Source organism: Archocentrus centrarchus, chromosome 6 (genome assembly GCF_007364275.1).
Source record: "Archocentrus centrarchus isolate MPI-CPG fArcCen1 chromosome 6, fArcCen1, whole genome shotgun sequence".
NCBI lineage: Eukaryota > Metazoa > Chordata > Actinopteri > Cichliformes > Cichlidae > Archocentrus > Archocentrus centrarchus.
The window spans coordinates 13,065,644-13,209,822 of record NC_044351.1 but is presented as its reverse complement, the minus strand read 5'-3'; the positions used below and the strand labels follow the sequence as shown (position 1 = coordinate 13,209,822).

At 40.2% G+C, this 144,179-nt stretch overlaps 4 protein-coding genes across 6 annotated transcripts; 2 read left to right on the top strand and 2 right to left on the bottom strand.

Annotated features, from left to right (window-relative positions):
* Positions 1–49,686: 49,686 nt before the first annotated feature.
* fbln1 (fibulin 1) lies at positions 49,687–81,774 on the bottom strand. Of its 2 annotated transcripts, XM_030731340.1 has the most exons (17): positions 81,449–81,774; positions 78,013–78,121; positions 76,252–76,381; positions 71,273–71,408; positions 70,529–70,588; positions 70,353–70,439; positions 70,010–70,147; positions 69,756–69,893; positions 68,873–69,016; positions 68,645–68,770; positions 68,355–68,480; positions 67,890–68,009; positions 67,675–67,806; positions 67,453–67,576; positions 63,032–63,177; positions 61,215–61,355; positions 49,687–50,256 (listed from the first exon to the last, which is right to left on the bottom strand). In XM_030731340.1, the coding sequence occupies exons 1-17, from the start codon at positions 81,501–81,503 to the stop codon at positions 50,117–50,119; spliced, it is 2,052 nt and encodes a 683-aa protein (XP_030587200.1). In that variant the 5' UTR covers positions 81,504–81,774; the 3' UTR covers positions 49,687–50,116. The 2 variants fall into 2 exon arrangements, with proteins under 2 accessions (XP_030587200.1, XP_030587201.1); XM_030731341.1 differs by lacking the exons at positions 49,687–50,256; positions 61,215–61,355; positions 63,032–63,177 and adding an exon at positions 64,687–66,822 and having other exon boundaries at positions 81,449–81,765.
* Positions 81,775–85,680: 3,906 nt separating this feature from the next.
* LOC115781882 (transcription intermediary factor 1-alpha-like) lies at positions 85,681–105,401 on the bottom strand. Of its 2 annotated transcripts, none has more exons than XM_030731796.1 (19): positions 105,334–105,401; positions 104,836–105,097; positions 104,488–104,606; positions 103,916–104,054; positions 103,542–103,674; positions 103,057–103,173; positions 102,807–102,921; positions 102,461–102,607; positions 102,166–102,280; positions 101,446–101,813; positions 100,521–100,649; positions 100,330–100,435; positions 100,160–100,214; positions 99,900–100,032; positions 88,888–89,234; positions 88,501–88,630; positions 86,730–86,804; positions 86,190–86,336; positions 85,681–86,090 (listed from the first exon to the last, which is right to left on the bottom strand). In XM_030731796.1, the coding sequence occupies exons 2-19, from the start codon at positions 105,095–105,097 to the stop codon at positions 85,818–85,820; spliced, it is 2,910 nt and encodes a 969-aa protein (XP_030587656.1). In that variant the 5' UTR covers positions 105,334–105,401; the 3' UTR covers positions 85,681–85,817. The 2 variants fall into 2 exon arrangements, with proteins under 2 accessions (XP_030587656.1, XP_030587657.1); XM_030731797.1 differs by having other exon boundaries at positions 105,221–105,358.
* A 2,210-nt stretch (positions 105,402–107,611) lies between these two features.
* Positions 107,612–122,392, top strand: LOC115781560 (aldo-keto reductase family 1 member D1-like). The gene is made up of 9 exons (XM_030731283.1): positions 107,612–107,772; positions 107,977–108,144; positions 108,318–108,434; positions 108,717–108,794; positions 116,997–117,119; positions 117,433–117,542; positions 117,732–117,897; positions 120,757–120,839; positions 120,979–122,392. The coding sequence occupies exons 1-9, from the start codon at positions 107,680–107,682 to the stop codon at positions 121,019–121,021; spliced, it is 981 nt and encodes a 326-aa protein (XP_030587143.1). The 5' UTR covers positions 107,612–107,679; the 3' UTR covers positions 121,022–122,392.
* A 1,564-nt stretch (positions 122,393–123,956) lies between these two features.
* Positions 123,957–143,138, top strand: slc6a13 (solute carrier family 6 member 13). Its single transcript, XM_030731282.1, has 15 exons — positions 123,957–124,089; positions 128,113–128,325; positions 128,734–128,868; positions 129,566–129,706; positions 130,570–130,651; positions 130,836–130,968; positions 131,348–131,482; positions 136,357–136,460; positions 136,701–136,825; positions 138,802–138,914; positions 139,157–139,294; positions 139,829–139,931; positions 140,250–140,350; positions 140,544–140,714; positions 140,834–143,138. Exons 1-15 carry the CDS (start codon positions 124,083–124,085, stop codon positions 140,993–140,995), a joined length of 1,863 nt encoding a protein of 620 aa, XP_030587142.1. The 5' UTR covers positions 123,957–124,082; the 3' UTR covers positions 140,996–143,138.
* The last annotated feature ends 1,041 nt before the right edge of the window (positions 143,139–144,179 follow it).

Below are 144,179 nucleotides of genomic sequence, written 5' to 3'. Positions count from 1 at the left end.
GGGAATTATATCTTTGTTCAACAAATTGTGGACTTGGCTACATGGAAGGTTCTATGGACTTTACATCTCTTCATGTTAACTCCTATTTCTCTGCCTACAAAGAAGCAACCTCAAATTGCCACGCAGGGTGACCTAGAGGGATTAAATGGGCTTAATTGTTGCTTAAATCAATCAGAGTTCAAAATCTCTACTCGGTGGAGGATGTAAGCAATAGCAATGGACAACATATGATCATAAGATCCATGTTGACAAATTTCCATTTAAGAAAACAAATCCAGAAGAACTACTTTTGGACTGGCTTAAAAACAAACTAACAAAATGACTTAAAGTAGCAGTTAGTGTGCTGCTGTTCAAGTGTGGACGTGTCATGAATGCTGATACAGTCCTCAGCCAAAGCACTCGTGAAACTAAGGACTGTGATTAATATTCCATGGCTGCACTTGTTAGCATGCATCATCTGGTCCTTACTCACTCGCTTACAAATAGACACATGAACTCACGCCCAGACCCACACTATCCTCCCACTCTCCTGCATGGCCTCAAGTGCTGAAGGGAGATTAGATTCTGGGAGAGGCAATGCTTCCCATTACTCTCGTGTTTGGTGGCCCAAAAGCAAAATGAAAAATAGCCCTGTGGTCCTAATCCTGAACACACTCAACACACTCTTATAGTCCTCCCAGGGTGCACTTCTTTTGGCTTCCAGTGCTGCCATGGTGACTGGTGGCCATAAAACCATTAGTGGAATTGTTATAAAAGCAGCATGAATGCACAAATCACAAATCCAGTGCATGCAATTTATAACCACTTCTACACAAACATTTGGTCTTCATTTGAACTCTTTATGTTTTACCATGATTACAATGATCACTCTTCTTTTAACATGTGCCGTCAGGATGAAAACATATGAGTTCAGTGCGAGAAAAACACCGGGAGGTTAGCTGAAAATCCCCTCGATATGGGTTCCCAATGATGAGTGGTGCTAGAAGCCTGGCTCACTGCCAAGAAACCATTACTAATCCCTCAGGACTGTTAGAGTAAGGAGTGTTTGTGTGTGTTACACGAGTGCGAGTATCACCTAGCATGCATATAACTAGCGAGTGTGTCTCCTGGCTCTTGCCCCTTCCCCATGACCACCCTCCCTTCTAAAAAGGTCAACATCTAGATAAACTTTTCAAAAGCAGGTGGGAAGCTCCAAGTACATGGTAAACTGTTCTTACGCACTGACAATATTGCCATACAGACGATAATATGTGCGTGCGTGCGTGTGTGTGTGTGTGTGTGTGTGTGTGTGTGTGTGTGCGTGGACATGAAGGTTTTAAAACCATGATTTAAAGTAACAATCAGAGTACAAATCCATATAAAAGCTCATTTAAACATGAGTAACTAATCAAAATTGTTCCTTTACAACTTCTGGCACTTTTATTATATAGCAAGCGCAAAATATGCCGTGACAGCTAATGTGCGAATAAATATATATCTTTCAGTCTCTTTTCCCTTACCGCCCCCATGACAGCCATAAAATGTGTTTTTGAAAACATGATTGTGTTTACCAATTAAATGCTGGCTGCAGGCCCTTGAACTTTGTCCTGCAACTAAACAAACCCAAGCTAACCATGTGTTGCTATGAATAAATGCACATCAGGCCACGACAAACCTTTCCCATGCATGTCTGCATGACAGCCTCCAATGGCCTCACAGCAACCACAGGAAGATGAATGAACACCCACACAGACATAGCACAGCACAGAAGAAAATTGAGTGCCAACATCAACCTGGTGTGTATAGTCAAGTTCAAAGGTCAGCACCGGACTGTCTTGTGGTTCAGTTTGGCATGCTGGCACTAATTCACAACATGCTCGGTTGTTACAGTTGAAAGGTTCACTGATCTTTAAAGAAGTGCATAGGACCATTTTAGGCGGCAGTGTTTAACATCATACAGATTGCACATTAAGATCATCTGTCCCTGATTAGCTAACCGTGTTTTGATCATTCTCCAGTAAAATTAAGACTAGGTGGTTAGATTGTCTTTTGTCATTCCATTTCCTGAAATTCAACCATTTGCTATCTTTTTATTTTCCTGAAATAAATCTGCCTACCCAGTAGGCAAAATATATATATTTTTTGTTGTTTGCCAAGAGCATAACATTTGCTTATTTGCTAATCATGTGTTCAAAACAAAATCCAGAATCCACGCTGACCTCACAGGCTCGACCGCAGGCATGACAAACACATTAATTCACCCAGTGTCGTAAAATGCACCTCACAAGAAGCCAAGGCAAAGACAAACACAAATAAAATAGCGTGCAAATCTTTTCTTTCTTTCTTTCTTTTTTCCTATTTTGGGGAAGGGCAGCCCAGTGCTCTGCGAATGAACCCTCTATAAAAAATATCCTGTCTGCCAGTCAAAAAATTTAAGAGCAGAATTACAAGGACACCTCTTGCATCTGTCTGGCCCATGCAGTTAAACTTCCACATATTTAGCTCTGAGTGAACTAGCTGCACTGAAATTCTCAATTGGCATCAGTTCAATTTGCAGGGGAAATGTTTCCTAATTCACTGATTTATTACCACATTTCCATTGAGCCAAAATCTTTTACACACACACACACACACACACACACACACGCACGCACGCACGCACACACACACACACACACACACACCACCCCCAAACCTAATATCTCATTAACCATGCCACAAAGTGTACACTTATCTGTCTGAAACCTTTTAGATCTTCCTATTTTTCACAGGGTCTTAATGTTCCAGTCACAGTGATGAGTTATTAATCAAAATGCAGGTCAAAGAGAACTGTGTGGTCATACGCTTTTATGTCTAAGACCTTAAAATGAGCTATGAGCTTAAAATGTTAAACAGCTTGTATTAGATACAAGCAGAAGATTTGTTTAGTCAGAGTGGTGTATTTTTCTAATCACTAATACAGACCTTTTTTTTCTCCTATTCAGTGCTTACCATAGGTGAAACTTTGGGCAGTGTCTCTTTTCAGCAAAACTCTTTCATTATTTATCATGCGTAGTGGCGTCAGCACAAAAATCCATATAGCCGGAGAAAACTTAATCTATATATAAAGTTTGTTTGGGCTCCCATGCCCCAAGAATTTACCTATTGTTACAGCTGTAGAAAAGAACAACATCTAATCATGTGCATCTATACTAATTAAAAGGATAATGCGGTGGTAGAGCAGGTCGTCTACTACTCGGAAAGTTAGTGGTTCAATCCCCGTTTACTTTAGTCTAAAGTATCCTTGGGCAGCTGAACTTTGAGTTGCTCCTATGCATCCATCAAAGTGTTAGGTATAGGAAAAGCACTTGTTTGAATGTGTGTGTGATTGGGTAACTCTAGAATACGTTGATATTAGTGATGCGAATTCTAGCTCTTTTCAGAGAGCTGGCTCTTTGGGCTTATCTCCCAAAGAAGAGCCGGCTCTTTCGGCTTCCAAGTGGCTCCTCAGATTTTACTTAAAAAAATGTGTAAAATGAATTACTAATGTAAAAACATACATTATATCAAATGTTTCTTTTATATACTCAACATAGAATAGAGTGCTTCAAAAACTTTTCTTATATAGAGAAGCCAGGTTGTGATTTACTAATATACACATGGCAGCAAGAATGATGGAAAGTGCACATGTGTAGGGATGAGAATTGATAAGATTCTATTGATCTATTTATATGAGGAAACAAATACATGGGCTCCCAAAAGTGAATCCCAGGTGTGTAAAAAGATGCTTAAGCATGTTGCTGGTGTTTCCAACCTACCTGAAATAAACTTATTACAGACATTATGACTAACACCATTGTCATCTTTCTTCTTGAAGCAATGCTTTGAACCATTTCATTCTCTCTTCATTCAATCAATCAATCAATCAATCAATCAATCAATCAATCAATCAATCAATCAATCATATTTACACTGTATGTGACAGCAAAATATAAGAAAATATACAAAAAACACATCTCAATCTAATTTTTTGTAAAAAAAAAGTTCAAAGATCATATATATGTGTGTGTGTGTGTGTGTGTGTGTGTGTGTGTGTGTGTGTGTGTGTGTGTGTGTGTGTGTGTGTGTGTGTGTGTGTGTGTGTGTGTGTGTGTGTAAAAAACAAAATATTCAATTTAACCACAAATATTCAATTTAACCACTTAAATTTCTATGCAAATATGAATGCAGTTGAAAAACCAGTAAGCCACTGTGAAATATAGTTAAACTACAAGTTTAAGCACACACACTGGCCCTGTGTACTTAACTGAAACACAGCCAAACTATGCATATTGCTTATCATGCCCATAAACTGTCTATAATAGATGGTTTTATCCACCATGATGTAATGATAATATGCTGATGGTATGTCATGATGTAAGGTGGCTTTTCGGGAGCCAGCAGTGATTTAGATAAAAAAAATAAAAAATCTGCTCCTACTAACAAGCTTAGTTAGTGAACTGCATCCATAAACTGTATTGTTGCACCTCATGATAATTAATTCTAAGTAGTTCTTGGGAACAAACTAATGAAAACCTAGTATTACACTAACCAAACCTAAATGAGATACTTCTTTGACTTTTTTTTTTTAAGCACACAGCAAACAATAGTTTTTCCGATAATTCCATTAGAAATGCTCCAAAAGGCACTGATGTCACAAACATGCTTTTTAATACTGTTAGTTTGAGAATTTGAATGGGAGTCTATGGGAACTGACCCAACTAGGGAAACTGCATTGCATTGTCCAGGAGGCTGCTGATTGCTTGGTTGCTTCTGGAAGAGAATGTGCTGTTGCTTTGACAAACATGACAATTATTTTTTTTTTTTGTAATTCTTGATCTTTCCAAAGTGATCAATTCTATTTTTAAAATCAAGTTTAAATCTTCCAAACTCTTCTGCAGTTCTGCATCACTCTTGCTGACTCTGAATCATCCACTGGTGCCATTTGTGAATTTTGTCATTCTTTTACAGCGCTACCACAGGAGAATCATGAAATTAGTGCGTTTACCAAAGTTCCTAATTGACTTTATGTTGCCATTGTTTTCATGGCACATAATGTATTCAACTTATGTACTGCTATCTTAAAAGGCTTTGGTCATTTCATTTATTTCTGTGAGACGAGGTTGCCTCACCACCTCTGTGTAGTTTTTGGTCAGTGCCATGACACAGGCAAGTTTTATATCCACAGTAAGTAAAGCAAATATACTTTGCATAGAACTAAGCTGCGAAAGTGTTTACCGAAATATGTGATTTAAGGAGAGTGTAACAGTTTTTTGTGCGACAATGTGTGTCTCCATCCATCCAAACATGCATCCACCCATTCTCTTAACCACAATTCAGTGTTGCAGGGAGACTGGGCCCTCTCCTATGTGGACAAAAAGCAGGCTACCACCTGGGCACTTTACCAGTCCATCACAGGGCTAACACAGAGAGACAGAAAACATTTTAGAATCACCAGTTAACCAAACAATCATATCATGTGGGAGGAAGCTGGAGTATCCAGAAGGAACCAATGCAGAAACAGGGAAAACATGCATACTCCACAGAGAAAGTTGGCAGGTTCAGGCTAGAAACCTTATTGTTGTGAGGCAACAGTACTAACCATCTCCATCCTGAGATGTGTGCAAACCTGCTGACCAACAACAAGAAATGTCTTATTGTTGTGCTTGCCAACAAGAGTTTCTCGAACAAGTACTAAGTCATTCTTAACCTTGTTTTGCTTGGGTATCAAATACTTATTTCTCTCAGTGACATGCAAATCGATTTATAACTTTTATGTAATGTATTTATTTTCTGGATTTTTGGTTGATATTCTGTCTCTCCTGCAATTACATAAACATTCCTGAAGATACACATATTCAGCCTCACGGAGTGCAAGAAGAGTGCATTTGTTCATGTAAATGAGTCCTAGTGGATGTGTTGAGAGAGCGGTATGGCGTGACTGCAGGTGTGCCTCCTCTTCATGCACTGAGAGTGGATGCACATGACTGCAAACAATTCCAACAACACCGCATTCTGGAGCTCCCATCAGTCCTTTACATTGTGTGTTGATAAATCTATATTGTTACTGTAAGACTGCACTTATAGTAGTGTACAAATGAGTGGACAAGTGCCAGAAGTTGGTTTAGAGTTGGCAGAATTTACTGTACCTCAATGAGAGTTCTGCACTTCTAGATTTTTTCTTTGAGTGGGAAGTTATTGAATGACAATAAGTACAGTAAACTATAACTTTTTTCTTACATTCGCCTCATTTGATATGACTAATGTTTTTAGGGACTTATAATCCAAACTGTTCACTTCAACTAACTGTGAGCTCTCTGAAAGTGAAATGTATCAACTCGAGCATGGTGGAAAAAAATAAGAAGAAAAAAATCAAAGTGGCTATGGGATCACTGCAGTGGGTTTCTAATCCTTTTCAGTGGTAACGGGTGGTCTGCAAATTTGCATAAGACAACTGCCCTCAGAGGGATTACAAACTGGAGCTGGCAGCCCTTTACTGCTGGATTGTCAGCTGAATGTCAGTACCTCCATCTTGTCAGCTTAGCTTCAAACATTAAGAATCATTTAAGTGGAAGAGTGAACCAGCATTAAGGAAGGATTATAGAATCCTAAAGGTTTAACACTGCCTGACCCGGGTCTTGTTTCCACCAGGAGATGAACTGACGCGACATTTTGTTGATATGTTATGTCTTAGTCCTGACAAAGAATTTATTAATAGTAATATTTAACCAGATTTCATGGAGTTGTGCTGTAAACACTGTGAAACATGGTTGTAGTAAATAATTTTTTAATACCATTCTGTACACTTTTATGAGAAAATGTGCAGGTGAAAAGTCTCTGGAGCTTAAAAAAAAGGTGACTCAACTTCTTTAAAAAAGTGCTTGGCTTTATGTTACACTTTAGTTAGTTCTGTATACTGTAAGTACAGTTTTACCATATGACTCTAGAAAAAATAGGTAATTAATGTTAGTGGTTGTAACTAAGTGAAAAGTATATAAAAATTAAGAGAGGGACAAGAAACTCTTAAAGTTGTCGTTGGCATTGATATCTCACTAACAAGAATTACTCTTAATCTCACTCTTTGTTGCATTTTTTTGTTAAATCATTCACCCCCTTTGAGTTCTCATTATACCAGTAAGGCAGTGAGACAGGCAGGCGGACCTGTAAACGGGCTGTGCATGGAGTTAAGAACTAAGTCAAGCATGATGAGCATGCTAGTGGATGTAAACCAGAACAATTGTTTCCTGCTGAGTCAAACCCACAGGTCTCATTAAGTCATTAAGAGGTAATTAGCCTGTGTGCTAGTGAACAGGTAGTAGGAGAGCAGCAGTAGTAGTATTAGTGTACTTCTGAAGTCTGTAGCCATATCAGGCAGATCTAAACTCTGGTTTCATAATATAGACCACTGGCAAATTGCCATTGTTTGATTCCTTATCCTTTTCTTAATGTCTTAAACATATAGTGTCCTACAGTATATGACCCCTAATTTCCTGCTTCTGAATTCAGGTAAAACTGAGGTTATTGCACTCTGCTCCTACAAATCTTAGAAACATGGTGTCTAACCAGACATTTACTTTGGATGGCATTACCTTTGACCAGGATATGTCCTTCAATTCACATATTAAACAAATATGTAGGACTGCTTCCTTGCATTTGCACAATATTTTAAAATTAGACACATCCTGTGTCTCAGTGTATGCTGAAAAGCTAGTTCATGCATTCATTACTTCTATACTGGGCTATTACTATCAGACAGGCCTAAAAGCTCCCCAAGAAGCCTTCAGCTGATCCAAAATGCTACAGCAAGAGTACTGACAGGGACTAGAAAAAGAGCATATTTCTCCCATCCTGGCTTCTCTTCATTGGCTCCCTGTTAAATCCAGAGTGAAATTTAAAATCCTTCTTCCTACATATATGGTCTAGAATAATCAGGCCCCATCTTAAAGACCTCATAGTACCGTATCACCCTAACAGAGCCCTTCGTTCTCAGACTGCTGGCTTGCTTGTGGTTCCTAGGATACTTAAGAGTAGAATGGGACGCAGAGCCTTCAATTTTCAGGCCCCTTTTCCGTGGAACCAGCTCCCAGTTTGGATTCAGGAGACAGACGTTCTAATTTTTGCTGAAAAAGGCCTAGGCTATGGGGGTGGGGTCCCATCATGCACTGCGTGTTTCTTCCTGTTAAAAGGGAGGGTTTGCTTTCCACTGTCTTCAAGTGCTTGCTTATAGGGGTGCTTTGATTGTTGTTGTTTTTTTCTGTATTATTTTATGGGCTATACCTTACAATATAAAGCACCTTGAGGTGACTTTTGTGATTTGGCACTATATAAATAAAATTGAATTGATCTAGGATATTTATTTTGATGGCATTCTGGTTAAATGGACTAGTTCTTATATAGCGCTTTTCTACTCTACCTGAGCACTCAAAGCACTTTATACAACATGTTTGCATTTATCCACTCACACACACATTAATACAGGCACTGTTTTTTTTGTATTTCAAAGTGCTTTCTATCTAACATTCATAATCTGATGGTTGCATCAGAGAGTAACTTGGGTTTCTATATCTTGCCCAAGGATACTTTGGCATGCAGACTGGAGGAGCCAGGAATTGAACCACCAACCTGGATGACCTGCTCTACCTCCTGAGCCACAGCCACCCACGAAGGCATGTAGCTTCTTAAAATGGCACATTAAGCAGCGGTTACTTCAGGTTAGTTCATGCACGCACTATCTGAGTCTGGACTGGGTTCTGGCAGTACATCGTCTCCATTCAGAGTGATGAAGAACCACAGTGCGTATCCGTACCATAGCAACAGACAAGCCATAAATCAGCACCAAAGAAAGGGAAACACAGGAGAGGGTAAAGACTGACAAAAGTCTTTTGAAAGTACAAGCCTTTTTTTTCAAAGAAAACACTCCCATCTCCTTTTTTGTATCCCTCCTTTCTTATTCTCACCAATTCATAGCAAAACCCTCTCTGGCCTCTTTGTTTTAATGTGTAACAATATGTAGAGAAGGGAAGTAGGTTGTTTTTCGATTTTTTAGAATTCATTACAAGCTGTACATACATAATGAAATAATAGGTTAATATGAAATCATTTGAATTTGATGTTTTTGGAAAAGTGACAGCCTTAGAAGTTTAGTTGCACCACTCTCAAAAATACTGTTTCTAGTTTTATTTACTAAGTAACTTGTGTATGTTCTTCTTACATCGTAACTGGTATTTGGAACAATTGTGTTTGGGGTCGCAACTCAAAATTAGAGATGTGTCAGATCAAAAAATTGTATTAATTCATTATTTCCTGTAATGCCACCTGTTTGCCCTAATGACCTTACCTCTCTACCTGGGAAATCCCTAATTGCACATCAGCAGATGCATCCAACACTCAGACTCCATTTGTGGTTAATAAAGCTGGCATGCGTCAAAGTCCTGACTGGTACGATATGTTTAGCGCTGCCGTGAGCTGTTGTGAGTTGCTATGAGGTGTTATGATGTGGTGCTATGATTTGACATGACCTCAGGGGTCATTTGTCACCAACCTTAATGTGGTAGCTCTGAGTGAGCGTTGATGGTAACGTGCTTCAGGGCTTGCAACTAAATCAGCAATTGGCCAGCCAAGACAGCAGCTGCAGAAACCACATGAGGAGCTGATGGCAGGTAGAGCAGGTGCTCGCTGCCAAAGAAGGGCTTTAATCAAGCCTTAATGACACAGAGATTATGATTGGCTGGAAAATATAACTTTTTATTTAATAAGAATTTCAAAGATACTTTAATCCTGCTGTGGATATGGATGCCAAAGGGTAATGTGATGAAAGGAAGACAAAGAAAGATCCAAGGGAAAAACTGCTAATTAATTAAACATATAGCAGTGATCTTGTGAGATCAAAAGTGAGATTTTTAAAAGTGAGCTTTCACTGCTGTCAGGCTATGATGTGAAAATCTTTACTGTATTTTATATAAGTTACTAGTCTGTGTATTTCAAAAGTTGAGGCTCTTCCTATCCGATGATAGATAATAGCCATAATGTGCTATTTCAGCAGTTTCCAAAACATAATCAGGTCTTTCAGATGTACTTCATTGGCACATCATTTTATTTTCCAGTCAGCTGTAATACATTACCAGCTATCTTTTTTTTCACACAAAAGGTGAGGTGTAAAGTTGACATCATGCACATGTGAGGGCCACAAACAACCTTTTTAGAAGAGTACAAAAATATGTGCCACAATGCCACCCCGGCCTCCTCACAATCACAGTAATACTGACACACATCACAGAACAACCACAGATTATAGGCCACTTCTTCGGTAATTACTACTGGCGAGGCCTAAGGCATAATCTTGCAATTTCCTCTATGACGTGCAAAGCATGCAACTTCATATAGGTACCCAAGTCCACATGGATCACCACATTCTTTTCAGACTTGCATCACGTACTTTAGATTCTTCAGATAAAAGATTAGCCATTACATCGAGTGCGCCTGTGATACAAAAACAAACACTGCTCATATGGGTTCATTTCCTCTTGCTCATGACGACTGAGCAATTGATTTCCTCCTCCTTGGCATCACACACCTTGCTGAATCACCGTGGAATGCTAGCTGAACCACATTAGCTAATGATGTGAGAAATGTACACCGCCAGGTCTTTTTATTAACCTCACAAAGTTCTAATAGAAGTTGATTTCTGAGAATAGGTCGGTCAATATCAGAAGTCCCTGTGATTACAGGGGCAGTCGAGCCAGTTTGAAGTGTTACGTACACAGTTCTTTCTCTGGCTATCAGAATAAGGATATCAATATTACTCCTTGTGAGTTAAAAATCCTGCTGCTTGCTTCCTGGAACCTGAGCGATTTACATTGTTGTTGTTGTTGTTGTTGTTGTCATCTGCAGTTTTATAACAAAGCAGTTTTCTGATAAAATCTTTGTTCACATATGTCAAAGTCTTAGTCGTTCTGTGATTTTGGTTATATTCACAAGTAAAATTACCACACAGAGAGAAAATTAGAAATCACACAAGGCCAAAGCTTCTTGTTAGCAGCAGTTCATACTCAACAGTTCTTTAGAGTGCTACCCCGACTGCATGTAACTAAATTTGTTTCGTTTTTGAACTGTCAGCTTTCTCGGAAAAGGGAACATCTGAAACGGAAAGTTTCAGACAAAGTGAGAGGACATCCTATAGAAATATATAGTATAAAATTAATGTGTTTTTAACATTAAAACATGCAAACCAAAAATAAAATTATGATTTTGTAAAAGGGTCAGTTCACCAGATCCCAAATGTTTTCTCCATGATGAGAAAATTGGAATGCTTTTGGTTAACAAGCTGGACTCTAAAACTTACCTTTTTAATTTTTTAAATAAAATTGTACAGCTGTTCATTTTTACCCTATAACTGATGTAATTCTGAGAGTAAAGCTTATTTTTCCCAAAAGATGAACAACAGCTATCTGTGTTCGATCGTGCAGAATTTATGTGTAATCTATTTATTAACAGTCACAAATGACAAGGAAATGCAAAGGTCTGTTAAATAACTCAACACAGACTCATTGCGTTTATTGACTTGTGTCACCACTGTGGGTCCATTCTGAATTGGGAAAAACCCTACCAATCCTAATGAGGGGACACAAGATCTTACTTTTACTGTTTAATTATTAACATAAAGCTCCCAGCAAAGTTAAAAGCCAGCCCAAACAACACTCAACAGAAATCGCCACAGAAATTATACAGTCAAAACAAGAAAAAAAAAAAAAGGCTGTTTGTGGCATGGACATACAGTAGTTTGCATCCCATTCAAGCATGTACACCGATAGACCCCAGGTGGTGCTGAAGCACCTTTACTTTTAACCTCTTACCTGACAAGTACAGTTTTGTTCTGTTTTTTAAACAGCATCACATCTCTGACATGCTTGCAGTGACAAACAGGTAATAAACATAAGCAATAATAGCCCACCATTAGCCAATCTGATTTAAAATCTGCAAGTGAACTCTGCTAGGCACCTTGTCTGAGAATAAAATAATTATGTGAATTAAGTCATACATGTTAGCTTGTATGGAATTCCCATAAATCTTACAGATTTTTCATCATTTTCATTGCTCACAGGTGTAAGCAAAAAACTTTTGGATTATTAACTCACTAGTGTAACTTTTGTCAAATGAAAACACAGTACAAACATCCAGTTGCCCAAGTGAATTACATGTCTGGAGCTGTGGACACTCCACGAAGAAGAGCTTTCTCTCTGAGTGGACTGTTCAGCAGCACAAGTGAGATGAAAGAATAAGTTTGAATTGAATAAGCCCACGAGACATGACTGGCAGCATGTTTTGTGTGTGTGAGAGTTCGACATGCTACAGATGAAAAAAGAGATAATGGAACCAGTCTTTCTCATGCCTGATTGGCTTAGCCTAATCATATGATCATATTGTGCTGTGTGATTTGGCTAGACCTACCATCAATAGTATAGACTATGACTCATCAGTGAGTAACATTAAAGCCGTACCTACTGCTCAGCAATATTGCTCAAATGTAAGCAACATGACTGCATTATGTTTTGTAAATGGTTGCCTTATGATTATAGTGATGTTACACATAATGCATTGATATCAGCAGATTATTGTAGAATGGGTGCATTATGTAGTAATATTCCAGGACACATATGAGTATAACATGCTGTGAATATGTTGTGCATATGCATTATATCTGGCTTGTTGTTATAGGTTATATAAATAGAAAGACATTATGTAGTATACACCCTTGTACAAGAATGCAGCATTTACTTTTTCTAATTTGTTTACAATGGAAATTTTTACTGGTAGGAGGAAGGGGGTATGTTTAGCTATGTTTGTCTGTTTGTTTTAACACAACTACCAGTCCAATTCATACTGAATTTGCACAAACCAGTGACCCCTAGGTCATCTGATTAAACTTCAAGGTGAAGAAAAAAAATCCAGAAAAACTGAAAAAAACAAAATAAAAAAAAAACCCAAACATTTTTGGCCCTCTGGAGTTGACAGATGCACCAGATGAAACTGCCAGTTTAAGATTATGTAGATTTCAACTTGTGTTTGAACTTCAAACTCTGTTTTTAAATTGTGGTGATAGACCAAGTAAAGCCAGAGTTATGATCAATAATTCATGACATGCTTTTTCCTGTACATCATCCTCATGTGTATGGAAGCTCGTTTCCGCCACTAAAAAAAAAAAAAATCGCCATCCGTAACGCAAAATTTTGAGTTATTTTCTCGAAATTTCGAGAAAATAACTCGAAATTTCAAGTTATTAACTCAAAATTTCGAGTTATTAACTCGAAATTTTGAGTTATTTTCTTGAAATTTCGAGTTATTAACTCAAAATTTTGAGTTAATAACTCAAAATTTTGAGTTATTTTCTTGAAATTTCGAGTTATTAACTCAAAATTTTGAGTTAATAACTCAAAATTTTGAGTTATGGATGGCGATTTTTTTTTTTTTAGTGGCGGAAACGAGCTTCCATACATGTGTGATGTGCATTTAGTGCAGAAATAAACAGTAAAAACTGAATCTTTGTGAGCAGAAAGTGCTTCTGTGTCTGTTCTGAGATACGGTTACCATACTAAGTCTTTGTAGAAATATTAATAATAACAGAGTATCAGTCTCTTGCAGCATGCTTAAAATTGTTGATACTGAGAACATATTTTTGCTGGAATATGTATTATACCTTTACTAACCCAGGGGTGGCTAAAAGTATTTGGATAAATGTTTAAAGCAAGGCCTCCAAATGGAGGCACAACAATTTTGCAGGTCATAAGATGTCTGCTGAAGGGTTTTCTATTGGGGAGGCCATAAGCTTAAGATAGATTAACCCTTAATTATCATGTACAGTATTGATTTTGCATTTACCAATTGCAGCACAAATGCAGGTTAAGAAAACAGATCAGGCCATGTAGTAGTAAGGAGGATGAGGGAGATGCATTGTCACCTGGTAAACATCCCATAAAGAATTAGAGAATGCAAAAGACTGTCTCTGTGTGAAATCTGATGATTATTAACCTGATTTTTTTTTTTTTAAATCTGATTGACATCTCAGTGTGTGTGTGTGTGTGTGTGGGGGGGGGTTAAAGAAAGAAATTAATAAGCACATAAGCGAGTAAATGGTGTGCTACTGCGTGCAACTTATTGCTCTGCCTTTTTCCCTCGTCCCTGCACAAACGTCACCTCCCTCAGCTAAAGTTAGTTGTAGCCCAAGTGTGCATTTTTGCAGTGATCGTTTGCTCAGTATCTGTAACGTGGTTACTGAATTTAGTTGAATAATGAATTGCACCCAGCACTGAAACCAAGAGGAATTATGTAGAGCTGCAATTAGCCATTTTTAATTACTGCCTTTAATACATTTGTTAAAAGTAGAATACCGGTCCACTTCCTTGTTCAACAATAGCTTGTAGACTAGAATTAATTAATATTTAAAAAAAAAAAAAAAGGCCAGCAAAGAGAAGAAAGGATTCATTAAATAAATAGGGGAGTGGAAAAAAGATAAGAAAGGAGTTAAGTTGATCAGATGTGGCTTGTTAGCACATGAAGCTGCTGTCCTGTAGTTCACAGTATGCTGCTGACATTCTGCAGACCCATCATCCCTGGCTTTCTAACCAGTAATATAGATATAATGGAGTGTGTTCTCCTCAGTCCTTATCATTACTGAGAGACTTTAGGAAAGGTCAAACTGTTTTCTCATTTGACTGAAACAATTTGTTATGTGGACTATTTAAAAGATCAGACATTCAACAGGTCATGCACTTTCTTACTTAATTTATTTATTTTTTAATAGCACAGTAATAAATAGGCTATAATATGCGTTTGTATTTTATGGACTTGAAGGAAGGAATCTAAACCAGTTGTAATCTATAAATGAGTTTTAATAGAGGAATTTTGTTTTAAAGATGTGTTTGGCTTTTTATGGGGTGTTTCATAAAACTTGTGAGAAAGAGGAGTACAAGCTTAATTGATGAATTAATCAGTCGACACAATACTTCAAAGGCTTTATTAACAAGCGCGTGTGTACCACTTTATTGCAGGTTCTTTGTTCTATGAGGGACTTTCAATGTGGGGGAATGAATAGTCAACAACAGTGTCGTGTCATCACCAAATTTTCCTCTAACAAGATTGGTAATAGTGAAATTTAAATCTGAGCATTTTTGAGTAATATCCTGTCTCTGTCATTTAATGAGCCCTTCAGTCAGGGAATTTCAAAGTCTGTAATAAAGTGAGGAATGTAAATTTGTTGCTGGTATTATGAGAGCTAGACACAACACTGACACCTAGTGTTGGAGCAAAACAACTCAAAGCTCACCTAACAGCTGTTCACATTCAGTTCATTAATGATGCGCTGCCAGAACGCAAGACTGTACCTGCAAGGGATACTTTACAACACAAGAAGATGCATGTAGGTATGAAAAGCATGGAGAGTGAACAGTTCATGTGTGTTTGTGTTTCCCACACCGAATTGTCAAAACAAACAGAAAAGAGGCTCTAACCAAAATATGAATTAGCAAAGAGGTGAGTGATGCTGATACAGCTGAATGTGGCATTGTTCCCAAAACCACACAAAGACAAACACACACACACACACACACACACACACACACACGATGTATGGTGAGGCTTTAAAAGCCATTGAGCAGAGAGTGATAATTATGCGTGTGAATTCCAGGACCCCTCTCAGCAGCTCTTCTGGCTGGTGTTGAGAGCTGTGTCCTACTGGCCCTACTGGTAATGCTAGCCCACATACTGTTAGGTGTCACTGCTTGTAGCCCATATTATACACTTTCACTGCATCCCTGAAGTTCTGGCACAATCCTGTATAAACATGTGCGTGCAAGTGGTGGGTGTGCTTGAGCTGAAAAAAAATACTATAATGATGACCACCCATAGACACTGATACACGCTGCTGAACATTCAGGCATGCTGATGTTTGTTTTCAGTGCTTACTTTTATTTATTTATATAGGTTTAAATCAAACTAAAGGAAAAATAGTAAAGTGGGGGCGTGGGGGTGGACTAAACAAACTTGTGGCTTTTTTAGCTATTACACTATCTCAGATTTTATTTTTTCAAATGAAAGCTTTTACATACAGTAATGTGCAAAAGTCTTGAGCCACGCTATATTTCTTTATATTTTGCTTCCAAGGATCCAGACATTCTTGTAATTTTTTTAAAGTAGTCTTGAGCAGTAGTTCTCCAGGATTTCTGAAGGTCTTTGGCTGCTTTTTCACTCAGTTTTACTCCACTTCTTATGCCTAACCATTTTCAGAGGAATATCTAAAAAAGAAATAAGAAGCATAAAAAAAGGCACCTGACTAAAGGAATGAACCACATAACAGACAACTTAGCAAAGAACCAGTTTTAAAGTGGCTCATTAGGCACTTTGTTACTAGCAGCTTGTCACAAAAACACATAATTTGTTCCCATTTCTTTAGGTGAGCCAGAGATAGGACAGTTTCATGGAAATAAAATAGTAATTCTGCACCAACAAGATGATTACCAAAGACTTATTAGCCAATAACCTTTTCATATCTGTGCATGGTGTGCACTGTCTTTAGAAAATTTGAGGAAACCAGATACGTGAAGGACAAACGTCTAAAAATCTAACTACAGCAGTGGAGTATCTGCAGTATCTGAAAGTCATGTCCTCAAGAAATAGGAAAAAAAAAATCCAGCTAAGACTTGTCACAGGACCGGAGAGATGCATCTAACCCTTCAGCTCATCTGTCTAATGTTCACTGAACATCACAGCCTCATCAGAAATGGTGTTAATCCATTCTTAAGGCTGCGGTATGCCAAATTATGCAACAACAGGTCTTAGTTTTTTGTTTTGTTTTTTTTTAAATAAAAATCTGTATGTCTGAGAATAACTATGTCCTTTAAAAACACACTGGCAGAATTAACAAAGACATAAACCCTAGGTGAGAGGCCGTCTTTAGGCAGGTAATGTTGGCTATTTACATGGAGTGAAAGAAAGATAACTTTAGTGATGGTAAAACTGTTGCATCAGTCCAAAGCATTACACTGAACCAAAAGAAGTGCCAGGTGTCTGACGCATGGTTCATGCGTTTTAAAACTTTTAAACATTTGCCCATGGTGCAATGACAGATTTGCTGTATTGCATGCACAGTATCAAGACACTATCATACAGTTTACTTACTGTGAATCATATCAACCGATAGCTTATCTGATGGTTTATTTGGCCTCAACTCACCTTTGTGAGGTTTGTTAGTGAAATTGATTACATTTGCAAAGAAAAGCTTTTGCACAGCTCAGTCATCCTGAATGAATACTCGCAATGAGTGAGATAAGGTTTGAAACTGGTGGTGAGAAGACAATGCACATCCACGCTGCATTCTTTTATATCATATACACATATATAAAACTCAGTTGACTAAACTGAGTTCTTCCTTTAATGATGAACCCATAAATTCCTCCATGAGGTCAGCACAATCACCACAAATACAGGGAGCTTTTTTCTCCTTCATTTTCTCCCATGCGAATTACAGCATTATGTTTATCCTTTCCGCTGAATGTCAACTCTGGTGGGTATGGTGGTGGTTTGATGGGTGAAGTGCAATGAGCCAAGTCTGCTGTGAGCACACTACTCCCTATACCTGGCTGATGAATGTTAGGCATGTAGATAAAGTGAGTGCCACTGAACCAAGGCCGTACTGCTGCTCTGCATCCCATTGACAGCAGCTGTAGAGAAAACTGTGCGTGACAAACATCAGCCTGAATTCACATCTGCATCTTAAAGCAGGGTGTCTGGGATGCCGAAAAGTAGAAGGCAATTTATTGAACACAGCTCATGTCTGGCTGGGCAGATGGCAATCACATAATGCAACTATTTTAGCATCACAGTGGCAAGAAGGAATCAGCTGGTTTAGTCTGGGAGGTGACTAATAGGCAAAAATAGGAGGGAATAGGGAATTCTGTGGCAACTGGCCTTGACTAACCTGGCCTATACCAAGCAGCTTGTCAGCAAAAGAGGCAGATGACAAACGCAGCATAGTGGATGGTGGGTGGTGGTGTGGGGAGTAGGGGTTTGTTTCCTGTTACATCATCGGTAGCTGACAGACAGTGTGGCAGACTTATCTGTCTGTGGTCTGGACAAGCGGTGAGTCACACTTTCTGTTTACCTCAACATGAACCCATCCCTGAAGCTTCTCATTTGCCATCCAACAGCCTCCATTCAACAGCCACATGAGGGACAGTAGCAGGGTGGCTTCCACCAGCGGGTTTGGCATTCAAATCCAAGAATGTGCTATGCCCACACCTTGCTAAACCATGACACCTTTCCTGTGGCATAGAAGCTGGTTTCTTTCAAAAGGCTCCCAACTGTAACCAGGAAAGTAAATACAGTTCTTCTACTGTGGGCCTGCTTTCAGATGAGCAGACTTTGGTTAAATAGTGTTGGTAAAGATTTATTTCTTTTTGCCGAGTGAGGAGTTAGATTTGTAGGATTTGTCATGTGAGATAATAAATCGATTAAAGCTGCTTAGACAAGCACAGGAAACTACTTAGAAGAATGTTTATTATCATTTTTACTGACACCTTAGCATCAAAACTTACCTGATGTGGCAAACCTGAGCCACCTGGTTCCCTGTGCCTGGGTTAAATAAACAGTAGTCTTTGCTAATATTAAGTCTGCTCTGTAGGGGAGCTTTATACAAGTATTGGCATGTTGGCACAGCAGTGAGAGAAGAGTGAATGTACTGTAAATCTCTGAGCCGATGCATTAACTATCTAAGAATTTTTAAAAATGATTTCCAAAGGAGGAAATAGTAAACCCATCACCCAGTTCAATGTACTATGGACATACATTACCTCTCCTCCTCTGCCTTGCCTATGATGGCTGCTCAGCAGTGGCTCCTGTGACACCCCACCAAACACCACCACCACCACCAAGCAAGTTCAACAATAACCAATGATGACAACATCCTGAACTAGTCAGGAAGTCCCATCAGTGGGACACAAACTTAGATTAGTGGCTCATCCCCAGTCAAAAGAGCTTCTGGCACTTTTCCCTCGCTTCCAAATCTAAACCAGTAGTCTCTGGTGAGAATGTGTTTGGGCCCCTGATGTTTTAGCTCCCCTGTCAGGCAAATGCTTCATCAATATCCTTTCTTTGTATTCCTTTCCTTGCCTTGTTTTTTGGCATTCATCCAGAAATCAGAACCTATTATTTTTTTGTTTTTGTTTTTTTAGTTAAAAATATGCAAGATGTTTGCAAAATACGGGTGGAAAAATCCCAAAATATGATTTATGCAACGTGCCAAGAAAAGCAAACTGGCACACTAGAAGCTACAATTTAAAAGTTACAACTTAACAGTTGTATGTTTATCTGTTTCTCTTTCATTCAAGTCTCTGCATTGCCTAATTTACTAATATCAATGAAGAAAAGCACAGTTACTAAGATATTAACAGAGCCCCTCAGGAAAGCCAAGCTTTCCATATATTGTAAGAATCTCAAAAATAGCCCTGGATTCCTGCCACATAAATGAGGCCACACTTCCAGCAGAGCAAGACTAATCATGAATGCAAATAAGCACAGTGAAAGCAAAGGGAGCGAGAGAGTGCTGCAGCATCCTTTGGTAAACTTCTGGGAAACAGCACTTGGCACATATTGGGTTCTACTTATCGCTCAAAGGGAGGCCGAAACACACTAGCCCGTTGAGACGATCCTATATTTCTGCCAACAAGACAGACATTGAGAGGGTAAAGGAAACTGAGAGGCAAAAGTTTACCAGATAAATTTGGCAAAAAGGCAGTGTAATCAGCTCTGCTAATTTGGTCATTACAATTTAGTGCAACCGCATACTGTACACTCATTAGCAGTGGCGGATCTAGGATTTTTCTGAGTAAGGGGCCATCAAGGGGCCACAGTAGTCATAGAAGGGCCAAGTATTTGTGGTAGATGTGGTGATACACGGACCAATTAAAATTAAAGCCATTACATTACAGTTATGGTAAATCTTATCACCATGAGGTGTAAGAATTCAGTGAACTTATGTGCCATTTCACTAAATAACAATATCAGACATTTCATACATTACAGCATTAACTGTTGTTGCTCTCCCTAAATGATTTCTGACCTGATGAAAAGGGACTGGAGGTGCCCTGCTCCTGACCAGCCTCTGGTCTACTGTGTTCTGCTGCTCTCTGCCTCCTCTCACCCTGCTCATTTTCAGCCGGCAGACTCACTCTTTTGCTCAAAAACTGCTGAATTCCCACCTGAGACTGACCCTTTCTTTTCGTATTCTTCTCTGTCACTGCCAAACATTATAGTTAATGTGAACACACAAATGCAAATTACAAAGAAGTGCATGAATTAGTGAAATGCTAACATTCATGTCCAAACACAAGTAGGGCCTCAGTTAACATTACTCTTAACTAACTTTGCTTCTTAATTTAAGAAGGGGGCCAATCAGATTTCAGATGGGGCCAGTGCCCCTGTGGCCCCGCCCCTAGAACCGCCCCTGCTCATTAGCAAAGGACTATCCTTGGACCCATAAAGTGCTATAAAAATGTGTATATCTTTAGGAGACATGTCATTCCACTTTGATGAAATGTTTTAAATAAATGAGCAGGCTTTGAGGAAGAACTCTTTATGTGAGCTATGACAGTTTTATTAGGGTTGATTGTGTTTTTTGGTTGTGTGGCGAAACCTCCAGAGGGGTGTTGCTAACTAGTGTTGTGGCAGTGCAACTGATATTGCTTAATCTCACACTAAACTCTTAGCTCTGAGCATATGCAATCAAATGCAATGAGATATATGGACAAAAGAGAAGCGTAAGGATTGCACACGTCATTAAGTGCGCGCACACAAGACCCTGCGTATATTGTTCAAATTTACAGCAAGTTATTCCAACATAAAAACACACACATACTGGCCAAAAATTTATGATATGTTTAGAAACAAAGTATTCTTGGTATCAAATGAGGGTGTCATTATACTTTATTATCTGATTTAGACTTTTGTTTATGTTCAAAGAGATTAAATGCAACTTTAAGTGGTTGTTCTGTGCATGAGTCAAATTTAAAACCATTGCAAATCAATAGCTGGAGCTTTAGAGAAGTGCACAATAGCTCCTGGTACAGATTCAGGGCAGACTATCTGGAACACGGAAGAGTGTGCCAGTTCACACTAAAACATAAGTAAATACTCAATGAATGAGCCAGCTTCCAGGAAAAGGCAGAGCCCAGTGGCGATAGCTGCTAATCTGAGCATGAAGTAGAAACCCAAACAGAGGGCGACCACAGAGCAGGCCAGCCGAGTACAACGGCCAAATGCATTAGACACCTTTGGGTGATACCAAACCACAGGATGCGCAAGAATCCTGGGAGAAACAGCGTAAGCAGAGCGGCTGTAACCCACCATTGAAATAACTAACCACACACAGAACATCAGTGAGAAAGAACCCAGAGTGTAAAGAACTGAGAACTCTAAGCTAGTAATGCTTTAAAAGGATGCACAAAGAAATCACCAGTGCCACTGCTGAGCATTTCACAACTGGCTGTTTTCATTTTATAAAGAATACTAGATGGCATTGAAATAGTCATAGAAATTCGGGGAAAAGCAGATATTATTAAAGGTTTATTTGCCAAATGAGACAGAGCGTTTAAAGGGGAAACCACATTGTATTGTGTAAGAATCTGTGGTACTACAGGCCATCATTAACATTTTATCACTGGGTAATACATGTGTCTTTGGCGTTAGTTGTTTAGTGCCGATTTGAGCCTGAAAATGTGTAGAATTCTGCCGGGGGGGTGCTCAGATTCACTGAGTCATGAGCACTGCGTCTGCCACCTCTCTGGTTCATAAAAACGAAGAATCCTAGAAACAATCTTTTCTTCAGCAGTAATCTGTAGCTGGTAGAGGCTGCTCATCCTTGTCTTGCATTGTGGTGCCTGTGCATTATAATGTTGGAATGTTGCATCATAAATTCCATCTGAAAAAAAGGGGTAAAACTTCAAAAACACATTTTTCTTAAATAAAATAAAATAATGATTTAGTACTTTCACAACAAAATCTCTATGATTATGTCCAGGATTCATTTTACAAATAAATAGATAATTAAAGAGAGGGACAAAACACCTTCTCACCCAACTGTAATTCATATTGACACAGAAACAATGAGAGAGTGGCTGTTTCACAAACAACTGGAAAGCACAAACGTGGACTTTCCCTGTATTTTTGTTTGTGGAAAAGCCTGTTTGTCCTCAATCTGTCACATTCTTCACCATCAGTGGCACAACACACCACACGGCCTTGACCTAATGTTGTGGGTTTCCTCGTAGGAGCAGTCAGGAATATCTGAAAGACGCGCATTTGACACGTGTTGAATTTCTGCAAACAATTTTTTGCTGAATATTTACACATTTGTTAGAAACACTCTTACTGAAGTATTCAATTTTTTTTAAAAAAGAGACACTTTAAAGGAATTATGCAGATTTGCAAGCAAGAGCACAAAAATGCATCTAAAGATATTATTGCTCAGCCATAAGGAAGTAAGCAGAAAAAAATACTGTAAACAGGAAACATGGGCGTAAGAAAATGGATTCTGCAGTTTCAACTCCAGCCCGCTCTCAGCACAGCATCTATTTTTGGAAAGACTGTGAAAACACTCAGCAGGCATTGCTTTAAAAAATCTCCTGGTTTTGGAGTGAAATAATACTACATTATATGGTCAAATAAATGACAAGTCTAATGAGTGATAGTAGATATGTTACTGTGATTTTTTTTTTCTTTTGAGAGCAGTAAAGACCATAAAGGAGGCCGCTTTTCCACTTTATTGTCCGCAGCTGTCTAGTTGAGTCACTGGTACTGTAGATTGGCAAGTGGGCAACATTTTTTTTTAGAATCCTGGCACTTTGCCAGCGTTTGGTTCCTGTCATTATCTATGCTTTGTGTGTCCGTGATGGCCGCATGCGTGTAATGAATAGGCAAATCTTTTCCATTAAAATAATACCCTCATCAAGTGGGCTCCTTTCAGCAAAGTTGCATCAGTGCCCAAATGAGCTCCATGCTTCAAGACACCTCACAGAGTGCAGGACAAAGGCTGGAATTTTAATTGTTTCAAAGGAATCAGCTAGTTAGCCTTCTGCGGAGATATTCAAGGGAAAAGCTTTAAAAGGAAGAGGATGCGTAGATAAAAAGAAGGTGTTTAGAAAATGTTCCTGTAAATTAATCTGGGACAATCCATGGCTTTGAAAAGTTTTGCTTTGTTGTGATAAACTACAAAGGGTAGACTGCAAAGAGCGGTGGACTTGAAAGAAGGGGTTAGAAGGAGAACGGCAAAGGGGGTTAGTGGTTATTTGTCAAGCTTTCTAAAGAAAAGGTGCATCCTTTTTTAGTCTCAGGGAGATTAGACATTTTCTTCAAGTGACAAAACACCTTATTAACCTCCGCCTGACCTCTGAGGATTGACCTTTGACTTGTGACCTGGACACTGCTGTGCTTTACTCCGGCTGGGAATCAACATGAGCCTTTTCATCACAAAAGCTGTACCAAAATGGAAAAAGTGCTGATTGTCTGAGTGTATGTGGAACAGAAGATTGGGGGAGTGCAACAGAGAGAAGAGTTTAATTAGTGGCACAGCACCCCTGGTAATCCACTCTCCTTCAGTTCATAAAAAGAATATGGGCGGGAGGAATGGGTGGGGAGAGATGAGACGTTTTTAACAAGAGGTCAGGGAAACTTTGGCTTAGAACATGGGCCTTTATCAAATCCACTGGCAAATCTGCAGATTAGTTCATTCCATTGTTTTCAGGAAGTCCCAGAATGCAGGACATGGATTTAGGACCTTTGCAAGAGCTCCAAGTCATTGAACTGGATGGCAGAATGTGCATGCGTCTGTGCGTTCACATGTGACTGCATGTGCAAGTGTGGAAACACATGCGCCGGGGTGGGGGGGCACAACACAGTCAGGAAGGGGTTGTCAGGAAGCCTTGAGCTCAAACAAGAAGCGTTGACCAAAAAAATTCCAGTGATCGCTCATGACTTTCTGGCCACCAAAAGAAATGCAAAAGGATGGCAGGCCACTTTCCCACTGTGACCTCTCCATAGATAATATGTACTTTGGAAACTGTCATCCCTTGTGGTTTCATTAAAGGTCTTTTGATATTTACATGGCCTGTTGAGCTGTTCTCTATACAGAGTCAATTTGGTCAAAATGTGAAATTCTCCCCCTTAAATAAACACCATGCTTTCTTCCCTGCAGAGTCATTTTACCACAACCAAAGTCACTGGCATTTGATATAGGGTTATGGTCAAAACACTTGTGGACAGCAACAAAAGTCAGGGTCTTTAAATCTAATATTCAGTTACTGACAAAAGCCTTTTTCTTTTTCTGTCTTCTCCTCTCCTTTACCTGTTACGTTCATAATGTATCTTCAGCTTTATGCTTCCTGTCCTATTCAACCTGGGGAAATGGGGCATTGGAGTGATGACAAGGAGCAAGAATCACTAAGTTCGCTAAGACCGCTGGATGTTTCTCAGTTCACTCCTGCACGTATTTAAAGTAGGTGTCTTTCAACTCCAAAACCAAGATCTAGGGGAGAAAACACATTAGCAAAATTGGCAGAAAACTGAGACACAAAAGGCAAATGATTTATTATAGCTTTCAGCAGAAATACCAGAGTAGTGCAGGCCCTCAGGTGCTTTTTGGCAGAGTATAGAGGAGGATAAGAGAGTCAGTGCTGAGAGATGTGCTGGAATGAAGAGTCTGGGAGTTTTTGGCTATAGGTGAGCAGAGAAGGTGAGTTAGCTCTTCTTGCAGGTGGAGACTTCAGGGAAAATTGAAGGAAAATGCCCCAGCCACAAAAAAGGAGAGAAAAGAACTTTTTTTCTTTTTTCAAAGGAATTTCAGTTGGTTTGTAAAAAAAAAAGAAAGAAAAGAAAAGAAAAATCCCACATATTTGTCACCCACAGGCTGGTGACTTTTGCTTATGTCTTCTGACAATGATTGCTATCGAGAAAATACAAGCAACCTTGACACCTGTGGCAAAGTACACGATAAAAAAAAACAAGAAGGAGACAGGGCATGATTTTTCATGTGGAAACTTTATGAAAGCTGTTTCCAAACAAAAGGATTTTTCTCTCTTTTTTCCCTCAATTTATTCATACATGATTTGCAAAGAAATGAACAAACAAATTTGAGTTGTTTTTTTTTTTCTGAATTAAGGCCCACAAAATAGAAAATAGATATTTGCCTGTGGCAGCCTAAACACAATCATTCCCTACTTATCCTGTCCAACCTGTTGATTTCTGGGTTTATGTCTCATTTACTCCTGACATATAGCTTGATATTCATGTGTAAGGAGTGGCTGATTGTCAGTCCACTTACAGTATGGACTTTGCAATGACCTGACTGATGGGGTTCAGTATCCAGGATCCACATGTGGGTGGTGTTGTTTCAATGCTCTTCTGATATGTACTCATGTGTCTTCTCAGCTTGGCTGCTATGATACCCGAGAGAAGCTGTTGGAGAGGCAGGTCATCAGTCGGTGGTTTTAAGGTGTTGTACCCTTCCTTCAGGATTAGGATTGTCATGGCTTGTGTGAATCATTTTGGGTAAGTGTTGTTAGCAGCTCACTTATTTGTGCTGTCAGGAAATCATGGAGTGGTGTTATCTTTTTCAAACAGTAGAAGTGGCTCATGGCTGTCCAGCTCTCCATGCCTAATACTCATTATTGGATGTCTGCCTCTGTTGGTTCTTGTTCTGTGAGGTTGATTGTAGGTTTATAAGCCACTTGGCATTAGTGGTGGATAATGCCTCTTTCTTCCAGATGTCCTTCCAGTATTGCTCAGTCACATCTGTGGGTGGGGCTGTCCTTTTTCTGTTTATCCTTTGGAGGTGGGAGTATATGGTGGATGATCTGAGAGAGATGGATGAGATGCAAATAGATGATGCACTGTGGTGACGCCCAAGAGGGGCAGGTGAAAGAAGAAGAATACTGTCATAAACAAAAAGCAAAATCTTGCCTTTATTTCCCCGCCATTCACAGACCTGTGCACCATGGCAGATTATCTACAGTAATGTATTGGGATGTCCTAAGCACCGGAGGGAGAGCATTTAATGGAAATGGCTTTGGACCAGGGTTATAATAGTTTTGGATTTTACATTATAGTTTAGTTTTAGTTAGTTTTTACTTTTTTTTCTCTAATTCAGTTAGTTTTAATTCGTTTTCAGAGTGGTTTTGCTCGTTTTTATTAGTTTTTATTTTTGGTTTTATGCTTAGTTTCAGTTAGTTTCAGTATTAGTTTTAGTATTTTCATACTTAATCAGGTACCCTTTAAAGATACCCTTTAAAGAAATAAATTCAGCAACCAACTGTTCACAGACAGCAGAACTACATGCTAAATGTGTGTAATATTAAGGACACACATGAACATCAACAGGGAGAAACTGCTAACAATATGAACTCCAAAACTCGATAAATTCTACAATAAACTCCCAATAAAGTTCAGCATCAGTGCAGTAGATTAACAACAGCTACATGTGGTGTTTGACAAAAACAAACTCCTTGAAGGAGTCAAAGCTCAAATCCAGCTGCATCCTGATGTTCTCTCCACCTGATGCTGCTTCTGTTTTGGAGCTAGCTTGGTTAGATGCTCGCTGATTAGACTTGCAGGGTCTTTGCGGCCTATGTAGCCTACGGAAGTGTCCGACCTCATGTCCGCATTTATGCATGTATAGCTGGATTGCGTGTGTTAATTACCTTGTGGTTGTGTGCTGGGGGTTTTTTGGTCCTCGCTCTTTGTGCTCAGTTTTTAGGGTGCAAACATATTTGTCGCTGTTTTTTCACTTTCTTCATTCCTTCACGTCCATTCCCATAGTTTCAGCAGCTCCCTCCAGGAATTTGCTGACATTTGTGAGTCCTTATATTGATGCTTTGATTATTAGTCCTGATTGTTATTATCTGACTGATCAAGTAGCCGGAAACGCACAAGGACTAAACACAACGTTGTGGCTGCGTTGACTCGACGAGTAGTCACGTTTCTCTGGAGGTGCAGGCCGGGTTGCCTTGTAGGATGAGAGTGGTTTCCGTAGCTGCCTTGTGTGCGCTTCTCAGGTCTACTTTGATGTTGGTGTTTTTTTTCCTGACTAAGAAGTGTTCCGTACATCATCCACAACATCATCCACAACAAGACACTCGCTGCTATCTGTGCTATCATAGTAAAAAAAAAAAAACACCACATGTGACTCTCTGAGGAGCAGCGCGATGTGCGCACGCACGCACATGCGCACCCATTTGCCCGACGGCGTTCCGAGCTTAAACTCGGAGAGAGGAAAAAAAACGATTTCATATCAATCCACAAGACTTTTGAAAAAATAACAATATCTATAATTTCAGTTAGTTTTAGTTAGTTTTGTAAACTCACAATTCAGTTTTAGTTAGTTGTCGTTTCTTCCTTTTAATTTTAGTTTTTATTTATTTCAGTTAACGACAATGTTTTTTCAATTTCAGTTTTCGTTATTTCGTTCGTTTTCGTTAACTATAATAACCCTGCTTTGGACATAACAACATAGGCAAGGTCTTTGGTTTTTATAGGTGGAGTCACATGACTTTATGGTCACAACTTGTATTAGACACCTTTGAATAGAGCCTAACAGAAGCAGAAATAGATCTAGCAGTAAGCATGATAAAGAGTTTAATGTAGCCATTGGTGAGCTATACCCAAAGCTGTATAAACAACAACAATAAAGAAGAATAAAACAACACAAACTGTAATTTCAATCCATACCTCCCTTGTTGTGGTTGTAGTCCAGATTGATGGCTAGCTCCTGTTTGTGTAGTGTGCTCAGGAGGACCACATTCTTGTTTATCTTTGAGAAGTAAGAGCTAGAGTGGTGGCAGGTGTGGAAAACAAAAAGCAAACAAACACATAAACACTGTTGCAGGTGCATGTGGTGACACAGGTACGTGTGAACTGTGTCTACCAAACTGATCTTACTGCTTGGGAGCAGCTGAATGAGTCTATTGTAGGTGAAAAAATGTTCACAAATGACACTGTACCCCCTCAGTCCATTTGTCACATGAAACGCAACCTCTGGTTCTTCTCAGGCCTGCACTAGTCAGCTTCCTTGCATAGGCTTGAATCAGTCAAGTGTAGCTGGATTTTCTGTCACAGGCCATCATGTTCACATAACAAACAATCCCAATAATTAGTGATGTACAGCAATAAAACAGGAATAAATGATAACAGCATGTATCTTACAGAGATCCATCCATTGCTTTTCTTTTGCTCATCCAATTCTAGAGGAGAGGCATGTTTTGCAGGTCTTGGTTCGCCTATATCAAATTCTACCATTCTTAAGAAAGTAAAGTATAAAAGACTTTAAGCACATCATGACAGAGGAAATTACCCACATCCCAGGATGTGGCACTACTCACACCCACTAACATCATGAGCCCTATGCAGACAGATCTGATCCATCCTTTTTGTTTTCTTCTGATTTTATAGAAACTCTCGAAATTCATCATTTCCCAGGGGGTTTTATTTAAAGGTACAGTAAGTAATTTTATGAGGTTATTTAATAGAAAAAAAAATGTTGTACTCATAAATATACATTGATAAGTGTGTAATTACATCTTCCATCAAAATGATGCATTTTCATAAACTTAGAATGAATCCAGGATTGGGCGTCGGTTTTTGGAAGCTGCCATATTGCCCTGTCATCTTGAAAACAGTGGCCGAGATGGACATCGCTGTTCTGTCTAATTGTCTTTTATGCATGTGGCTAGAGACTGGCCACATATGTAGTTTAAAGATCAAAAATAGCTTTTCCAAACTATATATATGACCATTTCCTGTTTATACGTGTATATTTATATCATCTCTTTCTCATTATGTCTTTCTCTGCCTTCACCATTGCTCTCGCTCCTTCCTCATTTCCTCATGTTTATTCCCAAAACTGTCGCAGTTACTTATTACACTGGTCAACAATGATTTTGCTACCTGGAGAAAAATACCTGATATAAGGCATTTCAGGTATGCTGATTCCAAATCTGTAATCAGAATTTCTCTAGCACGTCAGGTTCTTCTTGAGTTATGTACATGTCAGTATTTAGCTAATGTATTGCTGTACTGGCGCTTCTCACGCAAATGTAGAGTGTGCTAAGATTCACTCTGATAAACAGTTTGATTACATTCTCACATCATATGAGAGTTTATTCAAGTTTTTTTGGATAAGTGTCCAAGTCCAATAATGTTAGAGCCACTTTAAAGACAGCAATGGCAGCCATCCCTTTTCTTCCACTTATCTGGGGCCAGTTTGTGCCCAGACCTCTCTCTCCCCAGGCACCTGTTCCAACTCATCTGGGGTAACACTGAGGCGTTCTCAGGCCAGCCGAGAGATTTAAGCTGGCCAGCGTGTCCTAGGTCTGCCCTGGTGACTCTTCCCGCTAGGACGTGCCTGGAACACCTCACCCAAGAGGCATCCAGGAGGCATCCTAATCAGATGCTCGAACCACCTCAACTTGCTCCTTTCGATGTGGCAGAGCAGCGGCTCTACTCTAGTTCCTCCCGATTGACTGCACTCCTCACCTCACCAGTCTGTTTGTTGAGGTGAGCCCAACTATATTTAGCCAGTATCTCTCACACACTACCTCAGGCTCCTTCCCCATCAGAGAGCTTCCCCCAATATCTAGCCTCGATAGCCTGGGATTGGTCCACCAGGGCCTCCACCAGGGCCTCCACCCTTGGCCGCCGCCCGACACACATTGCATCCAAGCCCTACAATGCCTCCTCTCGGTGTTGGACCTACAGGACGGTGGGCCCATCTCTCTTCTTTGGGTTACGGCTGGCCAAGCACCACGAAGTAAGGCCCAAGCGCCAAACGCTCTCCCACAAGCTCCCTTCCCAGGCCTGGCTCCAGGGTGAGGCCCCTCACCCAGGACCAATTTGGGGGATCTCCTCTAGAGTAAATGGATGTGGACACATGGCATATTGACAACTGAGGTAAGCAGCAGACTGACAACCTACACTCAGCACAGATGAACGCTGGCTACTGTTGCTGGGATTATGCACTTGAACTGGGAGGGGTAAGAAACCAGAATTCAGTTGACTGCAATCTACTGACATGCAGTTGTGAGATTTTACACACTGTACCTTTAATGGAAGTGTTAGTGTTAGGATAGCTCGCAGCGAATGAGTTAAAATAGGAAGCTTGAGGTGGAGCTAAAGAGGTGACCCAACAGGTGTTCATTCACCAACGTTAATAAACACAAAACATAACAAAATCAAACAAATCAGCCCAGTTGTGGTGTAGGATTCCAGCAACAGTGTAATGTCAACTGGCAGCATTTTATAGACTGCTGCTAATTAACCCCCAAGCCAAACCATTCTCTGGGGTTACACAAAAAAATTAAACTACTGACAAAACACACACAACTTATCTAACCAACTTTATTAACATTTTATCAATACTCCAAAGACAGCAACTATTAATAAAATATTTACTCACTTGACCTACCACCCACAATCTACAATAAAACTAATTAAAGCCATCCAATGTGGTCTTCAGTTACTTGGTGCCACCTGGAACCTTTAAACGGCCCTCAGGAAGCGTGGGGACTCTTTTGGTTGGAACAAGCCTCAGGAAAAAGCACAAGCAATGTTTTAATCCAAATGTTTACTGACTGTAAGGTAAAAATCTCTCCTCCTAACCATTAGAATATGCAACCAGTAAATGTTAAAATGTAATATTTCCTGTTGACTTAACCAAACTTGCAATAGTAATCAAAATTCCTGTTCCTAGGCAGACCTTCACCAGTACCAGCTGAGAGACTGCCAACAGAAACCTACAAAACCTTCAAACCTTTTCATGTGAGCCATAATGGCCTGGCTGTCATTTGTAGTCAAGGACTGGTTTATTTCCATGTTATGTCACATGGAAATAAACCGGGGGGAGGGGGGGTCGCTTTCACGGATGGCATTTTGTAGCTCGCATGAAATAAGATCATGTAGCAAAATTCTTTCTTTCCAGCATACATTAGCAATGCTAAGATTCTGCTATGTTTTAGGTACAGTACAACATTAAAATGGTCAGTGTTTGCCGCTTTAATTGAAACTAACTTCTTTACAAAGCTGGAAAACTACATCAACCTTTGTGCTGCAGTTAAACCTAGCCAAACAGAGTTGCCCACAATACAAAGTATTGGTCAGGCTGACTAAACAGACCAGAGTTTTTGTTTGGGTCTTGCCATAGTCTCACATATGCCAAGTTACTCATTTGTAATGTCTGCAGCTTTGTCTGTGTATTTTCTCCATGTAAATCCTCGATGGGGAAAGGTTCAAACACTGTTGTGATGAAAATAAACATGACTTTAATTGCTTACAATTTGTTGTTCTCTCGTGTAGTGAGCAGGCCTCTGGAGCCTTCCTCCTTTTGGGTAATGCTGTTTGCTCATTCATAGGATCACACATTAACATCCACTCTCAGTATTCGCTTTCACACACACCTCACCAGTGTCAAGTCTAGTAGTTCTAAAAACGTCATTGGCAGCTTGAAGGAAAAGCAAATATTTAACTAGAACTTAAAAATAATTTTCCAGCTCACTAAGAGGACCACACACACATACACACCGATCCACTCACACCAACACATATGCATGCATGCGTGTTAAAATTCTCTCCTTTCCTTGTGCACTCTCCTTCTCTCGTGCGCACGCACACACACACACACACACACACACACACACACACACACACACACACACACACACACACACACACACACACACACACACACACACACACACACACACACACACACACAGAGTTCTGCTTTCCTTCAAAGCCACATCCTGAATATCCTTCCTCAGGGGAGAAGATTTACACTGTGGTTGTCCTTCAGGTAAACCATAAGAGCTCTGCACTGAAGCCTCTACTCTTACAACCCCATGATTTTTGACTTGGTTTACAGTAAAAAAGAATACAGTGGAAAGACTGGAAAAGTGTGGAGACTTGCATTTGGGTATGAAATCATATTAATAGTTTTACAAAAAAAAATTCAAGCTTGTATCCTCAGGCCAATTAATAATTCCATTCAGACACAAAAAAAACCTCACTCTCATAAAAGAAAAGAAAGAAAGAAAGAAAAGCAAGAGTAATTACAACAGTTTAACCTAAATGGGGTTCTAGCTGCCCTTGGCTGGGCTGCTCTATGGTGCTAGGGAGGAGGATTGATGGGTGCTTGAAGAAGACCACCAAAGCCAAGCTACTGGAGTAAGCAGTGGCAACAATTAATTCAAGCCCTGTAAATGATCCAGGTTAACTATGCTCACTTGGCCTCTATCGTTGCGGTTTGAGTCTATAAAACTGTATGCTCCACAGACTTGGTTGCCATCAGTGTTTTAAAAAAAGTCCTGCAATACTAGATTTGGTTGTAATTGTAGAGTTTTTAAGAGAAGTTATTGTAATGTGAAACGTAACAGATGTTCAATGTGAACACACTTGGTGAGTTGTGAGTTAGAAAAGAGTTTTCTACCCTAATGTAATATTTCACCTCAGAAATATGAAAAATATTTGTCAAGATAAAATACCAGGACACAATGTTTATGTTGTGCAAACATGTTAAGTACATTTTAGCAAACTGGCCAACTGGATGCGGTCTAGCAGCTAATCTAGCACAGGATGCATGGTTGGTTAAAAAAATTTTCTAAGTAAAAGCTAATGAAAGCTTTTTGCTAATTGTGTGGAATGTAAAGAGTTTTTGTGCTGTTTTTTTTTTAACTTTATCTGCACATTTGTTCAGTTAAAATGATTCATGTTGTAAATTTGTGCATTAATATACTATTAATTTGTGCTCTCAGTGCTGATGTCTATTTTGAATGTGACAGCGTCACATTAGAGCTGTAAAACGTTCAACTTGATCCATTATAGTCAATAAAGTTTGACACTCTTCCATATCAAAGTGAATATGGAATACATTGTGTAATGCAATGAATAGAGCTGAACTTTCTTCTGCGATTCCCCCCAAAAAGAGCGTTTGCAGCAGACCACACATAAAAAAATTTATGCTTTTTCTGCATCTCAACCAAATACACAAAAATTACTGTGACAAACTATGCGATGTAGAATTTGTGGTTAATAGCTAGGCTTTAGTCTATGTTTTTTTAGCAATCTATGGCAAAACAGGTTTCATGTATAGAACATATTCCCTCAGTAGAGAATCTATATACAATCATGGCAAAAGGAAATTACAGGACATATTAAAGCAGACGTTTTGGTCGCTTCCTGGTGGTTTCCTGGAGCACTCAGACGTGTGTTAACCAAATCTCAAGCAGGAAAGATCTCAGCAATGATCTTAAACAAGCAGTTGTTGCTGTCCATCAATCTATGAAAGGTTATAAGACCATTTCCAAACAATTTTAAGTCCGTCATTCTACATTTGGAAAGATTATTCACAAGTGGAAAAGATTCAAGACAGCTGCCAAACGTCCCAGGAGTGGACATCCCAGCAAATTCACCTCAAGGTCAGGCCATGCGTCTGAAAGTCGGCAGAGGTGGAGGGGTGATGATTTGGGCGTGTTTTGCAGCCACAGAACCTGGGCACCTTGCAATCACTGAGTCTGTATACCACAGTATTCTAGAGTTAAATGTGAAGCCATCTATCCGACAGCTAGATAATGACTGAAACTGGGTCATTCAATGATCCCAAACACAACAGATTGAGTCAAGGCGTTGCAATGACACAGTCAAAGTCAAGTCCTCATCTTGATTGAAATGCTGTGGTGGGACATTAAGAGAGCTATGCATAAATGAATGCCCACAAACCTCAATGAACTCAAGCAATGTTGTAAAGAAGAGTGGGCCAAAATTCCTCCACAACAATGTGAGAGACTGATAAAGTCATACAGAAAAGGATTCCTCTAACTTACTTCTGCTAAAGGTGGTTCTACAAGCTGCTGAATCATGAGGTGCACTCAGATTTTCACATACTGCTTCTGTATTTTAGATTAGTTCATGTTAAATAAATAATAACACAGTATAATGTGTCATGTGTTGTTGTTCGTAAGAGATTGAAATCATTTTAAGACCTGCTAAGGACTAGATGATTCTTTTATAATGTCCTGATATATAAAACTTTACAATTGAAAGAGGGCATGCTTCCCACAACACATACTTTGAATAAAGAAAAATCAGAATATGGTGGTTACAAATGATTTTAAAATGAAAAGCTGATCATAGCTTGCTGTGGACCACGTTATGTGTTCAGTGTATGTTACTACTTTACTATTGTAAAAAGAGCACCACCTTTGTTAAACCTTTTTTTTTCCTCTGCATTTTCAGATGCTGTTGTTGCCATTAAAGGTGAGACTAAGTAGATATATATAACTGAAGAAAAACTTAAAATAAAACCTAGTGATAAACCCATCGGCAGTTAGGAAAAGAAAAGAGTTAAAAGGGATGTGTCAGAAAAAAGAATCAAACTACAAAAGCATGTAGTTGCCACAAAATTTCCCCTGAATGACAGAAGCAATAAGAAGCTTTGTTACAGGACACAATTTGCATTACATTGTATACAGTGGGGGAAATAATTATTTGATCCCCTACTCAATTTGTAAGTTTGCTCATTTCCAAACAAATAAACAGTCTCTAATTTTTATGGTAGTTTCATTTTAATGGAGAGAGACAAAACTAAAAATTTTAAAAACACATTACATAAAAATAATGAATCGATTTGTTTGTCACTGAGTGAAATAAGTATTTGATCCCCAAGCAAAACATGACTTAGTACTTAGTGGAGAAACTCTTTATGACAAACACAGTAGTAAGACGTTTCTTGTAGTTAGTCACCAAGTTTGCACACATCTCAGGAGAGATTTTGGCCCACTCCTCTTTACAGAAAATCTTTTAGGTTTCTTTGCTGCCACTTGGTAACTCAAAACTTTATTTTGGTTTCATCTGACCATGGCACTTTCTCCCAAGCCTTCTCTGAATCATTTAGATGTACACTGGCAAACTTACAATGCACCTGTACATGTGCCTTCTTGAGCCAGGGGACCTTGCAGGTGCTCTAAGATTTCAGTCCTTTACGGCGTAGTGTGTTAACAGTGGTGTTATTGGTGACTGTGGTCCCAACTGCCTTCAGATCATTAAGAAGCTCCTTCTGTGAAGTTTTGGGCTGATCCACCACCTTTCTCATGATCATCCTCACCCCATGAGGCAAGATTTGCATGGAGCTCCAGACTGAGGGCGATTGATGGTCATCGCACTAACAGCTGTCACCTTCTCACCAAGCTTCTTTCTGATGGTCTTGTAGCCCATTCCAGTTTTGTGCAGGTCTACAATCTTGTCCCTGACATCCTTTGACAGCTCTTTGGTCTTGCCCATAGTGGTGGAGAGCGTAACGTTTAGGTTGTGTTCGGTGGTGAAGAGGAGGCGGCAGACGTACTTAGCAGACAGTCAGAAAAACGCACAACCACACTGTTACTGGGAATTCCACAGTGTTGTCCTTTAATAAACATACTCTTCACCAACCTTATAAAGCCCGGTTGAACGGCTGCTGCATTATCATACTTGAAGTAAGCAGAGTTAATACAACCCGTAACAGTACTAAAAGTTGGGGAAATAGAAAAATAGAGGTCCGCCTCGATTCATGCGTCCGTCTGCCAAAACGTTTCTCCCACGCTCTCTACAGAGGAGCGGTGGTGCACACTAGTGACATCACTAACAAAAGCTTAGACTGTCGTAAAGAGACACCACACAATTATGACTGTTACAAGAGGATGGAATGAAAGAAGTTGATTCTGTATACAGGTGTGCTTTATACACATAATGAGTTGAGAGCAAGAGCGTTGATTGATTTATTGATTGATTGAAAATCTCTCTTTCCTCCATAAGTTCTACTTTTATATAGGTGGTCACACTTGTTGATGATCAGTTAATTAAGTGCATTTGATTAGCAGCATCTGGCTGCTACTTACCCTTTGTATTCCTATGGAAATAATAAGGGTGTACTAGGTTTTCAGAAGACTGCATAGAGTCCTGTGATAAACTTTCTTTTTCATGACTGTATTTTAAAACATTTCACTCTGAAAGAGGACAGTCAGTGATACTTTTAATGTGAAATGCATCCTGCAAATGAGTAAAATTTTCAAGTCTTTCAAGTCGTCTGTACAATATAGTGGTAAGGGGAAATACTTAACTAAAATAAAAGGTACATGGCACATAAGATTGTGAATATAAATAATTAGAAAATGCCTTAAAGGAAAAAAAGTACTGGGTTCTGGTGCGAGGTACTGTGCCTGCTTCCAAACCTATTATGTTCATGCAAACACTGGTACAGTTCTCCCAGTCATATTGTGACAGACTGTTATGATGATTGGCTAGCAATAAACACCACCCACCTATTACAGGGGTTACCAATCTACAATAAATGATACTTTAGCTTCCTACAGCAGGCAGGGTGTCAGCTTACACATCATCAGCATTCCTGAAGTCTTGCCCAGTGCAAAGGTCTATTTACATTGCCATAATAACACAATTGTTCAAATGGGCTGCATGAAATATGAAATGAAATGGGAGAGGAATGGAATCCAGTCTGATATGCTTGGTTTCAGAGGGGAAAGAATTGCTTCTCTCGCCTTGTTTATCATACACAGGCAAAATAAGTCATAATACTGACAAATGTACATTTCTTTTCAGTCTATGAGCATATAATGCCTTTGTGTGGTTTCTTGTCACAGAGCGCACTGTCAGATGCAATTACATACAGCAAACCTTCTTAGAAATACAGAACTTGCAATAGAGGCAGCAATGCATTCACGGTTAAATCGCTCCCCTTTGGACTGAATTTATGTTGTTTACTTTGAAATGTAGTGAGTGTATGTGTAGTATTATAAAGCACATTTTGCTATTTTAGTGACCTTGGATGTAACACATAGGCAGCACATCTGTTTTTCACACAGAGTAGTGATTTCATACCATTCAATAAAAGCACCACGTTTCAGTTTTGATTAGAAGATGCCCCATGGTGGTATCTTGCAGGTCCGTCATGGGCTTCTTACTGTAGAGTCTTTTTATGTAAGTCTTGATAAAACATGGCAAGCTCAGACTTGCCAGAGTCTCAAAATATAGCCAAATACTATGAACACCTTAGAAACTAAGACTTCGAGATGTCGATTTTCTGGAATGTGATGAAACAGCACAAAAAGAAAAGGGGGTATTTAAATCTCCTCTCTTTCTACTTAGCAGGAGAAAATATCAGTATATTTTTGATGTACAGGTATGCATGGCTTTTACACTCACATTATTCTAAAATTGCTAACTTAAACCTGTTTCATTACTGACAGGTGACTGTAGTGTGTGGTATACTGTGGTATACCACAGTGCTAGTAGTTATTTACATTGAAGTTCCTTGTATTTTTCTGCAAAACTCTTCCATTGTAATTCCCTGAAATACTTGTGTAAATGTCACTCTAAATCCTTATATTGCCTGCCATTACTCAAGATCTCCCCATGAGGTTGAATGATTATGGATAGTTTTACAGTATTATGCTAAGCCAGGCAATATGTCACGTAATATACAAAACACCACTGTGCGCCAAGCAAAAACCATGTTATTGTCCAGCTGCGGTCAGAGAGTCGGCTTCCCATGAAACAAGGCTCCAGGGGCCAAATGTTGCCGGATTTGTGGCCAGGGCCACACTGCAGTTTAGCCATCACATGTGTCATAGATCTGCCTCGTCCCCTGATGGTGGAACAGTGTGTCCAGGACTAGGCTGAAAGGGAAAGCTTCCTGAGGTCAGATGAGTATAATGCACTAGCTGGCTTTCAAACAAAACTGGTTTGTTTTTCTTAAAAGAAGGTTGAGGTTTCTGGGTTTAAGTCCATCACCCCCACACAACGCCACCTCCACTCCTCTCCATTTGTTACAATGGAAGCATTATGACTTATGTATTTTGACCTTTTTGATCTTAACATAAGATGGTGATTGGCACAAAAGTTGTTACATCATAACTGGAGCTCTGGTTTGGCCCGCCTAAATGTCAGCTATGTATAAACTGCGAACATAGTGCTATTGTTAAAAATTTTAGGAATATTACACAGAATAAACAAAAACTTATTCATTCAATTTACAAGTGCTTTTTTGCATGGGCAGTAAGGTGGCTGCAATTTCACAAAAAAAAAGCTAATTTAACTTTCACCAAAGTAATTACCACCCTATGAAGAATGAGACCGAAAAGTCCTTTTCAGTCTTCATAAAGAGCGTGGCCAAGAAAAGAAAACAGAGTCATCTCATTTTATAAGGTCTAACCTATACTGAAGGCGGTGGCTGAAAAAGGAAGCCATTATGAAGAAAAAGTTTATCTTTTCTCAGACAGAGAGATTATGCTTAAGTGTGAATGTACTCTCCTAACCGAGAGATAGCCAGGATCCAAAAATAGTTGAAGCTCACTGGGTGTAATGGTCAGCAATGGTCAGTAATGGCCAGTGGTTTGGCGAGAGCTGCTCCTTGTTACACAGCTCTTCCTGTCCACACACATACTGTATAATAAAGACTTCCTCAACAGGCTAGAAACCACTCCATTCTCAACAACAGTCTCGAGGTCCCTTTTCTCTCTTTGCCCCCCAATTCTTTCTTTGATTCTGGCTTTCTCTCAGCCTTTCCCATCTCTATCTCACTCTTTCCTTCTGCATACTGACCTTCCCAGGCTGGCCCGAGTCTTTATATTTCAGGCTTTGAGGCTACATCTGAAACAAAAGCAAAATTATGGGTCTGGTTTGGCTTGAGGAGAGCGCAGTGACCCCGGCATGTGGTTTTCTTAGGCCAGACCAGAGAGAGGTGAGGTGGGGAGAAGAATTTGTGTGAATCTAGCTGTGTATTTGAAGAAAACCCTAACCACACCTAATTTGAATGTGTCATGTGCAGGAGGGGGGTGATCTAAACTTGGGCTAGCCAGTGATGGGCTAAAATCCACATGCTACAGAAGACACCCCTTGTTTCACCTTCCTTGTTAAGAGATTTTCAGAGGGAACACAGAGGCCACAGTCCAGAGAGTAAACATGCAACTTATCACCTCATAGATATTCTCACCTCTTCACCATTTATCCAATACATAATGTTTGAAAATTCAATTATTTCTGTCACACGTCGCTCAGGGCCATCAACCTGAAATAGAAAGGAGTGATGCTATGCACGTCTACATAGCCTTTACTGTCAAACTATCACGCGTCCAAGCATTCAATCAAAGAGTATATGTTTTGAGAAGGTTATTGAGGCAAATTTTGCAGCAACAAAGAAAATGCCTTCATGCTAATAGCATGAAATCACACTGCTGGCATTCATAAGGATGAGGTGTAGCAATGGCAAAGATTTAAAAGGAGAGTAGCACATTTTAAGACTTTACACAGACGAATCACCCTAAAGCAAAACAATCAGCGAATAAAGCTCACAGTTTCTTCCTGTGTCTCTGAGAGTTTCCTACAGTGGGTCTGCATCGTACTGTGTGGTCTTGAACCCTATTTAGACCTAGTGGGTGACCACTGTACAATTAGGTATTCCATGTTTCACAGCAGCAGCAGAAAGTGGAATTCCTGTCAATGGAGCAGACCTTCTCATGTTTACTGCTCACATATTCTTCCTACCATTCATGGCAGTGCACCCAAGCTGGCTTATGGCTGATTGTATCATGCAGTATAAAAAAACACAACTCTTAAACCCCCATAAGACATTGTGTTTATCTAACTGTAGACCCTCCAAAAGAAGGTCTTACTACATGCAAGGATGAAAGTTGATGCCCCGTGTGGCAATGTGAGAGCAGACAGGGATGTTTTTTGCCCTGACTGTGTTTGACATAGCTAATTCAAGGATGACGCAGGTTCATGTGATAGGGAGACATCATCATTTTGAATTTTTTTTTCTTTAAATTGTATACATATAATGCACAGGAGCAACACAACACACGGTCATGAAACTTTCTCATTTGTCTACATTTCGAGACAAACCTCATGTAAGCTTATCTCAAAGTTTTATTTCTAAGTTAAAAATACAATAAAATCAACAATCCAGGGAAGATTTTGCCAAACATTCACACAGTCTTGAAGTATTCCTGTTTGAACTTTTGCGGAGAAGTCAGTTGCCAAGTATTCAGTGTGTTTACTGGTTTAAGTCAGTGGCTGTTGATAGATGACAGCTCTAGACATCTCCTAAGACAGACCAGATAGTCTTGATTCTTTGGAGTGGGTGTGCAATTTGGGGAAAATGTATAACAATGGGGAGAAATCACATTATGGTTTTCATCCGTTGAGCCAAACTGTACCATGCGTCATTCGTAATGGTGGAAAGGAGACTTAAAACATCAAAGTATAGACGGAGGACTTGAATCCATGACGGTTTTCAGAAAAAACAGCAAAAAAGCCACAGCTTTGGATTCATCTGCTAAAATCATTATAGAGTAAGACCCCTTACCACTGCAAGCTTGCCCCTAATGAGAAATCTCTCCATACTGCTGCTTGATGAGAGATGTTGTTGGGAGGTTTGGTGACAGACCCTTGTGTGAACAACTACAGCTTCATCACCCTTACATCCTTGAGATTAAGCTGTACACGCAGCGGTGACCTCTTAGCAGAAACCAAGCAAATCTAATGGCTTCTTGAAATCGACAGCGCGTTTAAAAAAGGGGCCTTCTCACTCTGTACCATGATTGCCATATACCACACACTCGCTTCATTTCGAAACAAAGCTGGCATCCATAAACTGTAGACACCATTGGTTGATTGGCCATGAGCTCTTGGAGAAAAAAGAATCTAAAATGTGCATAGTTATGCTTAAGTGATCAGTGAGAAATGGGAACATTTGCAGACTGATGAGCTCACGTGTTATGGCAAATCCTAGGAGATGGTGTCACATTTTCAGGAACGTGGATGTGGAAACACTACCCTACAGAAAGCAAGAGCCAAACACCTGCACAGTCCAACTTTACTACAAAGAAATGTAGTAAGGTTCATCTTTCAACTAAAGATACTGTGGATTAGTCACAATATACAATCCAGAGGCAGAGAATACGAACTATGGCATTATTGAGACTGAGGATGTAATGAGCCAGATTTTGTCAGAACCACCATTAATCAGTTTTAAGAGGCCTCCCACTCTGCAAGATAAACTGGTATGTAGCCATCTTCAATCAGACTCCCAGCAAACATGGTTTGTACTACAGTTACTTAATCACTGCAATAATTGCACAAATGTAGCACAGAGCAAGACATTCGTTGATTTCACTCCTCCAAAGGAGTTTACTGTTAGTCATTTTATTAATTGTAAAACCTAATTTGTCATCTATAGGCAGGAATGTCCCACCTGCAACGTTTTTTATAGATAGAACAAAGAGATGTTTGAAGGATACGTTAGCAAAGCACAAACATACCACACGCACAGGTAATATTAATTACCCCATGGCTAAACGAGCCTATCCTCCTTTAAAAAAATGACCTCATGGGGCATTTTTGCTGGCAGGTTTTATGGCCAATACCTGCTTTTGAAGTAAAATTAAACCACCTCTAGCAGTCACGCACGGAAGGATGTGTTCATAACGTGTTCGCTTTTCTTTGGCAAATCGTGAAGGAATACGTAAATATGGATTTTCTCAGATTTCTGAAAAGTCTGTGAGGACTAAAGGGGATTAGATGCAGCCAGAAAACTTAAAACAATTAATAGACTGGTTCTTATATTGCGCTTTTCAAATTTACTTGAGCACTCAAAGCACTTTATATAGCATTCCTCATTCACATCCATTTATGCAAGCACTCCAGTATTCACAGTATACACTTCATCAAGCTTCCAGTTAGCAGGTGACCTGCTCTACCTCCTGAGCTACGGCAACATTACACACTGACGTGGTCGACATGGCACCCATAGCCACATGTAGGAGTGCTCATTACTGAACAAACAACTGATAGTGTCGTTCAGATTGGAGGGCACGTTGGGTTAAACATAATAGTAACACATCTACTTTACAAGAATTTGAAATTCACCATGTTCTTCTTTCCACAGGGGGAGGTGACAGACAAAGGAGTCCTAACCAAAGGGAAAATTTTTGGATTTATAAATTACAGCCAACCAAATACCCTGATTTAAACGACAACTTAGATGTTACTGTTTTTTTTTTTTTTTTAATCTTTAAAGAAGCATTCATCTTATCTTATTGTGGATTTTGTTTTAACATCCTTTTGGAGCATCCCAGGTGGAAGGTTCCTATTGGTGGAACACTGCTAGAAAAAAATCTGGTGTTTTCATGAACTCTGTTAAACTCCATGACGAGCATGAACATGCTGTGAGAGTAAAGGTGTTTTTAATTTTTAAAATTTTTTTGTCAAGAGAGTGCCGTGGAGTTCTTTGATGATTTAGGTTACATGTATCCCTTCCAAGCAGGACCTCAAAGAAAAACAACTTGAATCCAGGAAGGGTTCCTTTACAAAAACTGTTGAGCACTGTGTTCCTCTGGTAAAGGAACTTGTTCTTGTTCATTTAAAATACTTTTTTTTTCACCCTTTGCTCTCAGCAGGTGCACAACTTTCTGTTTGGTCCAACAATTTGGTCATGGTGATCAAAATGGTGACTGGTAGAGATTGCCAGCACTACCGTCTTGCCACACTTGGTTCCTATGCAACTGGGCAGTAGAAAATGTTCTCTGGGCAAAGGGCTGTGTGTGGTCCACGGAGATCCCACGACAGCTCAGTGTTGCCCAAAAGAAAGCCAATGCCAAATCCACAATCTACATAAAAATGCAAGAATATTTCCTCAAATTTTGGAAATCATATTTAGAAGAATATACAAAAGGACCTCTAGCTTCCTCGCCTTTAATGTTTTAATGCTTTTTTCCTTGGCATCTACATGTGTCAGTGTCCTGCCAAAGTGTACTCTATGCAATACAAATTCAACATTTTACAAATGATTTGAAACTTTGATCTACTGATCCTATTCTAATGTAGCAGAGAAGGAAAATAATAATAATAAATAATCTTTCTTTCTTTTTTTTTTTTTTACATTATTGAAGTAGTCACTGTAATGATAAGATGGAACAATAAAGCAAAATGTTGTGACATTTTCTAGGCTGAAATACTTTGTCCCTATTGTCATGTCTCAAAGGACATCGCAAAGCCTGCTTCTTCATCTTGTGCGTTCTCCAGCACACAGCGTGTCTGCTCTTAATTGTGGTAGGCAGAACATCAACAAGACTCATTCTATTCTTCATTTAATCCCACAGACACACCAGAAAACAGCTACAGTAGTTTCTGCAAGCTACATTTTCCACGGGAAACAACCACAAGCCCAAAAAAGCAAAGCGCAGTGTCATCACCCAGGAATCCAAGAAATACCAGAAAGTCTGAGTTTTATTACAAAAATCATCTATGAGCACAAACAAATGTGGAGCACAAACATCCCTATTAATTGAGAAGGCAGATGGTCTTCTTGCGGGTGGGACACCAATGAGCAGGGACTGTGGAAAACAAAGCATCCACGGTGACCACGACCCTCCATTTCTGTCGCTCCAACTGGGAGACAGGGTCTGAGGTTGGAACCCACAAGACTCAAACAGAATTCACCAGCGTTGCCTCAGCGAGACACACAGACAGACCAATTCACAGGAACAAGTTGTATTGGGTTTCGGGTGGGGGGCTGTTGTTTATGCACTTCATCATTAGTGTTGTGTTTTCGATTCTGCTTTTTTCCTTGATAGGTTTGGGTTTGAATCCACTTCCACTCTGACCTATAATCTCTGGTGCAAAGGAAAAGTCTAGAATAGTTTTTTAGTAGTGATATTGAAACATAGAGACTCTGAAAGCGGCCTTCAAAGTAATTATCAAAAGCTCATTTGTTTGTAGCCTTCCATAATTTGGGGAATTCCACTGGGTGAAAAGTTGTACTTGATTTAAACAACACGTATAAAATTGTTTTCTTTAGGGTGGGATCATACTGACGCATCCCAAGAAACAAAATTCCCCCTAAAGATGTCTTTTCTCCCAGACATAGTAACTGGATCCTCTGTTTAATAGTTTGCTGTAGCAGGGGACTGACTGAGTGGTTTCCATTCCGCTGGGCTGTAACCGATTGTCCCAGTGACCACAACAAAGGATAAAAAGGAAGGAGGGTGAGTGGATACAGAACAACCCGGGGCTTAGTATGGACTTGAGAATCCTGAGATCAATGACTCAATGGCTTCCAGAGTCTCCTCCAGCTTAACTTCATTTTAATCCTCTGTATCGGTACTGTAGCTTTTATTTTACCCTCACTAAGTCAAGGCTGTGGGATACATGTATAGCATAATCATACACACAGGATGTGGTGTCTTACCAGTCGGTTTGGCATCTCAAAATGTTACACTAATGTGCGGGAATCAACAAAGCTTGATCTGTTTAATTCACCCAGTTGTGAGGTGAAACAGAGAAAAAGCAGGGGCTACCAACAATGTAGGCCATATGTCCAGTAAGTGGCATTTTGCTCTGTTTTGTGGGGCTGTGTGTTCACATGGGTGACTTTGAAGGTAACAGACAAATAGTGAACAGGCTAATTTATTTCAGTGTGTCGATGGAGCAGTGTTACCTTTGCAGACTTCCTCTACAGACGTCCATCGGTAACTATTAACCAAGCCTACTTTCTGTGACCTTGCACCAGTGCAAGACATGTTATGATGGCCTTCCCCATCACTCTGAATTTACAAAGGGTGTTAAAAGTAATTTATGACAGTATTAATTATCACTGGCAATTGTATACTACATTAAGTCACACAGAAAAGCTCCACGCCAGGGTGCCAGAGTCAAAGATACTCATTAATATTACAGATGACCTTTGTTTCATTGTGGTTTCTGCAACTCTAAATCACTGCCTGGTCGTGCACAGAGTGAAACAGAGCCCTAAGTAGGCTGAGATGCAGTGATGTTAAAAGAAAAGCAGGCAAACACATTTTGACTGTCACCAAATTAAAAATACGCCTTTTGATGCCCTAAGTCCTTTTACCCACGATGATGTCTTTGAACAATTGGATAATTAATTCTCTAAATCTCTGTTCTTAAAAAAAAATGAGTGTATACAGAGACAGTGGTTTAGCAACAATGACATACAGATGTGCTCTGGAAGACTGCTCTTTGCTATTATAAACCCATAAATAGTATTTCTATCAAAACTTTTTTTTTTTCCCCTCATTGAGCTCCAGCACAAACAATTGTGGAGCTTAAACTGTACAACAGCAGCTAATATATTCTTCCTTTCCTCTTTTTCAGATTAAAATTGGTTCAGAGTGAGTTTGACTGCAGGCTCGTTATATTTAAACGTGTTTGACACTTTTGCAATATGATTGCGCCAAGTCAAAGCCTAGAAGTTTTAATGCATTTTGTAAATAAGAAGTGAACCAAGTCATCACTGTATAGATGAATGGGTTTGTTTGTTTGCTTTATTAAAACATTCTGTAAAAGTATTTTAGTGATAAAATAACAGGCACAAGAGTTCCCATTGATTACATGGCATATTAAAGGAAAACATACAATACATATTTTGCTCTCAGATCAAAATGCCAAAGTCCACTGACAATTTCATATATTTACAGAGCAAACCTTTCCCTTTTTTCCCGATCTGCTCACTGCTTAGAGACCGAGAGGCATCTGAGAAAGTGTCCACTGAGGGGTGACAGTTGGGTGTATGTGCTTAGTCACAGACAAAACAAAACCTTAGCGGACACACAAAACTCACAGCTCATTTTCAGATACAATAAAAGCTCAAACATTTGAGGTCTTAAGGCTCTGAGATCATACTCACCACCACAGTATATACTGTAGATACAGTCCTCAAGGGTCAAGCACACAGCTGAGTGTTTCTAAAGTGAAGACAGCTACAGTTAATGATGTAAGTTTAATATGGGACTGGAATTCTTTTAAAAATCCTTGTTTCTCATTGTATTCAGTAGAACAGCTGGTATAGCATGTCGATTATGGTGATAGGCGGAGGCTAATTTCTGAAAATATGAGGTTTCTTTAACCTCAGTTCCAAAAAATAAAAAATAAAAAATTGGGACTGAGACAATTCATAATGTTTTTCTTTTTCATGAAAAATATTATCTCAAGGTAAGTCTTACAAAACAGCTGGTTGCAGCTGATTAGGCTAATTAGCAACAGGTCAGATTGGGTATTTAAAGGACCATCCATGTTGTTATCAGCACTCAGTTCAAAAGCCTGCATCTCTGGTGGTATGGGGCTGCATTAGTGCCTATAAAATTGCCACCTTGCACATCTGGAAAGGCACCATCAATGCTGAGAGGTTTATACAGGTTTTAGAGCTGCATCCTTCCATCCGGATGACGTCTATTTCTGGGACAGCCTTACATATTTCAGCAAGACGATGTTAAACCACATTTTGCAACAGCATGACTTTGTAATAGAAGAGTCTGGGCGTTGAACTGGTCGGCCTGCAGTCCAGAACTTTCAACAAGTGAAAGCATCTGGCACATCATGAAATGAAAAATATGACCCAGGACTGTTGAACAGCAAGAATTGTTTATCATACTTTTTAAAATACAGACTTGATAAGCAGTTAAAGAAAAGAGTGGATGCTACGCAGTGGCCTTGTCCCAACTTTTTTGAGACATGTTGCTGCCCTCAAATTCTAAATGATGAATTTTTTTGACCTAAAGGTTTTTTTTTTCAGTTTCAACATTTGATATCTTTCTATGTCTTATTGTGAATAAAATATAAGTTTTATGAGACTTACAAATAATTGCATTCTGCTTTCTTTTTTTTTGCTCAGTATCCCAACTTCTGTCAGACAGTCACTGGATATTTAAATCCTACAATTTGTGTGCCATGGTGTGAGCTACTTAATTGTGTGCTTACAAGCATTTTATTAAAAGTTTTTTCAATTTTGCAATTAATTTAAGTTGTCTAAATATGTAACAAATAAATGCCACATGAAACAAAACCATGTCTATACAGTCTAAGTTCAAGACTATTTTAGGTGGCTATCACACCAAGATTGTATGTGGTTAGATTTATTTCCCTTCTTTCCCTATGATATGCATCCACTTAAGAGCTACGGACGTCACAGTGTGTTCTGAGCTGCTTGTAACAACAGAGAGGGTGCACACTGAATTTTCATGAGTACAGCTTTGGTCTATATTCCCTAATGTGATTGATCTACTGTATAATCTGGCAACAGTTTGAGTTCAGTAGCGGTTATAAATGGTTACATTTAAAATCTGTAATTTATGTAGGGGCACACATCTGTGCTTTGTGTTTTTCTTTTGGGTCAAGGTGGGGCCCCATTTGTAATTGGTGAAACGTCTATCACGTTAAACCTCAAAAGATTTAACTGATTTAAAGAGCAGTAGATCACAAAGGCGACACAGAATAGGCAATTTGTTGTGGAGCCAGAAACTTATGATCAGATTTTGCAGCGACGTGAGACTCCCGCATTTTTTTTTTTTTTTTTTTGTGAGATACAACACTTTTTTAGGCTTAAGTCTGAATCAATTTCCTGTGTTATGTATTCAGAAAAGATGGGCATGATTTTAGCAGGCAGTTTGTTTTTTGCTTGTTTGTTTGATTTCTTACTAAAAGATTTTAAGAATTCCATTAGTTGGCTGTTACTGACATTTTAATGTAAGGTGGTGATATTTATTCAGGGATCTTTGTTAGGAGTCTGTGCAGTGTTGTGTTGTATGTGTCTGCCATCTATTGGACTCATAAGAAACACCACTTGGCAAATTCATGTGACATATTTAGAAAAATGTTCTTATCAATAAAGCTACTTAATTGTAATCTGTTTTTGTTTGTTTCATATTTAAAGTAGTCACCGTTAAAATCTGAGTTTGTAGTAAGTTTGCAATAAATAGGCATCAGGGCAAAAAAATAAAAAATAAATAATAAAAATCACCCTTTCACAATTAAATTACAGTTTTTATTAACCCATTATCTTTGTGAATACAAAATGTTCTAAAGAGATGAACATCTGGGGGACAGGGGAGAAAAACCATATTAAGTTGGTAGTGCCCATCTAAAAGAAACATTTTTGTGTTTATGGCAAAGAGGAATGGTGGTTTGTAAAATAGAGGAAAAAAATAAATACCCACAAATGTATTAAAAGAGCTCACTTATATCCTATAACATGTGTTGCGGTCAGAACTGTTGTAGGACGCCAGGAAAAAGAGGGAGTGGGTGAGTGCAGGAGTCGGCTGAGCACGTGCCTGCAGAGGTCCTCTGGTCTCTGTCTGGGATCAGCCTGCCACACCAGCCCCTGGGCTAGACTCCCATCAGCCCCATACCCTGTCTTCTCTGGGCCAGACACCACCATGACCACTTGTACTGAGAGCTCTGACCACCATTGTGCCACAGTAGAGTACACAAACAAACAGTGCAGGCACACACCGGCCCGTTCTCCTGCCATTACGTCTACTCATCAAGCCCACTTGGTTTAGTCATACCATAGGTCTCCAGTGCAAGCAGCTCCCTCTTGGCTTGGGATGGAGAATTTGGCAGAAGATATTTGCTCATTTGTCCCCACACATGTATGTGGTTTGGTAACTTTGCTAGGGACTGCTTCCCCAGTCTTTCTTACAGTGGAGCTTCAGAGCAAGCCAGGCCTTTTCTGGGTAATGTCCTCCCACACAGTCTGACTATAGAGCTTTCTGCTGTTCATTTCCAGCTGTTTACGTCCTTATTAATAATGTGGGTTTCTTTTTTTTCTTTTTTTTTTTTGTATGCACTATAGACAAGCCAAACATTAACATTTTATCATCTGTCATCAAGACAATTTAAAATGTTTCATCATTTAATTCCAGCTATTCCCACCTCCTCTCCAAATAAGGCCATTCAAAAAAAGTTGAGGCTACTCACTCTTATATCATCCCAAACTGAAACAGTTGCATAAGAAAGCGTGTATTAAACATTTGCTCAAAGTGTGGTTTAAGGTTATGCACATGCTCTCACATGCACAGACACATTGCATTTCTTCTCTCTTTTCATGTTGACCGCAAGGTTAACCTGCTGCCCTCTATTTCCTCTGAAGAGGATTTCCCCCCCTTCAGTAGAGCCTTAAAATCTATCACAGCAGACGACTTCAGATCCTGATTTGTGTGCGCGCCCTCTTCTATTTCCTTTCAAGTGCTGGGAGGCTTTAGCTGGGCCTGGCCACAGTGATGATTGTAGTCTGATAGACTGTCACTTCCACGTCCCCAGCTCTTTTTCTGTCTGAGAACACCCATCTTCCAAACTGAAACAAGCATCACAAGTACTGATATGTCTGAATTATCGAAAGCAACTGTCCTGTTGTGACTTTATTACAAAATTCATTATGTTTTTATGGTCATGGTACACCAGGTCAAATTATGATGGATTACTAATGTGATGAAAACATAGTTCACATATCTTTAATTTAAAAATGAAATATTTTTTGTATGCATATTAGCATTTGTTCTAAACCCGTTTTTTGGATTTCGGGTTATGTGCGGGTTCAAGTCATTTCCTGTTTTATTTTGTAATTCCTGATCTCTTTACGCCGCTGCCAGTTTCACTCCCTCGTGTTGTTTTCTGCACCACCCGTTCCTAATCAGATAATCACTTTTCCTTTTCTATATAGTCATCTGTTTCCCTTTGTTGTTTGCCAGACTGTCAATGAAATACAGGTTTTTAATTGTTATAAGAAGAGGATTTCAAAAATGAAAAAGAAATGACAAATACTGTAACTAAAAAATAATGTTTATTCCTTAAAAACAGAACAAAATTTCAATGTGCACAGTAAAAAAGGAAAGGAAGGTGTTTTACAAACCGAGGCTTAAACAAATATGGTTGAATTGAATCACCATATCCTGTAATGACCTCTCTAAATGCATGCACTTTCAATTAAAAAAGGTCTGGATGTCTTCTTATAACATGAAGTTTCTTCATATTTGTGCACATAATGCTGAGCTTGTCATCAAAACAAAAGTGTATTGCTCTTATTAGAAGCAGCTAGTAGCATTTCATCTCAGCAACTGTCAAAAGCAATATCGTTGTCAATACATAACACCTCAACACTGATATAAACATTGATATAACAAAACCAATGTGTACAGTGTTGACAATGGATGTCCTATAATGTAATTATTGGTGAAATCCTGATATTCGCCTTTCAGAACCAAAACTCTGAGACAAAGACTTGGATGTTGATGATGTTCTGACCAGAATCGCCCTTAGTCGTCAGGTTGCGCATGGACAGTTTCAGTACTGTCGTCACTGGACCAATCACAGGCTTCACCTGGCGAACAATACCTGAAAAAAAGACAAAGATGGATGTTATAACTGGTGACATAAGTACTGTGAATAAATATATAGAACTGCACTAAACAATGTTACTTCTAGTTGTATCGTGACATGTCTCGATAATCGTGATGACTTATGATACTTATAGTGCAGTTGTGGATCATTGGTCTGCTTCAGCTCAGACACGTTGATAGTGACAAAACGAGATACAGCGAAAGGTTGGGATGTAATTCTTGAGCTTTTTGGTTGAATTTAATATACTATCTAATTTCTATAACTATATATAGTTTATTTTCTTTCTTCTATCATTTATTTTGTTCAGAGACTTAATAGTTGGTTAACTTAAAGAGCTACAATCAGTAACTGCAATTTTCATCAAAGATCAGAGCGCTGTTGTCATTGCTGAGTTGTTTTGTTGTTCTTTACATGGTTTAAATGAAGTGACTTTCTTGCCTGCAGTCATATCTGGCCCTGGATAGTTTTGGTTTAAAGTGATGAGGGTGAAATAGTCTGCTCTTACCTCAGTACAACTAAGGACGGTGGAATGTAGTTTTTGATTGCATTTGTAATTTATCAGTAAAATTGAAAAAACAGTGTGCTAGTCACACCCTGATTTAACTAGCCATTCTTCAGTTGTTAATTTCACATCTGATAGCTCTGTCAGTTTTGTATATCCTTAAATACAGCTGTCTAGACAAGTTGTGCAATAGCTTAGAACAAACTGTCAGTGTTTCAAGTTTATGTTCTTCTGACTACATTAACTGAATTTGCAGCATACTATGATTAAATACATCCAGAGTCTCAGGTGGAGACATAATGTTCAGTCATAATTTTATTTATATAGCACCAATTTACAGCAACAGTTGTCTCAAGGTGCTTTGTATTATTATTATAGAGAAAACTCCAACAATCAGACAGTCTCCTATGAGCAAGCACTTGGCAACTGTAGGAAGGAGGAACTCCCTTTTAACAGGAAGAGACATGTGGCAGAACCCGACTCAGGGAGGGGCAGCCATCTGTCATGACCAGCTGGGGGGAACAAAAGAAAAAAAGAGCATACAGAGAGACAAACAAAACAGTAGTATAAAATGTATCAAGAGTGAAAAGAGGTAATTGGAGAAGAAAAGCTTAGTGCATCAAGGGAGGTCCCCCAGCAGACTAAACCTAATCTAACCTAAATAGTGGATGGCTCAGGGTCACCTGATCCAGCCCTAACCTATAAACTTTATCAATAATCTAAGTTTTAGCCTAATCTTAAAAATAGAAATGGTGTCTGTCTCCTAGATCCAAACTGGAAGCTGGTTTCATGTGACAGGGGCCTGATAGCTGAAGGCTCTGCCCTCCCATTCTACTTTTTGAAACTCTAGGAACCATGAGTAAGCCTGAGTCTGAAAGCATCTTTTGGGATAATATAATACTATGAGGTCTTTAAGGCGGGATTGTTCAGGACTTTATATGTAAGAAGAAGGATTTAACAATGAGCTAATGAAAAGACGCTAACATGGGAGAAGTTCAATCTCTCCTTCTAGTCCCTGTTAGGGCTCTTGCTGATAATAAGGAATTAAAATAGTCCAGTGTCTACACAGGAAACAGTTCACTCATAGCACATTGCTGAAGGTCAGTCACTAGTCAACATTCAAGGCAGAGTTGCCTGGGTATGTAACCCTCTAATGTACCTGTCATAGATCAATCAACAGTATGCTTTATTATCACTGCTAGTGGCTTCAACTGCTTCCCTTGAAAATGAGACAGGTTTAGCTCAGGACCCACCCACTTTGCATTGCCAGTGGTAATTTTACTTGTTGGGGCTTTAAGTCAGTGAATATCACTGACTGTCTATGATCTTTGGTCAACACATTGCTGCAAATCACTTCCTGCGTTATTAAGACATGCCTGTAGTTTAAAATAATTGATTTGTGTCATTTTGCTTAATAAATAAAGACAACTGGCTATCGTCTGCATAGCAACACAAATGTTTGCAGTGTTTTCTAGTAAGATCTGCTAAGGAAAGCAGGTATAATGAAAACTATTGGTCCCAGCACAGAACCCTGTGGAACTCCATGACTAGATTTTATATGTGAGGAAGACTTTTTGTGAACGTGAACAAACTGGAATCTAACAGATAAATACAATTCAAACCAGTGCAGTGCATTTCCCTTAATACTAATGGTGTACATTAGTAATAAAGCAATATAAATATATACCTGGTTTCTTCTCACAGTCCAGTGTGATGTACTGTCAACTTGTCTAGGGTGTACCCCACCTTTTGCCATCCATTGGCTAAGAGGTTAAAAAAATGGATGGTTTAATGGGTAGTTATTTTGTATGAAATGTGTAACACTAATCAGACTTTTCAGACAACAGGCAACAAATGTGGCGGTTTTTTAGTTCCTGGCACAGTGGTCAGGGTTGTCACCTCAAAGCAAGAAGACAACTGTGCAGAGATTTTATGTTCTCCCTGCATAACTTTTCTCTGAGTGCTCTCGCAATGCAAAGGTGTGTCTTCAGTTAATAAATGATTCTGAATTGCTTGCAAGTGTAAATATGAATTGGTTATAAACAGAGGTATGATTTGGTGTTCTTTACCTGGTTTTTGGCCTAGCTGCTAGGATAAAACAAAGCATCACTTTCTGATCTCACCCACCACAAACATCCCATTTTGGTAGGGATATTCATGATTTTCAAGTATTCAAATAGTCATTACATTTTGCAAAAACTCAATAGTTTATGGGACTATGTCTACTATTTCTATTTGTAGGCCACCATTAAACAACAAAAACAGAGCATGTTAACTACAAGACACTTGATAAATAAAATGTCTGGGGTGCGGTTATAATAGATGCTACTGTAAAAACAACAAACATGCAAAGTTCAAGGATGCTAAAACTAAAAGTTCTGAATAATAAACTAAAATGACATCCAGTGTAAACACAAGCTAGCATATCGCAAGTCTGTCACAACTATATCACTGAGAATGGAGTGGCAGTTGGGGGTTGCGGTCGATCTTTGGAGAACAGCGAAATAGTCACCAGTGAATATTGAATAGTATTTATTGCTTGGAATCTACATCCCTACTTTTTTTTTGTATCAGCTGATACATATAGATGAGTTTTATATAAAGTGTGCTGTTAATGAGCCAAAGGACTGCCAATGAAAAACCTCATAAACAAGAGACACAGTAAAACAGATGGAAGAATAAATATACTGCAACAAAGCATTACTGAATTCCCATGGAATTCATTGGGTGCTCTTTTTAAGTGAACATGCGATTAGAGGGGGGGAAAAAATGCCAGTGTTTATACAGGCTGTCAACAGACTTTTCTCTGCAGAGGACTGGTGACATTTCAGCTCTGGCCTGTTTGAACAGCTATCGCTAGAGTGCAGTCAGGCAGCACAATCGCCGCACTGTCCTCGAATCACACCTTCAACGACCCTCTTTTTTTGTTCCCATTTACTTGTGCTTCTCATGTTCAACTGAGTCAGTGACATGTTCAAGCCTTTAGTAGGATGACTCAAGAGTATAACTCAGCATGGATCAAAATGACAGATCACTGCCTAGATCAGTCTGAATTATGAGGCTCTTTCCTGTGGTACTTGTAAAAAAAAAAAAAAAGAAAGAAAGAAAAAGGCAGTAAAACCCATTTGGTCGTCATTCACTACAGGGCAAATGATGATACATTATGTGCCATGCACGTTGTCCTTTGGGACACTACATGATGGCCCCCCCACTCACTTATTTGCCTTTTTTCCCCTCCCTTCTCTTCCCTTCCTGAGGGGGGCTGGCGTTTGTGGCACCATCACTGTGGCCCACAAGGCTAAATGAGTCCCATGTGTTTGATGGAGGGGAGCAGTTACAGTCACGCGATACAGCCGTGGAGGCATTTCTCCAGGAATCGATCTTTAACTCTGGGAGGGGCAAGCTATAGGAACTTAGACTGGCGTCTCTCTTTCTCTCTGTCACTTTATTTTGCTCTCTTGTCCTTCTCTGAGCCAGGACTGTGGGCACACAACAGATTCCAGCAGATTCTGGTGATAAGCACTTGGAGGAGTGCGGAATGGGGCCCACTTCTACCAGGGTTGCCCCCTTGTTTTGGTGTTTTGGGATTCTGTTGCGTAGTGACACTAAAGGGGCCCGGGTCTGAGATTTTATTGTTTCCAAACCATTAGAGCCATCAGTAAGAACTAACCTTTTCTTAAACCTAACAACAGCTGCAATATTAAGAAAATAACTGACATGGAAAAAGAGATTGGATTTTGAGTTGGAAAATTATTTTCAGACATAAGCCAACTGAGATGGCACGCAACTCTGAGTTAACCATTGCAAATTCAAAGGGAGGTTCATTCTTTGTCCATGCACTTAAATCAAACAGAGTCCGATCAAAAGCTTCCGTCCTGGGATGAGCAATCATGCAATGAAGATGAGTAAGATATTATGAGCACAATATGGACCACTGGAATGACAGATGGGTTTAAGTCCACATTAAGGGCTTCTTTTATTTTACTGCATTAAGTGTGGCCTATACCTAATTAGGACTAAATACTTATAATCAGGGTCAACTGAGGGTAAGTTTTCCATTAAAACTCCAGAGGATGTTTCCATGAAAAAAAACTAAAAATCTTACCACATAAATAAATAACAAAAACACAGGCATATAAGATTTTAACTCAAATTTATTTAGGGCATCTAAACAAGGCAGTATGTGGTATGTGTCGGGCCCATTAGAGTTTTGTAAATTTGTTTGTGGTCTAATTAGCACATGCAGAGCGCAAAAGTGTGCTCTCCGGAAAAGAACTTTTGCAACAGCTTGTCCAAATCCTTAAGTTTTCTCAGAGTATTTAAAAAAAAAAAAAAAAAAAAAAAACATGGACCGCAGTTCATTCACCTCAGATTTTGGAAATTTTTTTTATGCTATTGAGTGCGATAACAAACAATAAACTGTAAGGTGTATCACAATTGTTTTACTATTGAAGAAACACGTGAATCTTTTTTGTGAATCTTTGTTTTGTTTGCTTATTTTTTGTTTTGTTTTGTTTTTGTACAGCCTTGAGGACAGGAAAGGGTCATTATGTTATTATACTGCGGGCTTCTGCGCCCAACTCTGCACGAAGTAGCTTGATACTACAGTCATTTTACGTGGCCTCTTGGAAGCCTCTGTGAAATCCCAACATGATGACTCTGTGTTTCCGTAAGCTTCCCATCAAAAGCACAGTGGTATCCTCAATGAAGGCAAAGCATCAGCTAACAGCTGGGCCTCAACGTATTCACAGTGAACCTGAGGTGAAACCACAACCGCATACGCATCTTTAACATTTCTTCCAGGCTACACGGCAAAAGGCCAATATCCACATAACAGGTTGGCTTTGATTTGCTACAGTACCACCTGAGATTCATATAAATAAATATGGGAAGGTTTTCAAAACCCTACAGCTGACAATGTGCCCTGTGACTGGGTTGCAAGGTCATGTCATCTGAGGCCTGGTGTACCCAAGCAGGAGTTCCAGTTGTAGTGCCGGAAAGGTTTGTGGTGTCTTTCCAATTCACTGAGGTATCTGCCGCAGGGTGCAAAGGTGACCCCACTGACTTTTCAACAGCCACCATCACACTAACCCGAACAGCTGCACAATCTGTCCATTCCCCAAACCATTCCACCACACAATAAAGTAGCCCTTTAAGAAGAAAACAGCCCTAAATAAATGTATGCTAGTAGCAGACGCTGCCCCAAAACAAAGTGAAGCAAATGCCAGGAGGCATTTGTCATCCTTCATGGCCACGAGATCTGCAATATTGAAGGGTTACATGTAAACAGTACAATTTCGGGGTTTTCTGGTTTTTACAACTCAGCAAGGAAGTGTATGACAAAATCCAAAATGAACGGGTTTAACACCAGAGACAAATGAAAAGTATGCATTGGCCTCACCACAGTATTGTATAATGACATGCTGGTTATGGCGCTATGCATGCTCACTGCAGTGAAACCCCTGGAGAGCATCCAGGTGGTGTATAAAGTTGCAGTATACAAAGAGGGTACGGGAGGGCATTCTTCAGCATCATCACTGAATGACTGTGATATCTTTCCCTGATGTACAAAGTGCATCTTTTACTGATTCACAGCTGCTGGCATAAATATAAACAGAGCGAAGAGTGGTTTCTTTTTCAATAACTCTTTTTTTTTTTTTTTTTTTTTACTGCCTGAACGATTTTCTCCATAAAAACTAGAGGGTAAGCCAAAGAAATTGCTAACTAGCTCCCTTGTTACCCCATTAGTAAAACAAGCAATTTTAGTTTTGATAACCCTTCAGTTTGGCTGAAATATAATACTTTCAAATGGCCTGGTGCAACAGCATAATCAACTGTACGAAGACGGTGTACAGACCCCTCAGGGTCTGGCTTTTGTATTTGTCTTCTTACTGGTGCGCTGATGGCCAGTCAGGTCAGGCTGTCCAAACACAACTCTGACCACTCCAAAGAGGGAGTGGGATCCATGTATACCCCTGCTCTGAAAGCATGTGTGGCTTGATATTTTAAGGCCAATTAACAGTGATTCATTGTTGGACAGTGGCACGCATGGGTTGTGACATCACTGAAGTGGCCATAGGGAATTGGCTGGTTCTTTTCTTGGACTTTCTGTTTTAGCAGTTGTGGGCCAGAGCAGCTGAGATGACATAACACACACCATTATCTTTACCACAACCTTTGCACTACATTACAACTGACCTTTCAAAGCTAAAAACCATAACTCAGAGGCATAAAATAGACTTAAATGTAGACTAAATGGATAAAACCATATAAGATGAATAACTGCTTTGTTTGCATTTTAAGTCAGTACTCTTTATTATGCATTAGAACTGAAGTATACAGTGCGTTCATGAGCTTTTAGGGTACTTTGCTATCTATTTGGGCAAGTCACTTCATGAACATGGATTTTAAAAAAGGCATTCATTTTGTGAATTGAGTGTTTAACTAAACACAGTTGGTTTTCCTTAAAAACACAGTGCTTGAAAGCAAAGAGTAATGATGAGTGTAAATTAAACCGATCACCAAACCAGGGGAGATAAGTGTATCATGATGAATTATTGCGACAGTTTTATTGCAAGCAATGTGTACTATATGTGTTCACACCAGTGTCTTGGTAACTTGACTTACTGACTGGATACGTGGAATGTCTCTGTGAGCATAACATCTCTGCATCGCTATCTCCTCATCAGTACATTTGAATGTGGTGGACCACCCGAGTGGAGCGCTGTGTGTTTGATTGTGGGATTACTGCGTGGAGAAGAGCGTGTTTTGATTAGCTATACTGTAATCTCCAGACAGGGATTCCTTATGGGCTTGGCGCACTCTTGTGGGCCTGCTGCTGCCGTGTCATGATTCAGCCAAATGACAGCCACACAACGTTGTTGTCTGCTTATCTCCACAGCTGTCCTCAACTCCTCACCAGCGCAGCCACAAGCCAGAGCCACAAGCATCACCGGCTCAAAAGCAGTCATGTCTCACAAAGAAGGTTCACATTCCACCAGTCACTGTGAATGACAGCACTAAAGACCATGACTACCTGCATAGAGGCCACCAGACAGGGGCTGTCCATTTACTCTTCTTTTATACATATAACCAGCTGCCTCACTTGCTGCCAGCATTGTGCCAATGGCAGTGCAAAAGATATTTATTCTCTGGACATCAAATAAACCGCAGAGGCATATTTCCACCTGCATTTCAAACTGAATGGAATTTAGCCGTGGCGTCTTCAACTCACAGATTCTCTAGAGGATGGCTATGATTCATAAATAGAACCACTATATTATCTGTTGCCATCCAGCAAGACAAACATCAATACTACACAATAAAATCTGTTTTTCCTACTAAAAAAATGAAGACAGCAGTGATTAATGGCACATTAAAATCCTTCCATGACAAATAATTACTCATGAAGAGGAGGCATTTGAACACATCCAAGGCATGACTAAATGTGCGCTGACTGGTTCATTCCATAGTTGGCTACTGATTGTATTGTACATTGGATTTACACACAGGGATAGTGGTCAGGGACTTGGCTAAGTCAACTGAAAGCACAAGTTGTGTAACATAAGAACAGAGGCTGAATGTATAGTTAATGGTACACATTTCATTTTGATCAACATTTTTGCAGCGTGGGCATGAAGAAAAGCCTCCTTAGTAGCGGTTAAAACTGAAAGAAAAAGCATGACCGTTCTTGGATGCAGTTTAATGGTAGACAATCAAACAAGGGAACTACCAGCATTTTATTAACAACTCCAACGCAGCCCGTGCTTCCAGCTGAGGCCACCGCGCCAGTGTTTTTAAAAGGAGGATTCATCTACCCTTCCACTGACTGCCAGAGTCAATCCCCCCATTATCAACCCACTCAAACAACCTATTCCTAATCAAATCAGTGACTGCTTTAACATGAGTAATGCATTCCAGCACTTTTTGCTGGGTGATAAATAACACTTTGGTGAATCTGCTGTTTGTCTACCTGAAGGGATTTTGTGCGGTCACTGCTGTGCTACTGCTGTGGTCATCGTGGGAATCTGTCCATGTCTGATTGGTTCTGATTATGTTTTCCAAGTGCTGAGGGATGTCTTTGTTTGCACAGATGCATCAAGGTTGTTATCCAGATGTGACAGAGCTGTTAAAGCCAGTGATGGATGAGCGGGAACTAGGAAAGGGTGGTGTGGCTCTTACACTGTGGTGCGTTCTCAGCCAGCTCTATGTGTGTGTGTATGCGCGTGTGCATACGTCTGTGGATGCGTGTGTGTCTGAAGCTGATGGGTTTTAAAATAGGGAGTGAAAGGGAAAAGAGAACTAGCCAATCAAACCTTTTAAGAATCACTTTTTCAAGTTAGCAGCAGATTCTGTGGATTGCTAATTGCCTCTTTTGTCCCGTTCAATAACACAAAAAGTGGCCAAAAATAATGACCAAAGTCAGTTTGAGTTCACACACTTGTTCATTAGTGGAGCCTCAATGTCTGCTACTCCTCACATCCCACCAAGCTGTAATACCACTGTTGGAGACACTGGAGATACTGGAAACTAAGCTTCCTTAAGTGACACGTCAGCTAGCCTCATACAGTGGTTACGCAACAGCTGCATCTGTGGGCCAAAGCACCAGCAGCACAACCCACTAAATAAAACCAAGAGGGCCTTCATCACACCATGGACGCCACACTTCACAGCAAGCAGTCAGTGACCAAAGGCTCCAGTGCACAGGGCCTCAATTTGGATATGTGATGGGCAACTGGTGCTAACATGCAAGAGCTGCATCCAATAAGCATCCAATGGGTTTGGGAGAGAAGTGGCTCCTCACAAACAGGCCTTTCATGTGGTCGTCAGTTTAAGTGCTCTAATGCTCGGCGAGACACTGAGGCCTAGTGTGGGGAAATGGAACAATACATTTAACCACATGAAGCACAGCGCCCAGGATTACTTCTGCACATATTTTCTCTCTCCCCGTCTTTGACTGAGAACTACAGTCTCTCACTTTGTCTTTCTCTCTCTACGGTTTTTATTCTCTTTCATTTCCTTGCACAAACACACATTGCCCCTGCAAATGAGCACCGCTATAAACAGGGAATTTCTCCTAAATCCTCTTTATACACATGCACACAGGCTCATACAGTAGATGATATATTACAAAATAAAGCTTATCACTCATGTCGAATTACACCATTGTGCATTCCAACAAAAATATACCATTATAAGACAGTGCAATATAATTACAATTGCTTTTACGGGGACTTATGTGAATTATTGGTGGTGATAAACAGTTTTCTCCCATGTCTTTGGGTGTATTTGATAAACACACATCTGTTTCTGCAAGTGTATGAGAGAGGAACACTTGCGTGCTCTCACAATCTGGCCTTAACCAGTGACAGCCACACACTCTCTCCTCCTCCCTCCATCCCTCCCTTTAATTCTGTAAAGACAGATGTGCGTACTGACAAGCCATCCCTTCATCCATCACTAAGAGAAGAAGAACAAGAAGAAGAAACTATCCTTCCACAACCACCCTGCCTGCATCTCAACACACCACCAAAACAAAAACACCTAAGCAGGTCCAACAATATGTCATCCTAGGGCTGAGTACACCCTCATCCTCCCTCAGTGAAGGCTCAGTTCTGCTCTTCTACAGGCACCACCAGTAGCCTTGGGTCACCACCAGACTAAAGTATAGCAATGGCTTCTACCCAGACATGTGTTGTTGTTACACACCACTGGAGATGGTATCTGTTGCTCCTACTTGAAATAGTGCAAGGCTTTTTTTTTTTTTTTTTTTTGTGTGCGCATAGTGGCAGCCACTGACCAGGTAGTTGTGATGAATTGCCTGTCAACAGCAATTAATCATGCATACATGCAAAAGAACACACAAATGTAGATTTATACCCTCTATTCTTGTACATTCAGGCCGCCATAACTTATTGTGGAAAATAATGATCTTCGGGATAAGCATAGCCATGGATAAGTGAATTAAATGGTACTTTGCTTAACCACAAGACTGTGAAAATTGATGCCAAATATTTGGTCAGGCAGAAACAGGCCTTTGTCTGTCTCAGAGAGCCACTCAGAGGACAGCTCTCCGAGCACAGAGACACGAGAGCCCCCGTGAAGACGATGACAGCTACATGATGCCATCACGCTGCAGAGACCATAACAAGCTGTGTCAGATGTACTTATGTCAATACATTCCTCATGGATATATTTTTGCTTTTTTTTTTTTTTTTTTTTTTTTGCTTGTACTTTTTAAATGCACACATGTGTGTTTGATTTGTTATAAAATAAATATATATATTTCAAAATGAGATGAGGTCAGAGAAACCACCTCCTTTGTCAAAAAGAAAATGTGATTTCCAGTCACAGAGACCGTCGGGTGGTGTGTTACATGTTAAAGTTGCTGTTGTCAGAATGTACTATTGGTTTATCCAGACTTCACAACAAGTACAATCCCTGTACTCACCCACATACATTCCATTCTCTACTCGCTTGATGATGTCAAAAGCATTATCCACGTTGCCCTCCAGGATGTCAAACTTGACGTCATAACTTCCGAAATTATAGGACTCGTCGGCTGGCACTGTTGTCCTCAGGAAAACAATCTCTGAAAATAGCAATTAATAAGGAAGAAAAAGCTTTCAGAATCTAAATCATAAGAAATGGCAGTGCCAATTCTTGCTTCTTTCTTTCTTTCTTTTTTTTTTTTTAAAGAGAAACACAACAAAATGTATGATGGAAGGGTCAGTGTCTGTGAGGGTCAGAGAAACATTTAAGCAGTTAATCACCAGTCCTTTACACTCCAACTCACAGGTTACGAGGAATGACAAGACGTGACACTGAGCATGAGTGTGTCTGAAACACGCACTGCATGTCTGCCAATAGATGCTTGTCAGCTGTCACAGCCTGCAAATGATTATGCTTGTTACTTATGTGGCAGTAACTCTCTGGGGAAAGCCAGCTAAACTTGAATTCCATTGAGGACCTCATGGAATAGGTAACAGAGGTAGCCATATGGATTTTGACAACTGCATGGAAAGCAGTTGATGGGAGATCATAGATTAAAGGAGATCAAATCAAGCAAAAAATAAATTAATTAAAAAACACAAGACATATTCAACCCAGTATCATGCCAATGCATGTAATAGACACACTGGTCCACTGTGTGGAGGTCATGGACACACATGCAGGTTTCATGTTTATGTTGCAGTACCATCTTTTTTTTTTTCTTAAGTCATCTAGTGTAATGTCATTAAAATGGCTGCTAATCAACAAAAAGGTGATAGCGACTTGTTGGCTTTAAATAAAACATGACCCCTGGTACTGCAACCAGTTCACGCCTCGGACAGGCAAAGCATGACATCCACACAGTGGATCAGTGTGCCGATTACACATTCTGCCATGATACCGGGCTGACATATTACACGTGTCATTGTTTATTTAATAAAAACTAAGCCAAAATGAAGAAGCAGTGCATGGAAAACTAAGTACACCCTATTTCCAGGAATTACTGTAAGAGAGTAATTAGGTGCTGCTAATCAAATGCACTTGATTAACTGATCATCATCAGGTACAGCCTGAGATGTGTTGTTGTTCATCTGAGGTTGCATTGAAATAATTCTAAGGCCTGAGAAGTGGAGGTATGTACTGGAGAGAAGAGGAATCAAAGTCAGCAGGGGCAAGACAGAATATATGTGTGTGAATGAGAGGGAGACAGGTGGAAAGGTGAATACCTGAGGTCATCCATCCAAAGAGAGGTGAAGAAGAGAGTGCATGCAGGGTGGAGGGTGGAGTGGGTGGAGACAAGAAAGCAGCAAGACTAAAAGGGAAGGATTTATAAGATGGTAGTGAGACCTGCTGTGATGTATGGTTTGGAGACAGTGGAACTGACAAAAAGACGAGAGGCCAAGCTGGAGGCGGAAGAACTGACGTTGCTAAGATTTTTATTGGGAGTGACCAGAGTGGACAAAATTAGAAATGATTACATCAGAGGAACAGTCCAGGTTGACCATTTATGAGACAAAGCTAGAGAAGCAAGGTTTAGATGGTTTGGACAGTGCAGAGGAGGGACAGTGAATATAAGAAGATAGGTAATGTGAAACTGCAGCCAACTGCTTAGCTTAAGAGAGCACAAGAACTGGAAGCAGACTGATTTTCTTTTGATTAAACATAAAAAAAATTGGCTCCCTTTTTCGTTAACACTCATTGTGCTTGGTTAACTGGATTATACATGTTTTGTATGACTATTGAAAGAAAGAAAGGTGTACCTTGTCTTGTACCTACCCTCAGGCCTCGTGAATTCTCTGAATGTGGGCAGAGAAATGAAGCTGTGTGACACTGACTGTGTGGGGTCCAGAATGCAGGCGATGTTATTGGGCTGACAGGATTTTACACAGCGAACAACATCAGACCGTTTAAGCCTCGCCGATCTAAGGAAGTGAACAAACATACTCACCCACAAAAAAGAAAAAGGAAAAGAAAACATACACGGCCTCTGATCTTTTACATTTTGGCTGCTTAAAGCTGACCACCTTAGGACAAATCAGGGCAACACGACGCTGTTACACAAACACTATCTGAATAAGACAGAAGGGGCACTGAATGTAGCACTCAACACAAAAAAACAATCAAATTCTTCAAATTCTATGTGGTTTGGAAGAATAATAAACCAACAAAGGCTAAGGCTCATGCTGCAGTCAAACTTTGTAGCTTGTGGAGACTTGTGCTGTCATTGATGACTTTCTGATGCACTATTTCAAGTTGTGTGGGAAATGAATTACTACACTCACAGAGAATGATCCACAACCTGCTCAGGAAAATATTTGGATTTGCTGAGCATCCCCGGCTTCACATCAGATAATCTCTTGAGGAGGATTTATGGGGAAAGGGAGTGTTCTAAAAGACTCCTAAATTCTAAGCAACATGACTATACAACTCCCCAGTCTCTCCCCAGGGCAGCTCTCATCCTATTATTTAGGGCTTTGTTTATTCCACAGACTAATCAGTGACAGGTCGGAGAGAATGGAGTGCCTCTACTGACTCCTAAAGCTAACGCCACCTGAAACATCACTATTAACTACCTGTCTGCTACATAAGACTTTTAGAGAGGTTTCTAAGGCATTAACAACACCATAAATCATGTGATCATGAGGGAACTTTTGGAACAAAATAAAAGCCTCGATTATGACATTCAAGATGTTAAACTCAAGCTGAGCCTTGACAAAGGAGGCAAGTCAGTACATGGTTATACTGGGTTATGAAAACATCCATGTTGTCATGTATAAGTCCAGTTAATGTGCATATATAGCCACACTGTGAGTCATGGCCGTGGATCTCTGGCACTCCTCGGGGGACCTATCTGCTGCAGCTCAAAGCCCAAGCCCAGCTTGGGTTGCAGGGCTCCTTTCATTGAGAGCAAGGAGAGAAGCCCCTGACAAAAAGTCAAGCAACCACTGGGTAGGGGCTTGTAATTAGCAATTAGCGGGTGGGTCCAGGTTTTGCTTTGGCTCACGCCAAACCCACAAAATGTTCTCCTAGTTTATAATACCACGGCCTGAGCTGCAGAAAGACCCAAGCAGGGCTCTAGAGGATGAGGTGAAAGTTGTTGGGGTTGAGAGTAAATTTATGAGAAGATAATGACCTAGAGTGAACTGCCGCCGCCACCACCACCACCCCCGACGCCCCCTACACGCAGACAGGCTCGTCAAAGCCGAGGCATCAGTTGAAGGTAATTACAGTTCACCGTTCAAAAGCGCCTCTGTGTGTATGCTCGTGTTCATCTGTGCATTTGTACATGCATGTGTATATGTCATGCACACACACACACACGAACATACGCACGCCTTCTTCATCTCGCCATGCCTCACGTGGTCCAGCCCAGGAGAAAAACCCCAATATTCTCAGACCAGAAAGAAAAACAGACTTTTTGGATGAAAGTCTTTTGGTCAAGTGTAGGGCCTTTTATTTTTTTGGTAATTATTATTTATAGTCAGCACATTGATAACGCCCCAACACAAACACTGCAGGGCATCATTCATTTTGTGCGCGGTGATGTTGCTGTACCACAAATTGTTCAGACCACCGGCCAGAGCCCAGAGCCCCATAACTCAATGTCAAAGGGGAGGAAAAAACTCCTGTACACCACTATGCTCTTATTCTAAGGCTATCCCCAATAGGAACCAAGTGCATCCTTACTAGCTTAACAGTTTGGGACAGGAGGAACCTGAGAAATCTGAATTTACAGTTATTAAAAGCCACAGCCCCTCAGGCAGCACCCTGACAGCATGTCAAACTATTTATAATGTCTGCTGGTGCACATTTCCTTCTCCTTTGCCACTGCATCTCTTCTCGTGTCACTTACTCAGCCTTCGTTTGGAACTATCTGTCTGTGTTGGGGTTTGCACCCGCAGCACACAGTGGAAATCGGTGTAATGTGAGCTAAAGATATGTGCATGAAAATCACTGCCACAAAAAGATGTTGTTGCAGTGGATAGTAAGTGACATTTGGGAAGCAAGAGTAACAATGCAAAGGCTGGTCCCTGCGTGGCTTATTGGAATTTGAAGGAATCACTCGACTGATTTTTTTATATGAGGACTTTTTTACATGTGTGCATGTGCAGTCTATAACAGAAGGTTTTGACTTATTGAATCTATATTTTTAGCCAATGTTAAAGAAAGAAAACACAGCTCATATGTTTACAGATATAATGCATGAAATCTTCAATAAAAACTAATGACAATAATAAATGCTGTTTACCATTAGTATGCTTAAAGTACTTTGTGTAACGATTGTTTCAATAATAAAACAGAATATACTCTGAGTGTTCTGAAACTACTAGAATAACAGTAATATGAAACTTTGTGAGGGGAAATCATGCCTCCATCTGTGATTTAGCCTCACATTCCAACTGCTCCCTTTGCTGTATTTGATTAAACCCCACAAAGCACCATTATCAAACACTGGTTTTGACTTGAACATGTGTTATTTCTATTTCAGTTTTAATAGAAAACTGTTCATCCAGCACATAAACCATAAAATACTGCAAAATGTCAGACTTTATCATGCAACCATCATCAAATTACACTCAGTTGTCGGCAGACTTGGGTTGTTACCATTTTGAGATTTACCCTGACCTAGAACGCCACCTACAGTAGCTTCTTTGACAATGCCTTACCTCAAAAGATACATTCAGTTGGACCTAACGTATACTGCTAAATAACAAACCACATGCTTTGTGTTAAAAAAAGAGTTTATCAATTAAAATGCAACATTTTTTATGGATTTTATGTGTTTACTGTATTTTACAATGTCAAAAAAAAAGTGTGCCATGTTTAATGTGCATTTATTGGGAGACAGAGTAATATCAGAGTTCATTAAAAAAAATGTAATAGAAAATTAAAAAAAAAGCCTGGATAGCCGATAAGACAGAGGTTACAAATGAACCGTAGTTCAACAGCAGCCCTGAAAGGCCCAGACCTGCTAGAAACCCATGGAAATCATATTTATATTTACCTGCACATGCTCTACCTATACTTTATGTTCTGTAATCATTTATAGTAGGCTATATTGCGTCATCATGCTTTACTCTTGCATGCATTTTGCAATCTTCTGATTTCTTCATGAGATTAAGTTAATATGCCACATCCATTTTAAGAGGGTAATAACTTGTGCAAACCTATGAAACACTTGTGCTTATTCTAGTAGGGGATTATAGGATACTCTGGGCTCCTACTGGGTAACAAACACCAGCACTTTAGCCAAGTATGTAGTGATTGTGCCATAGCGGTGCAGCCTCATTTCCAGAGACAGCTCAAAGTCCTGCGGCTGGTCGATGAGCTTAGCCAGTGACATCACACCACCAGTGGGCATCTGCTCAGTCCTGAAGAAACCGCCCTCGTTGCCAGCTGTAATAGCAATCTGGATGTCATCGCCAGGCACGGCGTGGGAGGGGCCCATGCGGAAGATGCTGGTGAAGACGGGGATGTTGGTGGGGAAGGTGAGGTAGTAGTGGGTTATTCTCAGGGGCATGGTCAGGCACTCGACAGACTCATTGCAAAGCAAGCGTTCACATCGACTGCAAAAAGAGAAGATCGGAGGCAGGACAGGACAAGACGGAATAAAACAGGCAAAGAGAGAAAGAGAAAGGGAGACCGGGTGTAAATTTCATTTGCCGTGCATGACATGCAGTGAAAGGAATATCACTTTCAGTTATGGTGCCCTCTGTAGGATCATGCAAAAATGTTCTGTCACTGGTGCCTCCAAACAAGGGTGTGGGTATACACAGTCTCATCTTCATGTGTGCCAAAATTAAACTGAGAAATATCCAAATGCATTTCATCACTCGTCACTGAAATGACAAAACATGCTACAGCCAAATTCATACTGGATTCATTCCAGCATTGAGCATACTGGACATGCAGGGGCCCTGATCCATATACAAACAAGGATTGGTTTAAAAAGCCTGATACTACAGTACATAAACTTAAAGCTTTTAATATCGTGACTGTTTCAGACTTAACTATAGTATAAGGAATATGGACCTTGCTCTGTGAGTGTTTATGTGCATGAGGACCTTCTAATGAGGGTCAACTCTTTATGTCTAACATTGCTGTAACACAGAGAGCAGAATCACAGATATGCCTGTTCATAAATGGGTCCCCGCTCAGCAAAGATTCTGCAACAGGGACACAGTTCAAATACTTACGTGTCTTCAACTTGTCTGTAGTTGTTTGGACACGTGAAAGAAAGGCATCTGAATCCTCCCTGTACATTGAAGCAGCGTTCACTCTCCATGCATGTGTGGCTTCCTGTCACACATTCATCAATATCTGAAAGGCAAAAAAGTGTTTTAAAAATCAGAAACATAATTGTCCCCCAAAGCTAGGGGGAAAAGGTGTCAGACAACGTGATACTGCAGAGAGCTTACCCTGGCAGCTGCGCCCGTTTACCGCCATGGTGTAGCCACTGACAGGGCAGGAACAGTGGAAGCTGCCAGGAGTGTTGTGACAGCGATAAGAGCAAATATGACCTCCGGTGGGCAGGGCACATTCATCTATGTCTGGAAAGATCAAAGAAAAAGGTCAACACTATTAAAACTACTAAGTTCATATTCATAGCACAGCTGACACATTTCAACTCTACCTTCACAAGTCATGCCATCTATGTCACTGAGCTGGTAGCCGCGGCGGCAGTAACACTGGTAGGAGCCGTACACATTGGTGCACTCTTGACTGCATGGGTTGTTCTCACACTCATTCAAATCTGGATACAGAAAAGTGTCACAGTTAACATAAAAATGTGTGTGCGTGTGTGTGTCTGTGATACAATATGTGCTTATTTTTTTGATGAAGAAAAAAGTTAAGGCTACCTAAGAAACATGAGTACTGGATCGATGACTAGTGAAATGCTGTATGGGCTGACGATATACAGTAACGCATTTCTTAAGTGAGACATTGATTACCAGTTGGCCTTGGAATTTATAATGCTGGCAAACTACGAGAACACTAGACACGGGTTTCTATTGTTCAAGTTACTAGGAATATGTGCACTCTATAATCTACAGAATCTATGCTCTATAAATTCTCCTGACCTCGATAACTGCCTTACCATCACAATTTCTGCCGTCAGCAGCTAACTTGAAGCCTGTGGTGCAGCTACACTGGTAGGATCCCAGGGTGTTGTCACACTTATGAGCGCACAGGCGGCCGGGGTAATGCCTGCATTCATTCACATCTGGAGCAAAAAGTCCAAAACTGACAAATTAAGAAGCTGGAAGAGTGACTCAAATATTTCAACACGTGGTGTGTGTATCTTGTACTGTACATAAAGGCTTAGGATACACTCAAATTTAGCCACTGATGTAAGAACACAAAGCAAAAACCAAAAAAACTCCTTACCTTCACAAATCCGAGTGACGCTATTGAACGCGTAGCCGATTTCACACTCGCAGCGGTAAGAGCCCAACATGTTGAAGCAAGCATGACCTCCACAGACGTTTTCAGTGGTCTTACACTCGTCAATATCTGTGGACAAGGGGTACAAGCAACAGAGAGCACCATGAAATCCACCAGAGGTAGGTTACTAAGAAACTCTGTATGTAGGTATGGTGAGCTCTATAGCCATACCAGTGCAGCGCGTGCCCTCTTCATTGACGTGGTATCCTCGACCACAGTTGACAGAGTTCCTCTGGCAGATGTAGGAGCCCATTGTGTTGATGCAGACCTGCCCTCGGCTGCATGGGCTTGTCTGGCTAACACATTCATTTATATCTGAAAATGGGAATGCACAGTGACAGTGTTATTTTACACAAAAATTAGTGATAACCTTGGGTTTCTGTTTAAGTTTCCAATATTAGGTTTTATACTAAATGATCAATTCAGTTATGTTTCTTAGTGTTTAGCTTTTCCCGTGTCTTTGATGCTTCTTTTTCTCCCGTTTGTCAGTCTTAGTTTCCCCAAACTTCTCTTGTTTTCATCTCCTGTTTTATTTCGATCATTTCTATTTCTTGAGTGTCTCATTTCTTTTAGACCCCACCCTTGTCTTCACACGTCTTGAGGCCTTGATTGTTTCTCCCTGTGTCTTGTTTCCTAATTGGCCCTCTGTGTGTAGCCCTGTCCCTCCTTCAGTCTTGTCAGTTCATCTTTTATCTCCAGTTTAACCTTTTTGTGCTCCCGGTTGCTTCACTGGATTTCTATTTTGTGTATACCAGCTCCGTGGTTTTTGTGTTTTATTTTGCAATTTCTTTTTAGCCATTAAAGTTCACAAAGTTCCACATTAGTCCTGCCAGTGTCCTGCATTTGGCTCCTCTCACACAGTGTTACAATGGCTCTGATTAAACTTACCCCAGTAATTTATTACTTGAAGAGCTATAATCCACACTAAAACACATCTTTAAATTTAAATATCCCTTCCTATCCTTTCTTCATTTTAAAATAATCTGGAAAAATAAATGTTAACATATTGATCAGGACACTTAACCACTGTAAATCTTTTGGTACTGATGCTTACCAATGCAGTTTCCAAGGGCATCTTGGATAAAGCCAGCACCACACTGAACTTTGGGCAGACAACGGAATGACCCCTTGGTGTTTTGGCATACAAACTGGGAGCCACAGTTGTGGATGCCAGTCTCACACTCATCAATATCTGAGTGAAGACATCAGAGCAAGTCAATAGGCTACGAATACCAGCAACAAAAAAAACCACAACTCAGTGTTCACGGTGTCTCCCATCAAACAGTGGAGGCAGGCAGTGCAGCTGACCTTTGCAGTTGTTGCTGTCAGTGAGTTCATATCCTGTTCCACAGCTGACCTCTCTCTGGCAACGGAATGAGCCCTCTGTGTTGATGCAACGCTCTCCTCCCCGGCAGTTGCTGGCTCCCAGCAAACACTCGTTGATATCTGAGAAAAAAAATGAGGTAGACAGTGAATCAACGCGTTGTGCGTCTCCTGCTGAGGCTCTGCGTTGAGGCATAAGTATTAGTTTTTTCCAGGTCCTATTTACTCTACTTTCTTTATCACACTAATGGCAGCATGCAGAGTCTTGATAATAAAATATTACACTGAAATTAGAATGCATAAAAAAAAAGTACAGAGGCCAATTTACCCTCACAGCTCTTTCCATCTGGTTTGAGTTTATATCCTTTGGAACAGGCACACGTGTCATTCCCCACACAACGATGAGCACATTTCCCTAAGACGCACCGCAAACATGTTAATAACAGATCCGTGCATTTTCACGAATGTGAAGAAAATCACAATTGTTAGCTTATTATACTTCACCATTGCACTGATCATTTAACACTACAGCTCCATTTTCAGTTGTCTCATCCTCGTTAGGCACTGTGCGAGAGAGGAAACAAAAAAGCTTGTTTATTCATACAATTTTTAACACCTCATCCCTTTAACGCCATGTGTATCATATTTGATACATGGGTTTTTGTGTGTATGCTGTTGGGGGGTTTTTTGGCACTGAAATGTGTCACCAGTGAACTGTTGACTTATTCTTGATGGTCACTTAAGTTTAAGCTTGTAATATGCAATCTACACAAAAACAATGAACTGGTATGTTAAAATGAAGTTAATGGTATTGTTGCCATGTGAACACTGGATGAAATTAGAATTTCAGCCGCGCTTGGAAACAACAGGCTATTTTTTGTTTTCAGAGAGCTGCTTAAACACCAGTCAGCAACACACTAAATCTGTGAAATTTCCACAGTTACTGTTCAGTAGCTGATATCTAACCTGCTTGTGTTTAGATATGAGCTGAAAAAAAAAATTGATTTCTACTGTAAGTGAATCCACTCTTGAGCTCTAGTGAATGCTACAGGCAATGGCCATAAGCATCCACTAAGGGGCAGTGTGGTCATATGTTTGACACCTAATTAGCTTCATGTGGTTTTGCACAGATTTCACTTCACTTTTATTTTTTTTAACAACTGTACTTTGTGTTACCTATTATGATTTAAAAAAGAAAAGAAAAAAGAACTAGCTTCCTGCAGGTTTGCATTTTTCACCCACATTCACCTTGATTTTTCTGAGCTCCTTCCATACAGCAGTCCCGGTACACCAAATTACACTGATAGCCAACAGACAGGTTGTGGTCACAGGGTAGACCCAGCTCATTGGCTGCCTTGCCCAGAAGACAACAGTCACAGCACAACTATAGAAAACAGAATACAATACAGCACATTTTATTAGACAGCTTAGCAGCACAGAGATACATTTTTGCCAATAACTAAAACAGGGGAAAAAAGCATCTTTTAGGATATTATGTACGAGGAAAAGTAAAACAAAACTGTAGAAGAGGAGAGTATGAATTGGTATGCTGCTTGGTTAAATAAGTGAGACAGCCTTTTAAACTGACAGCTGAGAATAAGTTGCTTTAGACAGACAGCCAAGCTCTCAATCTACCAGATAGACAGAAAATGAGTTTTTGTGTGTGCGTGCGTGTGTGTGTGTATTTTTTTGACAAGACATGCCAACTGGCAGCCTTCAGACAGGACCAGAAAGGCAGTCAGTAAGAAAAAGAGCACACAGAGAGACAGTGATGAGATGACACCCCCCCCCCCCCCCCCCCCCCCCCAATGCACACTCAGTCAATCATTATGATAGCCTGGTAATGTCAGTCATGGAGGAGAGAGGTGGAGAGTGTGACAGATGGGTAGGTTTTGGCAATTTGGTTATGCAGCTGAAATCTGACTGCACGTGGTGTACATGTGCAGTGTTTGTAGTGATTGCAAGCCTGAACACATGCCAACGACTGCAACTGTAATAGTTTTGCAGCTGTAGTGGCTGACTGCTGCTCGGTCTTTGGTCTCAGGATTCCTTTAGTGTAAACCATCCACAAAAAAAAAAAAAAGTGCAAATAATGAAAATGCTCATAAACACATTAACTCCTGAATAGTTCACACAAAGAAGTTATTTATCTCAGCTTTAACCAGCTTACCCCACCCCCACCCCCCTTATTTCTTTTGCTTCTCCCATGCTTGTTCTAGAGTAAATGGCCTATTTATTAGTTTCATATGTGAAAAGTCAATTCAGTCTCCCAGTATCATCCACCCTTACAAATCTTACAAAACACAGTACTGCACAGTTTCCAAAATTAAATTATAAAGCATTATTCAGACAGCACATTGAAACAAATCCACTTTTCTTCTTTCAGACTGACCAGAGAAAGCACAACATAATTTTGACAGTGAGTCATAAGTTGTCATCTAAACGTACACCGATTGGCGTCGTCCATCTCTCATAAGCCTGCTGTCCTTTACTTTGAGAACACAGAGATAACTGAAGAAGCCCAGAGTTATGGAACAATCCACCCACAAACACCTGATAAATAACTTTCTTGTCAACCTGATTTCCTCCATATCAAAAAAACAAATAAATAAATTCCACGTCCACCATTGTAGCCAACATTTGTGTGGTTTTGCACATTTAAGAGATTTTTAAGGCTCAAACCACACAGGAAAGGTATAAGCACCTAGAAATTTTTAAGCATATTGAAAACGTATCATGTATTTATCACTTTTCTGGTGATTCCAAACAGGCCGTTGATGTGGACGTAGGAGTGTGTCTCTCTCCTATATTTTTTTTGTATATATATACAGATGTGCACAAAACTGTTGGTATCCTTCTGTTAAAGAAAGAAAATTCCCAAATGATCAGTGAAATAACTTGAATCTGACAAAAGAAATATTAAATTTAAAAAATTACTGAAAATTAACTAATGAAAATCAGACATTACCTTTAAATTGTGGTTCAAGAGAATTATTTAAAAAAAAACAAACTAATGAAACCAGCCTGGACAAACACAATGGTACCCTTAACTTAATATTTTGTTGCACAACCTTGTGAGGCAATCAGTGCAATCATGTGGTTTCTGTAACTCTCAGTGAGACTCCAGACTGCACCTTTTAGCTCCTTCCACAGATGTTCAATATGATTTAGATCAGGGCTCACAGAAGGCCACTTCAGAATAGTCCAGTGTTTTGTTCTGAGCCATCCTCTGGGTGTTTTTAGCTGTGTTTTGGGTCATTATCCTTTTGGAGGACCCATGACCTGTGAGTGAGACAAAGCTTTCTGACACTGGGCAGCACATTTTGATCCAGAAAGCTTCGACAATCTTGAGATTTCATTGTACCTGCACATATCCAAGGCAGCGTGTGCCAGATGCAGCAAAGCATCATTCCTACTATCCGTCTCTTCAATTTGTCATCAATTTTCCTCTTGCAGCCGCATCCAGGGAGGTTGGGTACAGTTCCATGGACCTTAAACTTCTGAATAATACGTGCAGCTGTAGTCACAGGAACATCAGCTGCTTGGAGATGGTCTTGTAGCCTTCACATTGAACATCTTGTCAGTAATTCTCTTATCTTTCTGTGGCCCATGTTCACCATGACACCAAATAGCACAGTGACTACTTTTCACCCTTTAAATAGGCAGACTGACTGATTACAAGGTAGAAGACACCTGTGATGCTAATTACAGGACACACCTTAGTTTAATACGTCCCTATGTTCACCTTATTTTCAGTCTTTTCTAGGGGCACCATCATTTTTGTTCACATCTGTATACACTGCAAAAAAAAAAAAATTAAAGGAACACTTTGAAAACACATAAGATCTCAATGGGGAAAAATCATGCAGTGTGGACTGGGTAATGTGTCATTGCTAACACATTACCCTGTCCATACTGATATGGACTGGGTAATGTGTTGGAACAAAAGGATGCCACATTGTTTGATGAAAATGAAAATGATCAACCAACAGAGAGCTGACTTCAAAGGCACCCTGAAAATCAAAGTTAAAAAATGATGCAGGCTAGTCCATTTTGCCAAAATTTCATTGCAGCAACTCAAAGTGCTGTATGTTTGTATGGCCCCCATGTGCTTGTCAGTATGCCTGACAATGTTAGGGCATGCTCCCAATGAGATGACAGATGGTATCCTCTGGGATCTTCTCCCAGATCTGGACCAGGTCATCACTGAGCTCCTGAATGGCATCAGATGAACGGAAATACAATGTCCCAGATGTGTTCTATTTGATTTAGGTTAGGTGAGCGCAGGGGCCAGTCAATGGTATCAATTCCTTCGTCCTCCAGGAACTGCCCAAATATTCTTGTCACATGAGGCCAGGCATTGTTGCGCACCAGGAGGAACCCAGGACCCACTGTAGCAGCATAGGGTCTGACAGTGGGTCCAAGGAATTCATCCCAATACCTAATGGAGGTCTGTGCATGCCTCCATGGATATGCCTCCCCAGATCATCACTGACTCACCAGCAAACTGGTCATGCTGAATGATGTTAAACACAGCATAATGTTCTCCCTGGCTTCTCCAGACCCTTTCGCGTCTGTCACATGTGCTCAGGGTGAACCTACTCTCATCTGTGAAAAGCACAGGGTGCCACCGGTGGACCTGCCAATTCTGGTATTCTATGGCAAATGACACTGACCCTGGCCAAATCCAGAACAAGTGAAAAACAGCCAGAAAAGATGAGGAGGGGAAAATATCAGTGGCCTCCACCTGTAATACCATTCCTATTTTGTGGGGTGTCTCATTGTTGCCCCTCTTGTGCACCTGTTGTTAATTTCATTAACAACAAAGCAGCTGAAACTGATTAAGAACCACCTCTGCTACTTAAATGACCAGATCAATATCCCAGACTTAATGCTACACTCTGAATAAAAGTGCTCCTTTGGACTGGTACTGTACATTATGCAAATAAAATATGTCAGTCAGGAATCGAAAAAGAAGATGTTGCAATTGATGAAGTTCTGGTAAATATGGAAAGGAATCAGCTTTTATTATGTGTTAATACTGGCCCATTTTCACTCATGAAATGCTAATTTACTGAAGAAAAATAATACATCATGTGATGTATCCATCATGTGAGAAACATTTAGTCATGGCAGCAATTAATTGGTAATGTAGTGTAGTGTTGGTGTAGCTGGATAGAAAAACTACATTTCAGAAAACTCCATCTTCTTTTAAATGTGTTGGAGATCAGATGCCCAACACCACTGACTGAAATGCAGCCGCAAACCATGACAGAGCTTCCACCGTGCTTTACAGGTGGCTGCAGACACTCAATGTTGTACATCTCTCCTGACCTCATGACCTTGATGACAACTTGAACCAAAAATCTGAAATTGGGATTCATCACTGCATCAGAGCTGTTGCCACTGATTTTCAGTCCAGTTCTTGTGTAATCTGGCATACTTCAACCTTTTCTCGTCATTTCCCCTCCTTAAAAATGGCTTCTTGACAGCCACCCTTCCACTGCGACCATTTCTGATGAGGCTTCAGTGCCAGATGGATCTCTCCGGTCCTCTGTCAGGTCTTTGTTGGATTCTTTCCCATTTCTTAAGGACATGACTTTCAGATATTGTCCATCTGCTGTAGATAGTTGTTTAGGCCTGCTACTTCTTTTGTCCTTCAATTGCTGCATTTCCTCAATTTTTTTAAGGATACACTGCACACCATGCAGAGATCTGCCAGGTTTTCGGTAAACAGCTCTTTGGGAATCACCACGTTAGCACAAAAATTTAATTTTATGCGTGTCAAATTGTGTTATATTTGAAATTTTTAATAGATTCAGCTAAAGAAATGGGAACAAATTATGTGTTTTTGCAACAGGCTGCTAGTAACAAAGTGCCTAAAAATACCATTTAACATTGGTTCTTTCCTAAGTTGTCTTAAAATATAGAAATGCTGAGAAGTGCTTGTCTCTGAGCTGGTGAAAAATTCTAGAGTCAAGAGTTGAATTGATAATCTAGCTGAGAGCAACGAGTTTCATTCCTCCCTGCAGCGACATGCCTCGTCCCGCTCATGGCACACGCACAAAAACACAGAGATATACATCACCGCCCTCATCAATCACTTGCCACAGTGGCTGTCCAACAAAGTGATGAGAGGAGTTTCTGGTGATTTCATTTTCTGTTTTTGTACAAAATATTCATAAAGAACCATGCAAACAATACACACGTGCAAATACACAACACACCTTTTTAGACTTGGTGTCACAGGTGTTGGTGAGTAAAGAATCGCAGGCCCCCTGGCTTTTGGCAATGTTGATACCATTGGTGCACATTTTATCCTTGAGCACTGTTTCACAACACTGCTCCTGCACTGTCCTGTCAGCAAGAAAAAACACAAAACACAGGTGGTGCAGTTATTCTCAGCTCTATCAGTATCTCACGTGTTGCAAAGCAAATCTGTCTTAAAAGCGCAGCTCATTAAAATCAGCCTGAGGCGAGCCTGACGGGGATCTCGTGTCACACTGAAAACTGATGGCTGACTGGGTTGAGTAAGTCTAGAGTGAGTTCAGTTGAGGTATTGTGTTTTGCAATGTTGACCTTAAACGGGGTTGAGCAGTACTCTCTCAGGAATCTGTTCAGGTTAAACCAACATTTCAGTCCCAAAGCTGAACATTTGTCCAAAACATCTCTTTATTATTTTTGCTGCAGCGATTTAGAGAACAAATTCAGTAAAACAAGCCTCAGGATGAACCTGCCACACCCTGTAATAATGGAGGCCCCTAACAGACTGACTAACAGTATCTGTAGTTTACTTGCAGTCAGTGACATCACCGGGGCAGAATCAGTCCACTATTTCATAAGAAATCGGTGACACAGACTGGATTCAAGGCACAACCATAACCATAAAATGAATAACACATTGTTACAGGAAGTATTTGAACTGACGTTCACCTCTGAGGTCCCTCTAGGCATTAGCACAATATGAATCCTCTCCAAGGATCATTAAAAATTTAAATAACTGTTTAAATGTCCAAAGCAAGAGCACAGCCCAACGTCACAAGAGAGCATTATCGTCAAAATATCTGTTACTGAATGTTTCCGTTCAGATCAGATTTCATTGTATTGTCTGTCTGTCCAATCTGTTAAGGGAGGGTGACTGTTCCTCTCTGGTCTGGATCTCTGTCTCACTGCAGCTTTACAAGACAAAAATAAAAGCAGAACAAAACAACTTTTTTTTTTCTTTTTATAAACTCTTACCAGAAATCTCTTTCCACATAAACTACTCGAGATCTAAAATTCACGGCAGAGCGCACGCCTCCTCTGCAGACCCTTTTAAGGGCACAGTCGTGCTCCTGTTTTCCTTTTCCTTTCTCTACTCTCCACCCTTTTTCTCCTGTGTGTGTTTTTTTTTTTTAACTTGGTGTCTGAAGTAATCGTTCAGATTTCCTGTTATTGCCTCTCTCCATCCTCCCTCTATGTCGCATTTCACCTCTAAGGTATTTCCTGGGTTTTGAAACAGCCCCTCTTCTTACCCCCCTCACCTTTTTCCACCCCTAAATATTACCCTGCTTCCCCACAAATCCCTGCCCCTTTCCTCTCTTCTCCTCACACTATAATTTAGACAAATTTGGGATCACTTACAGTGGCTATGGTAAATGTGTTTGCCATCAGTTTTCACAGCAGCAGATCTCTTTGGCTTATGGGCCCTGAACCTGTGGCAGCACACCTTCTATGGTTACCAGCAGATGTGTTATTATCCCATCACTATTAGTGTTTCCTGCTCTCACGTGAAGTGAATAATGTGCCTACAGATTTACTGAAGTTGGGTACAGCAATCTCATATTAAGGGACATTTCCCCAATATACAGTGCATGCCAAATCACTTGACCCTAAGACTTCAGATAGAAAATCTGTTTTTCACAAAAGATGCTGCATTCAATGACTTGCAAGTCTAGCCCCCCCCCATTAAACCTAACAGAGCAAAGCAGCAGACAGCACCAGCTTACCTGCACGTGGTTGATGAAGAAATAAGGGGCACATTTGCACACTCGTCATTGACATTGCCGTACTTTTGCCCATCTTTACAGCACTCCTCCATTGACCTCTGTTCTGCTCCTATGAAAACAACACAAAGTTTATCTTTGAGTGCGCGCTCCATTTTCACGTCATAATAATTGTAGGCCCCACATTAGTGTGTCGGTCACCTGCCTGCATGCACACCAAGTGCTTAAACACACTGTGCCTCAAAAAGATATCATATAGCATACCTGTGATCCTTGTTTTGTGAAAACGAGCACAATTTATTTGACAAGCATTTCTCTTTTAGCACAAACTGTCTGACTGACACACAGTTTTTACCAACTGATCATTTTTGTCTGTCTTTCCAAACAAAAGACAATCCTGCCATTGTGACCTAAGACAAATTGTATAGCATTCTGTGAAATTGGAGTAAACAAAATTCAAAGTCTCTTTGACAATATAAAAAAGCCTCGAGGGATTTCTTTTTTTCTGCCAAAGACAATGAATGATGGATATGTTTTTGCAGAACCACAAGAGGCTTTCCGACTGGAGCACGACCAACTCTGTGGTAATCTGGCTGTTTATTCACGTGGATTAGAGAGTTTGGAATGCTTCGGCTCTTTAAACAATCAGCCGTAACAATTACATCAAGCATGTTCATTTGCCTGTGGTTTGTGTGATATGCCAAACGTGAAATAGCTCTGGCAGATCCACTTCTCTTTTTTTTTTTTTTTTGCCTATGTCTCAAACCAGGATCAGTGTACAAAATTTGCATTAATCACTGTTATTCCCCCCAAAGGAAAAAGAGAAAACAAATATTGAATTAATCAGAATAGTGATTGTGAAATACCTCGAACAGAACCATCTGACTGAGACAGTCCAGCAGGCGTAACCGAGATCAGATAATAAGTTAGATTAGGTAGGTAGGGAGGGAGGACAAGTGTCTGGAATTGCAGTCCACAGTTTTATAGATTTGCTGCCCTCTCCCAGGAGTGCAGGAGGAATTTTATTATGAGCATTAAATCAAACTAGTCAAGCTGAGGCAAAAGCAGGAATAGTTATTAACACAAAGAGTCTCCACACTGATAAACCTCGTGGAAACGCAATGCAAGCGGTGCAATAAAACACTTAATTTCTCAGGTTCATCACAAGTTTCTATAACCCCTGGTCAGAATCTGTGTTTGGGCAAGATAACAATGACATAACAAGGAGTCCATCAAAATTGGCACGCATTTTGTTTTGTTGTTTGTTTTTCAAGGTGTAAAGTGAGCGAGTGAGGCTACAGGAAAAACCAAAACAAAACTGTGGCCATCCCTCCTACAAATAAAAGGTTTAACCTGGCAGAATGGAGTGAATATGGATTTAGGATTTATTACTACACAGGCACATTAGCTGACTCACTACTGACTTTTGGAAGTCTGGCACATCCCAGTATTCTCTGGCCAGTAAACCTTGTAGCAGCTGGATGAAATGAGATGACATTTTAAAAGCTTTTCACATGGACCTACCAAGTAATCTCGCTCTCTCTCTCTCACACACACACACACACATTCGCTCACTCTCAATTTGTCTCAATTTGTTTCTGAATATGTAGGTAACACCAAGGTGTTTCAAAAAGGCTAGCACAAAAAAATGTGCCCACAAAAAAAAGATGAAATATGGCTATTTAACATTAATGACTCCTATTTAAACATGAACACCCAACTCTCCCAGCTCTGTGTACGTGTAAGCTTTTGGTTACACTTCTAATAACTGACACCCTCTTGTCAAAACACATGATTTGTACTGGAACTGGAAAGGCATTCAAGAGGTACACTTCCAGATTCCACAAACTAACTAATCGTAAACTCTTTCTCTTAGTCAGAGGCTTAGTCAGTACATTTTAAATGCCAGGAACAGTTGGTCCCGTACTCTCCCTCCTACTTCTCCCACTGATCTGTTCTGGACTTTTCTCCCCACAGTAGCATTCTGCTGATAACTAACTCTAACCCACTAGGCATCACTGAGTCATTCCTTTGCCACCGCGGTCTGCTGACTTGAAAACCTAAATTGAAAGACCAGAAGTGCTTTAAAACTGCGTGGCTTCTTGTATTTTATCAAAAGAAGTAAACCAGGCACAGCTGTGCTCTGGTTTAGATACAGTCTGCCATAATTCTCTGTCTCCGTGGTGCATTGTCTGTCTGGAGAGGCCTAATTTCCATTTTGGATAATGCCGCTAGATGTGAGGGCCATTCTGTCTTGGCAGAGCAGCACATGTCTTGTCTGCGTCTAGACGCCTCATGTAAACAAGGCTTAATGAGTCTGCTCGTGGAGCTCCGCCTTGACAGAGGAGTTGGCCCAGGCCAGATGTCACAACAGAAGTGTGCATCTCTTTCATAGACAACACTCAAGGCTTTTATGTGCAAGTTTCTGCCAGTCTTTCTGATATAAAAAGGCTGCAGCAGAAGTCGATCTTATCTGCTTACCCTATCTAGGAAGAACGCATAACAATAACAGATGCTCATGCAACTGGTTGAGCTGATGCAGAATTACAGTTGTGCTGCAAAAAGACCTGCAACACAACCCCCCTACAAAGAAGGCAGCTGAGAGAAAAGTCCCCCTGCTGACTATGAAATTGCCCCATGTGTGACCACAGCACCATGAGCTTTTAGATACGGCCCACCTTATGACTTGGTTACCCTGCTGTGAGGCTCAAGTATAAATCACACCCTTCTGTCTGGACCACCCTGTCCCGGTGAGATTCTAGTTGCTCTAAGGTAGCATCACAGCATACCAAGACACCTGGCCTTTGACTTGCAGGGCACAAAGTAAAGAAACACTGAGCAGGGATGACTCTCACTTCACAACTGGTGTGAAACTGCATTTTAACATTCTCCATGTGAGGTCACATATTCTTTTATCACTTCAAAGATCAAAGTGATTCTAATCATCGGTGTGAATAAAACGAAGAAGAATTAAAGGAAAAAAAGGTGTGAAAAGTTGGAGAATAGTTTAGATGGCACTTCATATTGTCACTGTGCTACTTACTGCACACAGCAAGTTATATCAAGGAATAGAAACAAGGGAAAACAATTAATAAACATATAAAAATTGAGCATTATACTTAACAGCAAGTGCAATAGTTTAAGAGATGTTTAGTCATTTTAATGCAGACCTGCAACACTTTGAAGCACCCAGCTTTGTAAACTTTGTTTTCATCACATGCCCCAACTAGTCCTCAGACACATGCATCACTTCCCCAAGTCTCACCCTTTGCCTGTTACCTGTTTGAGTCTTACTTTAAATCCCTTGAGAAATGTATGAAGTTAAACTGAAGTTATCATGCAATGTGCACTATTCACCCAAATCAGTATCATATTCACTGCCATTGTTTGGCTTACCTCAAAGCAGTGATACTCAGCTTCTCACACGAAGGTAGCTTACCTTGGCCAAGAAGAACTCCGAACAGAGAGCAGAGCAGCACTACGCACAGACCCATTGAAAGAAGTGAGACGCAGCTCTAAAGTGGAGAGAAACAGACGTCCGAGCGAGGTGGACTTCCCGATGCTGGCTGTTCTGCCGAATGTGGGAATAAACGGCAGTGCTCCTTTAAAAAATAATAATAATAATAACAAAAAATAAAAAAAAAAAGAAAGAAAAGAAGAAAAAGAAGCAAGACTGCGTCCGGGGGAAAGAAGTGGATGTGATGGAGCTGAGAGTCGCAGTTTCAGCGTGACTGAAGGAATGAGCGTCTAATTACGGCACCGCGAGGGGCGGGCTGGGGCCACAGGCACGGACGCATTGCTTATCAATTTTTTTTTTTTTTTTTTTTTTTGGCTTATTTTAGCCCACACTGCAGTCAAAATATATAATTTACATTTAGTATATGTAGAAGTGAGTATTCCAACAGGAATGTTTATCTAAAACACCTATCGTTTTAAAATATTTTATATTACGGATCAATTTCTGAGTGCCCTGAAGCGTCAGATCTGAGACACCGCTTTGGGGGATTTGTGAACCTACACTGGGACTCGCAGTCATCTTCGGGCTACTGTACCGTGAAGTGTGCATACACGTATGGAAAGTGTGCTTCCATCAATGGCAGAGCATTTCTGTCTGTGACTAATGACTGTAGTGATTACCCAACATCTGGAGCTGGTTTGGGGGTATTTTTTAAAAATGTGTTGTGGCTATGTCCAGACTGGAAGCCTTTCTCTGAAGAAATAAGGGGAATTAAAAAAAAAAAAACAGGCCTACTATAAAGCTTAATTTTCTATAATCACGTAAATTAATTAAATCTCTAACTGTGCCATATGTGTGAGCTCACCATCCGTCAAAGTGATCATGAACTGTGAAAAGTGGCTGGATATAAACAAGCCACAGACCCATGCATGCCTACATATGTCAACCAGAAGTAGCAAGAAGCAGAGAAATAATTGATGTACTGTTTTATAAACATTTTGTACCAACTAAGACCCTCTGCAAATTCAATCAGTCTACTGACTCTGGGCATGGTGACAGAGAGAGGTTAAATGATCTTCTAATCAAAGCCATATGGCTCCACCAGCAGTCTATCCAAACAAGAAACATCACCAAGGACTTGATTGTTGGGACACCACAGGCACACAGGAAAGCCCACAGGTATATGACAGCTATAAAAGGATAACTGCCCTATTAAATGTGTGGTGCTTGATGAGTCGTGTCTCAATCTCTTTGTGCTTCAGTCCACCACACTCTGTATTTTCTGCTGGTAATATTACTCTGTTGACAATCCATCTATAAAAGTACATTTTAATGGACACCGCTGGTGTTTTGAATGCTTGAGCCCATTAAAATGCATAATTAAATTGCAATTGTAGACAGTTCTCTTTCATTTCACTATACCACATCCCGTTTGCAGGGGTGGGTAAGTGAGTTGTGAGGTGAGGATGTTTTTTTCAGTACATGTATCAGGTTGCAATTTTTCTTGCTTGAGCAGGTAATGCATCATAGAAACATTATGTCTGTTTTTCTTTTCACTGCAATCAACCTGCACTTGGACAATACAGCACAGCAATTAGACCTTGGCACAAACAAAAGCAGATGTGTGTGTGTGTGTGTGTGTGTGTGTGTTGGGGGGGGGGCACTCTTAAATATATTTATTGTACACTGTACCTCTGGGTTAAGACAATAGCAGTGCATCTGTAGTTCCTGGAGTCCTCTATCAGCCCAACATGTAACAACCACCTCTAAGAGTTATCACAACAACAAAGGGCCCCCCCTTTAGTGCTGACCTGTCCTAATCTTATCTCTGCCTAATGTAATGAAGAGATAATTTGCCAAATAAGGAATGAAGAATGTCCAGAATGAAAGCCAGACCCCTGCCATGCGTCCAGGCTGGAGAACAGTCAAAGGGCAACTTCCCATGCCTTTCAACCCACCAGAAACAACTAACCCTCATTCCTTCGCTCCACCTCAAATCTACATTTGGGCTTTAACAAGAAAACGCAGCATGAGCTGACTTGCAAGCTAATAGGTGGAGGAAATTGGAGTGGCCAAGGTCACACTCAAACAGTGTTAATCTTGATGTTTGGGAGGGTGTAGAACAGCTCCTTTGAAGCTCGACAAAACTGGTCTTGCCGTGTCTGTGTCAATCTGCAGAGGGCAACTAACACATCAAAGGCAGACTGAAATCTGCCCTGTGGGACCCAAAGGAGCTGGTAGAACAATATGAAACAATTAACATGGAGTTACAGAGTGAAAACATGTAGAACTTCAAACACTAGATAGTTATTACTCAGAATATAAGCAATTATAGTAATTCTACTTGTTAATGCCTGCAAGTTGACCTGATTGCAGGAAGGTTTATGGCAAAATGTTCAATTGGATATGAGAAAATCATTATCTATACCTTATGCATATAAAAAAGCTTTTTACTAAATTAACATCAAGCCCCTGGAAATGCAATCTCATGTACAGTGCAGTGAAAAAGTATTTGTCCCCTTACTGATTTCTTAATTTTTGCATATTTGTCGCATTTAAATGTTTCCGATCGTGAAATTTTAACATTAGACAAAGATAACCCAAAAAATACAAAATGCAGTTTGCAGTGACAATTTATCCAAACCTAGCTGGCCCTGTGTGCAAAAGTAACTGCCCCCTAAACCTAATAACCCCTGGCAGCAAGAACTGCAATCGAGTGTTTGTGATAAATGGCAAGATAACTGACTCTTTCACCTTTTGATTCACTCTTCTTTGCAGAATTGTTTTAATTCAACCACATTTTTTCAAGCAGGAACGGCCTGTTTAAAGTCATTCCAAAGCGTCTCAATCGGATTAAAGTCCAGACATTGATGAAGTCACTCCAAAACCATTTTGTTTTTTTCTGTTTTTTTTTTGAGCCATTCAGAGGTGGACTTGCTGTCGTGGTTTTATCATTGTCTTGCTGGATAACCCAAGTGAGCTTGAGTTTTAAGGCACGAACTGATGGCCAGACATTCTTCTTCAGGATTTTCTGGTAGAGAGCAGAATTCATGGTTTCATCCGTTACAGCAAGTCATCCAGGTCCTGAAGCAGCAAAGCAGCCCCAGACCATCACACTACCGTCACCATTGAGTCTTGGTATGCTGTTCGTTTTATGAAATGCTGTGTTAGTTTTGTGCTTGATCTAACGGGACTCAAACCTTCCAAAAAGTTCAGCTTTTGTCTCGTCAGTCCACAGAATATTTTCCAAAAAGTCTTGGGGATCATCAAAGTGTTTTTCTTTAGCAAATGTGAGACGAGCCTTTGTGTTCTTTTTGGTCAGCAGTGGTTTTCTCCTTGGAACTCTCCCATGGATGCCATTTTTGTCTCTTTCTTATTGTTGAATCCTGTCATGTCAGGTCTCAAAATTAACATAATGTCAAGACCTTAACTGAGAAACGAGGCCTGCAGTTCTTTAGATGCTGTTCTGGGTTGTTTTGTGACCTCCTGGATGAGTCATCAATGGGCTCTCAGAGTAATTTTGGAAGGCCGGCTACTCCAAGAAAGATTCAGCACTGTTCCAAGCTTTTCCCATTTGTGGGTAACGGCTGACACTGTGGTTCACTGGAGTCCCAAATCCTTAGAAATGGCTCTGTAACCCTTTCCAGACTGATATATGTCAGTGACTTTGTTTCAGCTGTTTCTTTAGATTTTGGCATGATATGTTGCTTTTTGAGATCTTTTAACCCCGCTTCACTTTGTCAGACAGATTCTATTGAAGTGATTTCTTGATTCAACATGTCTGGCAGTAATCAGGCCTGGGTGTGGCTAATGAAACGGTAGCTTTCCAAAAAAGCGTGGTTAATGAATTAATTCAGGATTTAACAAGGGGGGCAATTACTTTTTCACACAGGGCCAGGTAGGTTTGGATAGTTTTTCCCCTTAATAAATGAAATCATCTTTTAAACACTGAATTTTGTATTTACTCAGGTTATCTTTGACTAATATTAACATTTGTTTGATGACCTGAAACATGTAAACGTGACACATATGCAAAAAAACTAAGAAACCAGCAAGGGGGAAAATACTTTTTCACAGCACTGTAACAGCGCAATTAGATTTTTGCACATCTAAAAAATAAGATCAATAAAATTACTTCAGTCAGAGATAGAAATACCACAAAATCCAACAGCTTTAATTCTGTTTAGACCAGAAAAATTGGTGTCTTCCAAATTCTTAATTCTTGTCATGCAATACAATTGAATAATTGAAAATAAATTGCATTTCATACCATGAAGGCAATTGTCAAATGTTTTAAATAAAGTGGTACACACCACACATTATTTGTGCTGCCTGGCAAACATCCAAGTAGTTAGGAAAAACTGAGTTTTAACTCAATACCCTCTTCTCGACTGTAACAGCTCGGTGCGTCCCGGGAATCTGAATATGTGCGTCTGCGTTTTGCAAGTAGAGACATATTGTCAAGAGATGAGAGCTGAGAGTCTTGACAGTCAGGTGAAGCAGTCTGTATCATCTCTTGTTTGATTTCTGGAAAGGTCTGGTCAGGGTAGATAAGCTTCAGATAATCTTCAAAGAGTTCTTTAAATTTCCTACATGTTACGGCAATTTCAGTGTTACTCTGGCACTGAAGGAAGATAAGGAGAAAAGCACAAAACTGTTTAATACCAGAAAGGTCAAGAATACTGAATAATGCTTATTTTGCAAAATATTTTGTCTATGGTACCTCACTGAAGGCCCCAAAGATGAGCCTGATGTCTGACACAAACTCTGCAGGGCTCTGATAGCATGCGCTCTCCTCAGCGTCCAGACGGATTCTCACAGTGGAAAAGCTCATTGGTCCCTTTGTAGTCAGACTGCTATCAGCACGTACCTGCAGTATTTAGAGAGGAAATGATAACAGAACAATAACACAGTATTGACATTTTATTTTTCCAAAATCTACAGTGTGTAAGCAGCATGAACACGGGGCTGTGGAGTTTTACCCTGTTTTGTTATGTAAAGGTTTAAAATGAACAGTTATTTCAAGCCAAAGCACCAGAATCACACTGACCCTTGAGTACAATTATGAAATACTGAAATTTATGTGTCTGCAGGTAACTTTACTGTTTATTTACTGTTAAGTCGCTGTGCTTCTGATTCCTAATTTCTGTCTTCACTGATAAATATGGCACATTACATGCAATTAAAATTACAGTTACAGTAACTCCACTTGGCACTAATCCTATTAACCTTTCCACGATAGTCATCGCACTTCCAGACTCACCAAGGGAGATACAGAATTTTGAAAGTCCGAGTTCAGCTCACTGCAAAACAAGTACAGCAACAGTCTCTCACATTTCTGCAGAACAAAAAAGAAATCTAAATTAATACATGTTGTTCCCATCTGTGGTGCGGCAAGTAGAATATCAAACTGGTGAGGGCTGTCTGTCAGAGCCTCTTTAACACCATTCTGCCTTGTGTCCGATGCAACATCAAGTCAGTGGGTCTTTCAGATACTAAGTTTAACAAACCAGGGTTTTAAAGTGATGCAAATGTTTTACCTTAAAAATAACAGCCTTAAAATCACTTTGATGGTACACTGATTTGTAACTCGGTGAATTACATCTTTATTTCCACTACGTGCCTCCACAACGCCTGTTCTGGCAACATGTTACTTGGAAGAGCAGGTAAGGTCTCCCGGGGAAAGTGCATTGCTGCGCTGAGGACGGAGCCAGCAGGCAAGACCCTACAGCTGAGGAATGACAGGACAAGTTGCAGCTGCACACAGGAGAAGGCAGCGACGTGCACTGCAGAAGCAGATGAGGAGTAAGAAGGCCAGGCTGCTAAACTAAACTAATGGCTAGCACATCCAGGTTGGCTACACATTCACTTTTTATAACCAACTTTTTCTTTCTGGATGTTACAAAAAAAAAAAAAAAAGAAAAAAGAGAACTTTTCTTGCTGAGATAACGATAGGGAGCTCTCTTCCTACCAAAGCTGTCTGCCAGACTCAGTAGGTCAACTTGATGGTTTATTTCCGAGCTGACTGACACTCCTGGTCAGGGGAAAGGCAGTTCAATTCTGCACACTCTGGGTGCCTTAGTAAATTTGTCCACTTGCTAGTTTTTGTTCATAAGCCAAATTAGGGTATTTCAACAGTAGTTTAGCTGCTAGCTCACTTGGTGAAAAGAGAAAGCATCCGCTTCCCATAGCTGGTAATATAACTTCACTGACTATTATTATAAACTATTTTTTAAGTGCTGTTTGTAACCATGATTCAACATCTTAAATTTAGGAACACAAGTGTGGGCTACAAAGTAATGTGTAAACTAACATTTCCTGCCTCCTACACACTGTAGTACCACCCCCACCTAAACTGAGATGAGTATTTCTAGAAGCAAGACGGAATCTGAAGTCTTCTGTGCTGCACGTGATAACGACGTGCTAGTCCGACTACGGATTTGTGTTCATAGCAGGAGCTATTGATAGGCTATATTCTTCACTGACCTACATAAGGTCCTTTAGATACCACTTTTGGCCACAGAGGGCAATGTGGCCACTGCTCAGCAAATGCTACATACTATCTGAAAGTATCATTCTGCTATTACACTATATAATTTCTGGACAAAAATAAGAACTTACTTACTTACACTGATTCTTAAAACATCTACCCAAAATATTCTCATTTGCATCAAAAACCATTTGTAGTTTTGTCCCTAATGTAGCCTTGTGAACCATGGTGAACTTTATTTTAGCTATTTGTGATACATTGAAGATATTTTTAAAAGTTTTATCATTAATATTAGCAGCAGAAGTAAGGTGAGGTGATGTCTTAACTATCAAACCTGGAATTAATCTGATGTTAAATAGTTTCAATTGTTCAGTGGCATTTTACAAGCTAACTGGAAATTTGGAAAATGCATGACTTATTTTATTATGCGTAACTCTGAATTTAACTTGTATTACCTGGTAATCAAGAGTAATTTCTTAATATGATATTACTATAATTACATAAATAGTACTAAATCATTGAGAAAAAAAAAAGGAGTACTGACTCGTTTGTCGACAGGGGAAAATGCTCCTTCAAATTCCATCTCCTTCTTTACTGTTTTGGCTTCAGGTTTGCAGTCATACTCCATCTCAGGCAATAACAGGTCACGACAGAAAGTGCAAAACCATTCCCTGCTGAAAAGAGACCATTTACAGACTCAATGTGAGAGCCAGTAAGCAGTAACTCATGTCAACAAGTGCATAATGCTGCTGTCAGATGAAAATCTCACACCTCCAAAATGTAAAAATCAACTTGTCAAACGCAGCTTTTTTCTGACATGTTTTTCATTCCACCAAGAAAACAAGACAGTGATTCTGTATTAAAATGAAAATACATGAGTTGCGGCATTTTCACTGAAGACCAGCAATAAATAAAGTTTGACAGAACTGACCTTGGAGATTTGAGGAGAGCTGGAATGTGGCACGTAAGATGAAAACCTTTATGACACTTATGGCAGCATAACAGCTCCCCCGTAGTCTGACACACAGCACATAAGACCTCATTAGAGTCTTCCAGTTGGGCTTTATTTTGGTCTTCCTGCTGCTGTTCTCCCACTGAATGAATGGGATTTGGAGCTCTAGTCTTATTCTGGCCCAGAGGCTCACTTGGAAACTGTGAAGAGCAATGGGGTTTGTCGTCTATGCTTTGAATACAAGACGGGACATCGTCACCTTGGGAATGGGTTTGGGGTTGGTCGTCTGTGCTGTCGGGGAGGCTGGCTCTTTGTTTGGGATGTACCTGAACCCGCAAAACACAGAAACCAAGGTCTGAAAATACCATAGCCAACATTTTATATATTTATCATGATCCTGGAGTTTTAGGATTTTGTTAATATTTTGAGTTATTAGTAGTTATTACTGAGTTATTAGTAGTAACTACACTGTTTCCCTGTCTGTTCCTCCCACTGTCTTGTATTTCTATTAGTGCCTTTTCACCTGTCTCTGTTACTATGTTTAGTTTGAGTCTTCTTGTCTATATAATTGTCTTTTGGGTATTTTGTGTTTTAATCTGACGGCCATTTTTCTGTTGTGTTTAATTTTAGTTTTTCCTCCTTTATGATTACCATCCTCGCCCTAACTGTTTTCACCTGTTGTTCATTGTTTTCACCTGCGTTCTTCTCCCTCTTGTTACTTGCTGAGTTAATTAGTACACTGTATGTCATGGGTTGGGGTGGGCTGAGTGGTTGTAGTGTTTCTGCTTTTGTCAGGTGGTTCAGTGGGCAGGCCGCTTGCGTTTCCGCCCTCAGGTGGAACCCGTCGCTGCGGGCCAAGCAGCACACCTGTGGCTAGTTATGCTGATCAGGGCTTGATGTATTGAGGAGTGGCAGAAACAGTAGCTCGCCTACAGATTCTCCACATTTGCCATTCTTGCTCATCGGGTGCTCACTTCTGCTTTCTCCTGTTTTCTCTTTCATTCTTGTAGAAAATAAAAGTTGTTTGTGAGAACTGCTTTGTCTCCTCCTTGGGTCCTTGACAGAACAATCTGCCAACACTCCGGACCCAGCAGACTCAGAAGTTGGCCGATCCACCCTGTCTCCTTTGCTTCCTCGGGGTCGGCCACCACTGCAACCCAGGACCTTTCTCCCCCTAGCCCTGAAATGTTCCGGGGCGAGTTAGACCATTATAGAGACTTTTTGCTCCAGTGTTCCCTCTTGTTCCAATCCACTCCAGGGAGGTTTGATAATGACTATCTGAAGATATCTCACTTTGTGAGTTTATCTTTCCACGAACCCAATCAAGTCTGTGTCTTTTGATCATTTTGTCTGTGATTTCAGATCCGTCTTTGATCATCCCCTCGGGGAGGATGAGATGGCTCACCATTTTTTGGGGTTTTTTTTGCTCCGCCACGGAGAAAAATCAGTGGCAAAGGTCTCTTTTGATTTCCAGGTTTTGGCCAGTGAGTCCGGTTGGGATGAAAGACCCCCTCAAGGGGGTGTTCTATTCGGCGTTGGGAAAGATGAATTGGTCACTCGCAATGAAGCTAAAACCTTAGAAGATCTCATCGGGCTTGCTATAAGGATAGATAACCGCTTGTACGAACACACCCGTGAATGGGGCTTCAGACTGCAGCCTTACTCACTCCGTGACCTCTTCTCCAATTTCTCGGGGGAGACTGCACTTGGCCCTCCGAAAGAACATCCAGGGGAGCCTATATGCAGTTGGGCTTGGCAAAATTAACCCCCGAGAAACAGCAACGTAGGATGGCAGCATGGCTCTGTATTTACTGCAAGATGTCGGGGCATTTTGTGGCAACCTCCCCTGTCCGACCAAAAGACAACAGCCGCCAATAAATACGGGGATACTAGTGGGTGGTGTGCAGTACATTGACACGTCCCCCTGTATGCAAGTTAAAGACATGCTCAGCTTTAACCAAGCAGACATTCCGCTACAGGCATTATTGGACACCGCCGCTGAACAAAACTTGTTAGACGCCAAAATCGTCAAACAATTGAAAATTCCAACCATCCTGCTCAGCTCTCCCATGTAGGTCATTGTATTAAACGGCCTAAAGCTTTAATCCATCTCCCACCAGACTGTTTCGGTTTCTCTCACACTTTCTGGCAATCACAGAGAATCCATTAAATTTTTTGTTTTCGAGTCCCCTGCCTCTCGCCCTAAGACAGCTGGGATAGGCTCCAGCCCCCCCGCGACCCTGAACAGGATAAGCGGAAGCAAGCGAATGGATGGATGGATGGATGGATGGATGGATGGATGGATGGATGGATGGATGGAGTCCCCCCCAAAAATCCCTTAATCTTGGGTTTTCCTTGGTTTGCAGCCCATAATCCCCACATTGATTGGCAACAGCGTCACATCATTAGTTGGAGTCCTTTTTGTTCCTCACATTGCTTAAAATCAGCCGTAACACCTGCATCGCCCCATCAAGTCATCTCCTGAGTTAATAGCACCTGATCTAGCCTCTGTACCCCCTGAGTATCACGACCTCACACCAGTCTTCAGCAAATCAAATACTCTGTCCCTTCCACCACATCAGCCATACGACTGTGCATCAATCTCCTCCCTGAGGATTCCTTTCCCTCCAGCCGGCTTTACTAACTCTCCATTCATCAGGCTATAGAGACCTATATTAAAGACTCTTAATGCAGGTATCATCTGCCCCCCTTCATCACTGATGTGGGCGGGATTTTCCTTTGTGGAGAAAAAGGACAAGTCACTATGGCCCTGCATTGATTATTGGGCCTTAATCTGATTACTATTAAAAATAAGTATCCACTTCCTCTGCTAAGTTAAGCTTTCAAGCCCCTCCATGAAGCCACTTTGATTTCCAAGCTAGATCTTTGTAATGAATATCATTTGGTTAGAATTAGAGAGGGGGGATGAATAGAAAACAGCTTTTAATACACTACTTGGACATTTGGCTTAACTAATGCGCCGGCTGTATTCCAGGCCCTCATCAATGATGTGCTTTGGGATTTTTTTCATGATTTTGTTTTTGTCTATCTGGATGACGTTTTTGATCTTTTCCAGGGGCCTCGAGCATCGCAGACTCATAAGGACTCCAACGCCTCCTCGAAAATAAACTTTGTCAAAGCAGAGAAATGTGAGTTTCACTCAGTGTGTCATTCTGAGGTGACATTATTGAGAGTGGTCGGGTGAAAGTGGACCCTGTGAAAATCAAAGCTGTGTAAGAACGGCCCAAACCCACCACTAGAAAAGAACTAAAATGTGCCCTTGTTTTTGCCAATTTTTACTGCAGGTTTATCTGTAACTACAGCCAGACCACTCCAGGGTGCTAGCCAGAAAAGATTTTCAGCCCAGCACGCAAGCTGATGTTAATTAGCAAACTACACAATCCTTGTGGACGTGCGGTTACATTTCTCGAGAGGTGCATGTCAGATTACATCTTATGTTACAGCGTAGGGTTCAGAAAGGACTTCTGGTTACGTACATAGGACCGATGCAGAACTCTAATTCAGGCCTTATTAGCTCAATAGAGCGATAATTCTTTTTGCATACAAACCAGAAGCGTTACACTTACATATCATGCATTCAACGTGTCCCAGAGTGCCGTTTCCTTCCACTAATGGGTTTGCAGAAATCACAGAAAAAGCATTCCCAACAAAAACATTATAATCCAGATGTTTTCTCAATCCAAGATTCAAACTCGTCCGAGATAGTCCATGCATCCTTGGTGTGGATTTGAACATCCTAGGTCACACTGTTCTTAAGTTATGGCCAATGTTAAAGTTTTTGTGGAACAGATGCCGCCAACACCAAGGCTATGACAATAGCTTGACTTTTTCTTTAAAACAGCCGAGCTAAAAAAGGATACTGTATTCATAAATATACATAGATAAGTGTGTAATTATGTCCCCCAAAAAAACTGTTTAATTAAACCATTGAAAACACATAGGCTGGTTTGTGGAAACCAGCAAGTTTCCCCACCATATTTGAATACAGTGGCAAGGAAAGGGCATCTCTCTTCTGATGTTTTACGTGTGTGGTTAAGAGACTGGCCACATACGTAGTACGTAGAGGAGAAGAGAACTCATAGGTGTTTGCGTGCCATGGAGGGATATTTCAATTTGTACCTGCATGTTCAGACTCAAAATACGAAGGATTATACCCATGTTTCATCATCTGAGAAGGTGTTCCCTTCCGGTGACACTGGGGTAAAAGCGTAAAATAATGTAAAATATTTAACTGACACATAGCAATAAATCAGGAATAAAAAAAATGGATAAGTGTTGATACAGTATTATTCAAATGTGTTAAAATATAATGTGTACAAAAATGTTTTCTTACACAAACGTTAGTAGAAACACGCCAGTCAGCTGCAGCCATTAAGAGGTACAGTTTAAATGTAATGTTTTTGTTCTATCTTGCCCGACTAAAACGTGTTTGTCCTACAATTGCCACCCTAGCTAGGATTATGCACTTGAATTAGAAGGGGTAAGAAAACAGAATTCAGTTGACTGCAATTTGCTGACATCTAGTGGTGATATTTTACACACTGTAGCTTTAATTATTACCAGAGGTGGGAAGTAACGAAGTACAAATACTTCGTTACTGTACTTAAGTAGATTTTTCAGGTATCTGTACTTTACTTAAGTATTTATTTTTCTGACTACTTTTTACTTTTACTCCCTACATTTTTACACAAGTATCTGTACTTTCTACTTCTTACAATTTCAAACAGACTCGTTACTTTTTAACACGTCAGAGAGAAGTTTGCATTTCCGGTCAGTGCGCCGTCAAACATCAAACGATCTGAGCCTAAACGGAGGAATAATAACACATAAGAGACAATCGTACTGGCGTATCCTCCATCACCGGCTTATCTCGTACAAAGGGATTAAATACGCAAACCCATATAATTAATGTATCATTTATAGCGCTATAATCAGGGGTTACAGCGGGCCGGACCGAGTCCGTAAGTTGCGCTGCGGCACATAAACAGCTTAGCTAGCGCTACTGAAGAGGAGCGAGCACGAAGGGAGTAACGTGTGGCAGGTAAATGCAACGTTTCTAAATGCTCAACAAATATCAGCAAACACACAAAGTGTGTGCAGTTTGTTACACAGCTAGCTAAAAGAAGAGCTGCTGTATTTCAGGGAGAGCAAAGAGAGAGAAGTTCACTCAGAGATGGAGAAAGAGGACAGGAGAGGAAGAAGAGAGGTTAGAATTAAAGGTAAGGACTGGAAAATAAACTGAAGTATGCTGACGTTGTGTAATTCAAAGATTCTATGAAAATACTGCAGTTTAGGTTAGCTTGTTGTACTGTATTTACAGTAAAGCTCTGTGTTGGTGCACAGAGACTGTGTTCATGGTCAGAGTTACAGGTTACATCAGTGCAGCAGAGATGAGTTTGAATCAAAGCTGCTGATGCTGAGATTCATTCACTGAATCCAACATTTCTACAGCCTGTATGCTGTCAGTGTAGGGGATGGAGATCAGCTCAGATAGCTGTGAAATACTGGGTTACATCTTTGTGAGTTCACTTCATCCACACAGAGCAGTAAACCTCAGAGCAGCAGCAGCAGGTCAGCTGATCACAGCCTGCACACCAACATCATTTACTGCAGCTCACAATAGAAAGCTGTGATTCTTCTCCCCATGCAGAGACACTACAGCTGATCTTAGGGTTCCTCCAGCTTCTGAATCCCACTGTAACCCCTGAGTATCCTCATGTTGGTGTTTAGGTGGAGGCACAGTCACCCTCTACTATGGAGGACACAGAGAATAGAGCTGTGTTTAAATTCCCTTTCACAGTTTGTGTCCTACATAACAGATTCAAGCTGAGTGCATTCATTAGGATTAAAATTTAGATTGGAATAACGTTTGTATTCTCATGTAATATTATTTTATATTATTACAATAATATATAATGAGGTTCGGTTAGTTTTACACAAAAATAGCTTGTAGAAACATCCTCCAAAGAACTACTTTTACTTTCTTACTTTGAGTACATTTCAGAGCCTGTACTTTTTTACTTTTACTTAAGTAGAGAAGTTGAACCAGTACTTCGACTTTTACTAAAGTGTTTTTTAACATAAGTACTTGTACTTCTACTTAAGTACAGAATGTCAGTACTTTTGCCACCTCTGATTATTACCATTATGATTAATCTTTATCACTGGATGAATTGTAGTGAAACTTACTGAGACACAAAACATATAGAACTAACAAGCACTGCTGATTAAAATGATAAAAGTTACACTAAGATTATTTTCTAAATTAAACTAATGCTGTTACTAACTAATGTTCCTTTTTGTTCCTTTTTGCTCCTGTTTCTAATGCCATCACCCCATTCTATGGCCAGTGTCAGCTGCTCCCATTGATATGGCTAGTAGGTGCCTTACTTCTTTTTGTCATCTTCTCCTACTGGCTACTCTCTTTAGGGACTGTCACAGCAGATCATCTGCCTCCATCACACCCTATCCATAGTATCCTCCTCTGTCACATCAGCTTTCTTATATCCTCCTTTACTACATTCATGAATCTTCTCTGTGGGCTTTCTCTTTTCCTCCTACCTAGCAGCTCCATCTTTAACATCCTTTCTCCAGCATATCCACTATCCCTCTTCTGCACACGTCCAAATCATCTCTTACCTCTCTAATGCTGTCTCCAAACCACTCGACCTGAGCTGTCCCTCTGATAAACTAACCTCTAATCTTGTCCATTCTGGTCACTCCCAGTGAAAATCTTAGCATCTTCAATTCTGCCACCTCCAGATGGACCTCCTGTCTTTTTGTTAGTGCCACCATCTCCAAACCATCTACCACAGCAGGTCTCACTACCATCTTGTAAACCTTCCCTTTCACTCTTGCTGCCATCCTTCTGTCACAAATCCCTCCTGACACCCGTCTCCACCCACTCCACCCTGCCTGCACTCTCTTCTTCACCAGGTTTTTAAACTCATCTTCCTTCACTACCTCTGCTCCTTCCATCATCACTGTTGGACCTCTCTCCCTCTCATTCACACACACGTATTCTGACTTTCATTCCTCTTCTCTCTAAGGCATACCTCCACCTGCTCCCTACGCTCACTACAGATCACAGTGTCACCCGCAAACATCATAGTTTACAGAGACTCCTGCCTGACCTCATCGGTAAACTTGTCCATCACCATCGCAAACAAAAAGGGGCTCAGAGCAGATCCCTGATGTATTCCCACCCCCAGCCTGTAACCTGTACCACAAACCTCACCATTGTCTCACTGTCCTACTACAATGTCTTATAACATACTCAAACACGTCTCTGCCACTCCCAACTTCCACACAATGCTTAACAAATTTATTAGACCACCACCCAATGTAAGGTTTATGTCACAGCTGCCCTAAAAAAAACAAAACAGGATTGTTAATTACCAAATTAATTTTTTATGTTTGTGTAATGGTTAATCCATCCGTATGCACAAGCTCTTTAATCATGATATTTTTAATGCTAAAATATAATTAGTGTTGTTATCCATGAATTTTGTTTTACAAAAAGGCAGGAAAAAATAAAGCACATTATTTTTTGATTAACATGCCAAATCACAGTTAATTACTTGCATTTCTAAATTTTTTTTGTTTTTTTTTAGTGGGTGAATGTTGAATAATGTCTGACCTCTAAGAGAAGTCCAGTGTGCCACCGCAAATTTTGGTATAAAAATTCAGTTCAGTGAATAAGAAATTCTTTGTTTGAATGATTTTTTTGACGGATTTAAAAAATATTTGTTTTCTTGTTTTTATGGCAGGTGGTCTAATAAATTTGTTAAGCACTGTAGCTAGGCAGCATCAGATAGTAGGCTGTAAGATGACTTAGGATACCAAGAAGATTACGTGAGTAAAGGATTAAATGGTGAAAGCTGAAGAGGGAAGAATGGAGCACAGAGTTCAGGGAGGAGTTGAGACAGGCTCTAGGTGGTAGGGAAGAGTTACCAGATGACTGGGAAAGTACAGCTGTAGTGCTGAGGGAAACTGCCAAGAAGGTGTTTGGTGTATCCTCTAGACAGAGGACAAAGGACAAGGAGACTTGGTGGTTGAATAAGGAAGTACAGGAAAGTATCCAAAAGAAATCAAAGAAAAAGTGGGAAAGTCAGGGAGACTAGACGTACAACAGAGAGGTGAGAAAGGAAAAGGCTTATAGTGAGTTTTATGTGAGACTGGATACTAAGGAGAAAAGTACTTACTGATTGGCTAGGCAGAGAGATCAAGCTGGAAAGGATGTCCAGCAGGTTAGGGAGAGAGGAGGAAATGTACTAACGAGTGAACGTGTTTTGAGAAGATAGACGGAGCACTTTGAGGACCTCATGAATGTTGAAAATTAAAGAGGAGGATGGAAGGAAGACATATGAAGTGAGGGCAGCTTTGAAGAGGATGAAAAGCCAGTTGAGTTGAGTGGAGTGGAAAGGCAGTTGGTTCTGATGACATACCTGTGGTGGTATGGAGATGTCTAGGAGAGAGGGCAGTGGACTTTTTAGTGAAGAGTGAGAGGATGACTAAATGTAAGAATGCAGATTTTCAAAAACAAGGGTGATGTGCAGAGATGCAGTAACTACAGAGGGATAAAGTTAATGAGCCATACCATGAAGCTATGAGAAAGGGTTGTTGAATCTGAGTTAAGAAGAGAGGTGATGTTCAGCGAGCAGCTTTACTGTACACGTCCATTGTCTTAATCACCATCCCACCCACCCCCCAGCTTCAGACTCATGATCCTGTGACACGCTCTTCACCTCCACAACACTATTCACATACTCTTCCTACAAGACTACCCTACTCCATTTCTCTTCCTATCTACACCATAGTAGAACAGTTTGAATCCACCTCCAATGCTCCCTTGCTTCCATTCCACCTGGTCTCCTGCACACACAATATACAGTGGCTTGCAAAAGTATTCATACCCCTTGAACTTTTCCATATTTTGTTACAACCACAAACATAAATATATTTCACTGGAATTTAATGTGAAACACCAACACAAAGTGGTAAACAATTGTGAAGTGGAAAGAAAATTATGCATTATTCAAAACATTTTTTACAAATAAAGTGAAAAGTGCGGTGTGCAAAAGTATTGAGCCCCCCTGAGTCAATACTTTGTGGAACCACCTTTTGCTGCAATTACAGCTGCAGGTCTTTTAGGGTATGTCTCCACCAGCTTTGCACAGCTAGTGACTGAAATTTTTGCCCATTCTTCTTTGCAAAACAGCTCAAGCTCAGTCAGATTAGAAGGAGAGCGTTTGTGAACAGCAGTTTTCAGATCTTGCCACAAATTCTTGATTGGGTTTAGGTCTGGACTTTGACTGGGCCATTCTAACACATGAATATGTTTTGTTTGAAACCGTTCCATTGTAGCCCTGGCTTTATGTTTAGGCTCGTTGTCCTGCTGGAAGGTGAACCTCCGCCCCAGTCTCAAGTCTTTTGCAGACTCCAACAGGTTTTCTTCCAAGATTGTTCTGTATTTGGCTCCATCCATCTTCCCATCAACTCTGACCAACTTCCCTGTCCCTGCTGAAGAGAAGCAGCCCCAGAGCATGATGCTGCCACCACCATATTTGACAGTGGGGATGGTGTGTTCAGAGTGATGTGCAGTGTTAATTCTCCGCCACACATAATGTTTTGCATTTTGGCCAGAAAGTTCAATTTTGGTCTCATCTGACCAAAGCACCTTGTTCCACATGTTTGCTGTGTCCCCAACATGTCTTCTGCAAACTGCAAACAGGACTTTTTACGGTTTTCTTTTAACAATGGCTTTCTTCTTGCCACTCTTCCATAAAGACCACATTTGTGCAGTGCATGACTAATAGTTGTCCTGTGGACAGATTCCCCCACCTGAGCTGTGGATCTCTGTATTTCGTCCAGAGTCACCATGGGCCTCTTGGCTGCATCTCTGATCAGTGCTCTCCTTGTTCGGCCTGTAAGTTTAGGTGGACGGCCTTGTCTTGGTAGGTTTACAGTTGTGCCATACTCTTTCCATTTCCAGATGATGGATTGAACAGTGCTCTGTGAGATGTTCAAAGCTTGGGAAATCTTTTTATAGCCTAAGCCTGCTTTAAACTTCTCCACAACCTTATTCCTGACCTGTCTGGTGTGTTCTTTGGACTTCATGATGCTGTTTACTCCCCAATATTCTCTTAACCAACCTCTGAGGCCGTCACTGAGCAGCTGTATTTGTACTGAGATTAGATTACACACAGGTGGACTCTTTTTAGTCATTAGCAGTCATCAGGCTTCTGAATGCAATTGGTTGCACTCAGAGAAAAGGGAGCTGAATACTGTTGCACACTGCACTTTTCAGTTTTTTATTTGTAAAAAATGTTTTGAATCATGTATAATTTTCTTTCCACTTCACAATTGTATACCACTTTTTCACATTAAATTCCAGTGAAATATATTTATGTTTGTGGTTGTAATGTGACAAAATATGGAAAGGTTCAAGGGGTATGAATACTTTTGCAAGCCATTGTATGTGCCTTCCTTCTCTCCATCATATCAACCAGCTCTTTCCCTTTACCAGTCATAGTCCCCACATTTACAGTCCCTACTCTCACCTCTAAACTCCTGCCTTTCCTTCTCTGTTGCTGTCTCCTAATACGCCTTCCCACTTTCTTCTTCCATTGTCTTTGGCCAAAAATAGCACAGTTTCCACAAGTACCATGTTGGCCTGCAACACTAGAGGTGGACACATGATCTGCATCTGCATGATGCCCTTCCTGATGCAACCCTCACCATTTATCCACGCTTGTGACTGGCACTAGAAGTACACTGGCTTGTGACACCCCCTCCCCCCCTGCCCTGTGGTTGGTTTCAAGTAACAAACAATCTCCTATTAAAATCATACTTTGTGCCAGTCCAATTCTTGCTGCATAAATAAGCTTTGGATAAACACATCTACCAAAAATAAAAATCTATACATAAAATACACATTGGACTGCAATAATAACTCATTTTGTTCTTACACAACTGCCTTCATCATCTGGCTCATCTTTGATGACAATTATTGGCCCTGGAGATGATCGTTGTCTCTTCTTTACAGCAGATCCCACTGCTCCACTAGCGTGGTGTGTTTTTGGGGCTTTCCAGGAACCGGTCCTTGGGAACAAAGCAAAAGACAGTCACAGACAAATTCACTCAAGAGACCCATGCCACAGAGGTAATAGTGTCATAAAACAATCTGCGCGCGCGTGTGTGTGTGTGTGCATGCATAGCTCCCTCCTACCCTGTTTTTTCTTGGGATACAGCAGCGTACTCTGGTGAATTTTGCTGTCCTGGCACTTAAGAGAAGTTACAATGTGTTTGTTCATTATAAAGAACAGAACATAACACATATTCTCGATGTCACAAAAAAAACTGCAAAAGTACATTATATACAGATAATGGCAAGCATACCACTTGTGCTTGATAAGGAAGTTTCTGCTCCCTGAGGATAGTTTGGTTTCACTGTGTACACTGGACCAGCTGAATCATTGCTCCTGTTCATATATGTAGGCTCAATCTAAACACAGGATTGCAAATCAACTACTAAACAGCAGGTATTATGCAACGATAACAGCCTTCAGTCAAGAGAGGAAATTCCTTACCCTCTGTTGTGAATGAGGCAAATTGACACTACCATTGAGGGGCAATGGTGTTATTTGTGCATACAAAGGTGAAGAGGAAAATCCATCCATGGGCTTGGTTTGGTAGCTGGAGTCACTTCCTGTTCCTCTCTGATGAATGGAGAAAATGCAGAAAGGTGGAGAACATGCAATCATTTACATTACAGTTACATTCCTGTCAGTATCTGTAAGCATGTGATGATGGAAATGAATTTTTTTTCAGATATGCTAAAGCTATTTTACAGAAAAATCAGCTGATTCTGAGGGGGTCACTTGGGAGGCAGTCATTGATTTTCCATGAAATGATCCAACTGCTGGGTTGTAACACTAACACCGCAGACATCATATAACAACAGCGTTATGTCAGTTCCCTTAAATTGGTTTATGGCGATAAAAAGAAAAACAAAACTACCCAAAACACAATCTAAAGACCTAACACAACATGACCACAGTATGCTTTGACAAGTCTCCTTCACTGCACAAGATCTGCATGCAAAATACTAATGCAGCTCTGACAACTTGTTCACATCAGGGCAACAAAACTAATTTGTGCTTTACATGCCAGCATTGTCCTGCTTCAGAGTTGGAACCCAAACATCAAGTGAAGTAGACTAAACAACTTGAATAACAAGATATTATCATCAAGCTTTACTCAAGGAGTTTTCCCCTTTATCCCCTGTTGCATGCTGGCTTGCTGTTTGCATTGCTGCTTTATTTGATTTACTTTACTTCTGAGCTCTAAGTTCATCCAAGACTAAAATCCATCCTGACAAGGAAAGACATAAATTGCTCAGGATGTGAAAGCTGTCAGCTCTATTTAGGACAATGCCATCTGCTGTCTGTGCTTGTTAAGAAGGCCTGTCATTCAAGCACACATGCACACTAACACAAAGAAACGCACAGTAACCTGGGGAGAAAGTCCAGGGCTCAGTAGGTTCCTAGTTGGGCTAACATGGTTGGGCAGAGGCCTCATAAACCTGTGGTCTGGTTTTGGAGGCAAACTGTGAGAGGGAGACCCCCTCTGTAGGGGCCTTGGGACTGTTCGCTGTAGTTGGATGCTTTGGTACCATGTCCAGGGTGGAGGAGATGGCTGGGGCTGCCATTGAGCCTGGGGGGTTAGCTTGTCCACCTGCATCTGGAGCTGAGCCAGAGTGCTACAGGGAGCTCCCAGGGCAAGGCTGTGGGGTGAGCCTGAGGGGCCCTGCTGAGTGTGGGTGAGCTGATGATGAAACCCACCCAGCTGGCGGTCTGGTATACTCTCTACCACTAAAGTGCCTGAGAGGAAATACACACATAGACAGGATGAGCATAACAAGGACTGATGAAATATATACAATACAGAAAGAAAAATCCAGAGAACTGTAGAGAAGAGTATATACAGTAAAATGTGAGGCAGTCTGTAAGGAAAACTATGCTAACTGGGGCTACAGCTATTGACAATAAGCAAAGATAAAAATTTCAATTAATACGTGTTGATTAATCAGTCTATAAACTGAGGAAAAGGCCAAATGATAACAGTCTTCAAATGATTAAAATATAAATTAGGTTTCAAGGCATCCAATTCTACTAGAACAGAAAGTGAAGAATCCAATCTCAGGGTTGTGGATCACACCATTTATCATCTTACCCAAATCAACATTCGAGGCCCAGTAAGAGGCTCGACACTGGAAGCGTACGGTGCTCTGTGGTACAAATGAGGCACTGCATTTTGCCCGCAGGAGGTTTCCAATCTGAAACTGAATCTGCAAACAGATGGGATGTTATTAATAATTTTCAGAGGAGGAACATGCGACGCTACAAAAGGCATATGTTTGCACTTCATCACATCCGAGACATACTAGGCTTTCAGAGATGAGCTGAGAACAGGAAAACAAGACTGTGATGAGATAGTGCTTCAGGGCTAATTGATTACCAAACCTCACCAAACGTTTACAGTACAACAGGGCCGTGCCCCCATTCTTGGCCGTGGCCCATTTGATGAAGTCGATGACATGATCCAGGTGTCGGGATAGATAGCCAATGTCTTCCTGCTGTTTATGCAAGAGACTCTCGTGATCTTTTGTAAGAGCCTATTTAAAAAAAAAAAAAAAAAAAAAAGTGAGAAGTGCAGTGTTCAAGCAGCTTGAGGGAAGGCACTCTGAGCCTCAGGGCGACAGTCAACTCACGATACAAGTAACATTCTTCTGGAAACTACACCTCAGCAAGCTACAGCACTACACAGCATTGTTTTGCTCTACTATTTTATACATATAAAGGATTTTGTCATACCTCAAGTTGATTAACCAGCATTTTGCCCTTTTTGTTTATCTCATGGATCAAACTACAGATGGATTTCTTTATTTCATCATGAACAGAAGTGCGGTTCTGTTCAACCAGAAGAAGTCTGCAAAGCATACAATGAAAGTGTCAATTAGAAAATACAGAGAACAATGTATATTTATTAGTATGGAGGCACAAAATAGCTTTTTTTTTTTTTCTTTTTTTTTAAACTAGGCATCCTTATGGGTGAAATACATACCCACTGTTTATGGAGTTTGATACCTCTTCTATCAGTTTCTTTTTCTCCTGTAGCTGATGAGTCATACTCTCCATATGCTCTTTGTGGTTTTTATAGGCAGCTTCAAGGAACTGATAACTAATTCAGAAACAAGAGTGAGTCAGTACAAACAGGCTAAAAAGCCAAATGAATTATGAAATATGCATAATGAACTGGGATTTTTTTTTTTTGGTAATCTTAATCTCTTAATGCATGTTTTTTTTTCTCCACCTCAAATACATCACACGCAGGGGCCCAGTGCCATATGCAATTCAATTCAATTGATCATCAGTCATTATTATAGAAACAATGTGGAGTTTTGACCTTGTTAATACAGTGTGACTGCCTGTATGGCTTATGTAACTAAATCACACGTCAAATATAAAATCATTAAGGACCACCAAATCAAGCTGATGCAGAGGTACAGGAACCATTTCATCACATTACAGGATAAATTGTGACGGTACTTGTGGTCTTTATGCTTGACAAGTTGGCAGTCCCGACAGGTAAGCAGGTCACATGTCTCACAAAAGAGTTTCAGTGGCTCTTGTTTGTGGGTATGACAGAACATCGGCCTCTGACTCGACACAGTACAGACGTCTGGAAAACAACAAAAAGCTCATCATAGTTATTTTAAAGCTAATTTTTACAGTATAAAATGCACAGTATATGCATTCACTGTATACTGATGTATACAGTATTTATCATTTTGCCTATTAAAATATTTTTTATTTCAACAGCAGTAGGACGAATCCCATGATAGTCCTTGCATTTGTCATGGAAACGGCACAAGCATTTAATTTTTTTTAAATAGGTGAGATGAGCACATGGGTTAGAATACCTTCCGACTTCTGTCTGATCATGTGGTCTTTGGTGAATTTGACTCTTTGGTGGGCCTCCACACAGGTGGTACACAGGTACTCAATACACTCAGCACAGAACCCAGCAGCTTCAGTGTTGTCGTCACAGGCCATACAGAGCTATAAGTAGATGAGTCAAACATCAAAGGCTGAAAAACATTTGGTAACATAAGGTGGCATTGATGGTTCTTTGCAGTTTTTACTCCTTCTTCAATCAAGGGAATGAAATGATACCTTATCTGCTAGAATGACATCAGTAGACAAAAAAGTATCCATATGTCCAGTTTGTACTCCAAAGTACTGACTTTGCTGCCCAGATTTCCCAGCTACAACCCATCACTAACTGGCCTTGCTTTTCTGTAAATGCATTTCATATCCCATTTAATATTGTGTGTACTTGCCCATGGGGCTGCAAGTGGAAACCATCTGGTAGCTTATTCTGGTTCTTTTGCCCAAGATAAATATGTAATAAAAGTAAAATATTGTAGAACTATCATGATCACTACCCTTAAAACTCGGGCTGTCCCCATGTGGTAGTTAATTTGTTACCGACCTGGACCGCTCTCGCCACTGTGCTGCTGGGAGCCTCAGATGAGTCCTTCACAAACATATTATCCATCACATCTACCGCCATGCATTCCTGCCTGCACACCGGACAGCGGATCACGTTTACTGGAATCAAACAGGAACATTGGTATAAATCAGTAAAACTGGATATTTCTGGTATTATTTACCATTACCTTATATATTGGTATGATATTTAGACAGGTGCTTATGGTCATAAGTAGCTACAAATGCTCGTTAAATGCGTGCAGTTGTAAGGCACCAGCTCGTTCTTGGCTGCAGAGAAGTTGCCTCTCGTTAATCGATCCTTGATCAGTGTTTGTAAACAGCAACTCACGTGCTTTGGTCGCGCTGTCGCCCTTGGAGACGGACACATCCAAATTCCTTGAAGGTAAAGGTAAGCATTTCTTGCAAAAACTGTGCAGACACGGCAGAAGTTTGGGCTCCCTGCTGTGAAAGTTTAAATGGCAAACGGGGCAGGTGTCCAAGTAATTGTGGTCGGTTGCACCGGACCTCTCCCCCTGCATGCTCTCTGCTTCGTTCTCAACCATCAGGACAGCAGCACCTCCGGACTCCCGTTTTTCCACGCACGCATCCATCTGAAACAGTTTTGTTCTTTAAGTCTAGATGACTGCGCACGAGACGCACCGACACGTATAAGCAAAGTAGTATGAAGCGTAATTTTCATTACACTCTAAGCTCTAGAGAGAGCCTTTCCATACCTGCACTGCCCCCTGCACGTTCAGAATTTTTAATCCGAGTACATTACTGTTTACATGTGAAATAATTACTCCACTCTAACAACAAACAGGAAGCACGAAAGAAAGAAATACACCTGAGTGTGGCGCCTGCCGCAGATGTTGCTCAATTTGCAGCGCACGCGCTCGTTGCGGCACGGGTAGGGCGGGGTCAAAAATATTGATTGGAGAGGAACCGGCTGTGTGGCTCTGGTGCTGTGTAATACCGCCAATTTTGGTATCGATCCGATCTCGAGTAAACAGAGCCGGTGTTGCCGTAAGTTGGAAAGGCAGCTTTTGTAGAAGAGAGCAGCGTGTCATGATTTATGAGATTGATCATCATCAATTTGCCAAATCTGAGCACATTTTAATGACTAGTAAATCACTGTGATTTTTACTTTCCTCAATAATTAGTTAACACAAAACACACCTTTCAGCTTTTCTTGGATTTTGAAAGTGGGTTTTTTTGAGACCTGGAATGTAAATGCGCCTGTGTTTAAAGCACTTTGTGTGCGCTTCTGTTGTTTAATTGTGTTGTAAATAAAACAGACTTAAGAGCGAACGCAAAGGGGTTACCATATTCATATTTTTTCGGTTTCACTAAAATAATTTAACACAATTCAGTGTGTTGAATATATTATTTGACTATACGCAATCAGTCTGCTGAAGAAGCAGCGATCATGGCCAATATTAAAGTAGCTGATTAAAATAATTTATGCTAATTTTGTGACTACGTGGATTTATGAAAGTCAATTCCAAGATGGCAGCTCATTTAGCTCAGGTACATTGTCCGTCAAACTCCATATCTACCTTACGTGAGTAGATTTGAAAAAAAAAAAGAAATCTAATATGAAAAAATAAACCTTTAGTCAATTTTAATAGTGTTTTAGGGTATGTTGTGTATTAAAAAATATACAATACCAGTCAAAAGTTTAAAGTCAAAAGTTTAAAAGTTTTTGATTGGTAATGTATATTGATAAAAAGATGGCAGGTCCAACATGACAACAACCATAACAGCAAAAATATTCCTAAAAATACTTTTTTTTTTTTCTGACCAGAAATACTAAAAAAAAAAAATGAGTGCATACAAAAGACATTGACACTTTATCAGACATGCATTCTGTTTAAGTTTTCTTGTATATATCTGATTGTTCATGGAATATTGCATCAGACAGTTTCAACCAATAAAAAACTGATGATGTCATTTTTCATTATAACAACACCAGAGTAATTGTAGTGATTTATTAATGTGTAAATATCATTCCCAGTAAATTTGGCGGTGGCCTCGGGAAGCCCCAAAAAAGCCCGGTCTGAGTAGGGTTAATATTAAGTATTCCTGAAGATCCAACATGAGTGATGAGTGAAACATTACTTTCACCACTATGTGGGCCACCTGCTTATTCTTTGCCTGTCTGAAAGGGCTGTGACAGTGACCTTTGTCTCTGTGCTGAAGGTCTGGGTCTGTCTGAGGGATTTTCTTCCTCCTGCTCTGGGAGAAAGCTCTCTTTTTTGTGGTCTTTCATGTTTTTATATAAGTTGGTGGTGTTGCCACAGTAGAGAGTTTCCTTCCAACTGGCATCACTGCTTGCTGTGTTTTCATTTACAGCTAAAAAGCACCTCTACACTTTCTCACTCATGACATGGCTCAGTGGTAGTACTCAGTGAGCCAACTAATCACAGTAGAGCAGGGAGGAGGGGGTGGACCAAAGTGTGCGTGCATGAAGGAGCAGTGTTTGTACAGATATGTCTGCTTTCTGATGAACGGGAGCAAAGTTCTGAACTTGCATGAGACAAACTAAAGCGTTGCTCCTGTCATGCTAGTATTGATCCAGTACCAATACCAGCGTTATCAATACTAATGATATTTAGCCACCTCTAGTGCTTTGTCCTGGAGAACAAAAAGTTTTCCAGGACAAAAACTAAAAAATTTGCACATTATACATTGAGAGGGTTACTGAAAGACTTTATGGTAGGCTGTGTGCTCAGTGAATTCCAAATAAATGCGGAATTTGGTGTTGTTTCTTTTCATTAGGTCTATGCATATTTGAGCCTACTATTTGTAACACAGTATCCTGAAAAGCTGATTAATATTAATATTCACATGCGATTGTGAGTGAAACATTGACTTGTGACTGGTGACTGACTGTGACTTATCTTCTACTTTCCTAATCTGATGAAAACAAAACTGTGTGTAGTAATGCATCCTTATCTATGAGATGATGGCTCACTGTTATGCATTGCTGTACACATTACAGCTCACCTGATTGCGGTTATGCATAATGCACTGGCAAGTTCTCAGTTTAAACTGTTCTGGTTCAGATAAAAGGCACTTACGTAAGTGGGTGGAAGATAATGCCTTAACAGTTCAAGGTTCATAGCCAGGCTCTGTATTAACCTCTTAGATAGCCCAGAGAACAGTTCAACTGTCTGTATTTTGTACACACATGAATCTAACAGCAGAAAACCACAGGATCCCTTTGAATGATGGTAACAGTATTCCACTCCTGGGATTGGGCACCTTTGGGGACCCTCAAACGGTAAGAATATCCTGCAGTCTCTGCATTTCTAGATTTAGACACAAACAAGGCTTGTTATGTCTGCTTCACCAGGAAGACTTCACATAATTTTATGTGAGGTTTATTGGTTAGAGGGATTTGATATTTATCAGTTAAATGGAGCACAAACTGTGGCTGAAGCTAAGAAATAAAGTAAAATTGATATTTTTTGTGAATTCCCAAAAGACACCCAAAGGCACTGCACTTGAGTGTGTCAAGCTGGCCATAGACGTGGGATACAGGCACTTTGATGGGGCGTTGGTTTATTTCAATGAGCACGAAGTGGGTGAAGCCATTAGGGAGAAGATAGCTGATGGAACCATTAGAAGAGAGGACATCTTTTACTGCGGAAAGGTAATGCTTGCTAGCATTTGTTTCATTTACTTTCAGTGCTATACACATTTAAGAATAAATATTATCATTAGTACTGCAAAGACCTCTGGCATGAATATTTAAATGGTCATTGGTAAACAAATTGCTTCAAGCTGTTTAGTTGTTTTTTAAATTAGCACTGCTATTTTTTTCAGCTCTGGAATACCTTCCATCCACCAGAGTTGGTGAGGCCAACCTTAGAGAGGACACTGAGAGCCTTAAAACTGGACTATGTGGATCTCTACATCATTGAGCTTCCGATGGCCTTCAAGGTTTCTACAAATTCTCCTTACAAAATTTTAAAGCAAAGTAGTTATTACATATACACTAGATGAGAGTTTAAAAACATGACATAAATATCACAAATACATGAAATCTGGCTTTCGCCATATCATGTGTAAGAGATGAGATTATACATGCAGGTGTTTGCTTGGTTAAGACTGGGTAACTGGATTCACGTCTATATGTTAAAGCGTTGTAACCATGACCATATTCTGCCACATGTTTAAGTTACCATTTTTAATGCAAAGTATTGACTTATACTTATATTTTAGCCTGGAAAGGATTTTTATCCAAAAGACCGGGATGGAAAATACATCTACCACCAGACAGATCTCTGTGCAACATGGGAGGTAAGCTCTGTTAAATTATAAAACACATATTCTATTTAAAGCCTTTCCATATCTAGTGCTCATTTGTAATGTGAAAGTCTCATGGAATTAAAAAATATGTTGTTTTCTTATGTAAATATAAATACCATTTTACATTTACATTATCAGTTTTCATGAGAATGATGCCTCACCTCCACTTGCGAAGCTGAGCATGACTTCACTGTGGTGCTTGTGCTCTCACGAGGCCAATCCTGGCTCCATGAATTTTGGTTAAAAACACATCAAGAATTTCAAAAATCATATATTTATCTTATTATAGGCAGACAAAATATTCAAATCAACAAGTATAATTTAACACAATCATCAAGTGTAGAATGAAGCTGATACTATAGATAAAATCCGCATTTAAGACTAAGACCTTGAGCTACCCCTCAGGTTTTTTGAACTGGAAGCCAGACTTCCATGTATTTTTTAAAGGGGTCTTGGGCAATAGCTCTCCCAACTTTCTGGAGGTCTTTCAAAGTTTTTAATTGGACATTGGCTGCTGTTTCACTCCTTTTGTCATGTCCTGGGCCGGTGGCCCAGTGTTTTATGTTTTCTTGGTATTGTTTCTGTTTCTCGAGTCATAGTTTTGCTTCCCCTGTGTTATTAGTTTCATTTGCCTCACCTGCTGTGTCCTGCTGTTTCCTCTTCCCCTGATTACCCATTGTGTATTTAAGCCCTCAGTTTCCATGTGTTCTTTGTTGCGTCGTTGACGTTATTGTGCCAGCGTGTTCCAGTGTTCCCTGTGTCCTCCCTTCGTCTCCCTTCTAAAGGATTTTTTATTCGTTTTCCCCCTACCTAAATCAACATCTTTTAAGTTATGCCGTTCTCTGGAGTCTTGCGTTTTGGTCCTTCCTCGCCCGTCTTAGCACCGGCCGTGACACCTTTTCTATCCAGTCCTTGTACCTGACCATTTTCAGAGTGTTTGTTTGTTTGTTAAACCACTTAACACTGACCAATGAATCATTCAAGCATAAAAAGGCACCTGTTTAACATACATCTTCTGCTGCTCTACCTTGGACACATCATCAGTGTTGTATCTTGGCTTTGGGTCTTACAACAGACACCCTCTGCCAGGTGACCCGACTGGGGTTGATCAAGCCCCAGCCTGTGTCCAAGTGGCTAACTACATCCCCATTTCTACCCCCTCTTTAGCCACAGCCATCTCAAGTCCTTTTCTGCCGCCTCTACGTTGGCTTTAATAGTTGACCTCCTCCACTGGCATGCATATGGTTCTACACCCATTCCTGCAGCAGTCCTCCACCAGCTCCTGGTATTTTGCCCTCTTCTTCTCCCTGTCCTCCCAGGGCACTGTCATTTCCAAAAGGATGAGCTGTCTTATGGAGCTTGACACCAGGATGATGTCTGGTCTCAAGGCAGACTGGGTGATGTGAGATGGAATTTTTAGTTGTTGATCCAGATCAATTGACATCACCCAGTCCTGTGCCTGGTAAGCAGGGCTCTTGGGCCACTCTTGGGTCTAAACCTTGGCTCTTCACCTGCCCTGACAAACCTGATGATACTGGCCATCTCTTTGGTGGGTCTACTATCACCAGTCCCTTTCCTGACTGCCTCTGCGATGGACTTGAGGACCTGATCATGCCTCCAGCGGTAACGACCTTCATCTAGTGCCTTGGAGCAGCTGCTCAGGATATGCTCGAGGGTCCCTGGCCTTGAACAGAGTGGGCAGGCTGGTGTTTGATGGGCTGGGAAGAACATCATATACCCCCTGAATCAGGAACTTAATCCTCTGTGGATTCGACTTCCAGATGTCCTGCCAGGTCACTTTCCACTCCATCGCCTGCTCCCACCTTGTCCAAGCCCCTTGCTGTTGCATGGCCACTGCTCTGGCCACCGCTCCACCTCCACAGCGGAGCATACCTCCTCCTGCAACAGTTTGCACCTTTCCCACTGACTGTGTTGAGTTGGATTGATGGTACCCTGCCAAGCCCAGCTCTGCCCCGAGCCACCCCCCCAAGAAGCACCTTGTGCTACAAGCGAGCCTCTGTCTGCTGTACTGTCTCTCCTGCCTTCTGCTTCCACTAAATGAGCAGAGGCCAAAGAATTCTTGGCAAGATTCCATGCTGGTATACCCAAGCCTTAAATTGGCCTGGGAGACCAGACTTGGTTCAGGTCGTCATCAGGACATATAGATGAAGTCAGGAGAGTCTGCAGCCACTGTAAAACACAGTGGAGGCTCTGTCTTTGTTTGGGGTTTTATCTCAGTCAGTGGTGTTGGGGAGCTTGTCAAAAAGTGGGAAGTGGAACACTGTCAGTCAGGGATTTGCCTCCTCAGAACCTTGAAACAGCATTGGATCATCTTGACAGAAAATGGAACCGAAGCCAACATCCAAAGACGAGATTTGGAATATTCTTCCAGAAGCCTAAAAAAACTATTCCTGAAGACTATTTGAAGAAATTACGAGAAAGCTTGTCTAAGAGAGTTCAGGCTATGTAGAAAATGAAGGTGGTCATATCGAATATTGGTTTTCAAGCTTGTTAGAATTGTACAAACTCTGTTTTTTAAGGTTCAGTAAGTCTCTCTCTGAAACTCAAAATATTAAAAAAGAGACTTCTACGCAGTACTGTATGTATCCTTGTGCTTTGTAATCTTTGCTATCTCAGTAAACCTGTAAATAATACTGCTATCAGTATTGACAAGGCAATAATAAACTTAGCACAAAAAGTAAGGAAATCTATGTTTGGTTAATTATTCCTTTGTTATAACACTCTTTCTTGGCAATAAATTTTATACTATTAGAAAGCCTGTTTATTTTATCTTAAACTCTGCCACATTTGTAAGGAAAATGCATTTGTGGGTTGAGTAGCAGAGTTGAGTATGTGGGTTGTGCCCATGAAAAATTTGCCAAGCAGCTTATTGACTCTTGTTTGATGTCATTAGCTGAATTTGATGATTGAAATTTTTATTTATTTATTTATTTTTTTGACCTGTCATGTCTGGCAGTTTTCGCAATCAGAATGATAATCCGAAAGCATTATTGTACCAAGCATATTTGCTTTTACAAGACGTGCTCTATAATTATTTTCTATAGGCTATTCTTGTTAATTGTATTTTTTAATTTTTAGATATATATATATATATATATATATATATTAGGGGTGGGACTTTAACGCATTAATTTCGATTAATTAATTACGGGGAAATTAACGCGTTAAAAATTTTAATGCATTTTAATCGCACTTTGCACCGTGGAACGTTTCTCAGTGCACGAGTTCCAGGCATACAGATTATATCGATGCACAATGTCCAAATTAGGGGCCGCATCCTGCGAAGGACCCGGCCCACGTCTTTCGCAGCCAACGAAGACCACAAAGGCCGGAAGTGAGCGGCTAGCCTTCATATCAGCGTCACCTGCCGTCACCTCTGCGTAGCTCATGTCGCCTAGCAACCGTGAGTGCGAAGCACAGCTGTGTAAAAGCAGCTGGTTAAACTGAGAACTTTTTCTCCTTTTTGTGGTTTAATTTTAAGTCTTTAATTCAAAATAAGCTGTTAAAACAAGCATAACACATTTCAACATCAAGGAATACAGCTGAGAGAATGATTAATTTCCAACTATAATAAGTGAGACATTAATGTTGAATAAAACTATCCAGTTATGATGCTTAACTTTAATTTCAGGAGTTTGCTTATCACAGGAGCACTTCCACCCTTCGTTGGTCTGTGTAGTAGACTGGTGGGAAAATAAACAAAATTTTGAAGTTTAAGCTTATGTATATTGATCTATTCACCAACTAAACTTAAATTAATATTTCTCATGTCAAATATTGAAATGCGATTAAAATGCAATTAATTTCGATTAATTAATTACAAAGCTTGTACTTAATTCGATTAATTTTTTTAATCGAGTCCCACCCCTAATATATATATATATATATATATATATATATATAAATACACACACATACATACACACACATATATAGATATATACATATATACACATATATATACATATACACATATACACACATATATACATGCATATACATACACACACATACAGTCTTGCTGTAGTTTGTAGTAATGTATATGTGTTCCTCTGTCATGGAACGTACTCAATAATGTGGGCAAGAAGCCGCAACCACCCTCCCACGGGATCCAGAGGCAGGCAGAGAAAGACCCAGGGGACCCGGGTCATCCACGGCCCACCAGGAGCACAGAAGACCCGAGACCACACATCCCAATGGCAACTGCGCACACACCCTAGAGGAGGAAGACCCCAGACAGGGCCCCCATGGTCAACGGGCAAGAGCCCAGAGAGCCAGAGGCAATGAGCAGCCCGCCCCCCCGGCAGGCCGGCCCCCCCCAGCATGAGCCGAGAATGTAGCCCCGAGGCCCCAGGCGCCCGGGAACCGCCCGACACCCAGCCCTAACCCTAACCCTAACCCTAACCCACACACACCTACACCCACACCCACACATACACACACATACAAAAAGACGACAACAAACATCACGCCCACACCCAAAAGACAACAGCAAACATCCTATCCACACACATACACAAACACAGTGGTCCCGAGTCCAGGACCAACCAGTCCCCCGTGAGAACCGCTGCTCCCACACCTGAGCGCCCCACCCCCCCAGAGGACATGCGGGCACCCCAGCATCCCGGAATGCCGGCCAGACATCCCGACGCAGGCCAACCCACCCCACACGGCGGTGTGCCCAAGGGAGCGCAGACCCCTCCAGCACAGGAAGGGGCCCAGCCGGGAAACGGGCGACCCCGGGCACCAGGGCCCCAGACCCACACCCCAACCCCCGCAGAGGGGGCCGGCCACCCGGCCCAGGGCCAGCCCCCACCACCACAGGCACCCCAGCCCCCAACCCAAAGGCCATAAGAGCATCCATCCAAGCCCCCCCACCAACCAGGGCCCGCACACAGACACCTCAAAACGGTAGCCACAGTCCTCCAGTCCGGGACCCATCAGACACCCGGGCCCCCCCGGCCCGCCCCCAGCCACCCGCCAGGCCCCAGAAGAGACGAGACCACAGCCAATCACCCCCACTAAATGATGGAATTGATCAGTGGGGACCAGAGATAACCAAATATGTCCAATTGGTTTTTAGAGTTTGCAGACATTCTCGCTAGACTAATGTGATCAAAAAGTAAATTTCTATAGTGAGTAATACATAAATCAGTTTTTGATTTCCAATTCATGAGGATAGTTTTCTTAGCGATGCATAAGGCAGTAAGAACTAAATGTGACATATTTGCTACCATATCTAATTCACTTACATCACCTAAGATGCACAGTTTGGGTGAGGCTGGGATATCACAATAAAACCATGTGGATAAGTCTTCACATATCTTCTGCCAGAACCTTTGAACCGGCACGCAAGACCATATAGCATGCATATAACTCTCAGCGTGCTTGCCTGAAAAGTGGGTGCATATGTCTGAGTGTCTGAGGCCCATTTGGAACATTCGTTGTCCTGTATAGTATATTCTATGCAGAGTTTTGTATTGTATGAGTTGTAAATTTGGACTTTTAAACATTTTGAAGATGTTTAAACATATATGTATCCAGAGGTTTTCATCTGGATTGATGGAAAGATCCCGCTCCCATTTTTTAGTTGGGAGGGAAATTGAATCATTAATTTTAAACAATAGCTTGTATATTTTTGATAGCAATTTAGGAGTACAGAGAATTAGAAATTCTGTTACCCATACAGGTATTTCCAAGTTCAGATCATTTAAATTAAATCTTGCCTGTATGATGGACCTTAGTTGCTGATATTCCAAAAATCTACTGCTGCTGATTCCATATTTTGATATAAGTTCTTGAAATGGAATAAAGTTTCCATCTTGAATAATGTGCTCCAAGTTATTTATACCCTTTTCATGCCATGACAGAAAATTCAGTATTTTCTTTTTCTGGCATATATCTGGATTGTTCCAAATGGGTGTCAGTTTACTTGGGATAAGTGAAGACTTAGTTATTTTTAAAAATTCCCACTAGGCTGTCAGAGAGGTGTTTATGTTAAGGCTTTTAAAGCAATTATCTTGCTTGATACAGGAGCTAATGAAAGGTAGAGCAGATATTTTTAGTTTTCCACAAAGTGCTTGTTCTAGGTCCAACCATGGGCTGTCTAGTGAACTTGGTTTGATCCATTTTGAAACATACTGCAACCTACTGGCTAAGAAATAGTGAATGAAATTTGGTAGCTCTAGACCACCACTGCATTTTGGCTTTTGTAAAGTTTTTAAACTTTTTCGTGACGGTTTGTTTTTCCACAGAAATTTTGTCATGTTTGAATCTAGTGTCTTAAACCAAGCAACAGAAGGTTTATTAGTGATCAGTGAGAACAAATAGAGGATTTTTGGCAAAACCATCATTTTAATGGTGGAGACTCTACCCATGAGTGATATAGGTAAACTATTCCAACGTGTGAGATCATCCTCTATCATTTTTAATAAAGGAATGTGATTTAATCGAACCAAGTCTGAGAGTCTGGCAGAAAAATTTGTACCCAAATATTTAATGTTGCCTGACTGTAGTAACGTGGTGGTGGTGTTCTCAAAATTACAGTTTAGAGGCAAAACTGTTGATTTACTCCAGTTAATAGAGTAATCAGATATAGATGAGAATTTATCTATCAGGTTAATTGTCTTCAAGAGAGAAGCTTGTGAATTCCCAAGGAAAAGTAATACATCATCAGCATAAAGGCTTATCTTATGGTCTGTATTTTTTGTTTGAATTCCTTTAATATTTACATTTTGTCTAATTGCTGCTGCCAGTGGCTCAATAAAGATGACAAAAAGTGAGGGAGAGAGTGGGCAGCCCTGCCTGGTGCCCCTCTGCAGACTGAAGCTTTGGGAAATAAGATCATTTGTCCTAACCCGTGCATTGGGGGAGCTGTATAGTGTTCTGATCCAATTAATGAAGGATGAACCAAATCCAAATTTTTGTAGAACTGCTAATAAAAATTTCCAGTTAACCTGGTCAAATGCCTTCTCTGCATCTAAAGAAACAACTGTGGTTTCTAATTTGTTAATGGAACAGTAATCTATTACATTTATTAATCTGCGTGTATTATTGGCTGCATGTCGACCCTTGATAAAACCTGTTTGATCAGGATGTATCATGAGTGGGGTAATATTTTCTAATCTTCTGGCCAAGACTTTGCAAATTATCTTAAGATCTACATTTATGAGTGAGATTGGGCAGTAGCTGGATGGGAGTGTGGGCTCTTTGCCTGGTTTAAGAAGCAGGCTGATGTTAGCAGAGTTTATATTTGGGGATAGTGTTTGATCATTCTGAATCTGAGTCACCATTCTGAAAAAAATGGGTGCTAGCTCAGACCAAAATTCTTTATAAAACTCAGCTGGAAAACCATCTGGACCTGGAGCCTTATTATTTGGAAGGTGCTGTAGGGCATCTTGGAATTCAGACGTTGAGAGAGGTGAATCCAGAGCTGCAACCTGTTCCTCATTTAGTTTTGGTAGATTTATACTGTTAAGAAATTCTTCAATAGCAGTATCAGATGAATCAATCTGTGATGAGTATAAGGCTTCATAAAAGGGTTAGGGTCTTTGAATCATTTATTTATTTGGAAATTTAACAGGGGCCTTAGTAGCGTGTGGGAGAACCATGCACAGCCATAACAGCCTGGCACCTCCTCCTCATGCTGGTCACCAGCTTGGTCATGCACTGCTGTGGGATGGCATCCCATTGTTCAACCAGCATTTCTCACAAGTCAGCCAATGTGGTTATTTTGGCACAAACAGCACACCCAAGCTGATCCCACAAGTATTCAATTGAGTTGAGGATAGGACTGCAGGACTTCCATCCTCTCCACTCCCAAATTCTAGAAGTAGTCTCTGATAAAGGATAAAGCTTGGTCCCAGACTGTGGAGATGTGTGATCGCCACTGGCTGCAGGATCTCATCTCTGTATTGAGATTGCTTCCAATGATGACAAGCCTGATTATCAGCACCTGGGGTATCAGAACCACAAAACAAGTGTCAATAGCAGAATGAGTTGTTTGGCATTGGCAGAGGATTTGGCAAGTTTTTCATTTTCAACCCACAAATGCATTTTCCTTATAAATGGTAAAAGATTAATTACCAAGAAGCATTGTTACAACAAAGAAATAATTGACCACATACACATTTCCTTAATTTTTCTGCAGTTTATTTTCTTCTCTTCTTTCAGGCTTTAGAGGCTTGCAAAGATGCTGGACTGGTTAAATCCCTGGGAGTCTCTAACTTCAATCGCAGGCAGCTGGAGCTGATTCTGAATAAACCTGGCCTCAAGCACAAACCTGTATCCAACCAGGTGACTCCAGCTTCTGGCTTTAGATCTCTACTGACATCACTATGAGGATATTCTATATAGTACAACAGTACTTTACAGCATGCATTGGTATTGTGTGTTACTAATAGAAAGGCATTTCTTGATTAGTCTTTTTGTTTGTTTTTAAATTCCTGTTCTTTGTGTTTTACAGTGGTAAAAGCTTATCAAGGAGATTTTGAGCTAGTTACTCGATGAATGCTACAAAGTAGTTAAAGGCTATGCTGAAGTGCATTTTTTTGGTAACTTTAACACACAGCACAGATCCCTTTCAGATATATTTTTTATTTACCTGTAGGTCGAATGCCATCCATATTTCACACAGCCAAAACTTCTGGAGTACTGTCGTCAGAATGGCATTGTGATTGTTGGCTATTGTCCAATTGGCTCCTCTAGAGATGCATCCTGGTAGGTTTTAAACTATATAACGTTTTACAGGCTGGTGTGAAGTTGTTGTCCTCTCTAGTACTGCATTCATGTAAAAATAAATAAATAAATAAACATTATTGTTGTTACCAAACCCTCAACATGATGGTAAACCAAAATAATTTGGCAGAAGACATCATTCATATTTACCTCTGTCTTTTTTTTTTTTAGGGTGAATGTGAAATGTCCTCCTCTGCTGGACAATGAGCTACTTATATCCATTGGGAAAAAGTACAACAAGAGTAGTGCCCAGGTGGCTTTGCGATTCAATGTTCAGAGAGGAGTTGTAGTGATTCCAAAGAGCTTCAACCCTGAGAGGATCAAACATAACTTCCAGGTAGTATACCACAAAATGTTTTTTTTTTTTTTAATTCTCAGTGCATGTTAAATTAAAATTAGGGAACCAATACTGCCAATTTTAACCTTTACATACTGTTTGGGGTAAATTTGATCAGTTTTAACATTTAACAACAGTAAAAATACCATTTCTTTTAGCCTGAAATTTGATTACTTTTCCTAAGGTGACGACAAAATAAGCAAAAATTAAAATATTTCAAAATGTTATACTTTTAAAATTTAGGGAATTTTAAAACTGAACAGGCACCTGCTGGTCTCTTCAAGACCAGCAGGTGAAGGATCATGGAGGTATCTCAAAATACTGCAATATTGTAAAACAGCATAGGAGCGATATGCACTGCTCAAAAACTTAAAGGAACCTTTATCCTCATGTGCAATATAAAACGGGAGGATATTGTCGTCATACCATCCGTCCATCTATCCATCCTTCCATCCTTCCATGCATCTGTCTATGAGGTTTTACCTTTCCGGTCTATAGACTCCAAAACCACAAGTAGCTGAGCCATGAAATCTAGCATGTGTGTTCTTTACTCTTTAAAGATATGCAATGCGATATTCATGTTCCTGGATGTTTAGTACCTTTTGTACACTTTAACTATATTTATTTAAAGTGGAGAGTAGGGCAGCATGGTGGTGCAGCGGTTAGCACTGCTGGGTTCGATTTCACCTTGGCCCAGGCTTCTCCCTCTCTCTGTGTGGAGTTTGCATGTTCTCCCCGTGCTTGTGTGGGTTTCCTCCGGGTACTCCAGTTCCCTCCCACATTCCAAAGACATGCACTTACTGGGGTTAGTTTAATTTGCTACGCTAAATTGCCCATAGGTGTGAATGAGAGCGTGAATGCGAGTGTGAAAGGTTGTTTGTCTCTCTGTGTTGGCCCTGCGACAGGCTGGCGACCTGTACAGGGTGCACCCTGCCTCTCGCCCTATGATAGCTGGGATAGGCTCCAGCCCCCCCACGACCCTGAACAGGATGAATGGATGGATAGATGGATGGAGAGTAAACAACATGGAGAATTTCAGGCTGCTAATGCTATGATAATATATGCTAATGATGTGCAGCCTTTCTCATGCCTGATTGGCGTAGCCTAATCATGTGATCATATTGTGCTGTGTGATTGGTTATACCTACTTGACCATTATTGACTGAAATGGAGAAAGTGGGGTTCCCCATATCTAGAAACTGACCTAGGTCACTGAACAGCTGGCAGTAACTAGATAGTGAGAATCATGGGAATCCCAAAGAACCGGTCTATTTATAGTAACATCAGTTCTAGGCTACAGCCTTATTGATTATCCTTTGATGCCAACTTCTGATTGACTGAGTATTGTCTAACATGTTGGTCAGGGATGACTCATGGTCATCAATTGTTCAAACTTTGACACATCACTGAGCAGTTTTAAAGCCATATCTACTGCTCAGCAATATTGCTTAAATGTAAACAACATGGTTGCCTTATGATTATAGTGATGTTATACATAATGCATTGATGTCAGTAGATTATATAGTATGGGTGCATGATGTAGTAATATTCCTGTACACACGAGTATAATATGATGTGAATACCTTGTAAGTATGCGTTATATCTTGCTTATTGCTATAGATTATATAAATAGAATGACATTACTTAGTATACACCCATGTACAAGCATGCAGTATGTACTTTCTCTAATTTGTTTAACATGGGAATTTTTACCCCACCCCCTGAGGGGGAACGGGGTATTGTTTTTGATCAATAATTTACACCATGCTTTTTCCTGTATATTGTCCTTACATGTGATACGCATTTCCTAGCAGAAAGTGCTTGCGAGCAAACAAATAAACATAACCAAACAAAACAAAAAAATAAAATAATGACATCCCTTTTCCTATTGGTAGAAAAATGCACCACATCAACCAATCAAAATATTATATGGTAATGTGTCCAATTTGGTTGCTGAGAACAGGTGAAAGTTATGAGAGTGACAGGGACAAAAGAGAGACAGCAATTTTGATTGCAAGTTTTGAAATGTAAAAGATTTGAGATATTTTAGCGTTTAGGGTCGTGTGTTTGGTGTGTTGTGTAGTCATGGTCAAGGAAGATGCTAGCTAAAAAGCCACCAAAGGCAGACTCTATTGTAAATGCTGTCTGCAGGTGTACAACAGTGGGGAGTGACACACCTGAGAATATCAGGCCTGTGATCTGCCCCTCTGTTTTGTGGTGGACAGAAACTGTAAATAGTTGTGCAAAAAAATAAAATAAAATAAAATGCCAGAGGCATTGCCTGCATTTTAATGTAAATAGTTGTATATAACTTTGTTGTTTGCTAAAAAATAAAAATAAAAATTGTTAAATGTATTCAGTTGTTTGCTTATGGGTTAGATTCTCAGTTCAATGTTGGTTTTGTATATTTTTTTTTTTTTTTACTTTTCCTTAGTGTCTCAGTTTTGAGTATTTTATTTTGTTTTGCACTCAGTTTTGCTTCCTCTGACTTGTTTTTTCTCGATTTGGTTCAGCTGTGTTTCCCTGATGTTTTCCATTTCCCCTAATTACCCCGGTGTGTATTTAAGCCCTCAGTTTTTTTTTTATTGTTCTTTGTCTATGGTGTTTCTCCCACTGTGTGCTCTGTTTGTTCTGATTTTTGTTTAAAAAAAAAAAAAAAAAAGGTATTTTACTCCTTACTTTTTAAGAATTTAGAATCCATTTATTCTGAGCTGGGTGAGATTAAACTCACTGAGATTAAACAGAGCTCAAAACAGAGGTTGGAGGGGTCAAAAGATTATAAAGGCACCTTTCAGTTAAACGACTTTCATGAATTAACAGAAATCACTTGAACTGAAACAAATTTTTTTTTTTTTCCAGATATTTGATTTTTCACTCACTGAGGAAGAAATGAAAGCCATTGAAGCACTGAATAAAAATATTCGTCTTGTTGAGCTGCTGATGTAAGTATAAGGTTTCATGGACAAATATCTATTTTTTTTTTTTTTTTTATAATGTGAACCAAATTGTTATTATGCTTGTAAATAAGTTCCTTTTTTTGTTGTCTTTTTTTTAAAAATTTCTTTTGTTTTTTGGACTCAGGTGGAGTGATCATCCAGAGTACCCCTTTCATGATGAATATTGAACTTTTTAACTTTTTTGTGATGAACATGATTTTTAAGAAAGATCGAATAAATGACAGATCATGGACTTTGACACCTTTGTGGAGACCAGTTTGGTGCATTTTCACTCTAAACACTAGAGGTCTCTAGCTCACAGTGAAGATGTCTAACAGGCCCATAACTCATTGTTGGTTATACCATCATAAACTTACACAAGAATCAGACTGAAAATCAATGGCAAGAGGTGTTATGGAGTAATCTATCCAAATTAGATTTTTTTTCTCTTTTTGGTGGTTCAAATCATTGTAATTATGTACAGAGGAGGTCAGGAGAGAGTCACGACAGTTAGCATTTGCAGCCTCTGTAAAACAGTGGAGGATCTGTCATGGTTTGGAGCTGCATTTCAGTCAGTGGTGTTGGAAACATTATCAAAATTTATGGAATTATGAACACAGAATATTTTGATTATTCATATTTTGTTTCACTGTGCAATACCATCTGGACAGCGTCTGATTGCCAGTGATCCCAAACACACTGCCAGTGCAGTAAAAGCCTGGATAGTGTTCCACTGTGTGTTCTTATATCAGTCATGGACCGGCTTCCTCAAAGCCTTCAAGAAACCCCTCAGTACCAAAGCAGCATCGGATCATCTTCAGAGAACAGAACAAGCCAACATCCAAAGAAGAGCTTTGAATGTCCTTCAAGAAGCCTGGAGAACTATTCCTGAAGGCTACTTAAAGAAATCCCATGAAAGCTTCCTTAAGAGAGTTCAGACTGTGTTGAATAAAGGTGGTCATACCAGATATTGACTTACAAGATCATTAGAATTGTACAAATTCTGTATATACTGTAGTTCCATGCTCTGCTGCAGCCCCTTCATCCTTACCTTCACCTTTATTCACCATGAAAATCATGGATGAGGCAATAACTGTCTGTCAAACATTGATAGGAATTGCCAAATAATGTCCAAGTTTTGTCTGTCTTGTTGCTTCAGAGAGAGTAAATGGGTTCACTTGGATCAAATTAAATTACACATATGAATATTTTCTTATTACTGGCCTAATGCCTCTTTGGAAACAATGTTTCAGCTAATATCTATATAATATCAGTTTGATTCCTCAAACATGCTGACCTGATGCAGTTTTTTCTCTTTTTTTTTTTTTACCTAGAGCTAATAAACACATTTTAGGGTGGCCCAACCCTTCACAATATATAAATTGCAGTAGATTAAATTTTAACCTCTTGTATTTTGAAACATTAAACAAGATGTGTTTATAAATATACACTGTAAACCCAGATAAGTTGAATCTACTTAAAAAAACCAAGGTAACTTGTTGCCTTAAATTTTTTAAGTAATGAAACAGTTTATTTAACTCAGCCTATTAAGTAAGCACTACTCCATATCCAATTGAACTAAATTGTATGTTCTAATTGACCAAACTTATCCTTTATAGTTCATGAAAAAATAAAATGTATTTTGATGAATCAATCTCCCTATCGTGGTTGTGTGGGGGTGGTGGAGACTGGAACCTATCCCAGCTGACAAGGCAGTAAGATGCAGGGTACACCCTGTACAGGTCACCAGCTTGTTGCAGGGCTGACACAGACAACCATTCACACCTGTGGGCAATTTAGAGAGACCAATTAACCTAACTCCAGTAACTGCATGTCTTCAGATTGTGGGGGGAAACCCATACAGACACAGGGAGAACATACATGAGTCCACACAGCATAAGGTGGAATTGAACCCAGACTATCAGATAGCTATTCTAGCTGTGAGGCAGCAGTGCTAACCACCACACCACCGTGCTGCCCAGTAACACAAATATTTTTTACAGTGTTGAACTGTGTCTCTTTAAATTTGGTAAATAAACAAACATGATAAAACTCAGCCCTGCTGAATGCTGGTACATTAACATTTACAAATAACATTTGTCCATGGAACAATAAAAAACTATACAAGAGAGCGTTGTGAACAAAAACACTAAATGTCTACTATTCCAAACAGCGAGAGGCCTGGGCCAAGCTGGAATTGAACCCAGACCTTCTAGAAGGTATTCTACCTGTGAGGCAGCAGTGCTAACCATGACACATGATTACAATAAGATAGACCTTCAAAAAGTACAGTCTACTCAGCATTCACAAGTAATGTTCACATTCTGGGCAATTTTAAGTAATATGAACTCAATATTTTTAAGTGGAATCAAAATCTGGGTTTACAGTGTAGTTTAAACCAGCACACTTTTTTTTTAAATCTAAGAAGACTGGACAGACCATTGAGGGTGTGAAAGATTATTATAGTTAACTACAACTCAACTAAAACTTGATGTGGAGAAGCACAGTTTAACTCCATTTGTCCCCACCTCCACACACAGATCCTTTGCATTGTGACCTCATAACAAATGCCTTGAACTAGACCCATTTGGATCCCAGTGGTGGGAAAAAAGAAAATTCTGAATGGGCTTCTGGCTCTGTGAGGGAGGATTGAGGGAATAAAGCCTCTTTTTTTCCACGGTCTGAATTAATGGTGTTTTTAGAGCCGGGACTTTGTGGAGCAGGCGTGATCTTTTAATTACCACCAGTCAGAAAAGATCCGAGAGAGTGAAACAGCAGAGTGACTCTCGTGAGCAAAACAATCAATGTTACACAATTTTTGCATTAGGCATTGTTGTCCTCCAGCCTCAGTAACAAACAAGAATAAACGTCCGCCCAGTCTAACCAGCTACTCCACAGTCGTTCTCAGAACAGACCCTGGGAGAATGTGTGTGTCAAAAGGTTACGTAATTATCCCACCACGGTGAGACAGCACAGACCTCTAGTGTGCAGTGGGGAGTTAGTGTGTGTGCGCTTGTGTGGCGGGGTGTCTGAATGAAAATAGATGGTAGAAAGAGAGAATGTGTGTGTGTGTGCGTGCGTCCGCGCATGGGGCAAAGCAGAGGGAAAATCACTCAGCGGCACCAAAGTTTCCAATTTCTCAGTTCTCCGCCCCTTCACTATATAACATCCATGTTAAAGAGTGAAACCTGAAACCAGCGCAGCTCCATATGCTCTGCTCTCTTCTGGAAGCTGTCATACTTCAACATTATGAAAGGTGAGTAACTTTTATTATTAAACATATTTTATTGTTCTGGAGTCATAGATGAATAATAAGTGAAGTTATTGCTCCTTAGATGAAAATATTCGCGGTCAGCTTCAAACGTGTTGGCACAAAAGCTCTTCTCATGCACTTCTCATCTGCAGCAGCTTTTTGAATAGAATACCATTCTTATTAATGAACTATGTTTTTCCAGCGTTGTGTGTGTTTTAAGCGTTGATATTTTTGCTAAATTAAAACTTGCGCATTTGTTAAATTCACACATTAAGCATTACAAAATAACAGGAAGAGAGATGAATTAGCTTCATGGGAAGCAAAGCAAAATAAGTTAAAAATGACTTTTTGTTCACAGTTTATTCATTTATCTCGTGCAGCATTTAACAAAACATGCTGTAAGTGAATCTTCCAGAGATAACTCGCATCTGTGTAACACTGATATCCGTACAGTGGGGAAAAGGTCCAGCAGTCACATGCATGCAGTACAACTTACAACTTGTAAGTTTAGATTGTGTAAATCATTTAGTAGGAGTGAAGTGACGAACGGTCATCATTTAACACAGAGATGAAAGATACACAATTGATAGACAGCGTGGTGCTTAGATTAGAGCATTACTATGGAGGAAAAGTCTGGGGATGGAAAATAGCCTAAAGGGCTTTCGGTAATGCTTTGGCATCTCACAGCCAAATAATTACCGATACTCCTCTCCCAAACACGTGCGCCACATTTACAAATAATGAAGCTCCAGCGTTAACTGGTTGCAGTCGAATACATATTGTGAGAGAAGATTATCATCGGATCCTGCAGGTCAGACTGGAGTTCGCTTGTTGTATTTCACCTAAAACTTCAATATGTCGATTCACTCTATGCTGAGTTTGCAACCCCAGCAGCAGTCAACCAAAGTGAGCCACTGCGCGCTACTGAAAACCTAAAGGAGCTTTAAGGGGGGTGAATATTTACTTAACCATGGATTGTGAAATAACTTCGAGCTAGTTGTTGAGTTTTCTGGCAGTCCATCTGATAACAGATTTATTAAGGCACGCTTTTGCTCGGCATCTTTTCAGAAGATGGTAGTTTATACTGATTATAGGTTAATATTTAATTTGATATTTTAATTTATTTTGTTTTTGTTTTTTCATTCATTCATTGCTGTATTTTTCAATGTTTGGGAGATTTAGAGGTTGTTTGTTTGTTTGATTTATTAACGATACATCTTAAAATATGTAAAGAGTCCTGACCTACTTCTAAGCCCAACAGAGGCACCCAAGCGTCAGTATGTCTCCAGAATCAGTTGAACTCTTTTGGTACACATGGGATATAAGATGATACATCTAAAATTCATTCAGGCATTCATGGTGACTCAAGAGACAAAGACGCCTTACGGCACTCTTTGACGATTAACCAACTTCTGGAGCCTGACCCCTGTGGCCATTAGAGGAACTGCAGGTGTTGGCACTTGATCGTTGACTTGATTGTTTAATGCTGGAGGTTGCTTCTTGGGGAAAACGACCAATATTTGGGGGGCTTCTGGCGGATTGAGATCTCCAGTTCTGTGTGAGCATCCCTCCAAAGCCTACTCCAACATTTCTAACGATTTTGCATATTCATGAGCAGATACCTGTTTATAGAGATCATTTTAGGAGCTTGGGAAGAACATCAGAACAGAGCAGTACATGACTGTTTGTAGGATGGGCACAGAAACTCAAATCAAAGTTTATTTGTCACATGCATATTCATACAAGGTACAACTAGCAGTGAAATGCTCTGACGACTACCCTTACACCATAGCACGATATAAATAGAGTGAAGAAAAATATCTTAAAGAATTAAATAATATATAAGTCAGGCTGGCTGCTTTATGCAAAGCTTAGGTAACAAGATACTTGACATTTAGCATATAGATATGTGAACCATTTGCATCTATATTTATCACATCAACAAACTATTCCTTTGAGGACCACAGAGTCAGCAAACCTTCAGTCACTCACCCAGTTACTCAGTAACTCAGTCTGTCGGTCACTCAGTGGCTCAGTCAGTCCACTATAGTTCAGAAAGAGGCCATGTTGGCTCTGTTTCCTAAGAAAAAGCTCTGTGCCTTCAGGAGGTTGTCTCCAATTCTGGCACATTTTCTGTGCCTTTTCTCTGATGGCCAAATGTGTGTGAACAAATTACAATTTCAGTGAGGAAATACTATTGTAAATTCTATCTTTTAGTGCCTGTTAAAATCATGCCTTTTGAAGTGAGGCACTTGGCCCATAGAGAAGCTGTGAAAAGGGGAGGTAAACTGTGATCTGGGTGCAAGGTCAGTGAGGATACGCTTGACAGTAAAGGGGCTACTCCACTTTTGTTGCACCGAGCCTTCATTCCCACCAAGTAGCTTCTGAAAACAAGAGCTCTATTTTTTTTTTTTTTCTTTTTTTAACCTCAGCCACATTTTGGCTCCACTGCTGAGATTTTGGCTCCTAAAATGGGTCTAACCTCCATCCCTATGTACACATCACATACAGAGTCACTTTTGTGCTCCACCTTGTCAGCGGGAGTGCATTCCTAAAGGCAGCTTCACACAAGACTTTGTGATAAATAGGCTTTCTATCACCTATGTTTTTTTCTGAAGTAAACATAGAAAACATGCATCAACACTAGTCCTGTGAGACCAGGTCACACTACTTGTGAATGTGTGGAAAAACAGAGGAAGGGAAAAGGAATTGGTACATTTTTTTTTTTTGAACTGGATTAGTGTCAATGCATTTCCTGCAGACTGATGACCAAATCTGTTTTAATTTGGACTGCAGTAGCGACCACAGTGTGTCCCGGAGAGAGGAGAAAAGGGTAACGGACGGGCTGGTGAGAAGCCTGTTAATGCAGCCTGACAGGAGTGAGCACAGTCAGTGAGCTGTTTGTTTCCTCCACAGAGAAAAATTCTTTCAGTAGCGCTGGCCTCAAAACAGGATCTGGCAGAGGGCCTGACCAACTTCTAACGTAGTCACATAACCTCAAGTAATGACCTCATTCAAAAAATAAATAAATAAAAAGGATGGCATACATTTTGGCTCATGTAAACAAAACAATAATACATAGCACATCATATAAATGTTCATTGAGAACTAGCCAAGGTCCTGAAATTGCTTTTTGCTCCTGTTGAGGTTGTAGGTACATTCACATCCAAAATACAAGCAAACTCTCTGCACATCATGCTGAATAGAGCATAATAGAGAGAATAAAGAAGCAAATGTATTGCAGCAGAAAAATGAACTAATATGAAAGTGATTGCAGCAAATAATGTATGACGATTTGCATCAAGGTTTTCAGTTGCACATCAGGTTGCACTTGGCTATACTTGTGGTGAGAAGTTTACATACATGCATTGTGGGCATGAATGCCATTGTAATTGTGGGCTTTTAATAATTTCTTTGAACTGCTCTTTTTCCAGGGTGGGATGATCATACAGCATACATCGTTAATGACTTAAAAAAAAAAAAAACAGGAACTGGGTGCACAAGTTTGAATTTGTTTTGGATTTGGATATATGGATCTGGCTCAGATATAATAAGTGGTGCTGAAGATTATCTACAATATCTTTTAATTTGAAAGGCCAAGGCCTATTAACTTCATGATTGACTACAACAAGGGACAATCCAAGGAACTCAGTGAAGATCTCAGAAAGGGGAACTGTAGATTTAGATAAGTTGGGAAGGATTCCAAGATCACCAGTTTAAACAACAGTATGTAGGTCCAAGTTATTTGGATGCGTCACAGCTTTGCCAAAGTCTGGAAGAAGACCCAAACTCTCACCCTCAGATGAGAGGAGGTTGTGAAGTTTCACTGTGATCTATGTACCTCGTTAGTTTTTGGAATTTTTGTATCTCTGCAGTAGATAATTCACCCTTTTATTGCCTTTTTCATGGATATTGCTGTCAGCTTTACAGTAAAGCTCACCCTTTGTTCCGCTCTGTGTTCTGATCTGCATGTGGGTCTGCCTTTAAACCAAATCCTGACACTGTGTGTTTTGTTCAACTTCTTAGCTCACCCAAACGATATGGAAAACACGTCTAAGGTGGAACCTTCTAATGGGCACAGCAGACCACTGGACATTGTCCCCAGTACAGAGGAGGAGAAGATGACAGAGAGAGGTCAATGGGGCAACAAGGTTGAGTTTATTCTGTCTGTGGCAGGAGAAATTATTGGCCTTGGGAATGTCTGGCGTTTTCCTTACCTTTGTTATAAGAATGGAGGAGGTGAGTGCTGCTAATACTGTTTTTTTTTTTTTTTTTTTTTTGTTTTTTTTTTTGTTACCTTCTTATCTTGAGGGGTTTTTTTTAGCATTTACTCAGTCACGTACCACATCAAGGTATTCTAAAAAGAGTCTTTTTTTTAAGTGGCAGGTTCATTTCTGTCTGATACATGAGCCCTCACTAATAAGGGCTCATGTTTTGAAATAATTTTTAAAAATGCACAAAGAGAGAGACAGAAAGAAATTTTTAACTTCCAGCAAAATAATTTCACAAAAGGATGTTTTACCCAGAAAACTTTTGGAAACCTTACTATGCACTATGTATGCGTGAAATTCAAGACCTACACAATATTGCTTGAGGACATGCTGGAAGCAACTCAGTCAACTTTTCCTTTAATCTGTCCTTCTACAGGTGCCTTTTTTATACCATACCTCATCTTCCTGTTTGCTTGTGGGATCCCGGTCTTCTTCCTGGAGACAGCTTTGGGTCAGTACACCAGTGAGGGAGGCATTACCTGTTGGAGGAAAATCTGTCCTTTGTTTGAAGGTAATCTACCAATTTTCCCAAGAGATGATTTAATGGATATTTTATTGTGTATCAAATTTGTCTAATTTACATGTTAAATGTAAATACATGATTCTCTGAAACACCTGCTTGTGAATTACATCATATACACAACAAAAGATGTAAGGGAAAAATAGTGAGTGCAGTTAAACATGTTGTTAAAATAGCACTGAGAGAAGCTGAGTACAGAGGAAATTTTTGTATCCACATGTGTAACTCAATGGACATAAAGTGTGTTTGTGGGTGTGTGCACTTTTGTGTTTGTCAGTTTGGTATGCCTGACTTATTGTGAATGTTGAAAAGGCATGAATGCTGGCTAAGCTCCCGTTTCTAAGCAGACCGTGTGCAGATTACAGGTTGTGCAGAGTCAAGTCACAGATAGAGTCATGTTGGAACAAGAGCGTAACAGAAATTTCCCACTCAAGTGAAGGGAAAACTTGATTGTCTGAAACACCTTCGGATGAATGAGACACACCACAGTTAACCTGAATTTAAGTGTTTACAGACTGTTGCCAAAAAAAGTGATAAAATCAGATTTGCCCCCCCCCCCCCCCCCCCCCAGTTGTCAGTTATCAGGTGACTGTTGGATTGGTGAAAAGTACTGTAGGGAAATTTCAGTCAAGGATTGCTTATAGTGGTATTTTACTGCTTGTTACCTTAAGCCTGTTCTATGTTACAGGACTGGGTTATGGCAGTCAGGTAATTGTTGCTCTGCTGAACATCTACTACATCATTGTGTTAGCCTGGGCTGTCTTCTTTCTGTTTAATTCCTTCACCTGGGATCTGCCCTGGGCATCCTGCAACAACACCTGGAACACAAGTAAGACATAAAACACTACACTGACAACTTTTTCCTTCTGCTTGTCAAATAATCCTGAGAAAATGCTTAGTCATGCACAAAAAACATAGTGTTTATTTACAAAAGAGTACCATTAAGAATAGCAGGTAATGGGGGAAATTATGGTTCAGTGGTGGTTGTGCGTTGGCAGTCCGTGGGCATCTGCAGACTCTCCGTCTGCAGAGGCTGTCTATTTTCAGAAGGAGGCAGTGCCAGAAATGTGTGGTACACCCAGTCTGTGGACTACTCTTGCTTGTGCTGGTGTTGGTCCATCAGCCAGCCGCAGAGATGAGCCATGTTAAGGTACAAAGAGCTGAAGTGAAACCAAGTGTTAAAAACAATGAAAAGTGTCCTCAGCAGCCACTGACTGTACGCTTCCCCTGGTGAACTCCACTGTGAACTCCTGTTTCAGTCCACTTATCAACCAATCAGCATTCGACCTACACATATTGGTTGAATACTTGGAGTCACTGTCAAGCTGGATTATGGTGTTATCCTTATGATAAAGAATTTTAACATATAAGTGCCTAAAAGCTTTGCATGGTGCCGTGCATACTCTTGGTGCAATCATTAACTGTGGGTAGCTAGGTCAACATCTCCAAAGGGTTGTACAGAGAAAGACTGAATAAGATTTTTCAGGCACACAGATGGCTGTAAACCTTCCTTTAATCTTTTCTCTTTTTATATTTTTGACTTAAGGGACTGAATGCTTCAGTAAAACTTAGTGTTTCTCTCCGTCTCAGTGGAGGCACTGTTTGTCTTGCCTCTGCGTAACTTGGAAACTCCAGAGAACGCTTGGATTTCTTCACGGGATTGAATGTCTTTTTGTCTATCGTTCATTCAAGATTCCTGTATGCCATTTCAGAGGGGGAATAGCTCCATCAATCACCATGAGAATACCACCTCTCCTGTCATTGAGTTCTGGGAGTAAGTGCCCTTTTTGTTTGCCTATGTCCTCAAATAGCCTTTCATACCAACAGATTTACTAAAAATTCATCACATGGTTTAGATTAAATCAGCTGTTAAAACTTGTTCAATTGATGATGACGATTTCTTCTTTTTTTTTAAGCACTAGATTATACATTGTCATGTTCATATGTGTTTACTCCAGGCGCAGAGTGCTGAGAATTTCCTCAGGTATTGACCACATTGGTTCTCTGAACTGGGATCTGGCTCTCTGTCTTGCCTTTGCATGGATACTCTGTTACTTCTGCGTATGGAAGGGAGTGAAATCCACAGGCAAGGTAAAAAAAATGAAAAAAAATAAAAATAAAATTCCCTCTCATATTAGACAACCATTCACCATTAGAACAGGATCTGCGTTACAGTATTGATGTACAGAATTATATGCCAGTAGTCTTTTGGTGTTTGTCATAAATAAAAGACAAAGATTTGCATTTACACAATGTCAGATCTCAAATACTGAAAGTCTGATGTGCTAAATGCTACCAGAGATATCCAAATCTTTCTCATTTCCATATTTGACATGTAGCAGATTAAAGACGTCATATTTTAGAAATAAAATATGAAAAACAAACACACTAATAAAAAATTAAAGGTTTTGAATGGGAGGAATTGTTATAAAAGATGTTAAACTCATGGGAAAGTGATGTTTCCTTGCAGGTAGTTTACTTCACAGCTACTTTTCCTTATGTAATGCTGCTGATTCTCCTGATCAGAGGAGTCACACTGCCAGGCGCCTCCATTGGAATCCACTTCTACCTGTACCCTGACATGGATCGACTATCTGACCCACAGGTGAGTTAAACAAGTGCACCTGTGCTCACATACTAAAGTCAAATGAAATCCAGATCAAGTGAAGTGACTCGATATAAACTGGCCTGATCACATACTTAATGGTTCAGCATAAGACTGGTAGTTTTTAAGCACTAAAATTTCCCAAACATACACATTTCATAATTGTGAAATGCTTAAAAATGTTGTTATATTGTACAAATGTACTTTCTTAGAAAGTTGCCGCTGTTTATAAGAAATCGCCACCATGAGCTTGTCTGATCTGCTCCGCTGGCAGAGATGCGGTTTGAGATTCAGATAAAGATTTTTACATAAGAGTAAAAATCTTTTTACATAAGAGTAGGTGCTTTGCACCTACTCTTATGAAAAGCAATAAAATACCAGCACTCACTCTTGAAGCCAAAATAAGAATTCAGTTCAATTTTATTTATATAGCACCAACTCACAACAGTCGCCTCAAGGCACTTTAGATTGTAAAGACAGAAACAGTCAGTTATTGCAGGTTTATGGTGAGGAATTGAACCCTGTCACTAACTTTCTTTAAGCAGTTTTAACAATCAGATGAGAGTGGATTGGGAACTGGGGTGGTAACAAGGACTCTTACACATTTCCTCTTTACTTGCTTTTGGATAAAATTCCACTGCACCCTTCCCCCCCTTCATTATCCTGCAGGGATGAACACAGGCCACTTGTGTGCAGGCCCAGACAAGCCAGGGTGTAAGAGAGCTTTGGAAATATACGTACCCTTGTGTGTAATGTTGCGTCCGGAGTTTGAGCAGTTAGTTGGACATTCTGTCAATCAGATCTTCAGTCCTGGCTAAAACACGCCCCAGTGCAGTGGGAGCATAAGAAGAATGAGAAATCTCATTAAAATTTTGAGGTGTGAGTGAGTGTTCAAAGAATGCTCTATTTTATGCCTTAGATGTTTAAATGGCTTTGCTAATGTCAGGGTGGTGGGGTGAGAGGTTTTGGGGGTTTCAGACACAGGTGCCGTTTACACGAGACCGTTTTCATTTTGAAATGGCGTCGTTCTGATGCGTTTCGGCCTTGCGTTTACACGACAACGGTGTCGTTTTGATGCGTTTCGCCCTTCTGTTTACACGACAACAGAGTGAAAACGATGTGTTTCAGAAACGGGGTCCAGAGTGGAGCGTTTCAGAAACGCACCGGCTTGCGTTCTCGTGTAAACCGGGGTGATTTGAAAACGCTCGACTCGCACATGCGTACTATGGTTGCGACGGCCACAGTTTTTCGTGCATGCGCAAATTGATAAACAGTACTCGCGGATTCACGAGTGCTTCTTGTGCTTTTCTTGTGTTTTTACCGTTTTGTAATTCAGCGTTGTGTGCACCAGCGATCCAACCTCATCGTCAGTCCACACAAAACCTCTTACATTGGCTGTTTTGTAAGTAATGAACAATTTGCTGTACTACCTACTGTGTCACTCCACGCATGCGCGTCTTGCATAAACAAACTTTGCAAAGAGAAAACCAACGCCAACTTGTGGCCTGGCATGGGAACTACATCGTTTTCATCGTTTCCATCGTTTCACATGTCGTGTAAACGCCATTGTGTAAACGAAAGGCTGAAACGCAGACACACCGGATGTAGACTTTTTTTTTTTTTTTTTTTTTTTTAAATTGAAGGGCATGTGGAAGGTTTTGAATGTCAGGTTCACTACTGGCATTTTTGGGTGTGGCGGGGATGTATCTGGCCTTTTGTCCAGTACCCGCTACTCCCATAAATTGGATCAGAGGGTAAAATTTATTTTTTATTACAATAACTAGTAAGAGACAACTTAACAAATAATGTAATGGTAGTTCTTGCTTGTTGGCGTGGGTTTGAAATCTGTTTCCAAGCATCAAACTGTGTAGAACCTTTGAGAAGCATTGTTTATACATCTAGCTATCAAAACTCTTTGAAATTTATTGTCTCTTGGTGACTCAGTGAACGAGTTAAAGGGGCGTGTTTATAGTGAGAAGTAGATACTACTCAGGGGAAGGAGGGGAGACTCCCAGCAGGTTGGGAACTGGCTGACAGCCAGCTGAGCTCTCATAGAGAATACCTTTCAAAAAGAATCACCAGATGTCTGTGATAACTGAAGTTAAGTTTTGAAAATGTAAAATAGATGGATGAAACTTTACAGTTTTGCATTTTGCATTGCAAATCACCTAAACTATTCCCAGCAAACATTTCTTCATTCATCAATTTCAATCTAATCTAATAAAAAGACGCAACTGAAAAGAAAATTAAATAAAGTAATAAATATTTTTGCTCACAAACTTCCTCATACTACAGACCCCAAAGCAGATGTGCAGGTTATTCTAATCCTGGTAAACTTCATTTTTCATTTGTTGTTTGCTGGGATTTTACTTGTTCAGACCTGCATTTTTTTTTTCTGTCAGGCTGCAACTTAATTAGATTTATCACATAAATTTCTCTAAACTTTAATATTATGCAAAAGTCTCAAGCCACCCGTCACCCAACTCAACATCACTGAAGCAGTTATGGGATCATCTTGACAGAGCAGAACAAAAGGCAGCCAACATCCATAGAAGAGCTTTGAATGTCCTTCAAGAAGCATGAAGAAATTACAGAAAGCTGCCTGAGAGCGTTCACGCTGTGTTGAAGAATAAAGGTGGTCACACCAAATATTGATGTTCAAGCTTGTTTCAGTAAATGGCTGCAGGTATTTCCTGTAAAATATAAAGAAATTAGTCGTAGCTCAAAATTTTTGCACAGTTCTGTATAATGAATAAAAGATGCAAATTAAAGGGTATTAGACCAGTGTTAACTTGATGGCAGTGAGGGGGGTGTGTGACTGATCAACTAATTGGGCTGATTGTGGGGGCAGGGATTATGTCTTCTTCCACAAAACGCAACATTAGACGAGTACCAATAAAATGGCATCTGGACAACTGCGTGATTTCCATAAATTGAATGTTTACCAACTTGATATTCAGTTTTTGTTTCATTCATTTTAATGTCATCCTACAGCTAAGGAAAACACAAAACAAGTTATTTTAAAGGGTTATTTTGATGCTAGCAGTCTCAAAATGTTTTCTGTCTGTTATTCTCTCTGTTTGTGATGGGAGGTTAAAAAAATCGTGGTCTGGGAGAGCTGTTTGCATCTTTGCTCATTAAGGGCGAAGACCAGCTTGAATGCTAATGCTGTGTTAATTCTCTCCTACCTGTCAGCATAAACATTTTTGCACTAATAATTAAATAAAAACATACATAACTACTGCAGTATTAGGTTGGGCACTTTTTTGCAGTACATGTATCCTTTGTTGGATTTGGAGTGTCCCTTTCACAGCATAACATTTTTGGAGTAGAGTTTTAAAATAAATCACACAAAGGTGATATATTAAGATTAGTGACACACAATTTAGTGCATTGAGTAATGCCAAAAGTAAGCATACATGACTGTGATTGTTGCGGTTGACAATTTATTTGGAAAGCCAGCGTGCCAGCGGAACGGGAGGATTCCCCATAGTTGGAAGCACAGGGCCAAAGCTTTAAGAGAGGGGGGGGGGGGGGGATCAGCCATGGTCCTGTCAAGGACCAGCTGCCCATTTTAAGTGGTTGTATCTGTAAATACAGTGCCAGGAAAAAGTACTGGCCTCCTTTTCAATATCTTAGTTTTTTGCATATTTGTCACACTTAGATGTCTCACAGTTCTTTAGGAAGCTAAAGAATTGTTTTTGTGACTGAGTTTAAGCTTAAAGATTCAAGATTCAAGAAGACTTTATTGTCATTATATGTAAACATATAACGAAATTTGCGTTCCAGAACACCCATCCAAGAGAAATACAAACAACAGAAACAAACAGGGGGGACAGGTGTCTGAGGTCATGCAGCCGTTTTGCTGGCGCTACCTTTAGCAGGAAAACAGAAAGAGATACACTGGGATAGGTAGGTTAGAAAAAAAATCATCTTGTACTGTGTTCATTATGAACAAAAAAACACCTCAGCAAAGCAGTAGCACATTTAAAGCCTGGAGAGCACTAGGGTGGGTAGGGGAGAGGCTGCCAGCGGAGACGAGCAGGATACTGTGATGGCCGCACAGCTTCCAGACCAGCAGTTCATGATAATGTTCATGATAAGATGGTATAGTCAGCCTTGGTTGCCAGGATACCAGTTCATACAGGTCACAACACGGGGCGGGGGTGAAGAGCATCTGTCTAATAACATCTCCAAGAGGCGATTTAGATAGACAGCCATCCAAGGTCGTCTGGGAGCCAAATTCCAAATACTGCAATTGTTTTGGTTCAGGCCATCATAACTTTTTGCTGACAGACCTTACAGTTTTCTGGTTACCTCTTAGAAGTCCAATAATCTGAATTTGGTTCTACTCCGCCATGCAGAACAGAGACCCCAACACTCCTCCAGATGTAATCCATTTCGATTCAGCTCTGCTGAGTCTGATAGAGTTCGTACTGTTTCTGCATCCCTCATAGGCAGCCTTACTAGGGCCTGAACAGCTGCCCAGAAACCAGGTATCCCCAGGTCCAATTTGGGAAAAATCCTGGTATTAATATATATGCCACTTCCACACAGTGCAGCCAGGAACGTTATCTTCCATCCCTACGGGAATCCATAACATAGCCAGCTGGGTGTGTAGTCGGACCAGAGGAAAGAGGGTTTCCCTTCTCCCAATCTCCTTGTGATGAGAATTTGGCCATCAATAGTGTTGAGAGACTGACCAGATCCATAATTTCATTTCCAGTTCAGGGATGTGTGAAGAGATGCTCTAAGCAGCGAAGCAGCAAAAAGCAGGGGTAGATAGGGAAGGCTGGGGAGAAGAGAAAGTAGAACATAAAAATTGTTTTTTTTTTTGTATTTCTTTCCTAATCTTGATTAATTTCTGTTCAAAGGTATGGATGGATGCTGGAACTCAGATCTTTTTCTCATATGCCATCTGTCTTGGCTGCCTCACTGCCCTAGGAAGCTATAACAAATATAACAACAACTGCTACAGGTAAGGATGATCAATTTTTTTTCTTTTTTTTTTTTTGCATCACAATCACCTCCATTCCCCCACCCCCCATCCCCAAAAGAACTTATTTTAACCTACTGCTTTTCAGTTTGAGCTTTTCACCTCTAATTGTGAGCATTTTATTTTATACATGAAGTGAATTTGGTATCTGTAACAGGTAATGTTTTCAGCCCATATCTATACCTGTCCTTAATGATTGTATTCTTTTTGTTTTGTTTGCAGGGATTGTGTGGCCCTTTGTTTCCTTAACAGTGGTACCAGTTTTGTTGCAGGCTTTGCCATCTTTTCCATCCTGGGATTCATGTCCTATGAGCAAAATGTGCCCATCTCAGAAGTGGCTGAGTCTGGTTTGTAGCTCTCATATTGTTTATGAAAAAACACACACACACACACACACATAGATAGACAGATAGATATAGCCGGATTCGCTTTGTGGGTGGTCTTTTGTCCTCCAAGCTTGTGGGGATCTTGTGGGTCCTGCTCAGTATCTTAGCTGTTCTTCTGGACGGAGATCTTGGATTCTCGGATGTTGTTCCTGGAATCTGCTGGAGCCATTCTCCCAGTTTGGGGCTGCCCTGAGTGTCCTGATTACCACGAGGACCACTGTTGCCTTCTCCTTCCACATCCTCTCTTGCTCTTCTCTCAGCCCTTGGTATTTATCGAGCTTCTCGTGTTCCTTCTTCCTGATGTTGCCATCACATGGTATTACAACGTCTATCACTACGGCCTTCTTCCTTTGCTTATCCACCACTACTATGTCTGGTTGGTTAGCCAGTGTCACTTAAATGTGACCAGTTTGTCTGTATCTGGAAGTCCTACAGGATCTTAGCTCTGTTATTCTTGACCACCCTTGGGGTGATATCCCATTTTGACCTCAGGACTTCCAGGCCATACTCGGCACAGATGTTCCTGCCCGCCACTTGGTTATGGCGTTACATGTATGCCCTGCCTGCTAGTATCTTACACCTGCTGTTATGTGTTGGATTGTCTCAAGGAATACCTGTCAAGTTTTGTATTTAAAAATACGGGAAATTTTCCGCTGCTGAAAATATGACGTCATTGCCTAATTTGCATAATTGTTCATTTGGATGTACTGTAGTTGCAATCGAGGCTGCAGGAGAGAGGAAAAACATCTTTGGAGAGACAAAAAGTGCAGAAAAAACACCATAAATATGTTTAGAACTACAAATAAACTTTATGAAATAACTTAATGACTTTAATGCTTTGCCTAGACCCACATTACATAGATCAATTTTGTCCTGTATTGTTTAATGTTAGAATATCAAATTTATTGAAAACATTGTGGGGTGAGACTGCCAGCTACATTCAACTCTCCTCCTTTATCAGCCACTTCTTCAGTCTGCTGGTGGTACATGCCATGCAGAGGCCTGTCCATCCATGAGGGTTCCTATTTTTTTTCGGGTTTCTGCTGCCTGAGGTGCTCACTAAACACATAATCCTTTGAGGCCATCTTCATGATGTACTCATGGATCTTTGTTCTTTCATCCTGGATAGTGGTTCTGGCACTCACTAGTCCTTGGCCTCCTTCCTTCCACCTAGCGTACTCTCAGGGTGCTGGATTTGGGGTGAAACCCTCCATGCATGGTAAGGATCTTTCTTGCCTAGATGTCAGTGGCTTCCATCTCCTCCTTTGGCCATCTTATTTTCCCAGTAGGGTATCTGACAACCGGCAGGGCATAGTCCGGATCTTGTTCTTCCCATTTAGATGAATCCTCAGTTCTTGCCTTACTCTCCGGAGGTACTTGGTGGTTGCAGCTTTCCAGGTGGCTTCTTCATGGTTCCCATTTGCCTGTGGGATTCCAAGGTACTTGTAGCTGTCCTCAATGTCTGCAACGTTGCCTTCTGGTAGTGCCATCCCCTCAGTTCTGACTACCTTCCCTCTCTTTGTTACCATCCGACGACACTTCTCCAGTCTGAATGATATTCCAATGTCATTGCTGTAGATCCTAGTGGTGTGAATGAGTGATGAACAGCTAAGATACTGCACAGGACCCTCAAGCTCCCAGGCCTCTGGTAGAGGACCCAAGCTTGAGAAGGAATACATACATACCACCCCCCAGGCAGTGAGAGGGAGTTTTTTTTTTTTAAATACTGCTTTTCTTGAGTAAACTTAAAGATGCAGTTCATGCATTAGAACTGCAGAATTTTTTTTTTTTTTTTTGGGGGGGGGTGCATATGTATGGTAGAATACTTTTTCCTAAATCCCAGTTTAAGTGAACATTTCAGTATATTTTCAAAGTATTTACTGGATTGAAAAGACAACCAAAAATTCTAACTTCAGTGGGATTTCTGTGTACAACAGGTCCAGGTTTAGCCTTCATTGCCTATCCTCGAGCTGTGACCATGATGCCTTTTTCCCCTCTGTGGGCCTGCTTCTTCTTCATTATGATAGTATTTCTAGGACTGGACAGCCAGGTGAGCCCAGCATCTAGCACTGTCCACCCAGACAAGAACACACACTAAAAGAAGATTCTAATAATAGTCATAGCATAATCCCTTCTAGTATCTTCCATATAAATACTGAGATTTAGTATTTTTTCTTTTTCTTTTCTTTTTCTTCAGTTGTTGAGTACGTTGTTATTAACAGCTGATCTGCTCACATACATACACAAACAGAAGTAAGCACATCTCATAATTTTTACTTTTTTTCTGATTAGTTTGTATGTGTGGAGAGCCTGGTCACAGCCGTTGTGGACATGTATCCCTCCGTCTTCCGCCGTAAAAACCGCAGGGAACTCTTCATCCTGGCAGTAGCAATAGTATCCTTTTTCCTTGGGCTCATCATGCTGACAGAGGTTAGTTTATGTGATCTCATTTTAAAATGTTAGCACAAAATAGGATCACACAATAAGCATTTTGGAAAGCCTATTTGAAAACTTTCATTTCTAAGTGATAATGAGCATAAATATTATCAGTTCCTGACATTAAAAATTTAAACAGCAAAACTAGCTTACGGGCCTTGTGAATTTAAGTGAAGGACCTTCTAGACTTTTTTGTTTTCTTTTGTTTTGTTTTCTCAGGTCTTTGCCAAGCAGTCTGCCAAACGCATTTAAAGTGATTTTTTTTTTCTTGAATTCACCTACTGTAGCTTCTCTTTAGCAGCCTATTAAAATTTCTTCAAATCCAGTCACTTGGCACAAATTGCGTTGAAACACAGCCAACCATGAACAGCTTTTTTTTTTTTTTGTGGTAAATTGTTTTCACTTTGGTAACAAGTACATAATTGTTAAATGACCCGAAAGCAATATTTTGCATCATGCAGGTTCTCTTTCATTTGTTTTACCCATATGGTTGCAAACTCATGTCTGTCTGTCTGTCTGTACCCACAGGGAGGCATGTACATCTTCCAGCTCTTTGACTACTATGCAGCCAGTGGGATGTGCCTGCTCTTCGTGGCCATTTTTCAAACAGTTTGCATTGGTTGGGTTTATGGTGAGTTTGTTATTTAAGGCTATCAGAGCTATACAAAAGGCTCAGTGTTAATTTGCTCATGATTTGCACAGTCCATAAAATTAAAAGTATAGATCGACGGGTTGAGAGGAGAGTGCCAGTTAAATGTGACTGTTTATTTTGAAGTTCAAATGAATAAAATAAACTATTTTTACTAGTTGAAAATAATTAAACATAATTTAGGTGCTAAGCAGCAACTTGTTTCACTAATTTAGAATTTTAATCTGATGTTTTTCTTCAGATCTCTGCTGGTGAGGGTGAATCTTGACATGATGCATTGTTTCTTCTCTCTGACCACAGGTGTTAATCGTTTCTATGATAACATTGAGGATATGATTGGCTATCGCCCCAGCCCCATCATCAAATACTGCTGGCTTTTCTTCACTCCAGCAACATGCTTTGTGAGTTTTCCCTTATCCATACACATGCTTTTACAGTCCTCTACTGAAAGAAGAGTAGCCTCTGCTGGCCACAATTTAAAATACAAGTCAAAAAATTTATATATATCTTAAAATAATACCATAATTATTGAGTCAGAGTATTTAGTTGTGAATTAAATATGTCATGTATCACTGTTAACGTACCTTTGTACAGGGAACCTTTGCCTTCGCCTTGATCAAGTACTCACCTTTGAAGTACAACAATGAATATGTGTACCCATGGTGGGCGGATGGGATTGGCTGGATCCTGGCTCTGTCCTCCATGCTTTGCATACCCCTTTGTATGGCATTAAAACTGTACAATACCCCAGGAACACTGAGGGAAGTAAGTCTAAAACTATTAAGTGAAAATAGATTTGTTAGAAATTAAAGTAACAATCCATTTCTCAGACATTATATCACTGACATGTTTTTTTTTTTATCTTATTAATTTTCCATTCACAGCGCCTTGCTCTTTTAACCACTCCTTCCACTGATTTACCAAAGACAAAGCAGGAGCAGGAGAGGCTGCAGGCCATCTTTGCAGCAGATGGTGTCAGCCACCATCAGAAAGCACCTCCCACTCGAGACGGCTACTTCCCTGTTGAAAAGGAGTCTCATTGCTAAAAGCTTGAAGGTTGGAGTCAAAGTCCATTTAGGGGTCAGATGTTGCTCACTGACCCTCACCATCGCGGTTCTCTTTGCAATACCTCACAAGATAAGCTGGTGAAACACGCACATATGTAGACTTTAACAGTCTGCTCACCTGCTGTTGACAGCTGGAGCTTTCTTCCTTGCATGGCGCCTTCAGTATACAGTACTGTGCACCCTAATTTCTTCATATTTTGCTAGCAAAATTTGAAATTGGTACAGTCTACATACATTGAAATACAGTATATAAGGGGGAAAAGGCAATCTTCAGGAATAGTTTTCCAGGCTTTTTTAAGGACATTCAAAGCTCTTCTTTGGATGCTACCTTTGTTTTGTTTTCTGCCAAGATGATCCCACACTGCTTCAATAATGTTGAGGTCCTAAAACCTGTTGCCACTGTGACCTGAGACCTGTTGCCACAGTCCAGTTTTTGTGTAATTTGGCATATCTCAGCCTTTTTCCCCCGTTTCCCTTCCTTAAGAATGGTTTCTTGACAGCCACCATTCCACTGAGACCATTTCTGCTTTAGCCAGATAGCAGATGGATCAACTGAAGGGCCTGATGCAGCTCTCAGGTCCTGTGTCAGGTGTTTCTGATACCAATCATCTGCTGTTTTTTAGGCCTGCCACTCCTTCTTTTGCCCTCCATTTCTCCAGTTTCCTCAATTTTTTTTTTCTTTTGAGTAAGGACAAACTGAACAACAAGTTTTTTTAATAGCTCTAAATTACTATTTTATGCCTGTCAAACTGTCTTATCTTTGGCATTTTTCGTAACCTGTCACAAAAACACAAAATTATATAATTTTGTGTTTTTGTGACTGGTTGCAGGTAACAAAGTGCCTAAAGGTATGACTTAAAATGATTTTTTGCTAAGTTCTTATGTGTAGATATAGGACTGGTTCTTCCCTTCAGTTAGATGTTGTTTTTTTTTTTTAAAGCTCAATAGTTCAGTATTAAATGGTTCAACAGGTTTTTGGAAGCAAAATATAAAATAAAATAAAGGGTGGCTCATAACTTTTGCACAGTACTGTTAAGCATGATGGCAACAGCAATGTTACATAAAAGATTTACTTCCTTTATTAGAGAGCTGGATGACATCTCATTTGCCTGTGGCAGAGTAACGTGAAAATGTAAACACTGTTGTTACACAGTGGCAAAGAATTTACATTTGACTGTCTGCTTTCTAAGGAAGCATTTTCTTCTGTTGTGGAAATCTCTAATGTTCAGTAAATCTTCACTCTGGTTACTTTATTAATTCTAACAGCTGACTGCTGCAGACTGAGTGCAGGAGGTGTCACACGAGTCCCCAATACATTTGGGTTTAATTGAATTTGCTTAATGTATACAGAGTAGAACCATATTGTTTATCCAGTCCTATTATACTGACAGCTTTGTTTTTACCATGCAGTAGAGAGTTGTTCTCATGGGATGGGTTAAAAAAAATAATAATAATAATAAATAATAACAATAATAAACATACTGTAAAAGGCATATTAATAACCAGTGCTTCAGAACACAAAGATTGGATTTTATATTTCCATTTATCTAAAATTTCCACAAATCAACTTACTTAAGATGTAATGATTGTTTATTAATGATGTTTTATTTTATCTTAATTCTGTTTGTACTGTTTTAAAGGATTCACTGTATGATTATGATCTGTCTTACTGGGCTTTGCTGATTTGCATTCATCTTTTATATGTTAAATGTTCAGATTATTGACATTGTTTTAATTTAGTGTGGTTTGGTTTGCCTTATTGTTAATTCTGGGAATGCATGAAATTAAAATGTAATCTGCCTGAAGCAAAGGGACAGCTGTGCCACTCAGATTATATCAGAAGTGAGTGCCAGTGGACAAAAAAAAAGAGAACACCTCGCTCATTATCTCTTTCTGCTGTATCACAATGAACTTCAGCCTGCATTTCTTTATATGTTGAAATTAATATGTGATGACCGATTATAAAATTTTATATACTAAAACACTTTTTTTTTTTTTTTTTTATGAATGAATAAAAATACTTTCATTTGGAACATATATTTCTACTACATGTGTATATTTTGTGGGACATCTTCAATAAGATTGTGTTGGTCTTAATTACAAATAAATGTTTTACATTTTAGTAATTTTGTATGTGATGCCTCATTTCCTGTCATGAACCTTTATGTAACCAACTTACATATATAACTATGCAGAATTTTCCATTTAAATCACGCGGCCTAACTGGAACAGCTACAGTGTAGTCAAATCTTAAACATTTAAAGTGTAATCACTTTATAAGCTGTGCTCTCAAAGTAAAGCATTTGAATGACACGGGAAGTCGCCAAGTTAGTGCTGCAATGCATTGCAGTACTTAATGTGTAGTACAAATCTGCAGTACATCTATGAATCTTCTTTTTGCTCTGACGACAGTGAATCATCTGCCTCCTTCTCACTCTGTCCCCAGCATCCTCTTCTGCCACACCAACCCTCGGCATGTCCTCCTTCACTACATCCATGACTCTTTTCTGTGATCGTCTTCTTTTTCAAAGCTCCATCTTCAAGATCCTTTGTCCAATATGTCCACTATGCCTCCTCTGCACATGTTCAAACCATGTCAACCTTCCCTCTCTAACTTTGTCTCCAAACTCCTCAACCTGAGCTACTCGTCTGATGTACTAATCTTGTCCGTCCTGATCACTCCCAATGAAAATCTGAGCCTCTTCAACTCTGCCACCTCCAAGTCTGCCTCTTGTCTTTTTGTTAGAGTCACCGTCTCCAAACCAGACAAGACAGCAGGTCTCACTACCATCTTATAAATATTCCCTTTCACTCTTGCTGCTATCCTTCTGTCACAAATCACCCCTGGCACTTGTCTCCACCCACTCCATGCTTCCTGGACTCTCCTTTTAACCTCTCTTGTCCATTACTTTGAAAGGTATTTAAACTCATCCCCCTTTAATATTACCTCTACACTTTGCATATGTTCGCCTTTCCACCTGTCTCCCTCTCATTCTCACACATGGATTTTTGTCTTGCTTCTACTGACTTTTATTCCTCTTCTCTCCAGTGCATACCTCCACCTCTCCAACTCTCTGTTCCCTGCTCTCACTACAGATCACAATACCATCTTTGAACATCACAGTCCCCAGAGACTCCTGCCTGCCTGCCTGCATGTTTCCAT

Excerpts from the sequence above, each read along its gene's own strand:
- LOC115781882 (XM_030731796.1), bottom strand. The coding sequence starts at position 105,097 with ATGGATGCGTGCGTGGAAAAACGGGAGTCCGGAGGTGCTGCTGTCCTG. Across the intron at positions 104,607-104,835 it reads CGACAGCGCGACCAAAGCAC|TAAACGTGATCCGCTGTCCG; the intron begins GTGAGTTGCTGT and ends GTTTGATTCCAG. Across the intron at positions 103,174-103,541 it reads GTCAAGCATAAAGACCACAA|TTATCAGTTCCTTGAAGCTG; the intron begins GTACCGTCACAA and ends TTTCTGAATTAG.
- LOC115781560 (XM_030731283.1), top strand. The coding sequence starts at position 107,680 with ATGAATCTAACAGCAGAAAACCACAGGATCCCTTTGAATGATGGTAAC. Across the intron at positions 108,145-108,317 it reads ACATCTTTTACTGCGGAAAG|CTCTGGAATACCTTCCATCC; the intron begins GTAATGCTTGCT and ends TATTTTTTTCAG. Across the intron at positions 117,543-117,731 it reads TCCTCTAGAGATGCATCCTG|GGTGAATGTGAAATGTCCTC; the intron begins GTAGGTTTTAAA and ends TTTTTTTTTTAG.
- fbln1 (XM_030731340.1), bottom strand. The coding sequence starts at position 81,503 with ATGGGTCTGTGCGTAGTGCTGCTCTGCTCTCTGTTCGGAGTTCTTCTT. Across the intron at positions 71,409-76,251 it reads GTGACACCAAGTCTAAAAAG|TTGTGCTGTGACTGTTGTCT; the intron begins GTGTGTTGTGTA and ends TGTTTTCTATAG. Across the intron at positions 67,577-67,674 it reads AAACGGGCGCAGCTGCCAGG|ATATTGATGAATGTGTGACA; the intron begins GTAAGCTCTCTG and ends TTTGCCTTTCAG.
- slc6a13 (XM_030731282.1), top strand. Across the intron at positions 129,707-130,569 it reads CAACAACACCTGGAACACAA|ATTCCTGTATGCCATTTCAG; the intron begins GTAAGACATAAA and ends CGTTCATTCAAG. Across the intron at positions 140,351-140,543 it reads TCACTCCAGCAACATGCTTT|GGAACCTTTGCCTTCGCCTT; the intron begins GTGAGTTTTCCC and ends ACCTTTGTACAG.